Source organism: Sinohyriopsis cumingii, chromosome 19, assembly GCF_028554795.1.
Source record: "Sinohyriopsis cumingii isolate HCF-2022 chromosome 19, ASM2855479v2, whole genome shotgun sequence".
Classification (NCBI taxonomy): Eukaryota; Metazoa; Mollusca; class Bivalvia; order Unionida; family Unionidae; genus Sinohyriopsis; species Sinohyriopsis cumingii.
In genome coordinates, this window is record NC_142979.1 from 20,533,059 (window position 1) to 20,642,089 (window position 109,031).

At 37.8% G+C, this 109,031-nt stretch overlaps 3 protein-coding genes across 3 annotated transcripts in view; 1 reads left to right on the forward strand and 2 right to left on the reverse strand.

Moving 5' to 3' along the window:
• LOC149775244 (uncharacterized) overlaps positions 1–1,917 on the forward strand; it is an 8,393-nt gene extending 6,476 nt beyond the window's left edge. Inside the window, exons 5-6 of the mRNA XM_089943599.1 lie at positions 610–664; positions 1,029–1,917. Coding sequence (XP_089799725.1) covers positions 610–638 — 29 coding nt within the window. The 3' untranslated portion in view covers positions 639–664; positions 1,029–1,917. The remainder of the gene's footprint in view (positions 1–609; positions 665–1,028) is intronic.
• A 20,102-nt stretch (positions 1,918–22,019) lies between these two features.
• Positions 22,020–50,104, reverse strand: LOC149775245 (uncharacterized). Its single transcript, XM_089943095.1, has 3 exons — positions 50,027–50,104; positions 25,781–26,504; positions 22,020–23,744 (listed from the first exon to the last, which is right to left on the reverse strand). The coding sequence occupies exons 2-3, from the start codon at positions 26,463–26,465 to the stop codon at positions 22,807–22,809; spliced, it is 1,623 nt and encodes a 540-aa protein (XP_089799221.1). The 5' UTR covers positions 26,466–26,504; positions 50,027–50,104; the 3' UTR covers positions 22,020–22,806.
• A 4,843-nt stretch (positions 50,105–54,947) lies between these two features.
• LOC149775246 (uncharacterized) lies at positions 54,948–59,467 on the reverse strand. The gene is made up of 2 exons (XM_089943424.1): positions 58,521–59,467; positions 54,948–56,287 (listed from the first exon to the last, which is right to left on the reverse strand). The coding sequence occupies exons 1-2, from the start codon at positions 59,428–59,430 to the stop codon at positions 55,830–55,832; spliced, it is 1,368 nt and encodes a 455-aa protein (XP_089799550.1). The 5' UTR covers positions 59,431–59,467; the 3' UTR covers positions 54,948–55,829.
• Positions 59,468–109,031: the final 49,564 nt, after the last annotated feature.

A 109,031-nucleotide genomic window follows, 5' to 3' on the forward strand; every position in this document is an offset into this window, starting at 1 on the left:
CTGTCTCTTGAATAAGTGTAGTACTCAAATTTATTTAGTGTAGTACTCAAATTTATTAAGTGTAGTACTCAAATTTACTTCAACTGCACAAATAATTCGAATCGAGCATACACAGATGAGGAAATGGAGAAATACACTTCGAATGTCGAAAACGGGACTTTAAAGTTTTTAAAGGTTTCTGAGATTCCTTTCGTTTCCGTTATCTCTCGGCAAAAGCAAATCGAATGCTTGACAAATTGTAGAGTGTATGTATTACGCATTTAGTGTGTTATTGTTTAACTCCTTCTTCGGGACATTAGAGGCAAATTACATGTAGTGATTTTGAAACAGTTCATAATTGGGTGAACGTGTAATCAGGTGGTTGCTTATAGGTTCATATATATTTTGGCTGTCATGGAATCTACTCAAACGATAATAAGCATGGCATATGGTATGCTTATCTTTATCTTACCAGTATATACTATAGAACATGGATAATAATAGTTGGACGCATTTAGCTCCAAATAAATCAATATACGTGGCTTGAGAAGCTTATATTATCTAAAGAGAGAGAGAGAGAGAGATGCATGTAAAATGCATAATTGTTACGAATGGCTCTTTTCTTTGCAGAGTTTGTGAAGATCATGACGCAAAAGTAGATCCAAGTGGGGAACAATTTACGCAGGTAAAGGAAATGTTGAATCGAACCAATATATCAAAGAAAGGAAATAACATTATATTTTACGATTTCGCTGTCGATTGCTAAATAGTGCAGATATTATGTTCCACGACCGACACTCATGCTGCATACAGATTCTTAATAATTAAGAATGTTGAAGGATGCTGTTTTTGATATCTTCAAAACAGGTAAAATTGCAAAACTAAACTAATAAGTTCAAAATGAAACAAATTGAATCCACTCAAGGTCGTAGGTAAACAAGCCAATCCCGTATTCTCGAAACCTTTCGAACACGCAGCCCACGATGTCTTTAACTCTACCATCTTGTGCACTCACTTATGTATATATTAGTTTTCATTCTTTATTTCAGAACTATGTACCTGGAAATTTGATGGTGAAGATTAACAGTCAACGTCTAATGTATATATATATATATATATATATATATATATATATATATATATATATATATATATATATATATATATATATATAAACCATGCCATAATTTCCAGACGGATCTAGAAAAGAATTTTAACCTTACACATTTAGGGCACCTTAAACAATCAGTCCTGTTTAGTGCCTGTAGCGCTCGAGGATAGAGATTGTGAAAGTTACATTGTTCACATCGACCTCATCTGTTATTTTGCGAATTATTACAGAAAAGAAATAATACATATTTTCTTCTCTGATCTGAGAAATAGTTATAAAAGTATATGTAACAAAGCACCTGTTATTTATTACATACGTTGTGATCACGGGAGAATGTTCATATAAGCTGAGGTGTATTCGCGCATCGATATAAGAAAATATAATACACAGGCATATTCTGACCAAAATATGTACTGGAAATATGATTTTTTTTATTGCAATGAAAATTCGGATTTTAACAAGTTGTAAAACAGATGATCAGCAATCGTCTGTTCGGATGAATTAGAAACAACGCTATGTCTTAAAATATTTCCTTGGATTTCTGTAATACTTATGTAATATATAAGTAATTTATCTGTTTGGTACTCCATCGGCAGAAAGGAGTTACTCCATAATGAACTAATTTGGCTTCAATCTGATTTCAAGGTCTTTCGAAAGTTGAATTATTCCTGATAAACGTCTACGAATGTTGCTTGTAAACTGTATTAGTTGGTCACATCTTGTTAGTAGCAAATAGCTATACAATACATTTCTATATTAATTAAACGAATTCAACCGATCCATTTGATTGTCGTGTATGATTTAGTGGATTAAAACGTAAACATGTACTCTGTATTGAGCTGTTGATGTTTTTTAACAGTATATTTACAATTAATAGTGAAATTTACCATTCTGAGAAGATTCCGTATGTATGTATGTATGTATGTAATTGTCTGTCTGTGTATATACCTGTCTATCAGTATATTTACCTACCTGTCTTTATATACATCTATTTGTCTGTCTGTTTATCTATCTGTCTGTCTGTCTGTCCGTCTGTCCATCCACCATCCATCCAAGTTTTTATATATATATATATGCATTCAGAAGCGTACAATTTAATGCAGTCATGACCAGTATCATAGATACGATCATGCCATGTAATGCATATGATTGAAAGTTACATGAAATTTGGGTCAAGTGTGATTCTTTATTCAGACAGCATTGTGGATCGCCATTGGTTACTGTTTCCACCTTAATATTTGCATGCCAACATTGTTAATAAATCGTCATGGTGTTACAGTGTCACACGAGTCACAAAGTAACGTTTGAAAATTATTCTCGACAACGTAACAAACTTTAACATTTCTCTCATTCCAAAAGCTCAATTTACTTCAAGTATATTGTACAAGTTAATAAAATATTTAAGCATGATATCTGGCGTAATATTACAGGGATTGGAGTCTATAAACGTAGTGTTTGATCCTGATCCAAACTGTATACACTCACATTAGCGGAGATCATAAAATATCAAAACAACAATGTACACTCAATATGAACACCATATATGATATAATAAAAGTGGTGATACAAAACTTCCTAAAATAATCATAGTTCTTTTATTGCAGTTCGCATATCGTTTTAAGGGAGATGTTTTACTTTTTAAAGTTTGGACCCCCCGCCCCAACACTTCATCCAATACGGCCCTGTTACGTCATACATTTAGGAAGTCAACATAATCTCATTTCTGTTGTACTTAATCATTTTATGCGTTCAAAACTTAAAATGAATTTAATATTGTGTATTACATCATTGTTTTATGACGTTTACTGCAAAGTAGCAGGAAAGACGAAACCATGATGTTATTTTTACTTGAATTAGTATTTCAGGCTGAAATGTTTTCAACACCTTCTCCATCATGATTTAGTAATCTTTAACCAATGAACATATACCCCCAGTGTTTGTCTATTTTAGCACTTTTCTTAGTGGAAATTCAACACAAAGTGGCAATCGTTTTCTTTCTGACATCAGTTTTGAGTATGGCAACTCATAGAATGTAGCATTAAAAATGTTTTTAAATACCCTCAGCCTGTCATTTTGCAAACTCAGTTTTATCACTTTTAATACTTACTAGTAGTTTCGAATTTATCTTGACTACTTGCAAAGGTCATTTTGTTTATATTTAAGTTTGGCAACCCTTTTCATTTTGTACTTTATTTATAATAATTTGTCTGCGATCCTTTCTGATGCCACACACACTGAATAACTCATCCCAGACTTGAGAATACTGATATTTTGGGAGCTTAATGTAACAGCATTGGGAGTACTGATGCGTTGGAGCTACATGTAACAGCATTGGGAATACCGATGAGTTGAGGGCTACGTGTAACGGCAGTGGGAATACTGATGAGTTGGGGGCTACAAGTAACAGCATTAGGAATACTGATGAGTTGGTGGCTAATTGTAACAGCACTGGGTATACTAATGAGTTGGGGGTTACATGTAACAGCATTGGGAATACCGATGAGTTGAGGGCTACGTGTAACGGCAGTGGGAATACTGATGAGTTGGGGGCTACAAGTAACAGCATTAGGAATACTGATGAGTTGGTGGCTAATTGTAACAGCACTGGGGATACTAATGAGTTGGGGGGTTACATGTAACGGCAGTGGGAATACTGATGAGCTACATGTAACATCATCAAAGGTATATTTATAACTTGCGGGACATTGACCATGCTGTTCCATTATCATGCTTATAAGCAAATGCAGATATCCATCAAAATACATATAATCTTATTAAAAATACTTTAAAGCATTTTTGAAATGCTTTTGCTTTTTAAATATTCAAAGCAATAATAGAAAACACAGAAAGTTCAAACATAGAAAACCTATTTATTTTCACGAAAGTCTTGCGAGAATACCAGGATATGTATGAATATTTTCCGTAAGAACTCCGAAAAACAGAGTGAATGGTGTTAGAAGACTGGGACCACTTCTAGCGACCTTCATTAATTGACGTTTAACAATGCGTTATGTATTCGACCTGCATTTACGTACGTACGTACGTACGTACGTACGTATGTATGTATGTATGTATGTATGTATGTTGTGCGTGCCTTCTATATTGACTCATAAGTTCACCGACAGGAAAACGAAAAATACATTGGAATTTGAAAACAAGGTTTAATCAATCTTCGCAGTTATATTACCTCCGATCTTGCAAGGGTTAAGATCAATATTAGCTATGTATCATTTTACATTTTGTCTTTCAGGTTTCTGTTTTCATTTTCATGGCTGCTCGTTTCCTTTTAATGAAACATTTATACATCTCGTGGTATATCACTGATACAGCGTAATATATGTATGTATGTATGTAGGTAGGTAGGTAGGTAGGTAGGTAGGCAGGCAGGCAGGCAGGTAGGTAGGTAGGTAGGTGTGTGTGTTTGTGTGAGCATGTGTGTGTGTGCGTGCGTGCGTGCATGTCTGACTTGACGCGATGGGTTGTTATGCCGCCACTATGGTAGGTGTGCATTTTTTGGGTAGGGTGCTCCCAATATTATATTTAAAGTAGTATAAAAGTCCCACCCAGGCTCGATTTTGGTTGTAAGTTAAATTAGTGAAAGATAAATGTAAAGCTCCGAGCCCCCCAGTCAGCAATGCCGACGACCAAATGATTCAAAATAAAAAGTGAAATTCAACGAATAACAATTTAATGACAATTCAATAGTTAAATAATTAAAATTTCCCCAAGTACTCTCCTTCCGCTCAACCCTGTGGTAGCCTATTCCATCAGTTGATCTGTAGTGTGAGATAGTTTTACAACTGTCCTTGTATTCAACTCATTTGTGTATTATTTTCTCCTATTCCTCCAGTTCCTTCTCCTCTTCCTCCCGACTTTCTCCAAATTTCTTCTCCTCCACTTATCTACACGCTTCCTGTTTCTCCATTTCTTCTCCTTGACTCATTTTCCTCCTCCTCCTCGACTCTCTCCCCCAACTAGACTTGTCGACTCGGACTGCTTTGCTAGTCTCACTTCCGTCTCCCCTCTTAGAGACTCGGGACTTAACTGAACCAGAAGTTCTGTCCCCCAAACAGCTTCCTGCGAAAACACAAAGACGGTACAATATTTTCCTTAGCCCTTTCATCTCACACTATATCAGGCCTATCATCATATAAATGCTATTAAATTTCTTCGGTCACGCATTCATTCACATCGAAATACTTATATGTTCTTGTATGGTAAAACAACGTCTCAATAAAAGCTCTGTATCAATTACTTCTCATACATACATGAATAAATTGCGTCACATCAGTAAACATTCCTAATCCAGTTATACTAAACAATATCACATCAATCGGACGCATTTCTTTACATTACAACTCATACAAATTTCACAAATATTCAAATATCCATGATCTGATATATCCATACATCCATATTAACTAATCAAACACACTGCAACCATTTTCCAAATTCACAATTCAGGCATGTGTAAAAGCTAACATATCACATGAATAAATGCACTAATTTACTACGAAGTAAATTAATAGTGAATTACAAAATCACTTCTGACCAAAAGATAACAATTTACATAATTGTCGACACAATACTCAAGTTCATTTCTCAAATACGCATGTAAATTAAACACTACACGGGTATGTTTTCGTAGTAAATAATCATATTAATTAAGTATACATACTACACATAATTGCAATTACAATGCCGTAATATTCTGCCAAAATCGAGCAAATAACTTACTGACCTAGCAGCAGAGAGGGTGAACAGACCTTTTGCTGAAAAGTCATTTGCTTAAAATTAAAATAATAAGGTCACTACCGCTAAACCGAAGTCTCTAACTTACCTAGAGTTTCTCTAATTGGGTTAGTTTTTTTGTTACTTATTTTTTTATTTATTATTTTGAAATGTGTGCGCGTGTTTTCGTTTTCCCGCCGGTCGTCTAATTGAGGTCGCACCCTCTCTGCTGCTGTAACTAAATCATTATTATCTCAACCAAATATTTTATCAAGATCTACACGATATCTTGTTCTAGGACCATGCAAATTGATTGCTATAAATCCGTGTGGAACAGATTGTGCTTTTGAAAATAAGTTTTTGAACCTAATCATGTCCCCACTACACCAAGTCAGATGAATATTCCGCAGAGTATGTGTATCAACTCCATTAAACACAACTAAAATATTACAGTTATCTCTGATCACTTTACGTATTTGTGGATATCGTTGAGTAACATAAACCACATCAGTATTTTTATGCCTACCTCGAGAAAATATTTTTGCTGAATTTGTATGTTTGTCCAGTATTACGTCGTCTTATACTACGAGATTATTAATAAATCCATCTAATTCATCTACGAACTGTGCTTCATCGATATCAGTTATAAAATTAATAATGTCATCACCATCTTCATTTAACAATTTTGCATTTTCATTAAAATCCTTAAGTACATCGTAGTATCTCTGATCATCAACTGATGGTGCAACTAAATATAACTTGTCCCACTTTAACCATCTCATTATCAAATTAAGTAATAATTGCGTTTTACCGGACCCAGATGGACCTATTATTATCATTCTAATAGACTTCGGTAATGCTGAAATATGTTTGACTGGCTCTTGTTTTCGTGTCGCTGAGAAATCAATGAGACCTATGTTGTAGAAATATAATGAAAAATATAAATTTATATTGCCCTAAATGTAGAGCATCCACCCCAACATGTGGATTAACAACAAAAATAGCAAGATGAAAAGCATGCACTTACAGGCAAGTGTATTAAATTGGTTACAAATAAATATAAATTTATTTCCCTTGACAAGTCAAGGAAAATTGGTGGTGATATCGCTACTTCATTAGGAAAGTTACCAGGAAATCCGTGGGCTAAATACCCAGGGGAAAAACATCTTCCAGAATATAATTATTGTGGTCCTGGAACCCGACTTGATATCCGACTTGATAAACAAGATCAACTAAGACCTGGAGAGTATCAATAAATGATACTGATCGAGCATATCATGCTCAAAATGTAGCTTATTAAAGTAAAGATCCACAACAACGACATATTGCAGACGTAAAATTAATTAATGCATTAAATTCCATAAAAGATTAATCTTTTACAGAAAAATTAGCTAGATTGGTAATAAAATCTGGGATGAAAGGTAAATTATTATTCGGAGCCGGTAATTAATTAACCAGTTCTTAAAATAATGGAATCAATTTATTATAGTCGAAGAGGATATTGGAAAGGTAAAACAGCTATTAGTAAACTCGCTGATGCATCAAATGTCATACGTTCTGTTGCTTTAGCGTGGTTAGCACGACAAGCAATATGGCAAATTTATCTACCACTACTTAAAAAATCAGCATGCACGTTTTGATGTCAGCACTACTAATGAAGTTCATCAAGCAGATATTTTATTTTTACCACATGATACAATTAAAATTGGAAGACGTCAATTAACATACAAAGACTCGTTAACTGTCGTTGACGTTGCAGGTAGATATAAGACAAGATAAAAATTCTTTATTTTAGACTACAAAGTCCATACTTCTAAACTAAAATATAATTATGAAGTAAAAACATTGCAAACATAAAAGAACATATATATCATATATACAAGTATACATATACATCTACAACAATTAATTGTGCCATGCATTGTTAAGAATGAAATTAAATGGCACATTTAAAGAGTAATTTGTTCCATCTACTAATATATATATATATATATATATATATATATATATATATATATATATATATATATATATATATATATATATATATATATATATATATATATAAGGAAGCCGGACCATTATCAACTAAAACAGCAACTGAGGTTTCTTCTGCTTTTGAACGAATTTAACAACGAGGACCCTTACGACGGCCACAACTAGTATAGGTTGATCCTGACAAAATAATATCTTGGTACAGTATCATCTCTGATGAAAAAGCATAACGTCAAAATCCGACGAGGACATACTGCAATACATCCTCATCAGGCAATTGTTGAGCGATTTAATCGAACACTTGCTGAGCGGTTATTTAGATATCAAGATGCAAAGGAAATAATTCAGTAAGATACGAGATCCTGCGAATGGGTTACAAGATTACCAAGTGTAATAGCTGCATTAAATAATAAATTTACTCAAACAACTGCCATGAAACCTATTAATGCAATTACAAAAAACATATACAAATGCAACAACTTGAATTTTCAAAACAACCAGTATTAGGTAATGTTTCTGTAAGATATTTATATGAACCTGGCGAACTTGAAGGTGGTAAAAAAGGATCCTATTTGGAGTATTACGACACATAGCTTATCTAGCGTGGTAAGATCCACGGGTAGACCTGCAATCTCTAGACTAGATTCAACTGCTCATCAACGTGGATTCGTACGCGATCAGTTATAATTAATTCCTGAAGACACACAATTACCACCGCATTCACTTTTGTAAACTAGCACCTCGACGTCGATTACATTCAAGACAGGTCAGCATCACATTTTCACGTGTGTGACTAAAACTACTATTAATTCTATCTACGGTAAATTGTCTTGGATTATTATTTGAATATTGCTACAACATTACTGTGTTACAGCTCGTACTATGATTATTCTGTTGTTGTAATGTCAAGATAAATTCAGCGTCAAAATCGATAAATAACGCCATTAGGTCGTACAAACTAATCATAGTTTCCATGATCAGAACTTTGAAATAAATATACTGATACAGGATCGTTTTTACTTATTTCTTTAATAAAGTCAAATATATCATCGTTATAAAATCTAACAGTTCGATTTCGTGGAAATATTATTACTGCATTAGTCCACGCATGCGCATTATGATCAATAATTTCAATCGAAGCTCCTTTTGATTTATATTTTGATTCGCACAAAATCCCTTCGGTTATCGTTTTTGATGTGATTGGACATTTTAGTTTCTTTCCTAGTTCAGCGACATCTTTGACAGACGATCCGGAATCCTTAACTGTTTCTCCCCACTCGTTTATTATTTTACTTCTTTTATCAGTTAGACCGTTTCCACAAGTCGAAATGGTAAATTGTTCCGTTACTCGTTCGGCTACACAATTCGCCTTGAAAACATCATTGGTTTTAAATTATTAACGCTGGATTTATCATTTATCGGATATAACGCATAGATAACTGATGTTACAGGATACCCTCGTGCATAATTCGGTTTGTCAATACCAGTCATTATTCCTGGTTTGGAATTTTTGTCATGTTTGTCACGGGTAATCCAGGTATTATTGTGTGTTTCTGCTAATACAATAAATTTTATTTCAAGACGACATTTTCGATTGTCGAGATAATTAATAATCGTTGCCGCTCGTTTGTCGTTCATCATAGCATCAACACCTTTTGCGTATGAATTTAAACATTGACCACATATGAAATGCGCTATCATTGCGAAATTCTTTCCTCTTGTCATGAATTTTATTAATCAAAGCTTTCTTCGTCGGATCAACCAGACCCTCGTATCGGTAAGTCAGGGGATATTCTGTCAAGATTAAATTGATCTTTAGAAGGCTTAATCTTAGATAATCTCTAAAATTTGTTCATAATATAATTAAGATAAACTTTTATATATATATATATATATATATATATATATATATATATATATATATATATATATATATATATATATATATATATATATATATATATATATAAGGATTTAAACAAAGAACAAATGCAAGTGGTTTTACAACTCCTTGTAACAAAGCTTGCTTAAACGAATTCTGCGGACTTCACTTACAAAGCGTGCGTAATGGATGTCTAGGACCAACACCGTGTTTGAAATGTGGTTGTGCAGTGTGAGGAGAAACGAGGTTGTGGGTGGAACGTGGTGGTGAAAAATACAGAGAACTGAAAAGCTATTATGATAAAAAAAATAACAACGACAATAATGACAACGTTATAAAAAGTGCAGAAGATTGTCTAGCAAGATTTTCAAAGTAATGATTTAGACAAATAATCAATTAACCAAATAATGTTATATATAATGGAGCAAAATGAGTTTGTCAAACATCAAATCATGAAAAATTTCGAAACTAATCGTAATGGTGTAATCAGGCACCGACGACTAAAAGAACAGTCGGAAATGTTATTAATACTGGTTATCTCATATTCTATACAAGGAAAAATAAAATGTATGTTTATGATAGGTTCATTCATATTTGGGTGTTTAAAAGGATTAATCGAAGACAGTCTTATGATCGATCGTATTGATTTAAATCTAAACAAAATTAATCATTTTAGTAATTTAAGAATTGTTAGACAAAGTATAAATAACAAGTTTTCAAATACTGGTTATAATTATAAGAACGCAAGATTAATTGTATCTACAGATATAGAGACGGGTGAAAAAATGTATTTTCATCGCTGTATGCATTTGTAATGAGCATTTTCAAAGGAATATAAACAAATAATAGTATGTCAGTATTGTTGAGGGGAGACTCTTTCTTTTTGGCAAGAGTTAGTTAAGTAGGCATCTTGATAAATATTTATTTAATTTCATTTTTTTTTGTATGATAATAGTCATTGTTGAAATAATCATTCTGAGACTTTTATTGTTTAATGTTGAAAGTTTCCAAATTACTATATAATATAATATTAGACACTTTCCAACTCACAAAACATATAAGACACTTTTGTGTTCAATAAAATATCAAAATATAAGTTATTTTTTCCATTCTGAAGCTTCTATCGTCAGTGGTGAAAGTGTATCAAATTACTATAAAATATATATTTAGTGCACTTTTCCACAATCATAAAATATGCGAGATGGAATAAAAAAACAATTATGTGACCTCCAAAAAATTCAATATTATTAAGGAGAGATAACTCTTGTCTCTTTGGCAGAGTAATTCAGTAGTTATCTCTCTTTTATGCCAATAATCTGAAGGAAGAGAAATAACTGTACTATATCTTTGTCCGTAAATCTTAATACATTTTGTCATCGTAATTAATTAATTAATTAACCATCTATGTCATCATTAATATCAGTGAAGTAACATAATTGTATAATAGTTCAAATCAGTAGAACGATAATTTATGGTTTCTAACTTGCAAACAAAATCAAGACAGAAGAACACGCGGTTATATGTCCAATACAACAAAGCTATTTTTAGATCGGTTACACAGAAACATTTATTTTTCAAATCAGTTCTGGAAAATAGAAAATAAATCCACACCGTAATTTTACTCAGTACTGTATGTAGCGACCCAGCATAGGTAAGTTTATAATAATTTCTGAAACGTATATCTGTAAGATGTCTCCATAGCTCATTGCTAAAGCACAGAACTCCGATACTGGAGGTTTTGTCTCGAGGTCGGGCGATCGAATTGTTTTTTTTTTCTTTCTCCCATTAATTCCTCGAAATTCAACAGAAAAATACCACACCTATCCCACCATGTCACCACGTGGTGTTTTTTTTTTTTGCATATGCGGGGATCGTTTTGGGGTGCGGATGTGCAAAAAATATTTTGAACGTAGGGAAGGCTCAAGTATATGTTGTGCCGTCCTTAAAACAAAAAATATATGTATTTGTGCCGTTCTCAGAACTAACTTATAGAGTTAAGATTATATTTTGTGCCGTCCTTGGAATTAAGATTGCATAATTCTAAAAAGCTTACTAGACCAATCTCAGTTTGGCTATTCTTACTAGAAAAAAGTCACTACACTATTTTCATTAGACAAACCTCACGTGGGCCATTCTCACTAGCCAAATCTTAAGTCGGTTATTCCTGCAAGACAAATGTTAACTTTGCAAACTAGAAAAATATCAGTTTGGCTATTTTTACAAGAAGAATCTCAATTTGATTATTCTCACTAGAAAAATATCAATTTGGCAATTCTCTCTGGAAAATATATCAATTTGGCTATTCTCACTACACAAACGTCAATTTGACCTCCTTCAAATTAAGTATATATACGCTGTAAATATGCTTCTTTATGTCTTTGTGCCGTCCTCAAAACAAACATTATATGTTGTGCCGTCCTCATAACATAAATCATATTTTGTGTCGTCCTCAAAAACGGTCAATGATATAAAATCAACTGAATGTTGAAAATATTATTGCTATTATTTCCGCAATTAAAAATTAAAACATGATGGTATAAAAATTCGATTTGATCCTGAAAAAAATATTTTTGAATTTAAATCATTACAAAATCGTAAATTTGGAGGTGGATATACACTATCAGTGGAATATCGATTGATTAAGACTTTCCAGCAAATTATGTTACAATCTGTATCAACAGTGAAAGATCAAAAGTGAAAGATACAGATGTGGATAAATTCGTCACGCTTTTAATTACTATTGGAATCATTATATCAAAATTATCTAGCGAATATGAAACAAAAAAATTATCAATACACGCGTAAGACAACTGAAAAAGATTATATCAGATCGTGAAAGCGAAAACGTCACTAGTGATGAAAATGAAAGTTATGATTAGTGATTGTGAAAAGCAAAAGTTAATTTTAATCTGACTATAATATTTTATATGTTGATATTCTATATTTTAGTTAAATTTAGTCTAAATTCATCGGTTTTTTCACCGATTTTAGTTGATTTGTCATTTAAAAGTCAGTGAAATTGCAAATTTTTAAAGGGTGAAAACCCCAGCGATTCTCCATATGATTTATCGATAAACCGTTAATTTTTCCTTTTTCTGCTTAATAAACAAATAAAATCAGTTATGCTTTAGCTATAAAAATATCATTTTGTGCTGTGGTTTATGAAGATTTAACATGTCGATAAGTTATTTAGATAATCGCCGAGGTTTTCATTTTTAATTTTTTTAGCAGCATATACCCAATCAAATTATAAAATCTGAATGATATTCATTATTTATCTCATATCGGAGCGAGAATCAGTAAAACAAATATTTTGTTATAATATATTTTGTAATATTTTGTATATTTTCTAGAATAATCCAATCAGTTTAATAAAACGAGATTTTTTATTCGTAATTCGGCAATATCTTTTAATCTGATCAAATTTAATGCAGGAATTTACATTATTCATAATCTGATCTCTATTACACTCACTCGATATAATATGTTCTCGCCGCAGTTGATTTAGTTGTTCCTGCGTCAATAAAAAGTCTAGGTTGCGGTATTCATCAATAATTATGTCAACACTAAATTGTTCTGTGTGGACTGGGGACTTTTTCGTTATTGTTCTGATGACGTTTGTTTTATATCATCTTTATAATGTTGTGATAACGACGAAAGCAGATTTTGTATTTTGCCGATTGATTGTTTGACTTCAGTCATAATGGGGTCAGAATACATTTTATAAACTTCCAAGTATCTTATTTCGCCACTAAAGGTATAAATATTATATTTATCATTAGTTCCAGTTCACTGAAAAAATATTTCGATATTTTGAAGTTGTTATAAACTTTTTCTCATTTGTGATACAATCATCTCGTTTTCGTTCTGGTGGTCCTTTATATTCTTGTAAAAACAGATCTGATATGTGAAGTTCTCGACAACTTCCAAATTGTACCCATCGATGGAGACAGAGGCAGGGGAGTCTGTGTCCTGTGCCATGACATTCGTTTTCTTCAAACTGATGGTCAGTCCAAATTCCTTGCATGCATGGGAGAGGCGGCATACCAGCTGCTGCAGTCCATCTTCCGTGTGTGATGTCAAGGTTGCATCGTCGGCAAAGAGCAATTCACGGATGAGTACCTCTGTGACTTTAGTCTTAGCACGGAGACGGGCCATGTTGAACAGCTTGCCGTCAGCCCTGGTATGGATGTACACTCCCTCGCTGCAGTCCTTGAATGCGTACTGGAGAAGCATGGAGAAGAAGATGGCAAAGAGCGTCGGTGCAAGGACACAGCCTTGTTTGACTCCGCTAATGACTGGGAATGCTTCAGATGTTGCGCCATTGAAGCACACTGTGCTGTGCATGTTCTTGTGGAACGACATAATGACAGCAAGCAGACGTGTGGGGCAGCCGATCTTCTGCAGGAGTCTGAAGAGTCCACTCCGACTAACCATGTCAAACGCCTTCGTCAGGTCTATGAAGGCAATGTAGAGGGGCATCTGCTGCTCGCGACACTTCTCCTGCAGCTGACGTAGTGAGAAGATCATGTCTACAGTTGACCTGCCGGCTCGAAATCCACACTGGGATTCTGGGTAGACGCGGAAGGCTAGGATCTGCAAGCGCGCCAAGGCAACACGGGCGAAAGCCTTTCCGACGATGCTGAGGAGGCAGATGCCCCGATAGTTGTTGCAGTCGCTACGGTCTCCTTTATTTTTGTACAAAGTGACGATGTTAGTGTCACGCATGTCCTGTGGGATGTATCCCTGTTCCCAGCAAAGGCAGAGGAGTGTGTGTAGGGGCTGGAGCAGTGCTGGTTTTACGCTCTTGAGGACTTCAGGCGGAATGCCGTCGCTTACAGGAGCCTTCCCACAGGCAAGGCAATCGATGGCTTTTCCGAGCTATTCCAGGGTGGGCTGTGTGTCTAGCTCCTCCGTGACAGGCAGGTCTGGAATGGCGTCCAGGGCAGTTCCAGTGACATTGTTTTGGGTTGCATATAGTTCGAGATAGTGCTCAACCCATCGCTGCAGTTATTTCCCCTGGTCTGTGATGACTTCACCCGTCTTGGACTTGAGGGGGGCGGTCTTGTAGCTGGGGGGGGGGCCTGTCGCCTTTTTGATACCCTGATACATTCCTCTTGTATACCCTGTGTCAGCAGCTGTCTGTATACTGTTGCAAAGGTTCAGCCAGTAGGTGTTGCCACAGCGGCGGGCGGTCTTCTGGGCGTTATTCCTTGCAATCCTGAGGGCTTGTAGTGTTCTGGGGCTAGGTGCAGCCTTGTATGCCAGGAGGGCTTTCCTCTTTGCCTCAGTCACGGGCTCCATCTCCTCCCAGTTTGCCTCATACCAGTCGAGATTCTTTCGCTCCCTCTTCCCGTAAGTTGTGATGGCTGAATTGTACACAGAGTCACGGATATGGGACCACTTGGAGTCAATGGTGTCATCAGGTGTCACTTTGGTGAGGGCTTCCTTCAGTTTGCTGATGAACTGCTGTGTTTTCTCTGGGTTGCTTGCACAGCAGGTGTTGATGCGTGGGTGACCCTTCTTCTTGGCGTGGTGCAGCTTCTTGGGTAATACTCGCACCTTGCTGGCCACGAGGGAATGGTCCGTGTCACAATCGGCACTGTGGTAGCTGCGGGTAAGGAGGACACTGGCCAGTTCTGCACGCCTGGTGATGACGAGGTCTAGCTGGTGCCAGTGACGTGAACGTGGGTGTCTCCACGACACCTGGTGGATCTCCTTGCATTTGAAGAAAGTGTTGGTCACACATAGGCTGTGGGAGCAGCACATCTCCAGCCTATTCCAGTATTTACAAATACAAGCGAATTATTCGCCTGTAGTCCACCAAATGATTTTGATCTGATATTCAGCCAGCTGTAATATACTCGTAATTATGCAAGTGCGATTTCTTTCACTGGAATTGCAGTTGGAAATTGAATACTAAATTCTGGATTAGTTGAGCTTACCGATATCATTGTTGTTTTTAACGGAGTTGTGTTCGTTACGATTTGTTAAAGTAGCTCGCTCGAAGCTGGCATTTTATTTAAATCCTGAGTTTCTAAATCAATCACAGTCATGGCTTCTTTGTAAACTTTGATCATATCCGTGAGCTAAGAATCTGATATTTTTCAATCACAAAGACTGTTTGATAAAAACGAGGATAATTTGGAGTATGCTTACTTCGCTGTGTGCAATTTTATTATATAATCATGCAATTTCGCATTTGTGCACTTGCATATTTCTTTGAGATGTTTTTAATAATACTGTCAATTGTTTTTGCAGATGAAACACAAATTGTCACAACGGCTGGTGCCATTACAAGTGATGTTGTTATTGCTGATAGTAATACGCCGGTTCCAGCAACAACAGCAGACGCTGAATAGACAATTATTTCAACAATAACTACACGTCTGCGATATTTCTTTACATTTACTATATACCCGTCAGCGATATTTTTTGAAATTTTGTTTGCTTGATTGTATCTAAAACGCTGAACGTTGCTCGGAATTCTCATTATATTCTAATTAGGTGGGAATTTAGCTACTAATTAAAGGCATCAATAATAAATCAAGCCGAGTTTGTTTCCGTCTTCGGGTTCCACAGTAAATGTTACCTCGTCGTTTTGATTTAACATCACTAACATAGATCAAGGATATCTATTTAATGGATAACGCCGTGAAATCGTGGTAGATATTATTAATATTACAACACCAAGTACTGAAAACCTGTATATACCGGTAACCTCAGCGCGATGTTTAATGGATATATTGACTGGTGACCATAATGCTTGGTCATACGCTACTGTATATTTCAGGTTCATAATCTGCTTGTGGGGAATTTTAATCAGATAAATTTTCAACAACATCAGGAATTCCACTTATGACATCTTCTAGTCTTTTTCTAATATCATTGATATTACTCTGATTGGCTCTGAAAATGATTTAGGACCTCTAATAACACCTGACCGTTTTGTAATTGTTTAAATAATTGACACAGCTCTGTTAATATCACCGAGTTTTTTGTTAATATCAACGAGTTTTACGTCAACAGTCAACCGATTTCCAAAGAATTCCTCTGCGATTTCATTAATTTTTATAACAAAATTCTACTAAGATTTAAAAGCACACTTACGTGAGCGTCATTCTAAACTCATATTGTGGTCAAATGGTCAAATTGTATCTACTGTGTCTACATACCTTTTCTTATTGTCTCTTCGTCAAATGTTGGATCTATTAAAATAACTATTTTATTGCCGTTCATACTGAGTTCATCTGTCATTGTATCGCCGGTGGTCCGCAAACGATTAGCAACACTTTTTGGAATTTCATCTCTAATAATTACGATTGATATATTTGAGTCACTGATTTTACCGCCGTCAGTAAATACTGGAATATTATCAGTCGTAGCACCAAGTACTCTATGAACAATATCATTCCACTTAATATTACTAGTCTTCAGAACACCGCGTTTATACTGAAAAATAATATCTTTCAACACCCAGAGAGGTTGATAATATCTTCAAGTTCATTTTTAGCTGCGTAATTTGATAAATCAATAGCATGAATATTTTTTTCCCTTAGTGGTAACACTAAGAGAAGCTCTTTCGCAAATATCAACCATTATATTTCAAGATCTGTTTAAAACGACGCGGTTACTTGTATACTCTTGCACGACTTTATGAGGTGCACTAGAAGAGTTTGATATAGCGCAGAGTACAGCAATTACTTCACGGTCACATATCGGTGGATCTGTCAACGTTTGTGTTGTTAATGTTGAATATCAGACTGGAATGTATGTTTTAATGTGTTTGATTATTTTAAAAAATTAATTGGTGGTGCCAACTCATACGAATCAAAATAAACAATTCCACGTGGATCAATTGCGTATGCGACCCAGTGAGATCCGGCACAAAAACAGATATCAAGATTAATAATTCCTGTTTCATAATTGTTTGGTTGTTTGGTAATTGTTCATGCATAAATACACCTTTGAAATATTTTATATTTATTTCTTTAGCAGCATCAAGTAAATCAAAATTTGACATTGGCAAAATTAGCGAGGTGTTCCTGGAAGTCTCAGGCCTTTTCTGAATCGATATGACATTCCTGGTAATCTTAGACCCATTCCCATTTTTATATCCTTTGCCTGTTATTTTATCGAAAAACATACTACCAACCTTTCCGGCAGTACCGCTTAAAACACAAAGTGCAGCTGGTTTTGCAATGGCTGGAGCTGCAGTGGCTATTAAACCTGGTGTAGCTGCAAGAAGTGGAAATGAACCACCTTAGTTTAATTAAATCTTTAATAGCTCTCGGAGAAAGATGAATATGAACTCCATTTTTAGATTCTAAAGCCTTATTAAAATGTTTGAGTTGAGTCTTGGTTAATGTTAATTTGTTTAGACCACCACTATAAATTTGATGTATTTTTAGGGATATTTTTATTCCGCATTTACTTGCAAGTTTAATTTGTATTCTTTATACCTGGCCGGAAGTCAGAGTGGCATTAACGTGACTATAGGACATTTTTTTATAATATAATAAGTGATTTAATTACAAGTTTTTGTACTAGAGCATCAGCAACTCTCAGTCGTCCACCAGCACATTCATGTAACATTGCTTTGTCGCTGAATATAACATCAATTGTTCTATAATTAACACCTATTGACATGTATATCAATGACAGATTGTCTAAATAAATCAAGAAACACCTTGTTGTGATGCAATATGCCATGTAAATATACCAATATTGATTGACGCGAGTTCGAAAATGTATATCAATGACAGATTGTCTAAATAAATCAAGAAAAGTAATACATTGGATATAGATTTATAAAATCTAACTGTGATACTTGCAAACCAGTATCTATATTTGGATCACGTCCCAAAAATGTCATTAACTGATGATATGCACGCGCTAAATCATTTTGATCAAAATTTATTAATATATCTTCAGATGGTTCTTGATGTCCATTCATTCTTCAAGAAACTTCAAAAAACACCATGTTTATCAAATATCATTGGACTACGTTCTTGAGAGTTTAATCGTGCAACATCTTGAAGAGCAACGAAAATATGCCTTGGTGCAGAAACACCTTGTTGTGATGCAATATGTCATGTAAATATACCATTGACAGCACTTTATACACTATCGGTAGTTACTGGCAACCATGATAACTTTGACTTACCACCTGAATCCATTAAAAGGTAACTTGTTCTTTAGCGAACGATGGGATCATGACCAGCATAATCAACAAAAGCTTAAATAATATTACTTTGTCAGAAGCACGATCACCATGATGCCCGATAATATCATCTTCAGTAGCTTTTCTAACAGGTAAAACTGTATGTTTAGCTCCAAAAATAACTTTTCTAACATTTCTACAAAATCCAAAGATGTGGGATAATGTAATTGCGCATGAAAATCTTCTACGAACATTGTTTAACATTGATTGACGTGTTGCACATCTAAAATTGTAATTTGCATTCGTTGATATTACTGCGGGTGTTTCTGCATTTCCTGCAGCGTTTCTTACGTTACCTTTATTTAAGCATATATATTCTGGAAAGTCAGAAGTGTCTTTAGCAAACATCATTGTTGGACTAGCTGAGTTTGTATAATCATCAGAATATCTTGCTAAACCTATTATTGCTGTAGCAACATCAACGTTCTTGTGAATATTTTCAATATTTCTTCCATCAATCATATACGTAACGCTGTGAAAAAACGCAATAAGTCCGTTATTAACAACTTATTCTGTCAGCTTCGTTATATTCAGTATCGTCTGTTTTTATAATTTCACCTTCTACTTCAATATATGCTTCGGCGGGTAAGAAATATCTACTTGTATCTTGAACTTGTAATTCGATTCTTCCACACTGATTTGGTTGTCTTGCGTCGTTAGAACAAAATTGATAATCACGCATAGATTCATCCTTGAGAACTGGTGCGTCCATATCGAACGCAGGATCGGATATACGTTTAAACATTTTATTATATTTATCATCGTCTAAAACGAAGACCACAACCTGTTATCATACTAGTAGTTATATTGTTCTGCTTCACCAGCCTACTCTGATAGTTTTTGATTGGCTGCCTGAATTATTATTTTTCTGACATTTGCAGTTACAACTTCAGTGCAGGCTAATTTTACTCTCTGCGGTTTTCGTCTAATTAACTGTGCTAGTCTATTTTTGATCATCGAGAACGCTTTACCTGCAAGATTACCAATAGCGGCGATGACTTTATGACGAACAGCCTCAATAGCCTTTATCCCTAATTGTTTTACAATCGGTATTGCTTTTGGAGCCATCCTTCTGAATAAATATATAACAACATCAATGCGTCCATCTCCATAAGTCGCTTTATAGGTTGGTAATCGCGAATTTGCTACTCTAATTATGATTGGTCCACGTTGAGCATGATGTATAATCATTTTATTTATTACTTATTTATCTAATCACTGTGATAATCATCAGCAATTTCATCAATGAGAAAACGATAAACATTGATATCCATAATACCGCCAGTAAATAATCTTCGACAATTATCAGAAATTTCACTTATAATTTCCGACGAATTATTTCCAGCGCGTTTTCCTCCAATCAGAATTTCTAATCTAAGTCAGAAAGAATATTGTTAGGACAAGCAATAAGACCGCTTCCTTGAGTAGGAAAATTACTTCCTGTAGCTGGAGGAGGTTAACTAGGAACATCTTTTTCTCGTTTATTTTCTACACTCTGTTGAAACTTAATATAGTCTGGATCTTTTGATTTAATATCTGAATCTTTCGCAGCAAAATATATTATAGGAATCCAATATTCAGGTGATACGTTTGCAACATATTCAGATTTTAAATATTTTCGTCAATACTCATATTCATTTGCAGCAATGTCAATTAGTTTATCCTGATTTTCAACAAAGTACTCAAGAGCTTTATCAGTAAAAAAAATAAGACCTTCAGTTGCCTCTGCAACTCTTTCAGTAACCTTTTAATGGATTTAAATAATTTGTCTGTACCTACTGCTTATTACACTTGAGATTCTTGATGTTCTTGAAGATTGTGTCTAAGGGAATCACGAAGATTCCGTACCCGGTGTCATTATTGATATATAAATAAACCATTTAATTACAGCAGCAGAGAGGGTCTGACCTCAATGAGACGTCAGGCGGGTAAAAAAAAACACACACAAATTTCGACAAAAATAAAGCAACAAAAAAACCTAACCCAATTAGAGAAACTCTCAGTAAGTTAGAGGCTTTGGTTTGGCGTTAATGACCTTATTTTTTCATTTCGTAAGAAGCTTTTATTTTAAGCAAATGGCGTTTCAGCAAAATGTCTGTTCACCCTCTCTGCTGCTGACCTTTACGAAGCTTTGTCTTTCCTTAAATCTACTCTCTAAGTTTTACCGCCAAATTATGAGTGGCTTTCACGGAGTATCAGTATTATTGCTCAGCAATCCTCGTAATTGAGACTACATTTTCGCTTGCTAGTTAGAAGTTATAATTCGGATTGAAATTGTTATCACACCCTCTATCTCAATTCCGATTGTATGTCGCTTTGTCCCGATCCAAACACACTTAGCAGACAATGTCATTATCGCTGTCTGTCCACGTGGGGACGGATTTAGAAAAACATCCAGTTCCATCGCGGGTTCCTCTGATGCTTTTACTTTGCTGTAACCCATAGGTGGAAAGTTGCTCGATCTAATGCACGTGCTGATCCAAGTTGCCGGGTCTTCTCTCTTGTCACGGTTACTTTACGTAAGAGATTAATTCTAGATTGCGGCAATGTTGAGACATCAAAACATGGCTTGTAATTATAACTTATTTTATACACGACTCACGAAATGGGGGTGAGCAAAGGTCACACAGTGTGTCTGTTTTATTTTGATAGGAATGTCCTATATATCCTCAATACCTTGAGAAATATGAGAAATATGAACTATAACTAATATTCTTAATTTGTTTCTTACTCTACTCTATGTGATATTTGGGGAAGAATCAATTAAGAAGAAAGGTAACGTGGGTAGAAGACTTATATTGGACAAAACAGAGTATTTTGCAACAGTGTACCTTCTGTGGTGCAAGCAGTAGAAAATCGGGCCCATTTTTAATCTTTTAGCATGATTATCCGAGTGAACCCTGATAAAATAACATTTTCTCTTTTTACTCCACACATTTCATTGTTCCTTAGACTAATTTTTATGCTTAAGAACATGGTCATCTTCGATTTTGTAATAAAGATTTTTAAGCAGCAAATGCTGGCAATAATTATAAGGTTTGATTATAAAAAAATGTAACATAAATACATCATTAAAATAAATATTTTATTATGGTAAATTGGAGAAAAAAATTGTAATAAGGGAAAATATTGAATGACCTTTGAATATACATGTTTCATAATTTTGTTTCAGTGGATAATTTAGATGCTAGATGTAAGTTATACTCAACATCTAATTAGAAATATTCAAAATATTATCTGGATAATAATTATTATTAATAATAAGAATTCTTTTCTTATGTTAATATAGACGAAATCTGTTAATTGTTATGGAAAATAACTCATATTACGCTCGTTAACAAACTAAATGAAAACTAAAGTTCTTGTATAGATACAACTGTTAAACATATAATAAAAATTCTGTACATCGAATATGCAACCATGTATTTAGTCCATGTAAGCTGAATCCATTTAACAACACGGGGAAACCTACCCTAAAATAGTGAAAAGAAAATTCATGTATCAACAGATTTTCTTTACTTTTTCTCAGTCGTTTCGCTCTTTTAGATACTTGTTTGTACCATTTACTCTTTTTCATGTCATTTGCCGCTTTAACGCAGTTCCTTCTGTTAACAGCCTTTAGAAACATCTAGAATCTCTCCAATCCCGAGTAATCAAGATTGAACCTCATGTTCAAGATAATCAGTTGGACCTCTTTCGGTAGATTTTGGAAATTCTTTAATACTATACAGCAACCCTCTCTAGCTTCCTTCACGCCGGCTTCGTTTATTTCCATATTCAAAAGTGTAAGCATTGAAAATGCAGCCATATATTTAGTACAGGTAATCTCAATCTATTTTAACAACACGCCGAAACTTACCCTAATAAAAGTAATTTGTTTACATATCAGCACTTTCTCACTACTTTCCTCATTCTCTCTACGAGTCTTCTTGCTCTACGAGGTACTTGATGGTACCATTCACTGCGTTCCATTTCATCCGCCGCTTTTCCCCAGTCACGTATGTTAACAGCGTTGCGAAATTTCACGAATTTCGCCAATCCCGTGTGACCAAGATTGAACCTCATGTTCAAGATGATCAGCTGGACTTCTTTCGGTAGATTATGGAAATCCTTGAAAAGTTTACAGCAACTCTCTATAGCAGCCTTCACGTCGGTGTTGAATGCTTCGTCAATCCTCTCCTTAGAGACATTTGTTCCCAATGGCTTACCGAATTCTGGGTCCTTCCTTGTGATTTTGTGGCCAATTCCAAACGTAGGGTTTCCTCTAGTATCTAGATATATTTCGTCTTTGTATCCTTCATCATTTATAAGTTCCAGTCGAAGCTGATCCAAAATGTCAGGATCTATCATAAAAAGGACGCATGAAGATTTTTTTTTCTCTACTTCCCTCATTCTTTCTACGAGCCTTCTTGCTCTTTCAGGTACTTGATTGTACCATTTACTGTCTTCCATTTCATCCGCTGCTTTTTTCCAATCCCCTCTGTTAACAGCGTTTCGAAACTTTGCGAATTTCGCCAATCCCGCGTGACCAAGATTGAACCTCATGTTCAAGATGATCAGCTGGACTTCTTTCGGTAGATTCAGGAAATCCTTGAAAAGTTTACAGCAACTCTCTATAGCAGCTTTCACGTCGCACTTGAATGCTTCCTCAATCCTCTCCTTAGAGACCTTTGTTCCCACTGGCTTGCCGAACTCTGGGTCCTTTCTTGTGATTTTGTGGCCAATTCCAAACGTAGGGTTTCCTCTAGTATCTAGATATATTTCGTCTTTGTATCCTTCATCATTTATAAGTTCCCGTCGAAGCTGATCGAAAAGGTCTTGGTCTAAAATACAAAAAACACACAAAGACCTCGATTACATTGTCACGGTTTACACTTGAATATTGTTAAACATCTTTATGTACAGTTTAAACATGATCCTAGAACACTTGGATCCATAGAACATCGACTAATATGTATGAGTTTCAATCGACATGGATTGGGTATTTTTTAAAACATATATAGGGAATCATGTATTAGTACCTCACCTCTTCTCAAATGAAAGTTATGAATCTCAGGGAATAATTTCAATCTTTTGCGAGATTTGCAAACCTTGGCGAGAAAATGATTAAAAATATTCGACGAGTTTCTTTCACAATTTTTTGCGAGATTTGTGAGCGATGACGGGGAAATGATTAAAATTAATCAACTAGTTTCTTCGACAACTAAAGTTGACAAAACGTAAGGGCACACCCATGTGGGTTAAAGAAAACATACACCACATATACACAAAAAGGTATGTGATTGATTGCATTGTGTGCTCAAGAGAGCTGATATAATAGCATAAACCCCTATAACAGAGACTCACTATTCATCTGAAACAGTATGACCCTTGCTGTAGAGGTTGTACGTACACAACAATAATGGCTATAATGTGTTATGTTTACATGAGCTGCAAAAACAGTAATTATCACACTTTATTACCTATACTAGCGAAACTACTTTCAGAGACATCTGTACAATATTATAGGCCCTATTGTTACATCAACCAGTTCTCAGGTAACGCAGTAAATGTCGCAAACAACAAGTAAGTACCAGTGTCCCTTCTGTCGAACATTGTGTTTCACGAAAAACATGTGCAAGGCAAGAGTGGGATTTTAAACTTGGGACGCTCCTTCCTTTAAGTTAGTTTGTTTTGTGCTCAGCTATTAGGTTGCAATGATTTACGTGGCCTCTGCTTTTGTATTTACCTATTTACTGGGAAACGCAACAAATCTACATCAATTTAACTTTAAGAAATTTCATGAAAATGTTTTATATACCGGTTTTATCCTAATTCCTTCGTTCTTAATTCTATATAACACAATGGAAAATCTAGCATGCGCGCGCACACACACTCACACACACACACACACACACACACATATATATATATGTGTGTCTGTGTGTGTGTGTATTTCTATGCAGTGCATTTGGAAGGTTTTCTGATATAATTTACCTGACAGCCTATTGGAGAATGGAAAGAATCTTAGAGTATTCTCTGTGCTGTGCTCAAGTCAAAACAGCGTGGCCCGTGAAGATATGATTTATTCAATGAGGCTTGTAGATTTTTAGTGTCTAAATTATAGTGTTATGAAAAGATGTTTCTCATAAGATTCTTCTCATTTCTTGCTATGAGAAGGACTTACTCATCACTCTAGAAATGTCTTTGCCCACGGTGTGCGTGTGTGTGTGTGTGTGTGTGTGTGTGTGTGTGAGAGAGAGAGAGAGAGTCTTCAGAGTTCGTCCCTTAACCGCAATATGTTTCTGTGACTGTATCCGATAAGCCACCGACTTCTGAGATCGTATCCGATATACCACAAAATAAAAGTATAACCCAACCCGTGTTTCGTGGAATATAGTCAAGGCAACAAAATACGTTTGCTTTATGCCATTTGTATAATATGCAATTAGCCTACAAAGTAATTCATAATATTGTCGTATATAATGTAAGCTAACACGAGTTGCTGTTTGACATATTTTGTGGATTTGTCGCCTGAAAGTGTAATGTATTTTACAACCAAATATCTACATATGGGTATTTATTTCATCTGAAAAATCACAAATAAGGTATCCAAATTTAGGACCAAACAGGGACCCGTATTTGTTATTATATTTAGGGAAGGTGAAGCTAAGTTAAACAAATTTGTTGGAAAAATAACCTTTAGAAGAGTCGTCAGATATAGGGTAAATATGCTATCAAATTGTCCAATCTTATTGTCCGATCTTGAAACACGAAGCTGCAAGAAGAGTTACAAGTTAGAGCTCAGAGCTGCAGAGCATGGCATACTAGATTAAAATAAACAAGTGGAGTTTATTGACAGAACACGTAATTATCTTACCGTATATCACGCAGTCTTTCTTAGACTTTTTGGTAGTAGTTGGGCTAGTGGTGCACTGGGTAGTTGAAGTTGTCTCTGAAGTTGAAGTTATCTCTTGAGTTGAAGTTGTCTCTGGATTTGAAGTTGTATGTGGAGTTGAAGTTGCACAAGGAATTGAAGTTATCTCTGGAGTTGAAGTTATCTCTGGATTTGAAGTTTTCTCTGGAGGTAAAGTTGTCTCTGGAGTTGAAGATGTTGACGAAGGCGATTCCCTAACAGATGAAGTCATTTGTGCGTCAAAACTTGTAGTCGTTTCCTGTGCAATAGATATGTTATATTCAGCAGTTGAAAGCTGCGTTGTTTTTGGGGCTGACGGAGAAGAACGAGAACTTCCTTTTGACGAAGTTGCAATAGTGGAGGGATAATAAATAGTCTCATTTCCCAGTGTAGTTCTTGGATCTACAGTTGTGTATCCAACTACAGACTCTGTTGGCGTATTAGAAGCCGATGTGGAGACATATAGAGTTGTCTTTTCTGCAGAGGAACTCGTAAGCGCCAAGGAAGGATAAACCGTTTCATTCTCCATTGTAGTCATAGGAGCTATTATAGATGCAGTCACAAGCTGCGCACTTGCTATGTGCATCTGCGAAACGCAGATGCCAAAGAAAACCATCCAATGAACACGTGAGCTGTTCCTTTGATGCATCGTTGAAGTGATATATCCAGTTGCTCAGTTTTGTAAATTCTGTATATGAAATAGAAAGGAAGATATTATTTTGTTTACTGGAAGACCAGTGTTCTTGATGTTTTAAGAAATATATATATATTTTTGAAAGACTATAATAATGACATCATATATCAAGAAATGGAGTTACCACAAGGTAAATTTAACTAGACTGTTAGATGGATTATATTATGGCATCGAAATGCTTAAAATACAATGCCTTCTGGCAAATGCTCAACACGCAGAAGGTTATGAGTCATACACCGCCTGGGCCCACACGGGCGTTAAGTCTACTTGTTTCTATTCCCCAGGCCGGTACGCACTGGTGATTCCGGCTCCCAAACCAAAGAATATTTCAGAATCCGTCACTGTTTGTATTGACTGAGGTGTATGTAGCATGGAAAAATCTATATAGCCATGAGCTTCGTAAATCTATGTGGCCATGAACAGTAAAAAGCACAAAACACCGTAATTACGATCAGTGAAAAGACTATATGGCCATGATCTAAACTCAAGCAAAGTCTGAAAAGCGGAAAATATAGGCCTTCTCTGCTTGTAAAGGTGTGGTACTAAGAGTCAGTTTCATGATTCGAACATAAACAGCACCAATACACGTATATTATACACATCAGTTTAACAAAGTGACTCAAGAATGAAGGACATGTTTCATGTACTTCTTTCTGTGCGTGAGTGTGTGTGTGTGTGTGTGTGTGATTTAGATTTTTAACGTAGCTTTAACAATTTTCCAGTCATAGCACTACGATGTTCCCAGTGTGGTAGTTTATAGTGATGTCTAGGAAGGCGGACGCTCTCTCCACTAGGCCACCGGAGCGGTCTTCCATTTGCAATAAAGGTGTAGTACTTGTTATCATGCATTTACTCACCAAGGTTTAAGATTCTATGAAGAACAGTCAGCATATAGCATGACAAAACACTCGCTTTTTTGAGCTAAACTACAAACCATAAAGCCTGTTGAAGATGTGTCACTATAAGCTTTCTATTGTAAGGGTGTGGTACAAGAATATCATGATCAAATTGAGTAATTTTAGCACTGGCTGAGAGAAGGAACCTTATACAATTTAACTCGAGTCAGTGGAGCGTAAAATATGAGCCGTAATGACAGTGGGAAACGTGTGCAAGAAGGGAGCCGTACTCATCAATATGCATCCTCTTCCAGCAAGTTGTATTACTCTAGATTTAATAATATGCACATTGCATGCCATAGGAACCCTATGTGACAATGCGATAAACACAAAAGACTAATTTGCGAAATGTTGGTCACAGTAACCTGTTTATATGGTGTGGTACTAAGAGATGCATACATCCACCTTCTTTAATGATTCTACATTTTTGATTTAAAAATATTAATAAAAACCAGTTGAAATATATGTCACAGTTACTTAATGTGACGAGTATGTAATACAGGTCATAATATATTAACTCACCATATTTGTTGATTCTGTAACAGTATGCACATATGGTGTAACAAGCCTATGTGGATATAAACTTAACGCAACAGCTTAACTTAAGTCAGCAACACGTGAAATGCTTGTCACAGTGACCTTTTAATACAATAATGTTTTACTAATATAATCATTTAGTTTTATAACTCTGACATGAACAGTGCTTGTGAAATAAAGGTGAAACAATGAAACCAAAGTCATTGAAGAGCGAAATATGGGTAGTGATCTATTTCGTTAGTGCTCACTATGTTGTATGCTCTTTCGATAATTTAAGTTCTGGTATTCTAATATAAAGACATACAATTGCACCCGTGAGCCACATACTTGCTGGCTGTCACGTTGGTGATGATATACACAGTTTGGTTTGATTTTGACTCAATCGGTCGAAGTTACTGATCAATTAAGACGAATACGACTCGGAAGGACTAGCACGTATTAATCCATGAATCAAAATGCTAATGATTATACAATGTTTATGCCGATAGCAATTTTGATGTGTTTACAGACAAAAACGGTAATGGCAACTCTAAGACTCACATCACACACAATAACATTTACACATAAACTGTACATGCAGATGATGTTACCCTTCAAAAGACATTAACACTCTTGAAAAGGTAAAAAAGTATCATGGGTAGCTTTTTGAGAATAAAGACAGTTATATTTTTATAACACACAACTATAATTATTTTCTGAAGCAAAGGAATAGTTATTATGCCTTTTATCACGGTTATTGAATACTTCTTGTGACAGCTTCAATGGCATTATGAAAACCTTCGTCCGTCCTACGCTATTTCTGCATGTATGTGCATAGGTTTGTCTTCTTGTCCATCCACCGTGCCCTCCACATCATCATGCAGAATCACACAAAACTTGGTAATCTATTTCTCCTGTTGAATACATCAAGCCAGTTTTTACCCTATCTAATCTAACTCCTTTCCATTCCGGTATTATATCGTGTCAGCTTGTAAGTCACCCAGTAAGTAGGTGGATATAAATGAAAAAGTTTTTATGATTTCCTTGTGCAAAGATTAAATTATACATAATTGTTATAAGTTACTAATTCTATACAAAGCAGAGGAGGAGAGTTGTGATGTTTATACCCTAATCTAACAGGAGGGAACGTGTACAAATTAAGTGAAGCTTCTTTCAAGCACTCCATCGTCTATAGCAACCATGTTAGAGAGTTATAATATGTTTCTCAATGGGAATTTAACTCTCTCTCTCTCTCTCTCTCTCTCTCTCTCTCTCTCTCTCTCACACACACACACACACACAGCTGTGTACCTTCAGTAGACTGAGCAGAGATAGGTGTACATACGAATGTTATTAGATTACAGACGAATTGGTGAATCGCAAGTAGTAAATGGGGGCACTTTACCGTCAATGGGAATTAGCATTACAGAGACCCTTGGGTCAGATTAGCGTCAAGGGAAATTTAACATGGAGAAAAGTCGTGGGTCAGATTAGCGTCAAGGGAAATTAACATGGAGAAAAATCGTGGGACGGTTTAGCGTCAAAGGAATTTAAACAGGGTGGGACTTTATAGCGTCAAGGGAAATTGAACATGGGATTTTTTTTTTTTTTAAATTTTTTTAAAAAAGGGGTAGGCAATGGAAAGGCTATCTCTTTTCGAGAAATATGGCTGGCCCTGAAAAGGGCCTTTGGGTTTATGTTAATATTAATATTAACATAGATGGCATCTGTCACATCTTCTTCTTCTTCTTCTTAAACTCCTTCTAACTGCCGGTCCATACACAAGTACCCTCTTGAGACATCCTTGTCTTTCTATGTAAACTCTCCTCATCCATTGACTAGTATCTGTCCTATCAACAACAGTCCACTTGGACCTGACATACGTGAGCATGTCCGTCCTAAACATCATGGAAGACACAAGGGTGGATGACTCAATGAGCGGGTACAAACACAAACACACAAACACAAACACACAAACACATACGCTAAGAAACAATAAACAAACCCATAATCTACTATCCACACAATCGTACGTGAGCGGGTACAAACACAAACACACAAACACAAACACACAAACACATACGCTAAGAAACAATAAACAAAATCCATAATCTAATATCCACACAATCGTACGTGAGCGCTTACAGAACCCTAACTATACTCTTCACATACGCTAAGAAACAATAAACAAAATCCATAATCTACTATCCACACAATCGTACGTGAGCGCTAACAGAACCCTAACTATACTCTTCATCTACGCTAAGAAACAATAAAGAAACCCATAATCTACTATTCACACAAACATACCTTAGCTCTTACAAGCACCAACACACAAACACATACCCTCACACTATCTTAAAAAAGAGTTAGTGTTTATATTCACACTACTCCACCTACACATTGGCAAATTGATGGTTATTTCTTTTCTAGAGTATTGGGTAGCCCTGAAAAGGGCTGTTTTTTTGTTTGGAACTTCATGGACACCTGGTTAATGGTGGCACCTTCCAGGCCTGGCGCCGCATACACATCTTATCCCCCAATTACATTTTACCTTTTGGGGGGAGAGAGCAGAGGCAGGATATGTCGCTTCAGAATCCCAATTTTCGCTCTCTGGGATTCTGAAATTTCTTCTTCTTCTCTCCTTTTCCTCCTCCTCCTCTTCTTTGTATCTTCTCTCCTCCTCTTTGTATCTTCTTTCCTCTTCTTTATATCTTCTCTCCTCCTCTTCTTTGTTTCTTCTTTCCTCCTCCTCTCTTATCCTTCCCTCCTCCACAATGGCTTCCGCGGCCAGTTCATTTAATATGCGCCTGGCATATTCCAGATGCACATGAAGTTCCAACAGTTTCTCCAGTCTCGTGTTCATTTTTGGTGTTGATCAATCAACAAGGGTAGCTGGACTGCCGAACGAGTTTCAATTTATAGTGAAAGCGCGGACGTGAACGAAAACATCCCCTAAAAACATAAAATTGATCTTACCTAGATCATGACCATAAAACAACGCGCCGACCTAAAAGAAACACTCACTCACTTTTTTATGCTACCCATCACTATTTTAAATTTTTTTATAAATCACTTCAATAGACTATCCACATACGCAAAGCTATCCAATCTAACCCCAAATATACACCTCAAACACCAAAAAAGACATCATTTTAATCTACTATCCATACCAACTTACTTAACCACTTACAAACACAAACACACAAACACATACCCTCACATTTTTTTAAAAAAGAGTTAGTGTTTATTTTCACACTACTCTACCTATACACATTGGCAAATCGATTGTTATTTCTTTTCTAGAGTATTGGGTAGCCCTGAAAAGGGCTGTTTTTTTTGTTTGCTATGGCATTCTTTTTAGTTTCTAAGAATGCGATGTCCTCTGAGGATAGACTTTCTGGCGATAGGTCTGCTTCTTCGGAAAGAGAAGAAGAACTCTTTGGTGTCGATACGACAATCGACAAAGCCTCTGTCAGCTTCAGGTTGCTGCTGCTGCTCTTGTTGTTGTTGTTGCTGCTGTCTCTGAAGTCTGTACTTCTCTGTCCATTCTTCTTTTTCCCTGTTCATTTCTTCTCTGAAGAGCTCTTCTATCAGGTCTTCAGTGATTTTTAACATTCTCACATTCTCTATTTCTTCTGGCTTCGGTATCAGACTGTGTCTGACCCTATGCAAATTCACGTAGGCTTCGTTGAGTTTAGCTAGTTTGGAGCACATCTTCTTAGGAGGATGAGTCGACAATGGATGGTTAGACTGGAAACAACCCGGTTCTTAAAGTCAAAGCGCGGACGTGAAGGAAAACATCCCCCACACGGTTTTTGAGTCGCAACGTTTAGTGAGTGTCATGAGAGGGATAGTAAGAAATGAAAGAGCATCAATCCAACATTCTTATAGCTAAACAAAAGACAAAGGCATTTTTTTCAAAACACAACATTTTTTATTCAAAAATCACTTAACACTAAACAACAACTCTAACATTTTTAACAATAATCCAACAATATAACATCAAACAATTTTTTCAAAACACAACATTTTTTATTCAAAAATCACTTAACACTAAACAACAACAACTCTAACATTTTTTAACAATAATCCAACACTAAAAGTTTCTCCACTAGGTAAAGAGGGATAACAGTCTTCCATGGTTTCTAGTAATCTAGGATGACTTCTCTCAAACTGTTGATTTCTATGGTATTATCGAATTCTGCATACAGGATGACGTTCACCGTTTCATCAGGGTCTCGGTCTTTAAACTGAATTTCCACACGAATCTGGCCGGATTTTGTAGGGTGGAAATGTCCCTCGTCGCTGCCTTGGTCTGGAGTGAAATCGAAAGCCCACAAAGCGTAGCCCCCTGCATAATCCTCGTACGTAATACCGTGGCTGGTATTGGTTCCTAACTGTCTGGTGGCTTCGTACAGGGACAAGTACGATCTCAAGTAATTCTTCTTGGTAAAGTCAGGTTCGAAAGGTCGGGTACACAAGGTCTTGCTATCGCGACTGACTTCGATTTTGGACACGCCAAAGTGTTGAAAGTAGAAAGGATTTTTTTCGGCAGCTCCGTTGAAGGCTGTATTCTCGACGATACCAACGATCAAACGTTTGGGTAACTGTCCTTGGAACAGATGATCTTCGATCATGGATCGCTGTCCCTTGGGAATGGTGAAGGTTTTCACTTCCACGCGTCGTATGGGATACTTGGCGGTCGTTCTGCTCAACGTCTGACTGATGTCGTTTCCCACTTTAGGTAACACTTCCACACGGCGTACGTAGAGTCTGGCTTCTAGGATTTTGGTTTTGTAACCGTCACTATCAGCCATCAAATGGAAAGCGGCACTGCTACGATTCAGTCTCAGGCGGACATCCACCCCGTTCAGCAAATACTTTTCTTGCAACCACATGTCCAAATGCAAACGATCCATCAGTTCTAAACTTGTGTCGGCTCCCGTGATTCTCTTTCTTCGTTCTACAAATCCATCATTGTTGTCTTTCTTTTCATCAGTTTCCAATATTTCAAACTTGGTAGGTTCGTCAGCTTCCCATACCACACAGGCATTGAGATGAGTGTTCTTGGCATCTATTCCGTACGTCAAGAGATTTTCCAGGTAGGCACGATAAGGGTAAGTATCCATGCTGCTGCTGACCAGTTTGTTATTCAAGTACAAGTCCACTCTACTGAACAAGGAATGCATGAAATTGTTGACGGGAGCTACTGCTTCATCGTCTATAGCACCTCCAGTCTTATCTAGAATTTTGACTTTCAGGTACAAGTAACTGCTATTCAGATCGATGTAATCTTCGGGCTGTCCTTTGATTTCAAACTCGATGGGAGCGGAATCGGTCAATGAGGAGACGGGGTGAAATTCCACCCACTGGGATTCTTGCATCGTCATCATCGTGGGGGGCATGGCAAACAGATCCAGTTCCGTCTTGGAACAAGCGCAAGATTCTCGGTGCATCATTTTTTTGTCTCTTTTCTCAATAATCGAAAACGTCTAAGTCTCGAACGGTTCTTCTTTTCTTGGCCTTTCTCGCTTGAAGTCTGGTGAAAGGGTGTTTTCTTCGTCGTCTCTTTCTGCCTTGTCCTTGCTGAATGCCTGACTCGGTAGCGTGCAGGGCATTTATAGGTGTTTCTCGGTGACCCAAAATGTCTTTGCCCGTTTGCAGCAAGACATTTTTGCCTGCCCTCATGAAGGCTTCTTTAGGGTTTTGTTTGTCGATGATGACATTTTGGAGAAATTCTTTGCCTTGCGTCAGTGCCGCATCTTTCAAGGCGTGCAATCCGCGTGTCACCATCGGTTTCAACACCGGGGCCACCGAACGAAAGGCCGATTTTAACATATCTCCTAAACCGTGTCCTCGCTGTCGAGCAACCCCTCGGTACACTGGATACATGACTTACGAATCGTGAGAAAACCGTTTTCGAAAATGGAGTTTCACCGTGACTTTTCCTTTGGTGAATGGAATATTTTGTCCCAAATCTCCTTTTATAGTAATGTTGACCGTGTCCAAATACGACTTACTGACGGGCAAATAGTGAGGATGGACAAATTCGCGGTGGACGTGGTAAGTGTTTCCACCTTCCTCGTCAGTGTTCGTGGCAGAATCCACTTTGAAAGGAATGACACGCAGTAACGGTACGGAGGTGTGTCCCACCACGTTATACTCCACCACATCGGAGTACACAAACATCAAATTCAGTCCTTGGTTCAGTTCTACCGGGGCACGAAATAACTTGCTAAAAGACTCGTTGTCGTAAACGATGGGTAATTCGCTTTTCTTGATCATGGTCATTCTCAGGTTCATGTCTCCGCCCAACATGTCATACAATTCAGGACAAAATAAAATGGACAGGATTTTACTCCGTTCAAATTTCATCAAGAAGCGACGAGCTGTTTTGTGGTACTCCATGGTGACACTTTTGTTAACATGCTCCAAAGCTTTCAGAAACACGGCATTAAACCTGGAGGCTATGGTGCTGACCAAATGTTGACCACTAAAATAATAGCCTGGGGAAATGAACAAGTGATAGGTGGTGTACTTTTGTGTACGGGTTTTCTTGTCATATTTGACATTGCTATCCATCCATTGTTGCAATTGTTCGTCATGAACTTCCACATCAAAAAAATTTTGATTGCGAAGGACATTGAGGACTTGGGTCGGGTGAATCATTTCTACTAAAGCCACTTCCCAATGGGCTTCGTGATCTAAGGGGATGGCTTGAGGTAATTTGGCCGTGTAACAGCACAACGTGTTCTTGGGAAACACCTCCATGGAACTGTCACTGGGTAAGGTTAAGTAAAATTGGTTTTGGTGACTCATAATTCCAGAGTTCTGTGGCTGTCCGAGGGGTTAGTGGACGTCAGAGGCGTGTCTCCGCCCAAAATGGGGTTCTGGTTGTGGTTGGAGTGGTGACTGGCACTGGCACTGGACGCAAGGTTCCCGTGGTTCCCGTTGGAGGTGAATTTCAGGGAGGGATTAGGAAGCAGGTAACCGATGCAACTGCTCAATAAAATGGTCCACAATTGTTTGTCTCCTTGTTGCAAACTCAAATTGGCGATGGCTGCCCCGATGACACAATACACCACGAAGATTTGGCAGAAAAAGACGATTTGCGTTTTAGGCACACGTTCTCCACACCACACCCACAAGGGTTGTTTTTGTAAATCTTGCACAGAAGAACTGGGTGAAGGAGGAGTGGTCGACGTAGCTGCGTCTGTGTGAAAAGGCATGATGGTCACTTCTTTTTATAGTCGATGACTTGCGAAGCGTCGATCCAAGAATCAAAACTGGGCGGATATCTTTTCCAACGTACTTTGACTTCTTTGACACGTCGTTTGCCCACTTTACGGGTTCTGCGTTCGAGAATGCTTTCGATGTCGTACACGTCGTCTTCTTTTTTGGTGACACGTTGTAACTCGGGCAAAAAAAACGTTCCTTTGAGCACTTCTCCGTTCATGTCTTCCAATTTATAGACGGCAGGATGACGGCCATGCACTCGTCCAGTGACGCGAAACAATTCGGTCGTCCAGTTAGGTAAGTAACCTTTGTCGAAAGTGCGTTTGGTTTTGCCAATGCGCACCCAATCTCCTACGGCCAACATTCCACTTTTCTTGGGGACAGCCCTCGTCGGGGACGTACCAAACAGACGCTCAAACACCAGCACTTCGTTGTCGGGAGTCACGTCTTGCGGGTCACGTCCGATGCTTCGATGGTAAGATTGGTTGTACGCTTGCACCAGGTGCGGTAAGATGTCGATGTACTTCAGAGTGTGGTGATGCGTAAAATATTTCCACATGCGTTCTTTCAAAGTGCGTTGAAAACGTTCCACGATGCTGGCTTTGGTTTCGGGATTCTCGGTGGTAAAAAAATGAATGTCACGTTTCTTTAATTCTTTTTGGAAAGCTTGGTTCAGAAATTCGGTGCCTTTGTCCGTTTGCCATCGAAGAGGGTGACGACCGCTTTGTTTCAACACCCGTTGCAGGGCTCGCACTAACTCGCTGCTCGATTTGGAAGTCAAGGGTACGACCCAGGCAAATTTGGAAAAGACGTCGATGACACAAAACAAATATTTGTAGCCACGATTGTAGCTGGCCAAATGAGAGACATCGGCTAAATCGGCTTGCCATTGATGATCGATGCCTTCCACTCGGGTGCGACTTCTGGCAAACTTGCGTCGAATGGGTTTGTGTAAAGTGTAGGTAGCTTGTTCTTGTAACCATCGTTGCACTTGAGGTAATTGGAGACTTTTCAGTCGCGTTTTGGCAGCACGATACAATTTTTGAACTCCTGCGTAACCTGCAGGATGGGAGGGATCGTAGTAAATGCTGGCTAAGACTTTTTCCATTTTTTTGTGTTGGTTGGTGTGTTAATAAGACACCCACTCTTGGAGGATGCTACTCTTTTTCTCTTGGGGTATTTTCTTGGATTGCAATGCTTTGCGTGTGCGGCCAGCAATAGGTGTCAAAGAGGAGAAGGATGTCTGAGCGGGGGATATCGGTTCTTGTTTCACTTCTGTCTTCACTTCTGTCTTCACTTTCTTTTTCTCTTGTGAGGAAGAAGGGGTGGCCATCATCTTTTTAATCCATCCAATTCTGGAGGTAGGTGGTGTTGTTAACTTGCGTACTTTTTCTGGTGGAGTTTGAAACCCTTCCTCTTCTTCTCCTTTTTCTGTCTTGGTCACGGGTACTGGTGGTACTGGTACTGGTACTGGTACTGGTGATGGTGCTGGACTTTTCATCAAGGTCTTAAAATCTTTCAGAGTGGGTAGAGCTGTTTCGTCTAAAGCTTTCTGGTGAAAGAGTTGCAGTCGTTGCAAGAGTTGACCGTACTTTTGCGATTTTTCTGTTTCGGACAAATCTTGGCGATCCATCAAGGACTGCAATTCGTGTTGTAACTGGGACATCTCGCTCAAATGGGGATTGGGAGGTAAATGCGGGGTGTGTTGTTCTTGCCACCGATGGTATTCCATCCATCGTTTGTAAGGCACTAAAGCTAGTTTTCGTCCTTCCATGGGGTTGTCAGGGGTCGATTCTGAGATCTTAGAACTTCCGAGGCCTTTTTATCTTGCTCCCACCAGTCCTCCCAACATGGTTCCCAAGACTCCTTTCAGTATGGGGCCTAACAAGAGAGGTAAAATACCTCCACGTTGCACTAACATCTTCTTTTTTTGACGAATGGGAATTTTCTTTTGAACCATTTGGCGAAGAACGTGACGATGTTTCCCTAAGCATTGTTTCTGGTGTTTGGACAAAGGGATCGTGCCTTTCAAAACGTTCAAACAACATTCGCACACGGTATCGATGACCTCTTTGGAGGCTGTTTGAATGAGTTTTTTTCGTAGGGGTGGAGAAGCTTTGGACAGGACAGATAACATGTCCCCATGTTTGGCTAAACGTGGTGGCAGTCCTTTCCTTTTCTTTGCTTGGGGTTTTCTGGAGGGTGACATCTTTGAGTCTTCAGGAGCACCAAAAAACACTGATACCCGACTTGGTCACAGGTCTTTTTTATACTGGAACGCGTCGCCACTGATTGTCTTTACGTCGTATCAGTTTGAGGACAGGCATGACACGTCGTGCAGGGGTACGTAACGGACTAAATCGAGCCAGTTCTTGCTTGGACAAATCCAGTAAACTTTGTAACATGCCCGATCTTTCTTGAAGTTTGATTTTGGGAGAAGGTACTTTGTGAGCAGCAGCCACTGCCACTAAATTGGAAGGTCCTGCCACTGGGGAAGTTCTTTTGGGGGTCATCAACGGAGAAGTTCTTGGTGTGATCAACGTCTCCAAGTACTCTTCAGTTCTGGGTGTCATTAACGGAGAAGTGGACAAACGTGAGGCTGCCGGAGACGCAGTCACCGCCGTGGCAGGTCGTGGTTTGCGAGTGTAAGGTTGCGTCCTGGCCGAAGTGCCTCTCTTGCGACTAGTTTTCTGTGGACTTTTCTTTTTCTGGGGACTTTTTCTCTGTTTCTTTATCTGGGGGCTTCTTTTCTTTTTCCGGGGTGGTGGTGTCTGGTCAGAGGAGGGTCCTGCCACTGGAGAAGTTCTCCTTGGGGACCAGGTCTTTTTCTTCTTGGGGCTTCGTTGGACTTTTGTCTTGGGTATAACTTTGGGGGCATTAGGATCCCATCTTAAGAGTGAGCGAATGATGACCCCTCCTAGAGTCCCGCTCCCTCCAGGTTTCAAAATGATTTGTTTTTTGGTTTGAGTGTCGATGCGGGGATCGGCCAGTTGGACCAAAGCGACTTTGTTTCGATCGAAAAAGAGTTTGGTTTGATGAGGAATCTGAATGATTCCTTGGAGTAATTGACGTGCCGTCACCGTGAACCATCGTAAGACTTCTTTGAGACTAGCTTCTAAGACACGAGCTCGTGTTTGTGGATCTTTTTCTCGACTGATCCCATACAAGGCACGAATCAATTTGACGGGAAGATGCGACTGAAGGAACGTCATGTTCACACTGTGTGAGACAGACGAAAAAGGGTCTGAGGTTTTTATAGATTTTTTTACGGGGAGTGAAATGAAGTCGAGGACGGAGACGTGTACAGGACAGGCCCTCCGTCTTGGCACCAGGGGTGAAACAAGTGGGTACGAAATCGCAAATCCTCGGGAGTCGTAGGTTTCAAATCGACGAGTAAATAGGCGTGTGGCGTTTGAGTGGCATCGTCGTACGCCTGAGTCAGCCAAGGCGTTCCTAACTGTTTGGCTAAGACTTGAACTTGCGATTTATCTCGAGGGCTTTTAAACAAGACCACGTAATGCGCATTGAGACTGATGGTGCGATGGGCTTTACTTTGTTAAAACAAATTTTGGGTGATGTAAACGACACTGGCATTACGGTGATGCCCTTTGCGCGTGAACCACAGTTTAATTTCTTCTTCGTCTTCTCCTAACATGTCGTCGAAAATGACCAAATGGGTTAGACGGGAGTCAGAGACGATGCCATCGTCTTCTTTAGGAATGCCTTCCACAAACACGATGGAATCGCCTTGACTTTCTCGCAAGAGGCTGTACGCCGATTGCCACTCTTTGTAACACCACACGATTCGTTGAGGGGGTCGATCGATCAAAAGATGTTTATGTTCGATCAAACGTTTGAAGAATTCGGTTTTGCCTGAACCGCTAGGTCCAGCAATGAGCATGTTAAAGGGATGGCGAAGATACAAAGCCTCCCAACTGGCACGATCTAAGTGTTCGTCGATGACTTTGACAGTAGAGGAAGAGGGAGCAGAGACAGCAGAGGTAGCCATAGCGTGAGAAATGTCACTTGTGACACGAAAACAAACAAGACAAGAGTTTATATACTTTTTCAGAACACGTTTATTGAATGTTTTTTTCAAACATGAATACGAAAGACAAAAATACATAAAAGCCAAAGGCTTAAGTACAAGAATAAAAGGCACATGATAACCATGAACGTGGAATAAACACAAGTGTCTGTACAACATGTTTTGGGTAAAGTTCTAACCAGTTCTATAGTAGGGGGTAAGGTCACACAAGTGTCCTCCCGAAAGGGTCTTTCAGGCCTGTCCACGACAGTCCTGTCCTGGGTGACGGGTTCTTCTGGCACCGTCACTAACACAGGTTGAAAAGTAACTTTTTTCCTTGAATAACTCTCGTGCATACTGGGCCACCTCTTGTGTCCAAGCCTCAAAACCCTGGTCTCGGTGATGTCCAACTTTTGACTCCTAACCAATCTGGTTTCTTCTTCGTCAACGACATGGTAAGTTACTTCAATGAACAATGAACTATTGGTCTTGGACGTTGTCCCTTTTTATATGCTGACCAATATCGATGTGACCGAACGGCAACGTAAAGTGATTGGGAAGTCTCACTCGCTTCTGGTACACGATTTGATAGATTTTTTCCAGGGGCCGACTGACGATGTGGTGAGTGGGTAAACGTACAATCTTGTTCGGTTGATAAGTGGTCACTTTAAAGTTTCCATCCTCTCCCGATTGCAAGGCTTCTTTCAATACCCCAAAGTTGACCACTCGACTGGTACGATGATTCAGAGTCAGTCCTTTCACTTTGCACGTCGTGTGCACTTCTCCTTGTTTGTCCCGGTATTCGTAGCCGTAATTTTTGGGACCACCACTGACGAAACTTAGAATCTTGTCGTCGGGATGCTCGTCTGTCCAGGCTCCTAAACGGTCTCCTTCGATGTCAGGGTGCTGTTGAATCGGGTGATGGATGTAAATGCAACTGTCCGTGTCAAAGTACAGGACGCGTTCTTCTAACAGTTCTAAAGCTTCGTACAATTTTAAGCGAGCATGGGCTGTCACGTAAGCCGCAATGATGACATTTCCAAAAGGGTCGTCTTGTACAAAGTCCAGATCTTCTTCGTAATTGACCAAGATCAAATCCTCTCGAACGACGTCCACGTGTTTCATGTATTTGGTTTTGTCGTGAATCATCTGGAAGTAGCGGGAAGGTTCTGTCAAATATTCCGTCTTGGGTAAACACGGTCGTTGTGCCATTTTACCCCACAAGCAATTTAACATCACTTTGGCAAACGATCGCCTGCCTTCGTTTTTTTCGATGTGGTCTAAAGAGATGCCTTTTTGTGCATAGTATTTCTCTTTGAATTGTATTTGGTCTTCGGGAGTGTGACACCAGGAAGGATAGCCGCTGGCTTCTTGTTTCAGTTTCAAAAAGGCATCCACGTAGTCGGCGAAAATGCCTTTCTGAGTAGGGTCACCCTTGTGGTACTGTTGTGTCTTGGGAAAGTGGCAAATTTCGTACACTTCTAACAGTTGGTATCCCATGTCCAGAGCTTTGAACAATTCCACGCTGACCCAGGTTCCCGTCAAGGCACGTTCTTCCTGGCTGTGATGGCAAGGTTGGTCCTGGTTGCACGTTTCGGCACAAGTACGGCACAAGGGAAACATCAGTTTGCCTTGACAATGGTGAGGTAAGACGGGATGGTATAGGTTCGTGGGAGGCAAAACTTTACACTTGATCAAGCCTTCGTATTGTCGAATGTTTTTCAGGTCGATGTGTTCCGTCAACAATTGCGGGTGCCCTACGGGAAAGCGACAATATTTGCACACGTAGGGATACAGCGAACACACGTCCAAGTATTTGATTTCTTCTCCTTTCTCTTCGTCGGCTTGGTACAGCAAACAGGTGGCATTGGTCCTTCCTCCGTACAAACTATCCCTCGGGTTCAGCGGGTCCATGAACTGGTAACTTTCCACGAGGCGTTTAAACTCGGGATCGGTTTTCAAACGGTGATCGTACTCGTGTTCCCACATTTCCACCACTTGGTATCCTTGCTGTTCTAACTTTAGGCGTCACTGACAAGTGTCCTGGTACAAGTCTTCCATGGTTCGTTGCAAAAACTGATTTTTAGTGTCACGGTCAGGGTAACAGACGGGACATCCGTGAAATAAGCAACCGTTAAACTCGTACACGATCTTGGGGTTTTCCAAGTCCCAGCCATCTACCGAATACGTTCCGATAGTATCTGAGAAGAAACTGTCCATCGTATCCGGAGAAATTGTGAGCCATCACCGTGGCATGACGATGACAATCTCCGTAACGTTCGATGTCCTCTTGGCTCCACGTCTTGTCGATGGGGTCTAAGACCCATTGGGCAAAATCGGCTAACGTGTTTGGTCCCCGAAAGATTTTTTCACGCCCTCCGGGAATCTTGCTACAGTGAGGGCAATGACTGAAGATAGGTTCTTGAATGCACTTCTCGCACGCTCGATGAGCCACGCAGAAATTAGGAATGTGAATGCCGGTCTCTTGCATGCATTCGAAATCGAAAAAGATGAAATTGCCTTTCTTCTTGTGACCGTCCTCTTTCTCTGGTGGGGGTTGGTATTTTTGCACGTAGCATTGGTGTTCCAAGTCCACGATGCGGTGACAAATGTGACTTTTTTTTTTCCTGAACATACGTGTGCCTTGGTACTATTGGTACGTATGGATTGTCTACACGTTGGGCACAATCTCAAGAGTTGACAAGCACATTTCTGCTGTGAACCTTCCGTCTTCAGATGTTGTTGGTAACAGGCAGGACTGACAAACGTGCGCAAACAAGTCGAACAAGGCACTGGTCCTTCGCTCAGACAGGGTGGAGAGGCCAAACATCCTGGGCATTTCAATCCACAATGCTTGTGTTGCTCTCGATTGTTATAACCATAGTCACATTTCTCACAATAATAACTGTATCCCAGGAATCCAGTGATACTGGTAATGGTATCGAAATGGTCATCGTGATGATAGACATGAATGTATTTTCCGTCCTTAAAATCTTGGCCTCGAAACAACAGAGTTCCACGCATTTCTTGAGGGTGCACTTTCAAGGTGTAGCGTGGAGCTAGGGCATCTTGCAATTTTTGCATCTCAGGAATGCCACAGGGTGTGTCTTTGGACAGTCCGGCTTGTTGTAACAGGAGTTCTGCTTCATTTCGTTGTTTGGCTCGGTCGGATTGTTGAATAGTGTTCCAGGTTCTTTTCCATTCTACCGTGTCGTTCTTGTTGGCATTGGTTCGTCCCACCACGATGGCACGGGCTAAACACATCTGGTCTTGAGGGTTGTTAATTCGGACGAGACTCTTTTTGGTGTTGCGAAGGTCGTCCACCAATAACATCTTTTTGCGTCCTGTCCCTTGAGGAGGAGAGACGTGGGCCATTTTCAGTGTGGCTTTACCATCGGTGATGTCAAACTGGTCATTAGATTGTTGCACCTGTTGTATCTTGTCCATGACTTTGGAAGGGGTCAGTTCTGCGGGTCTGCTAAACTCGATCCAAACAGGGGATTTCAAACCGTCGTGATTTATGGATAGTGTCAAGCGATCGTCTTCTTTGGCTTGACATTGTCGCTTGAGTGCGGTGAGCAAAGAATCCCACATCTCGGTGATAAACCCTTCTGCTTTCTCCAACGGTACGTCGGCCTTGAAATCTTTAAACTTCACCGTGTAGGTGTAAGCCATGGTTCTAAATTTTCTAGAGGAGCGCTTTTCCGTCTCTCGAATGGAATAGTACTTTTCAGGGTTGACTAAGGGTGGTGAACTTGGTTTAGAGGGTTCGGATTCTGGTTCACTCATGTCCTCTTCAAAATCACTGGCATGAATTTGTGCCAAGATTTCAGCCCTGGTACGAGGCGATAGATCACGTTTCTGCCTCTTACTTTCTTCTTCTTCTTCTTTCTTCTCGAATGAATAGGATCGTTTCATCTTGAGTGCAAAACGTCAAATGACTGAAGTTTAAACACCATAGACTAATGTATAGTCATGACAAACCAGCGTATATAAAAAGGGTGTGTGTCTTGTCCTTTCACTATTCATTTCACTCTCAAGCCGAGCACAACGATGGAAGAGACTAACCAGATGGAACGTTTCGTCAGAGCTTTGCGAGGGGTCATTAGAAAATTCTCTTCAGACCAGCCGACGGACTACTCTCCTTCCTTTCGAGATAAAAGTCAAGATACTTGCTATATCTGTCAGAAGAAAGGGCATTGGTCTTCAGAGTGTCCAGACCGTCAAAAAAGAAAAAAAACAGGGGCTAAAAAAGACAAAAGTCAAGATACCTGTTATTATTGTAAAGAAAAAGGACACTGGTCTCCAGATTGCCCAAAAAAGAAACAAGAGGAGTCAGAAGAAAAGAAGGATTCTTGAGAAGAAGAGAGGGATTCTTCGGAAGAAGAGAGGGATTCTTCGAAAGAAGAGAGGGATTCTTCAGAGGAAGAAGAGGAAGAAAGAAGACAATTCTATTTAAAAGAGGCAAAGAAACAGGAGAAGAAAAGAAGAAGGGAAGAAAATGAGGAAAAAACGGTGAAGAAATTCAAAAAACAGAGAGACTAAATAATGAGAAAGAAGAAGTGTACGAACTTTTTAAAGTGTTCTGTGGTGAATTGTGAATTGGATTGTAAAAAATGGATAAAAGAATACATGAATGATATAAGGTAAGTGTCTTTGAGTTTTGATTTTAAAATAAGAAGCTACACTCAAGCACTCATACACAGACACGTACTATAAGGGTAAAATGGGTGGGGTTTATTTTTGAGTTATTGGCAAATTGAAATTGTATTTCTTTTCGAGAAATGTGGGTGGCCCTGAAAAGGGCCTTTTTTCTTTATGGTGTAAGAGTGAGTTTAACCAATCAACTTTAACTGCCTTAAGCCTTTGCCACGGCCAAGGCCTACTTCTGATGATTGGGTTGAAATCATTAAGGGTGGTAGGACAGGCTTAGTCACAGGGTTGGCGTGTTTAGCTCGGGAAGGTCGTATTCTCTTCGGTCGTGATAAAGAAGTCTGATACATTTGTTTCAGACTTCTTAACTCCGCTAAAATGTCCAACAGTACCGTAGCCGTTTGATTTTCACCCTCTTGTTTCTTTGCTGCTACTTCTTCTTGCTGTTGTTGCTGTTGTTTTTTTCTTACCTCTTCTTGTTGTTGTTGCTGTTGCTGAAGGAGAAAAGCTTGTTCCGCTTCCTTTTGTCGTTGCATAAATTTCTCCAATTCTTCTTTCTGTCTCTGTCTAAAATTCTCCACTTGCGGTAATGAAGAAGGTAACGAAGGTTCCGGAACAAATTCTTGCGAGGTAAGAAAATCCACAAAATCCCAATGTACCTCTTCTGAAAGTAAGTCCGGATTCCCTTGGGCAGTCTCCCCTGCTGGTGCACCCCAATGGATCGTTTTCTGAGTTTCCGTCATGTTGAGTCACTGTCGCATAGATTGACTGCACACAAGCGCTAACGAATCTATATAGACCACGTGACGTCACAGACTGCTCTCTTCGGATTGGATGCGAGCTGACTGAATTTTGTAACGCGTGTTCGGATTGGTGAATGAATTCAATCTGTTTCAATCCTTCCTGTACCTATAAATAAGCGCAGTTCACTGCATTGATTCACCTATTCTCGTCGCTTCAAGATGTGGACCACAGTTGAGTCATCCACCCTTGTGTCTTCCATGATGTTTAGGACGGACATGCTCATGTATGTCAGGTCCAAGTGGACTGTTGTTGATAGGACAGATACTAGTCAATGGATGAGGAGAGTTTACATAGAAAGACAAGGATGTCTCAAGAGGGTACTTGTGTATGGACCGGCAGTTAGAAGGAGTTTAAGAAGAAGAAGAAGAAGATGTGACAGATGCCATCTATGTTAATATTAATATTAACATAAACCCAAAGGCCCTTTTCAGGGCCAGCCATATTTCTCGAAAAGAGATAGCCTTTCCATTGCCTACCCCTTTTTTAAAAAAATTTAAAAAAAAAAAAATCCCATGTTCAATTTCCCTTGACGCTATAAAGTCCCACCCTGTTTAAATTCCTTTGACGCTAAACCGTCCCACGATTTTTCTCCATGTTAATTTCCCTTGACGCTAATCTGACCCACGATTTTTCTCCATGTTAAATTTCCCTTGACGCTAATCTGACCCAGGGGTCTCTGTAATGCTAATTCCCATTGACGGTAAAGTGCCCCCATTTACTACTATCGCACCTTTGAAAATAGTCTTATTGGTTTCCCTACGTATGTTTGATCACATAGGCTTAGGGACGATATCATAACTTAAAATGTACGTACATAAGATAAGATTATTTTGTGTAAATATATTAAATTTTTATTAGCATTATTAACGATTGAATGATCTTTGAATGATCTTTATTTGTATTTAGCCGATTGGTTATCAGCATGTATTTACGTACACATTAAGTTTGTTACCAACATTGATGTTGGCATGTATGATGCACACAATAAAACAAATTTATCACATAGTAGGTATAGTTTCCTATAGTATGTGTAGTTTCATAAATTTGATATTACCAACACGTTAAAATATCACTTTATGTGATTCTGATTGGTTCAAATAAACCCATGACATTATCGTGCAGTATCATCTTTACTGACTGGATGGGATCAGGGGAAAACGTTTTTAAATCCCGCCTTCTGGAATGTTTTGTTTTGAATGAACATTTTTGGCGACCATTTTTGAACTCGACTAGCAAAAGTAAATTGAGGAACAATTATATCGGCTGTCTGAATATGAATATGTTACCCCCACAGGGGTTTGTTATGTCATGTATAGCATTATCATAATGAGAAAAATGGCGTAAAACTAAAGACAAGGAAAACAATAAGAAGTAAAACTAAGGGTATTGCTTATTTGATGGAAGGGTGGGGAATGGAGCGGTATATCTGTAACATATAGAATCCACCGTATATACAAGCGTGGTTTAAATGTAAACGACAGAAGTAAATAAACTCATCCCTATTCACAGAAAAAATTGTACATAAATGGATCTTCTAACTAACAAAACTTTATCCAACCCCATCAACTTTAAGTCGTAAAAAAAATGGGATGCAAATCCGACTCAATAAGAAATTTGTTTACGTCTTCTGTACAGTCTAATGTTCCAGTCAAATACTGCAAATATCCGGTCACACATGCATTGCAGTAAATGTGGGAATTTCTGCATCCAGTAATCCTATTTCTCATAAAAATCGCAACAATGTAATGTTTAGTTCTGTACCGTATTAAACAATGTGACATCACATCGCATTGATTATTCTGTTTCAAAAAAAGATTTTTGTCGTTATAAAATGTCATGTTTATTCGTATGGAAGCTTTTTCTTTGATTTATAGTTTGTAAGAAGGTACATTCTAATCTTACTAGTTCAACCTTTTTTGGGACTATCTGTTAAGCACAACAAACGAAAGGTGCACCGTCTGTCAGGATGAACGAAATTATTCATTCTTCTTTCTATCTAAATAATGTCCACTGAAATAAAAACTATGTGATAATAATAATCTCACCTGAGTAACGATTTAATATTAAATTATAAAACTCGTTGAAAAATGTCCAGCTTTTACTCGCCAAGGCTCACACAAGCTGGACATTAATCAACACGTTTCATAAATTCGATAATTAATCGTTACCCATTTGAGAGCCTCTATATGTAGCATGTATAAACAGTCACACATTCCCATTCAGACTTGTACAGATACATAGAAATTACACATCATAATTGTATATAAACATCCATAAATAAGTATAAATGTTCGTACCAATGCACACACACACACACACACACACACACACACACACATATATATATATATATATATATATATATATATATATATATATATATATATATATATATATATAGAGAGAGAGAGAGAGAGAGAGAGAGAGAGTTACAAATATACACCACACATAACGGTAGTGCTATTCCTGGATTCTACAGAAGAATGTTTGGTATTACTAGGTAGCATTAATATTTAATACAAATAATACTATTATGCAGGTTAGAGAACATCGTTTGTACTCTATGGAAATTTGATCCTAGGACCTGGGGTAAACGGCACCCATCGCATTGCCTGTACGCACCAGTTCATATTCCATCACGACAAGCATTGTCAATAAATGATGTCACGAATTCGTTAGGATATGCACTCGTGCGTAGCAGACACACTCCTATGGCGACCTAATTAATTCGTATTTATGAGTAAAGTCATTCCTGATTCTGACGAGAGAAATTAGGTATACAGGATAAGTTATCGAGAATTACAAATATACACCGAACAGAACGGAAAGTGCTATCCCTGGTTTGTACAGTAGAATGCTTGATAATACTAGGCAGAATTAGTATTAAATAGAAATAATGCGATCATGCATGTTAGATAATTTTTATGGGTAAAGTACACCCACCCATCGCATTGTCTGCAATAAACCAGTTCATATTCCGTCACCACTAAGCACACGACAGCAAAAATGATGCCACATAGTCGCTGCGATATGCACTCGTGCCTAGCAGACACGCTCTATTGGCGACCTAGTAAATAATTCTACACAGTCATTTGTTGTGGTGATATAAAAATAGTAACAAATGATAAAATTAAATAAACATAGCATGGCTTCGTAGTAAAGCGGAGTATCATTAGAGATAACCAAATGCTTAGGTGGAAATCCTTACGTATGTGGTTGGATCAAACGCCGTCGAATCGCTGTGTATCGACGACCCCATATACGACTTATCAGTACGTGTTTATTTGTTGAAATTCAATGCTTTGATCGTTTCATTTAGGAACGATATTACACTCCTACATCCATTGTGTTGTTGAACTTTTTGCGCATCAATTTGTTAATCCGCTTGAGGACGTGATGAGCAATGAGTACGGTTTTCATTACTCATATACTCTGTAAATGAACATCGTACTGACGTTATCGTATTTAATATTTTAGCTAGATAAATTCCCAGTATGCTTCAGTTCTATTACAGTGTAAAACAGAACAATATGTGTTTTAAAATATGCTTTTATTTAAGAATTCCGTGTTCTTTAATGTATACATACGGAAACCATCTTCTGCCACCATGTTGTAAAAGGTAACACTTAATAATTGACACGGGTTAAAGTATCTGTCCTGAATGAAGAAACAGTCATATATATATATATATATATATATATATATATATATATATATATATATATATATATATATAAGAGTCCGAACCGTTCTTAACAATGTCTAACATTGTCTTCAGGTCATTGTGCAGGATAAAGGTAATATCCCACTGTCTACAGTTCTCATGTTTCAGTCAGTTCTTATGAGGTCCTTAGTTTCAATTATTAGTTCAAACTAGTTGTATAAAATGTGGCTCCTCGAATGTATTGCGACATTTCATATTCTTTATAAATAATTATACAATACCACTCTGGATTTGTTACCCATTGCTATGAATGTAGGGCTTCAAAATATTTATATATATATTCAGAATAGCTAAATTAAACGTACTCTATACGGAATGCTATACCAGGGTCTCTAAGAGCCATCACACACAACAATTAGTATATGTATTTTAATGTATGTGTGTCAGTTACAAGTCTTCATCTATAACATTCTCATATATCTATCGCTTTATGAGACCATTTCAGGATTATATCTCAGCAAGGATATTATGAGATAAAAGTGAGATTTTATTTTTCGTAATGTTGGGAAAAGTTATCGATAAGAGGTTATTTACTTTTCTGAGATTGACATCCTGTGTATAAAATCAGTGATAACTGAATGTATTGGAATGTGACAATCAACAACAAGAAAAACAACAGCAACAGCAACAATAAAAACAGCGATGATAATGATGATGATGATGATCGTGGTGCTTTCACAAACATATTCTGCTTAATTTAAAGTTACTGAAATATTTATTTAGGAGCTAATTAATCGTCAATATATTCGTTTTAAATTCAGCACAACTATTGAAGTAGCATATTGCTTCGAGAAATATATTTCCTTTTGTACAATTTAATACCTTCCCAGAGAGCGTTTCCGTGTCTGTGTGTTTATGTAGGTGAGAGTGTAGGAATTCTGTTGAATCTTATCGCAATATTGCAATTTAAAACTTGTACATATTTCATAAATAGAAGATGTTTTGAGATATCTCCATGACTGACTTAAAATAACTTAATAAATAAAAATATCATACAGACGACGAGGTTATGATCATTAGTAATGTTGTTATTGTTGTTGTTATTGTTGTTTTCTGCATCGTAATTTTTAAGTTGTTGCAAACAATCTGAGATACTAGATTACACAAGAGATTGCACAATAGAAACCCTTCCTGACTGTCAGAAAACGTTTTACCCAAAGCACCACATTGGCAGATTCCACTAAGAAATTTGAACACGACATTGTTTTAGTACTTGCATGATTTGATCTCCACATTTACAATACTGACCGTGTGCAAATTTCTACACGAGAAACGGAGTAACGATAACATTTGCAAAGTATTTTTTCGTGATAACATTATGGTGGCGCTTTTTGGTTTATCTTGGTTGTTTCTGTTAATAACATATTACAAATACTATTTAGACAACATATATTTGCGATAGTTATTACAAATACTATTTAGACAACATATATTTGCGATAGTTTTTGAAATTAAAATAAGAAAAGTAGGATCTAACACGTAGATAAGAAATTGCAAATAATGATAAGATGGGATTTCCTATCGTCCGTCTGTCTGTCATCAATTCTCTATCAATTATTTTCATTATCTATTTCAGACTTTGTCTTCAAAATTAATTTCATAATCTTTTTTTTCGTTTTCAATCTATATAACTAAAACTGAAGATGTAATGAAATACCTTAGCAGAATCCGAAGTCTTCTTTCTTCCTAAGCTCTGTCTTTACAAAGTACAGCCTATCTGATGCTAATAAAGTTCACAAATGGTTAAGATCTTTTGATAGATTAAGCTCGTCACACCTTTAAAGTCAGTCACCCGTGCAATATGCGTCTTAAATAAACTTTGAAACTGCGCCTCAGGATTTATCAAGATCGTCTCAACAAGCATCATAGTGTTTTATTACTCTCCATAAATAACCGAGAACGTAACTTAAATAAACCACATCATTGGATAATATCACTTTTAAAAAAGTCGCAATATGTCTTTCGTTTTGTTTATGCCGCCATACCCCACCCACGGACAGTAGAAATCAGAGTATCCATGGCTTTGAATTATTTTGTTCATACGTGTTGATCCGTTAACTTTAATTTCCGATGAATGTAAAATTATTCCTTGGCTAAAAACAAAGATGTATTATACCTGTATAAATGGACGTTGATTTCAATGCTAATTTATAAGTGTCCAATATGAGGAGTTATCCGCTGAGACAAATGAATATATATATATATATATATATATATATATATATATATATATATATATATATATATATATATATATATATATATAATCTAGGGCTGGCGCAGGACCCGGCCAGACTAGGCGCCCTAGGCAAGTTTAGTTTCTGGCGCCCCCCCCCCATATCAATTTCAAAAATTTATAAACAATACATTTTTTTTTATAAAAAAATGCGCCCCCTTGAAATAAGCGTCCTAGGCGGCTGCCTAGTTTGCCTATATGGTAGCGCCGGCCCTATGTATATATATATATATATATATATATATATATATATATATATATATATATATATATATATATATAATTGTCTCTCTGCATCTAACGTATTTGTATAATTTGCATTCATAGTTTAGAGTCAAACGGGCCAGGAGTAAAACAAAACATGCATGAGAAAAGTTTTACTTTGGTAAAATCTTATTGCTACCAAGTTATGTGAGTGTGTGTGATTTGGAGTTTTATATTAGCTTTAACAATTTTAGTCATATCGTTAGGATGTCAGCAGTGTGGCAGTTTAAAGTGATGTCCAGCACTGGGGCATTGGGGCATCATGCCGCAAACATGTAATATTATGTCCCACCCATTCACATTATCCTGACACCAAGCCGACCAGTCCTAAAACTAACCTCTTAATGCTGAGCGCCTAGCGAGGCAGCTGTGACTACCATTTTAATAAGTCTTTCGTATGACTCGGCCGGGGTTAGAACCCGTGACCTCCCGCACTCTTGGATTGTATTATTGTGATGCAACAAAAGACTGTTGGTACATCAACACTACACAGTTCACCACAGGCAAATAAACACTTCCAGCGTTAGATTTAATTTGAATTTCCACTAACTCTTATTCAGAACTTTAATCATTAAGACTTGTGTCTGTAATTCTAGGGTTATGTTGGATTTAATTCGCAATACCGGAAGTTCCTATAATGTTTTAATAAATATTTGAATTTTGAATTGTAGATAAATAAATTACTGGTTGAGTTTTACAAAGCTTGTTGCGTATCACACTTTCTGTTACTTATTATAAGACCAGATTCGTAACACCGAAAACCGGGTAGAAACGTTCAGCTGTGCAGTTTTGTTTTATTGTGTTGGCGGCTCATTAGAGCATATATATATATATTTTAATCCAGATATAATGACCATCGTTGGTATCATGATGCAGATAGAGCAAATCAACGTCTCACTCACATGTTACAGAGGAAACATATAGATGGTATATACTTGATTTGTTCATAACCTGAGCTCATGGTGAGATAAAACAATACCTTGAGGAAAATGATAAGACTGCTTATTTCACTCCGTATTGATCATAGTGATAAAGACACGAGTAAGCCGACACTCTCCCTGTCCTATAATACAGCTTATGTCTTCTACGTTGTGATTTATTAAGCTGACATAGCGCAGTCTTGTTGGAGCTCCAGGCATTGTCTGCCAATGTCAGATAGTGGAATAGGCAGGGTAACATTGCATACCACTCGACCTGGCTGACGGTGAATTCGACTGCGTTTCACCATATTCTCAGCTTCATTGGTTTATGCTCTTTTGTCACCTGTATGGTGTTTGATGAATACTCTCCAACCTATTGATGACAGCTGTTGGTCCAGCGGGACAGATGACAACTGTCTGTTCAAACAAAATACATCCACTAATGATATATCAATTGAATAAATTTCAATATTTTAATCATAAATGCTAAGCAAGCGAGAGGTTTCATAATAATTGTTGCCTAAATAAATGCTTTTAGAACTTAGAGATGTATATGTTTAGTCATTTGGACAATATGAAATGTATTTTTTTCAAACCTTATATTTTATGTGACTTGGTCATAAGTTTATTTCCGCAAAATAATTTAAAGTGAAAAGAGGAGTTATGTAGTGCAAAGAGTGTTATTGTATAGAATACAAATTTGCATTATTTTGCTTCCGATTTTATTGGATTTATTTTTCTGTACGATTGAGGAAAATAAGTAAATATGAACTGTGAAATTAGTACTCACGATACCCCCGAATGGCCGAGTGGTCTAAAGCGCTCACCGTTACGGATCACTGCCATATCACCTCTGTCTGCGTGGGTTCGAGTCTGGGGTTCGGCCAATGTGGGTATGTGAGAAAGCTTACCAGTAGCTTCTCGTGGGTAAGTCGTTCTTTCCGGGGTTTTCCCGGGTTCTTCCTCCACCATATATACTGACGCCATGTATAGCCTATCTTGTGCTTAAAATGGCAATAAACCCTACAACAACAACATTTATACCCTGTGTGTTTGTGTGCGTGTGTGCAGAGGACAACATTGTGTCAATGTAGTTGCTGACTCACCGAATTTAGTCTTTGTGAAGATAGGATCGGACCAAGATGAGATCCTAATAAATGCTATACAGATCAGTAGACGGATAATAGAGATTGACCAGCGTCGAGACCTGATGCAGGACTGTGTTGACATCATCAAGGGCATTTGTTTCAGAACGTGAAAGGGATTTGTCAGACTCATGTTCATTACCACAGGAGGAGTGAGGGACTTCATGCATTTTATAACATACTTTTGTGAGACTATGTTATTAAAATTAATTATATTTTTGGAATCACCATATAATTATCGCTATAACTTGGGTATGTTATTTTGAAAACGGATCAAATTTCACAGATTAATATGTCACAAATCCAACTTTCAAATGCGTTTCCCAACTCAGCACAGTTGAAAGATATGCGTGACGATAATAAAAGCTGCATCATAAACATGAAACCCAATTAACCAAACTTGTTTGGTATATTAAAATAAATAAGCATCGTTTTACGCCATGAAATAAGTTTTAATGAAATATTGCAAATGACTCTTTTCATGTAACCAGATTAAATATTACGTTTCAGTTTGTGCAACGGTTTCTTAACGTCAAAACGTGAATTGTGAAAGCGGTATGGAATCACTCACAAGCCATTGGATAAATAATGCACATGGGACTAATAATTATATTATTATGGTTATTATTATGGTTTCAAAACATTACTCCCATTGTCAGATCAGGAGATATAAACAGGAAATTATAGGAATTTTATTTCACAATGCGAGTTCTGATCATAACTATCTACACACACACACACACACATTAAGTTACAGTTATCATGAACATGACCTCTAAATATTCCATTTATACGACCCTGATTGGAACCTTTTGATATCTTAAATTGTTTCGAAACAAATGTTGAGGTAAACTTGTTTTCCCCATCCTCTGAGAATACCAAAATTGTTGCAACGCTATTTTTCCTACCTAACAAAGGAGTAGTAGAAGTTGAATGAAACTAGTAACGCTCTCAAAGACTGATTTCTAACCTATATGCATTTCATTTTAGGTACTATCAGATCCCTGATGGAACGTACTTAGTTATTTGGATCAGCGGCTTTGTCATTGCTCTGGAACACCTTACCGGTGTCACCGAAGATCCGAACTCCATAGCAGAATGTGGTACGATGATACTTTCTAAATCACAATAAACAATATATAGAACTTGTACGCGATCCTGAGAGTGTTTTAAAAGAATTCGTGTAAACTGATCCGATTTTAGGCATTATATGTACTGAATTTTCTACACTGTAGCCAAATTATGTGTTCTCATAAGTTCTGCAGTGCATGGAAAAAATACATGCATGCTATCAGATTTAAATTTCCTAATCGTTTTTGTTTTGTTTATTCGGCGCGACACCAATGATATCTTCCATCGCTATATCTGTTACGAATATTGGTTGAAGTGAATATCACAACATGTCAACGTGTTTTACTTTCACATTATCAGTTCCACAAACTGGTTTAATGTATTAGCATGAACGTCATTGTCCCTTTGTACAAACAATGGCGCTTAGCTGCAACGTCTATACCTCCAATATTCATACATAGAGATATTGATTTCACCTTCAATACCTGAGATAATTTCATTCCTCAATCGGTGTCTGGTGTATTCTAGGTCATGTATTGTTTATGTTAAACCTTTTAGAGCATAAACTAATTACAACCGCAAGAATCTCCAACATGCCACACCGCTCCCACAACTTCCGAGGAAAAGTTGTGACCCCGGACAAAATATCCAACGAGAAGTTCAGCACGAAATATATAATTTAGAATCTCACATTCTTTATTGCATTACAATAGTTCCTCGCGCTCTACAACAACGCTATTTTCACGGCATATCGCTTCGTACAGGTGTTTTAATCAGCTGTTATTTAAGGGTATAACCACATACCTTAGGAGCACCGGATGCCACTAAAAATGGACACGATTTTTGTTAGAAGTACATCTATTGAATTGCGTAGAAGACAGCCTAATGAGTGTAAAATATGTACAATATATTTGCTAAGTAAAAATGGCTGTGACCTTCGGCAACCTTTGTGCTGTGATTATGTACGGGTTAGGTCATCGTAGCTACAAAAGTATAGTTGATACAGTTAGTTTGATACGAACGATGATCGAGTCAAATTTATAATGGAATTCGCTGATATGACTATATAAAATAGGAAAATTTTAATTATAAAGATTAAATGATTATGGTTATTATTTATGGAAGTGTACATTTCATTAACTATTCATAATTTCAACCTATCGTGATGATTTTTTAAAAATTTTCAGTGATTGTGTCAAAATTTATACATCGATGAGTATCCAACCATGATAGTTTAATTTTAATGTTAAAAAGAAACACCTATTGTTTCAGTTGTGCATTGTTTAAAACCTATTAGTTTGTTTCTAACCCGTTCAGGCAAATCTATGCACGAGCTTGCCTGAGTGACTGGTAGTTATGTATGTGCAGAGTTAATTTTTCAATCCCGTCGAACATTTATTTTGTACTTTGTACTTGTCTTGCAATGCAAAATGTCAAATAAATGTTTAAGGGCATACTCTATATTTCTCTGTTCATTATGCTATTATGCATCAAATGGATAAAATTCTCCTTGTTCTACATTCTCATCATCTTTGTTGGGTTTCTTTCTAAGTCTGGGTCGTTATGTTTAGATGACATTGTACAGCGTCAAATTTTCAGATATCGCCAGCGATGATTTATTTTATAATCTGTTAGTTATTATGGAAAAGAACTCCATACTACTCACCTTAAAATACTTAATTTAACGCCAAAATTTCCTTTTTAATACAACAGTTACACTTATAAGAAAACGTGTAAGGATTGAATATGCAACCATATGTTTAGTAGAGATAAGCTGAATCCATTTTAACGAAACCTAAAAAGCGTCAAAAGAAAGTACACGTATCAACACTTTTTCTCTACTTTCCTCATTCTTTCCTCGAGCCGTTTGGCTCTGTTAGGTACTTGTTTGTACCATTTACTGTCTACCATTTCATCCGCCGCCTTATCCCAGTCTCCAATATTAACAGCCTCTCGAAACTTCTTGAATCCCTCCAATCCCGAATGACCCAGATTAAACCTCATGTTCAAGATAATCAGCTGGACCTCTTTAGGTAGATTCTGGAAATCATCGAAAAGTTTACAGCAACTATCTATAGCCCCCTTCACGTCAGCTTTGAACGCTTCCTCGATCCTCTCCTTGGAGATCTTTGTTCCCAAAGGCTTACCGTATTCTGGGTCGTCTGGCGTGATTTTGTGGCCAATTCCAAACGTAGGATTTCCTGTAGTGTCGTTATAGATTTCTTCTTTGTATCCTTCATCATTTATAAGTTCCTTTCGAAGCTGATCCAAAAAGTCAGCATCTGTAACACAAAAGACAGAAAAATCTCAATTACAACGTCACGGCTTATATGTAAAACATGTATAACATTTTTAAAGTATTCAAATACGCTCTTACGATGCTATGTTACATTCAATATCTACTACACTGTCTGAGTTCAAGTGGACATGGATTGGGTATAGCTTAATATATATATATATATATATATATATATATATATATATATATATATATATATATAAAGAATACAAATCATATAGCGAATATCAATCCTTTCAAGTGCACTGGATCCAGCAAGAGATCACGTGTGTCAGGGACTGACTGGGATAAATCCAGTAAACTGACAACGAACATGAGTCTTTTCCAAAGGCAAATACAAAACAAGACAAACAAATAGAAAAATAGTTATGTTTGCGAAACTTTACATGGATGTTTCTACAGGAATTAACCTTTCAACTTCATTATGTTTCAACTAGCTTATTTCAGCTTGTCACTGTTTCTGGAAAATATTTGTATTGACCTAGAAATCGATGAACCATAACGACATCTGTTATTTTATGTAAATTGATGTAAGCGCAAATTATATCCCGGATATTTTATTGTTATAGCAGTCATAGGCTATTAAGTAAATTTAGAGAATTATCTAAAAGATGTGTCGGCTGAAAAAGATCATTTTATTTGTGCATGGTTGTCTTTTTCTAGTCTTCTTGGTTTTAACCGCTTGGTTTAAATGTTCTAAGGCGGTGTAGCCAGTAAGATTCCTTTTCTTTCTGGTTTGGGAACTAGAGTTGGGGTTGTGAGCAATTGCAATAAGTGTTATATCACTGAAAGTGTGGCCAGGGGAGGAGAAGTATTCTGCGACCGGGCTTCTGTACAGCTTCTTTGTCATCCAATCAGTTCTATGAAGGTTAATTCTTTTGTGTAGCTATTCAGTTTTCCGACATACTGACCATACAAAAAAGGAATCTTACTGGATACGCCACCTTAGAACATTGAATGTGTGCTCAGAAGAGGAGATATAATAACGCCAGCCCTATGACAGAGAGCCACAGTTTATCTGACACAATATGACACTTACTGTAGAGGCTGCAAATGTTTCAATTTGTGACGTTTATATATATGCATATTCATACAAATGAATTTAAAAGGTTATTTGACAAAAGAAAACCTGTAAATACGTTCGTGCAAGCACGGAAACTTTGGGTGCCTAGTTAACATTTGGCATTCTTTGTGCTGTGTCCAAGTAAAATCAACATAGCCCTTGATCATTCGTTTCAAGCAATGAAGCTTGCTGATTTTCAGCGTCGCAATTATGGCATTGTATCATCTCTAATTTAGTAAGATTTCAGACAGCTCGTTAGTAACGCTGTGAATAACGATTTCTGTGAAATAATGCTCATTTTTATGGGGGATTAGGATATATATTTTTGTTCAGATGATATTGTCGAGCGTTCGATTCACTGTAACGTGATGTTTGTTTTAGTGTAGAAGTTCCCTCCAAACGAATAGATTGGTGTTTTCGCGAGCGTGCTAGAAATGTCAGATTATTGTTTCGTTTCTGTGTTGTCGATTCCTTTTAGGAAATGATTGGTTTGAAAATATCATAATAAGCCAGAACTGTAAAACCTGGTCTAATAATGTTTTATGAGATATGCCTTATTCCTGTTAGGTCGTTCCCTATCTGCATCAGAGTTCTGAGATCGATTTGACCACAAAACAAAATTATTACCCATGTTTCGTGGAATATAGTCCAAATTCTGCTTAGAATTTGAAATATATCTCACTGACTAGGACACAACACAATACGTTTGTCTTAAGACGTTTTGTAGAATATGTAATTAATATATGTATTTTATACAATATTTGTACATAATATAATACGCTTTTGTAAGCTAAACCCATTTGTTCTCTGATTTGCTTTGTGGATGTCTCCTAAAAGGCTGAAAGGTTTCACGTACTTTCCAACTAAATATCTACACGAGTATTTCTTCAGCTAGAATGTTACAAATACGTCTTCCAAATTTATAAAGAACTAGGGTCCTGCGTGTTTTATGAAATTTCATATATACAAAGACGACACTAAGTAAATGTAAAAGGAAAAGCTAAAGCGAAAAGAAACAAAAACAAAAGGAAAAAAAATCAAACAAAATGATGAGCCATTTAAAGAGATGCCATAAATTTATCTGATCTTTAAACATATGGCTGCAAACAAGAGATACAAGTTAGAGCTCAGGGCTGAAGAACAGCTTTCTTACCGTCTATCACGCATTCGTTTTTAGGCTGTTTGGTCGTTGTTGTAGTGCACTGGGTGGTTGAAGTTGCCCATGTAGTTGAGCTTGTCACTGTAGTTGAAGTTACCTCTACTGTTGAAGTTTTCCCTGCAGTTGAATTTGTCCCTGCAGTGGATGATGCTTCCAGGGTTGTCGTTGTCTCCGAGGGAGATTCATTTATCGATATTGATGTGGTAGATGGTGTTTTGCTAACGGATGATGTCGTTTCGGCATAAATGCTTGTAGCCGTTTCGCTTGCAGTACTTGTGGTATGGTCAGTAATGGTAAGCAAGGCTGTGTTGGGAGCTGATGTTGAGATTCCCTCAGAAGAATTTGTAGTAGTGGAGGAAGAATAAAGAGTCTCTCTTTGCAGCGAAGTTGTCGGAGTTGCGGTTGTATATGCAGTCACAAACTGTGTTGTTGTATTAGAAGCCGATGTAGCGATGTCCGGAGTTGTGTTCTCAGTGGAGGAACTTGCAACTGTGGACGAGACATCCACCGTCTCTTTTCCTTGTAAAGTCGTTGGAGCTCCGGTTGTGTATGTAGTCACAATATGTGCTGTTGCATTTTCAGCCGATGTAGCTAGATACCCAGTTGTGGGGAAGATCCCTGTTATGGACGAATTATTTCCTTGAGAAACAGTCGGAGCATGTGTTGTATATGCAGTTACAAATTGCGTCGTTGTATTAGAAGCCGATATGGATGCAAATAGAGCTGTATTTTCTGTAGCGGAACTCGTCAATGTTGACGAAGGATAGACCGTTTCGTTTCCTGGTATAGTCGTAGGACCTGTTGTGGAGACATTCACAGGTGATGCACTCACTATTGGCAGTTGTGTAACACCCATGAAATAGACTAGTAGCCCAAAAAGATATGAGCTGTTCCTTTGATGCATTGTAGATATAATATATCCAGTAGGCGCAGTTTTGTAAGTTCTGTGTACGAAATAGAAATAAATATATTATTTTTCTTCTAGTGTTTGGAACACCAGTATCATTTAATTTAATACAAGAAGATCTCTTTGAAAGAAAAGAGTCATGGCGATATGTCAAGGAAAAGGCTAACATTAAAGTAAAAGAACAACGAAAACACGGTGGTCACTAACGTATTATACCCTACTAACATGCACTGTTTACATGTGTCCAAATTTACCAACGTTTTCAAATTTTCCGGAGAGTTTAAAGTTTGCTATGTGAATGAATTCCCACTCGTGTGTAAATGTGCATTGTATGTAGGCTTGCACCATATCTAAATGTACTAGCACACATGCAACATTTTTCACACTGTGCTTATTTCGACATGTGAGCGCAGTTTAGAATATGCACACGTGGATATTTTGAATTATTCATGTAAAACTTATCGCTAATGCATATACAAGTTTCTTTGTGACATTGCGCTACTTTTCGGTGTTCAGTATGACTATATGCAGCCAGTTGATGACATTGCCCCAGTGTGTATATCGCATGAATTAGTTCATGATATGTAAGGTATGTTACACTGTCTGTCTGTCTATTTGTATGTGTGTCTATTTGTATGTGTGTGTCTGTCTGTCTGTCTGTCTGTATGTATGTATGCATGTACCTAATTCAAATCACTACTAAATCGTCAACCTTTATGTCAACTATCCAAGAGATACCTTTGAGTATTGCATTATTCAATGCCCAATCAGTAGGACCACCGGAAAAGCGCACATAAGTAGTTAATTTTATCAACAATCAGAATATCGACGTCTTTTTCCTGACAGAAACATGACTAAAAACATAAGGCGAGTGCGCGAATCTAACACCCCCGTTAATTCCATCAAGTCGTTTCCCAGCCACTCTCGCGGAGGTAGATTTAAATAGTATCTCTTGTTCCATCATGTTAAAATCATCTGACGTGTGGTACAACACATATGTCGGGAAAGAGCGGACAGAAAGATGCTTTTCTTGAAGAGTCTAAGTTTAGAAAAAGGAATATATAAGTGGAAAATAAAGAAATAAAATAAAAATCACAATATAACAGGGTTACTGTGGGTCTGTCTGTCTGTCTATACATGTACATCGCCTATTAATTGTAATTATAAGTTTCTTCAAATCTGTTTTTATTATATCAAATTTATGTTTTCAACGGATACGATTCAAAATTGAAGAAAAAACAAAATACCTTACCTGAACCTAAAGAGCCTGCTTTACATCTAAACTCTGTATGTAGAAAATAAACCTTACACCAGTTTTTATGACTGAGGCGTTTTATGATTTTTGACAGAATAAGGTCATCACATACGTTAAGTCGTAATATGGTTGGTAAGCAAATATCAAAGTTTTCGTGTCATGGTCTATCAAGATTTTAGAGTTTTATTACTCTCCATAAATCAAGGCGTAGTGAAGTTAAAACAATTGATTTGATTGGATGTTATCACGTTGAATTAAAGGAACAAATGTGGTCGCAAATTGTTGTTTTCCCTTCGTTTTTGTACTTGATGCTACTAAGCCCGGCACAGGATAAAGAACTGTATCGACGTGTTCAAACTAGTTTTGTTCACACTTATTGATCTCTAAAATTTGATTTCAGATTAAAAGTAGAATTATAAGATAATGTAAAAATAGATATACACTATTTAGCACCAAAGATGTATTTACAATTATATGAACATTTTTCGATCCGATAAACTGCAAGTTATGTGTCCAATATGTTGCGATGGTCGCACAGACGATTATACACCAGTAATTAATTATACAGTCACTTTTTACTCCAGTACACCCCACAAATATATGTGTGTATGTGTGTGCGTGAGCGTGTGTGTGTGTGTGTGTGTGTGTGTCTGTGTGTGTGGGTGTGCATTGCACTCAAATTTAAATCATAAAATGGACTGGCATTTAATCAAAGCTGAATGAAGTAACAACGACAGCTCACATCAATCTATAATAAAGTGAGCAGCAGGGAAGTTCTACAGACCAGACTGCCAGACCAAAATAAAGCCTCCTACGAGAACTTTCTCCGTAGAAGCCTCAGATTTCAAAAATAAGCCTTCCTACGAAAATTAATTTGCGTAAATTCACTCCCGACTGCAATTTTTTGTGTGCAAATTCAATGATTCTAGACAAGTAAAAAAGGGGGGGGGGGAAATTTATTCTGGTGTCGGTGTGATTTTGCAAAGTTTGGCTGCGAGTCTCATGAATAAAATTGATCAAGACCGATTCGATATCTACTACGCGGATCGTGAAGATTAATCGTGATAAAACCATGCGGTGTTGCCTGGGCGCGGCTGAAGAAATTTTTGAATTTGTTTATGTCCATATCGCCGTTGCACCAAGTCTGATGAATATTTCTCAGCGTGTGAGTATCGACGCCATTGAAAACCGACAAAATGTTACAATTGTCCCTAATTACCTTCGGAATTTGCGTATATCGCTGCGTCACGTAAATCACATCGGTGTTCTTGTGTCGGCCACGCGAGAATATCCTAGCCGGATTAGTTTGCTTATCCAGCATAACATCATCGAAAACAACAAGATTATTAACATCGCCATCTAAATTTTCCACTGATGGAGCTTCATTGATGTCTGTGATGAATTCGATTGTGCCTTCGTCGGTATTGTCGCTAAATTCTTTTAGCACTTGATAACATCGCTGATCATCAACGGACGGCGCAACCAAATACAGCTTATCCCATTTTAGCCATCGCATTATCAAATTTAGCAACAACTGCGTTTTTCCAGAACCAGACGGGCCAATAATTATCATCCTTATCGAATTCGGTAACACCGCGTTGTGTTTCACCTGCTCGCGTCGCTTCGTGGCCGAAAAATCAATTACATTCATGTTACTAGAATACATGGATCTATATTGTGTTAAGTGTCGCACTCACACAGCTACGATAAATCCAATCGAAATCGTCACACGCAATAACAGGAACGCAATTGCGGGAGAATGCGAAGTTTGTAAGACGCGCAAATTCAGATTTGTAAAAAAAAAAAATAGAAGAACCGGAGGAGACATTACCGCCTCCTTGAAAAATCTACCTGGGTTGCCCTGGGCAAAATATCCCGGAGAGAAGCATCTGCCAGGATACAATTACTGCGGACCCGGAACAAGACTCGATATAAGACTCAACGATAATAATCAACCAAATCCCGGCGAAGATCCAGTAAACGCCATCGATAACGCGTGTTACTATCACGATCTTGCGTATCGCAGCGGGGATTTACAACAAAGACATCTCGCTGATATTAGGCTAATTCACGCATTAAACGCGATTCCTGACAAAAGTTTCAAAGAAAAATTGGCAACCTGGTTGATAAAAGGCGCGATGAAAGGTAAATTAGTATTCGGCGCTGGTAAATAATAATGGAGCAAATATATTATTCTCCGCGAGGATTCTGGCGAGGAAAATCAGCAATTGCCAAACTCGCTAAAGCCGCTAAAGTAAAACAATCCACCGCTGAATCGTGGTTATCGAAACAGGCAGTCTGGCAAATATATCTTCCTCCGCCTAAGAAAATACCATATGCAAGTTTCACCGTCAGTGTCCCTAATGAAGTCCATCAGGCTGATTTAATGTTTCTTCCTTACGATACCGTCGACGGAGTCACATACAAATACGTGTTAACGGTTGTTGATATCGCAAGCAGATACAAGGAAGCGGAACCGTTATCGAATAAAACAGCAACGGAAATTTCAAAGGCATTTGAGAAAATTTATTCACGATCTCCATTAACATGGCCGAAGCTTCTCCAGGTTGATCCAGGTCGAAAATTTCTTGGCGCGGTTACTTCACTGATGAAAAAGAATAATGTTAAAATCCGTCGCGGTATTGTAGGTGTTCATCACAATCAGGCTATCGTCGAAAGATTCAATAAAACTCTTGCAGAACGATTATTCGGATACCAATACGCGCGTGAATTTATTCAAGATAATCGATCTCATGATTGGGTATCAAGATTGCCTCATGTGATTAACGCGTTAAATAACGAAGTAACTCGAACAATAGCAATGAAACCCGCAATTGCAATTACAAAATCGAATATACCCCTAAAGCGAGATTCCACAATTCCGCCTGTGCTAGGTAGCGTCACTGTCAGGTATTTATATAAAGAAGGCGAGGCCGAAGGAGGAAGAAAAAGAGCAACCGATCCAAATTGGAGCGTTACAACACATAAAATATCAGCCGTAACAAGATCGTCAGGGAGACCAGCAATTTATTTTCTAGATTCGCTAGCGCCACAACGCGGATTTACCAAGGAAGAATTACAAATAATACCGAAAGATACTCAACTACCGCCAGCGTCATTAATGTGAAACCGAATTCTACCTAACTGAGATAATTTTCTTACTCTTGACACGGCTAAATACACTAAATTTGACCAGGAAATTCTATCATCGACGATCCAAACTTGGCCATCCACGGTTAATCCCTGCGATGAATGTATCGTTGTTGCATATCCTAGTTTCCACGGTGATTTTTCTGCATTTATCGCGTCATTAACAAGATTAATATCAACAAGAATAATATCGTTCAAGACCAAGATCTTTTCCTCTCCGCAGGGTAAAGTAACACTGATATTTTGTTTCCTGGTATCAGCGGGCCTGTAACACAACGGCACCTGTAATGTTGGAAATTTCTCGCAATGCAGCTTGAATAACATTTCCTGAATAACATCGCGAACAATTTTCCTACTAGCAACAATCAGATGATCGGGACGCCACAAATTTAGAAAAATATCCATCGGAGTCTCGTCGATTATTCTTCTCATCACATCGCATTGAAACTTATTCGGTTGTAATCGAATTATTTTCTTAAATTCGGTCAGTAAAATATCATCGGATCTATAATCGGCGTCGATTTCCTCATAATAGTCAACGAAGTTCCTGAGCCACTCATGAGGAGATTCACCATCAATAGGATCAGGCTGGCCGTGATCTCCGCACATTATCACGGCGGTATTTTTCTCCTCCAGCCAGATCAGGAACGATTTTAATACAACTAAATTTACTGTGCAAATTTCATCAAATATTATAATTCTGTTGATATATTTATTTCCCATACGAGCCGAATCCCATAATCCACCGCTGTATTTGAAATAACTGTGATAAGTACAAGAACCAACGCCGCGTTGCCTTATTTCTCGCGCTAATCTGTGAGTTGGAGTCAACACTATCATATCAGATTTCGCAAATAAATTTATCGCTCGCGTTGTTTTACCGCTACCACCAGGTCCATTTAGGTAAACGAATTTACTACGCGAAATTGGGTCAAATGCAGATGCAGCCGTCGATATTTCCTCAAATTTATCTCGATGAAATTTATCGCAATCTTCGACATCGGCGTCCTCACAATAATCTAGAATATCCTCGTTTTTTATCCTCCAAGTTCCCCAAGAACCATCGGCGATTAAATTCTCCAGCCTATACTGATATTTCTTATCGATATAAAACGAGTCCGTTGCGACCCTTACCGCGATATCAGAAAATTTATTTATCATCGACAGTAAATTTATACTCACATAAGCGAGCATCGATGATCTCAAATGCGTATACTGCGCTGATTCTCCATCGAGATAGCTAATTACGGTACCTAATTTTTCTCCGTCAATGATAATATTCTCTCTGTTGCAGAATATTCCTCGCGATACCGTATCGGCGATAATAAAATCCATCTCGGCATCGTTGATAAACAACCTAGCGTGTCGGTGTTTATGATCAACGGATCCTCCTTGAGTAAATTTGCCAATTATTTTTCTTCCGATATCTTTCGCGTTTTCACAATCCGTCGGCAACCACACTTCAGTTTGTTTCCTGTATGATATAATCGCCTCGCTCACCGTCAACGATATTAACATTGATGAATCCAGCATATATCTCAACAACACCGTAGGGACCCATCTGCGTTGAGATAAATGCCGACCAAACCAAATATAACAAATTTTATGTAAATTTTCAGCAAACTCGAATGAAGTGACACAAGCGAATCCGGTCATAACAAAATCTGGCAACGGCCCGTTAATTGCAACTCTCGTCATCTCGCTGGTGGGATGGCCAAATTTAGCAAAATAATCCGCACAATCGCCATATCCGAGGAAACTTCCAGGATAGCACGCGCTCATATCAACGGAAATCATGTCTTCGAAATAATACTTGGTATTCCACAATCCGCCATGGCCGTATTCGATACAACTAAGTTGAATATCAGTGAGAAATTCATTCCTTGTAGGTTTCCACGAATTTCTTTCTCTGGCAGCGTGAGCAGCAACAGACGGAACAGTAAAGCAGTTCGTTAATAACTGATCAGGATTGGACGAATATTTCACCGCGATATTTCTCATCGATTCATGCAATTTTTCATCACGGTAAATATCTCCTCGCGGCAATATAAACTGATCGTATTTTTCTTCGCTCGAGAATAACCAAACCGATATCGGATCAGACGCGGCTAATATTTTGATATATCTGAACATGGCATCGGAATTGTCCTTTGCAGAAAATTCCACGGGATAAAATTTAACAGCGCGATCTCGCGGGAATATCATTACCGATTGCGACCACGCATGTGAATTATGATCAATAATTTCGATTGGAACTCCTCGAGATCTATACGGCGACGAATATAATATTTCTCCCGATAGCGTTTTCACGGTAATAGGAAATTTAAGTTTCTTACTCAACGCAGCAACATCGTCAATCGATGCGCCATCAACAACTGTCTTTGCCCATGAATTAATTTTATTCAACCTCAACTGGGTCAGACCAGATCCACGACGAGCGTTTTTCATATGCTCGATAACACGCTCAGCCACGCAGTTTATCATCGGTGATTCTTTCATCGTAGGTAGATTTTTCATGTCAGGATTATTATTTAGTCGATAAATTCCATAGACAACAGCGCTAGAAGGATACGCCCTGGCATAATAAGGACCGTCAATTCCCAATAATAATCCTGGCTTCGAATTTTTATCAAGAATAACGTTTTTCTTACCGCCACGCACGGGATCTCGTTTATCGCGAATAATCCAAGTGTCGTCAGGCATTTGTGCAATAAATTTTATTCCAAAGATAAATCGTTCTTCTTTGTGTTCGGATTTTATATGCTCGATTATCTTCTTGGCCCGCTCCAGATTCATCGTAGCATCAACAGAGTTAGTTTTCCATGTCGACCAAGTGTGAACCGCCCCATCATCGAAAAATTCCTTCTTGGCACGATCTACCTCAGGAATGATATATTCTGCCTCATCAAGATCAAATGTATCCATTATTATATTTTAGACAAATATTTAAATTATAATATGCAATGCAAATGGATACCAATCGGATCAACAAAATCATGCGACAAATCCTGCAGAGGCGAATATTGTGGTGCTCACATATATGCAATTCGACGAGGCAGCAAGGGACCACAACGGTGTTTAGTTTGCCAAGTTGGCACTCGAGGAAAAACTCGATTGTGTCTGGCTTGTGGAGGGAAAAATTATCGGGAATTGCGGCGATATTATGAAAAAAGATCCTCGTCGATAATAACATGCGAAGAAGATTATATTAATCGATTCAAGGCAAATTACGATTTAAACAAACAGAATATTGTATATGGAACTAAAATCGACGATTCCTGCAATGAAAATCACACACGAGTTTAGATCGCATCCAACCATCGAGGGTTACGAGGCATCATCTGATGGTGTTGTCAGACATATCAGAACGAAGAAAAATGTTGGTAGGGTTAGCAATTCGGGTTATCTATTGCATAACTTTAGTGGAGTAAGTTATTTATGCCACAGATTTGTTTTCGAGTGTTATCACGGACCTATTAGAGATGGGCTTGTTATCGACCACATTGACGGAAATAAACTTAATAATAAAATATCCAATCTTCGCGCGGTAACTCCGAGTGAAAATTCAAGATTTGGTAATACCGGTGGCGTACGGCGACCAGCTAAAGCGGTTAAATCGATAAATCGAGAAACAGGTGAGGAGATGATATTCGAATCGATGAGCGCAGCTGCAAGATATTTTAGTATTAATAAAGCATCGGTGCAACGTGCGGCAGAAAAAATAATCAATGCGACATTTTCATATAATCTCGGCACTTGGATCGAATTTTCCTATATCCCAATAATATTCGACGAAGAATAATTGAATATTACAAAATTAATATAACATGGATGAACAAACCATAAATAACATCATCGAAGCCATCGATGATCTGAGAAAGAAAAAAATAAATCTTCCATCGGATCTAGACACGAATAAAATTCGATCCGAATTCGAGACGATTGTTCAGGGAAAACTCGAATATAAATACACGCTGCCGTCAGAGTACAAATTAATAAAAAAGATCCAAATTGCCATGTATCAATCACTTGCGACAGTCAGCGATGATCAAATCGAGGATTTTGTTAAATTATCGACGCTGGTAGAAAAAGCTAGGTTGATTTTATCGGATGCATATGAATCAAAAAAAATTACAAGCTCGCGTGTCAGACAACTGAAAAAACTTGTCGATGAGAGCAAGGCCAAGGAAATTTCTGATTCTTGAATTTTCCTGAAGATTTCCGCAAACAAAAAAAAAAACAAAAATTAAAAAAATCTTCCAATTTTGAAAATTTCCCCGGTTTTTATTTATTTTTTTGGCCCATTTTTCCCTGGTGTACAGATTCAAAAAATCTGCGATTCTCACGATTTTACCAGCAGATTGATACTTATCGTTTCCCCGCGTATATCAAGCAAATTTCCTTTCTGATCCGTTAGTTTGAAATTTATCCTTGACAACAATCGATTATGACATCTTAGGTAAAACGGATTCACTGGCTCCTTTATTATCAAATAACCAGGAGAGGCGCTAGGTGAAAACGAATACAATATAAATCCCTGCTGCGCCTGATTTGACTCTGACGAATCAACATTGTAGCTGCCCTCGACAACATCCGCGTGAAGATAAATCGCGATAACTTCCGTTATGTTAACGATACCTGGCGAGATATGCCGCCCCTGCCCGGCGGGATCGTTATTGTGTTTGAGAATCGATTCTGATTGTATTTTTTTAGTCCACGCGGCATGTAACTTCGGAAATAAATCATCGATGGTATCAGTAACAGATTTTCTCATTTTATCAACATCATAATCGGGGAATTTGAAATTTGGTAGCGTTTCCTCGGTTAATCCAAATAATGTCATAAATTTTTGTTTTTCTCCTGAATTTTTGATCAACTCGAATTTGCTAATAGGAAGAACATAATCGGCAATTGATATATCGTCGACTATCGCCTGAATAAACATACCATGATAATATTCAATATCATTCGCGAGTTGATTTAAAATCTTCACTCGTCCGATAATTTCGCTACATGAGCCTGATTTATTTAGGATGCATTCATGAAAGGATTCCCGCAATAAATTTAAATGTAATTTATGTTCTTGATTAAATTCGTCGAGGGTTCTTCTTACCAAGATGCCTTCTATGGGGGCTATTATCCTGTTAATGTGGGTAGCGTCGAAGATTTTCACACCGGGGGGAATTTTAGGAAGAGGCAACCACGAGAGAATTTTTTCGTCCCTAAAATTAAAAGCGAACACCATCAGGTTAAATTTGTGGTTGTTCATGTAGCTGATGGCGCTATCGATCAGAAATTTGTGTTTGATAGTTCCGTACCATCCTTCGTCGGTGGTAAAATCTTCCTTTTTTGGCTCCGGTTGCTCTGGAGGAGCTTCCTCGTGCCAACCTGGAATAATAAAATCAGATTTTTCTGGTTTTGCCAGAGGTGCGATTTCAGGCCAACCTAATATGGTCCTAATCGATGATTGGTAAATATCTACCATGTATGGTGATTTCACTTCTATCATCGATGACAGCGTGGGATCGTGCGCAGATATTTTTATTCCCGGAGTAGCATCGCCGGTTATATTTGATATTCTGGTGGTAAATTCCTTATCCAGCTGATCAATTTCATAACTGCCTGTTGGTATGCCAACGACGATCCAATCAGGTGTTCCATCGGATTTGTTTTTGTTGGCAAAAACAAGTGAATTGTTTGATAATAATTTGCCAAATGATTTCGATCTAACATTGGGCCAGCTATTGTAGACACGCAATTGTGTTAACGCAATTTCTTTGACGCTGATTGGTGTTGGAAAATTGATGCTAAATTCTGGCTTGGTTGAGCTTAACGATATTAGTGTTGTTGTCGGCGGTGTCGTGTTTGTCACGATCTGGGCTAGTTCGGACATTATTAATATTCATTTGTTCAATCTCCGAGTAAATACTGATCATTGCCGAAAATTCTGGATCGGAGATAACGCCGTCATTGAGACTCTCGGAAAGCAACGATGATAATTTCGAATACGCGTCGTTGACCTGGGATAATTTGTTTTTGTACAATGATAACTTTTCACTCGTGCACGAGGACATCTTTTTCGCTACGATATTGAGAACACCAGCGATTGTCGTTGTTGACGAGATTATTATCGTTGCTACGATCGGCGCGATTGTTGTTACCGCGGATAAAATTATTCCCGCGCCGGCAACTACCGCGGATACCGTGTACACAGCGACGTCAATGATAACTAATCTACGCTGGTATTTTTTTATTTTTGTTTGATACTCGTCTAGGAGTTTTTTTAACGAATCCTGCCATGATCGCGCCTGATTATAACGGTAATCCGATGCGGTCATTTATTAGTTATTTATCTAGCCAATTGTAGTCTATCCGGATAAATATTCGAATATTACACGATAATTCGTTGGTCCCATGGTGATTCTGTCTTGTGATTCTAGTGTGAAATTTGCGATGGTACCTTCATTTAACGAAATAATGAAAAATCCAGGATAATATTCATAAATTTTATAATTCTGTTCCGATTGTACTTTAAATTTTATATCGGAGATAATATATACTCGATATATACCCCGAAATGGCGCGGTAAAGTTAAAAGAATCATTCTCGGGTGTCCAAATGTGATATAAATTTTTAACAACAAATGTCACACTACAGGATATATTCGCTTCTATCAACTGTTCTGGTATCGAAATACGCGCCAACAGAGGAATATCCAACGATAATATTTGAAAGTTGATTTCGTCAATTTTTTTAGTTGCTTCGAGAAGTTTCGTGTTGATTTCTTGAATTTTTCCATCGTTCGCTGATGTATCGACCTTTTGACGCGCTAATTCACGTACCGCGTTAATTTCATCGTTAATTTTAGTAATATCCTCGTCGATTTTTCTTGTTTTCTCGCTGAGGTCGTTATGTGATGTTCTATCGGCTTTTTGAAATATTAATGCGCGTACCGCGTTAATATCATCGTTGATGGATTTTGTTTTCTCGTCGTGTGATGTTTTATCAACTTTTTGATTTACTAATTCACGCATCACGTCAATATCTACGCTGATTTTAGTAATATCCTCGTCGATTTTTCTTGTTTTCTCGCTGAGGTCGTTATGTGATGTTCTATCGGCTTTTTGAAATATTAATGCACGTGCCGCTTCAATATCTTTGTTGATTTGGGCGATATCCTCGTTTATTTTCTTTGTTTTCTCGATGAGATCATTATGTGATGTTCTATCGGCTTTTTGAAATATTAATGCACGTGCCGATTCAATATCTTTGTTGATTTGTGCGATATCTTCGTTTATTTTCTTTGTTTTCTCGGTAAGATCGTCGATTGATGTTCTATCGGTTTTCTGACCCATCGCGGTATTTATTTTGGTAATTTCCTCGTTGATGGATTTTACTTTCTCGCTGAGATCGTTATGTGATGTTCTATCGGCTTTTTGAAATATTAATGCGCGTGCCGATTCAATATCTTTGTTGATTTGTGCGATATCTTCGTTTATTTTCTTTGTTTTCTCGGTAAGATCGCTATGTGTAGTTGAGGAGGTATCGATGAATTTTTTTATATCCTCGTCGAGTTTTTTATTGAGATTTTTTGATACTTCCTCGAGTTTTTTAATATCATTATTTAGCCTAGTAAATCTTTTTGACACTCTATCCTGAAGATCGTCGTGTAATGCTTTATCGACCTTTAGAAGCATCGCCGCTGATAGCTCTTTGTCGGATTTTTCCACATCCGCGATATTGGCCTTTAGTGGTAATATCGCTAATAAATCAGTAATATCAGCTATAGATTTTAATGCCATCTCCGATTGGCGAGTAAATTGACTGATATGATCATTATATTCTTCTCGCTTGATTATATCAGTTATTTTCACGTTGCTGGTGTGTAATCGCCCTTCGGTATTTTGAAAAACAGCAACTTCGCCAGGATCTACTTCTGACAGTGATAGAAGATTGTTAATATCGCTCTTGGTTGCGAATTTTGATAGATCAACGTCAGTCACTTCTGCTTTTTCCTTCCTGAAGAGGGATCTACCATAAATGTCAACCATGATATTTATTTACGGCGTATTCAAATACAATTTTGTGATACGGACCGGATGATTTTGAAATTGCGTCAAGAACATTAATTGACTCTGGACCGCATATTGGTGGATCCGCTAATGTTTGTGTTGGAAGCGTCGAATACCAAATTGGAAGTTTTAGTTTTGACACGTAGTTGATAAATTCATTTGGCGGTGCTAATCCATATGAGTCAAAGTAAACGACTTCGCGAGGATTAATCGCGTAGGCAACCCAGTGCGTGCCAGGACCGGTATTTTTATCGAGATTTATTATTCCTGTCTCGGTAGGGTTTGGTTTGTCTGGTAGTTGATCTCGCATAAATACGCCTCTGAAAATTTTTTTTTTTTTTTTCTTTACTTCACTGATCAAATCTAAATTTGAGGCTGGTAGACGCGACTTAGGCCGGATCCGTATGGGGGGCGTCTTAGATAAAGGCCGTTTCCCTTTTTTTTACCGTATCTCCCTCCGGTAATTTTACTTGTTAATGCGGAACCTATTTGGGAACCTATCCCTCCGAGCGCGCCTAATCCGAATGCCTTTCCAATCGCCGGAAGAGCCATTTTCACTAGCCCCAATAGAGGAAGAAATCCGCCTGTTTTGACCATATCTCTGATGGCGCCTATGGAAAGACTCACATGAACGCCGGAATTTACTGATTTAGCCTTGGAAAAACGTTCACGCTGGCCTTTAGTTAGCGATAGTTTGTTAGGCCCACCATGAATTTGATCGTTTTTCAGGGTTAATTTCAAACCGCATCGCTTTGATATCGCTGATTGGAGCTTTTTTATCTGACCCGGGGTCAGAGTTACACTGACGTGTTCGTATGGCATATTAATAATCGCTTAATCTAAATTTGGAATTTGTCACATGTTCTCGACAGGAGCATCAATAATTCTCATTCTGCCGCTGATGCCTTCCAAGATCATTGTTCTATCGCTGAGAATAACCGCGATGGCTCTTGCTACTTGCCCACCTGTGTCAATTCTGGCTTTGAAATGGATATCGACAACGGATTGTTTTACCAGGTCGAGATGCTCCAAGGAGAAGTAAAAGATAGGATAGCGAGTATTAAAATCTATCTGTGATATTTGTAATCCTGTATCGATATTTTGATCGCGACCCATGAAACTTAGCAAGCGATGATACGCACGGGACGTCGAATAGGTGGGAAAATTAATTGATATTTCCTCGGATGGTTCTTGTTGGCCATTTACTCTCAGTGATACGTTTGTTGCTGCGAAATTGTCAAATATCATATGACTGTGAGTTTGATCGTATCTATTTGTGTTTTGGAGAACAATGAAGATGTGTCTAGGTGCCGAAGCGCCCTGTTGTGACGCAATTCGCCAGGTAAATATTCCGTTGATATTAATGTCGGTAAAGTCGGTCATCGTTGTCAGCCAGGACATGACGGATTTTCCGCCTTGATTCATGAATGATAATAATTTTTCTTCCACAAGTATCGATGGAGTTATCGCTGGCATCCACAAGGTAAATTTGTTTAGGATTACCTTGCCTGCATCAGGAACAGTATTATTGTCTCTCCAGATAGCTCTATCATTACTCGCGGGGTCTCGAACGAAGGAAATTGTGTGTTTTGCTCCGTAAATAACTTTTCTGAAGTGTCTACAAAATCCAAAAATGTGGGATAGTGGAATTGCACAGGAGAATCTTAAACTAGGACCAACCAGCATTGTTTTCCGCGTGGCAAATCCAAGGTTGTAATCGCCATTGGGGTTGATCATTACCGCCATCAGGGTGGCTGGATTAACACCACCTTGATCAGCCGGTATAGCGATATTATACTGGGTATGATCTGCGCTGTCGTTAGTATCCTTGGCGAACATCATACTAGGACCAGCTGATCTAGTAAAATCATCCGAGTATCTGGCCAGGCCTATCACCGTCGTTGCGACATCAGCGTTATCTGTAATTGATTCAATTTCTCTTCCATCAATCGTGTAGGTGACGCTCTTGAATAAAGCCATAATTCCGTTATTGACAAATCCAACTTTGGAATCTACTGGATAATCGGTATCATTAGCTCTCCTTAGTTCGCCACCAAATTCAATATATGCCTCTGATGGAAGAAAATATCTCGTTGTGTCGTGAACTTGAATTTCAATGCGATTAGGTGCATTTGGTGTCACTGCGTCGTATGAAAAATACTGGAAATCTCGCACGGATGTGTCTCTACCTACAGGCTCGTCCATGTCGAACACTTCATTTGACACTTGTGCGAACATTTATTATTAAGAATATCATCTAAAACGAAGACCACTGCCTGAAATGAAGCTTGTATTTGCAAGATTTGTATTTGCAACTTCCTTTGCTAGATTTGTCTTAGCAACTTCATTTGCGAGATTTGTCTTAGCAACTTCCTGCGCTATATTTGTCTTAGCAACTTCCTGTGCTAGATCGTTTATTTTTTTATTTGCCGCGTCGTTTATGGCTTTGCTGATTTCAGGTGGCATTTCTCTGGTGCTAGGTAATTTGACGGGTTGTTTTTTGCGCACTAAATTTAATATTTTACTTTTGACAGCATTGAAACCCTTGCTGGCCAAATTACCGATACCAGAAATGGCAGTCTCGCCGATTTTTCCTATTGCTTTTAACCCGAACTGTTTGATCACGGGTCCGATTTTAGGTATTATTCGCGTAACGAGACTTCCAATGATATCGCCGAATCCATTGCCGTGAATATATTTGTACACGGGCAATCTAGAGTTTACTATGCGGACCTGTTTGGGTCTGCGCTGATGTTTGTGAACAATCATGTTATTTCAATTGTGTTGTTTTAATCGATGAGTTCATCGACGAGTTCCTTGTAAATGTGAGAATTAATGATGCCACCGCGGAATAATCGCTGACAAATATCTGAAGCTTCGTTAATTACTTCGCGAGAGTTATTTCCGGCTCGTTTTCCTCCGATTAATACCTCGAGGCGAGATACATCGTTGACAACACTGTCAGGGCAAACGGTATATCCGCTTCCTGTTTTTGGTTCTGGAGGAGATTTCGGTGGTAATGGAGGAGGGGAGGAGCGAAAGGACCTGCCTTCGTCACCTTGAAAATAACGAGGCCCCAAATTAAAACGACGCCGCCTACCTTCGGCAAGCGAATCCCAAATACTTCTAGCAATTGCTTCCCGGGGGGGGGAGAATATTCCGTTCCTACATCTAATACCGTTCTTTTTGCCTCAGGTGATGGTTCTGAAGGGAGGTGGAAGGAAGGGGGGGAAAACTGGGGAATTAACGTATCACTCGCCATTGTAGGTGACGAAATTGTCCTTATCTTCATTAATTTATATTCACCAACATCCGATATAAATTTTGTAAAATTTTCATCAGAATATTTTATTGGTTTTCCTAAAGTACCAAAATAAATTATAGCCAGCCAATCAACTTCTTCGACTTTATCAGCAATATCTTTTTTCAAAAATAATCTTTTATTTTCCAGAGAATTATCCGCAGCCATCTGAATTTTTGAATCATAATTACTGAGTAAATACAACAAATTCTTGTTCAAATAATTATCAGCGGATATTCTAGTATCAATTAATCTTGGAGGAAGTTCATATTCTTCCTTCATTCCTATATCTTCGAGAAATTGTTCTTTAGGTTCTGCTGGTTTAACTATCGGTGCCTGTGGTTGAATATCTTCTTTTTTCCTTCTTGATTTTCTCTCTTTTTTCTGAGGTGTAATTTTTTCTTTTGGTCTAGCTCCTAATTCCTCTAGTTGAATTATTGGTTCCTGTGGTTGAATATCCTCTTCCTGTGGTATTACTTTTCTCTTCCGTGTTTTAGCTTTTTCTTCCTTTTCCTGTTGTTTTCTTTCCTTCGCTTGCTGTTTTATATCTTCCGCTAGTTGCTTATTATAATTATATCTATCGTCTGCTGCTTCTAAAAATCTTCTAAAAAATGGATCCCTTTCACTCGCCTGTGTTTTTTCCGCATAAACTTTATATAACATACCATACCAACTATTACGGGTTTTATATTTTCCCTTTCCTATTTCAGTCAAATATTCATTTCGAACGTTAAACATATCTTCCGCAAATGGACCAATTCGATCTATGGAATACAGTGTCGAGAGCGGTCGTGATATTATTTCCCATCCCTCATCGGTGAAATTTTCTCTTAAATTCTCGATATTAAACTTTCCTTTTTTTACTCCCGGTTTTCCTACTACGGTTTTTCCCTTACTACCTGTTTTATAAGCAATTGCAGGTTGTCGCCCTTGTGCTGCTGCTGCTATTGCTAATCGCTCGGGTAATGTTCGTGATTGTTCCTCAATACCTTTCAACATAGGAAAAATTCCCTTTTTCTTAGTATCCGGATCTTTTTCGTCGCCAAATACAACTTGCTCGATTGTTCCGGTAACTGGCTTCAACCATTTCGATGATACCTCGGCAATTCCATGTTGTACATCTTCGTAACCACGAACATTTCTCTTAAATAATTGTTTTGTAGGGATAAGCTTCTTTAATGCCGCTAATTGCTCTCGCGCTAATCTGGCAGAATGAGGCTCTCCAACTGTACTAGCTTTCGGACTCATATTATTTTCAACTATATTGTTTTAATGCGAGGTAAAATTAGGATCAGCAGCCAAACTTTGCAAACTTCATCGACACCAGAATAAATTCCCCCCCCCTTTTTTACTTGTCTAGAATCATTGAATTTGCACACAAAAAATTGCAGTCGGGAGTGAATTTACGCAAATTAATTTTCGTAGGAAGGCTTATTTTTTAAATCTGAGGCTTCTACGGAGAAAGTTCTCGTAGGAGGCTTTATTTTGGTCTGGCAGTCTGGTCTGTAGAACTTCCCTGCTGCTTAAAGTGAATAATGAAGAAAACAGATCAACTATTATGGATCAGTATATTGGTTAGTTAAGTCACAACTAGTATGTAAGGAGTGACTATAAATGAGAAAGCTGGAAATTAAAATAGACACACACAACTGTCTACAATGGCATGCTCTCCTATCTGTATGGAGAGGTTTTTTAAATCAGGCAAGTACTTTTAGGTAATGTAGTAGTTTAGAATTTGTAGGGCTCAAAAAGGGAGTCCATTGGGGTGGGTATGATTTAAGAACAAGAGGTAGAGATACACACAAGCATACGCACAGACACATACAAAGACACATACATACATACACACACACACACACACACACACACACACATATATATATATATATATATATATATATATATATATATATATATATATATATATATATATATATATATATATATATATATATATAAGCAGCAGGGAGGGCGAATCATACAAGTTTTTTTTCGTGAACAAATCATTCTATTAATAATTTTACAAAAATAACTCTTACTTTGGAAAACAAACCCTTATTTTAGTAACTATGACAATAAAGGTGTCTATTTACTAAAATAAAAGGTTTAATCATATAATCTAATCTTGGAAACGTTATTGCTGTACCGATTACATATGAAAACCATCGTGGATTAGCGCCCTCCCTGCTGCTCTCTCAGCGAGAAGGGGGGATATTTTTAACTGAATAACGTATCAAGTCCAACTCGATACCGTGTCCGAGGATCATGTAAATTTATCGTCACAAACCCGTGTGGTTTTCGCTGAGCGTGACTAAAGAAATTTCTAAATCTGTTGAGGTTCGTATCTCCGCTGCACCAAGTCTGATGAATATTTCGTAACGTGTGTACGTCAACTCCGTTGAACACCGCAAGAACGTTACAATTGTCTCTGATCACTTTTGGAATTTGTGTATAACGTTGTGTCACATAAATGACATCAGTGTTTTTATGACGCCCACGGGAAAATATCCTGGCGGGATTTGTTTGTTTATCCAGCATGACATCATCGTACACTACTAGATTATTAATCGATCCATTGATGTCATCAATGCCAGGTGCATCACTGATGTCAGTTATGAATTCAACTATGTCTTCATCGCTCTCACTGATTGTTTTTGCACTCTCGTTAAAATCTTTTAGCACTTGATAACATCACTGATCGTCCACAGACGGGGCAATCAAATATAGCTTATCCCATTTCATCCACTTCATTATCAAATTAAGTAACAACTGCGTCTTACCCGACCCAGATGGACCTATGATAATCATTCGGATAGAATTTGGTAGCACTGAGTTATGCTTGATTGGCTCTCGTCGCTTTGTCGCGGAAAAGTCAGTGATTTCCATTAGATATATCATAAAATAATATGGATTTATATTGTGTGAAATGCCGAGCACGTACCCCAACTACGGATACGACAACAATTACAACAAAAAATAATCGACAAGCGCTCACGGGTAAGTGTGAACGATGTGGCACAAAAAATTTAGATTTATTAAAAAAAAGCGGAGGTGATATCGCAGCCAAGTTAGGAAAATTACCAGGAGCTCCGTGGGCTAAATATCCAGGAGAAAAACATCTTCCAGGATATAATTACTGTGGTCCAGAAACCCGACTTGATATCAGACTTGATGACCAAGATCAGCCCAAACCAGGTGAGTATCCGATAAACGCTATTGATAAGGCGTGTCATGCTCATGATGTAGCTTACCGAAGCAAGGATTTGCAACAGCGCCATCTCGCGGACGTGAAATTAATTCATGCGTTAAGTGCCATCCCTGATAAGTCTATCTGCGAAAGGTTAGCATCCTGGTTGATAAAAACTGCAATGAAAGGTAAATTAGCGTTAGGTACTGGTATATAATGGAGTTGATTTATTATTCCCCAAGCGGATATTGGAGAGGTAACGCGGCAATCAGTAAACTCGCTAAAGCAGCAAAGGTTACGGCGGTTACTGCCAAAAATTGGCTATCGAAACAGGCAATATGGCAAATTTATTTACCACCGCCTAGCCAAATCAACTTTGCACATTTCAATGTTAGTGTGCCCAACGAAGTTCATCAAGCTGATATATTATTTCTGCCACATGATACTATCCGAAGACGCACATATAAATACGCGTTAACAGTGGTTGATATTGCAAGTAGATACAAAGATGCGGAACCGTTAACAACTAAAACAGCGTCTGAAGTAGCCGATGCGTTTAAACGAATTTATCAGCGAGGACCTACACCACAAGCTGGTCTACGATGGCCACATCTGCTACAAGTTGACCCTGGCAAAGAATTTCAAGGTGCGGTATCATCGCTGATGAAGCAACATAACGTTATCATACGACGAGGACATACTGAAATTCATCGTGATCAGGCAATCGTTGAGAGATTTAATCGAGCACTCGCCGAAAGATTATTTGGATATCAATACGCGAAAGAATTTATTCAAGATGCGAGATCGCGCGAATGGGTTGCAAGATTACCAAGTGTGATAACTGCGCTAAATAACGAGATCACCCGAGCCACCAACATGAAACCTGCCATCGCGATCACAAAAAAATATATACGACATGATTCTTCAACATTGGCAGCGCCGGCGCCAGTGTTGGGTAATGTTACAGTTAGATATTTATACGAACCAGGCGAACTTGAAGGTGGTAAACGAAGAGCGACTGATCCCATTTGGAGTGTTACCACACATAACATATCCACCGTGACAAGATCCACTGGGAGAAACGCAAGCGTTTCCAGACCAGCAATCTACAGATTGGATTCGACTGCTCCTCAACGTGGATTTACGCGCGAGCAGCTTCAGGTGATTCCCGATGATACACAATTACCACCAAAATCACTAAAGTGATTCACACTTAAATAGCTGCAGCGGCGCCTCTGCGTCTATTACACTCAAGACAGGTCAACATGATATTTTCACGTGTGTGGCCAAGTTTGCTATTTTTTCTGTCTAACGTAAACTGTCTTGGGTCATTTTTCGGATATCGCCATAACATTACACAGTTGCAATTCACGCAATGATTATTTTGTTGTTGTCGCAGCGTAATTACGAATTCAACATCCAAACGTTGGTCAAATTCCCGATTATTTTTTTTGTCGCTGTGTTTGCAATCGGTTAATTTTTTTATTATCGTGTCAGTCATCGCTGACTCATCAACGGCTGATGTCGTTGACGTATCTAGTACAATTCTTCCCAGTTGTGACATTCTTCGCACTCTTGACACAGCTAAGTAAACTAAATTTGACCACTCGATGCGATCATCAACAATCCAGACTTTTGTGTCTTCGATGGTTAATCCTTGCGCGGAGTGAATTGTCATAGCATATCCTAACACCCATGGAGATTTATTCATAGCAAGTGCAGCATCAACAGCACTCATATCAACTAACACAATATCATTCAACACTAACTGCTGCTTCGTTGATTTTCCTGGAATATCAACATCGATATTTTGTAATCGTGTATCATCTGGTCTGTAACATAACGGTACCGGCAGCGTTGGAAATTTTTCTCGATGTAGTTGTAATAATCGCCGCTGAAGTGTGTCTCTTACCACTTTTCTACTTGCCACTATGAGATCACTTGGGTTCCACACTTCACAGAAGTCTCTCATGGATGTCCTTGGAATTACCTTGCGCATAGCTACGCATTGAATTTTATTATTCTGCAGCCTAATCAGCTTTTCAAACGTCTTTAGTTTTTCATCAAGTGCTCTAATGTCGTCATTTATTTCTTCGTAATAATCAACAAAATTCGTCAACCAATCATGCGGAGATTCACCTGTAAACGGCGGTGGTTGGCCATGATCACCGCACATAATAACTGCAGTATTCTTCGTCATCAACCATTCAAGAAACTGCCTTAGCGTATCCAGCGGTACAGTGTCTATTTCATCCCATAAGATATTTGCAGGAATATACTTTGTGCCCATTCGTTCAGGAGTCCATGTACCTCCGCTGTATTTGAAAAAACTGTGATATGTACAAGAATTAACTCCGCGTTGTTTCATCTCCCTGGCAAGTCTATGTGTGGGCGTTAACACTATCATGTCAGAATTTCGAAATAACTCAATTACTCGAGTTGTCTTGCCACAACCACCTGGTCCGTTTAGATAAACAGTTCTGTGTCTGGCAACAGGATCATACACAGATGGTAGCAACTTGCTGGAAGATATTTCAGTGATCGCTGATTCACGATAAACGTCTTTAATTTCAACATCAGCTGATTCACAATATTCGTGTAATCTTTCATTTTTCACTCTCCAGCATCCCCATGATGATGATTCCGTTACGACGCTATTTACCAGCGGTAAGTATTTGCTTGCTATATAAAATGAATCGGTTGCAACTCTCACTGCGGTATCGGGGAATCTATTTACCATCGATAGCAAATTTATAGAAACATAAGACAACATTGAAGATCTCAAATGTGTGTATTGACATGATTCTCCATCAAGGTAACTAACAATCGTGCCTAATTTTTTTCCGTTCGACAACAACGCATCTTCACGGTGACAAAATACATCTCTTGCGGCGGCGTCAGCTATTATAAAATTCAATTCGGCATCATCGAAAATTAATCTATTGTGATGTATTTTGTGATCATACGCTCCTCCTTGAGTAAATTTCCCTATTAATCTTCGTCTGAGATCCTTCGCTACACTTTCCCTGTTGCTGAGGTAAATCTTAAGCATTTCGGGAGTCCATTTTTCGATATCTTCTTTTTCAACAACAACAATTGGCGTTGGTAACCAAACTTCAGTTTGTCGGCGATAGCATATAATTGCTTCACCGACAGTCAGCAACGTTAGCACGCCACTGTCAAGCATGTATCGCAGCAACACATTAGGAACCCAACCTTTCTCCGCGAAATGTCTACCGAACCATACATAATTGATCGGGTGTAAATTCTCAGCAAATCGAAATGATGTCACCCGGGCGAATCCAGTCAAGTCAAAATCAGGTAGCGGTCCGTCAACGGATACTCTTGTCATCAAGTTAGTCGGATGTCCAAATCTAGTAAAATATTTATTACATTCGCCGTACCCGAGAAAGCTTCCCGGGTAACACGCAATCATATCCACGGATATCATATCGCGGTGATTATACCAGGTATTCCACAACCCGCCATGACCATATTCAACACAGCTCAGCTCGATATCCTTGAGGAAATTATCGAGTGTTGGTTTCCATGAATTTCGTTCCCTTGCTATGTGAGCGGCAATACTTGGAACAGTAAAACTGATCTAACAAAGACTCATCAACGGAAACTGAGTATTTTTCCGCGAGTGTTTTCATTTCGTGTTGTAACGACTCAGTTCGGTATACTTCTCCGTTGGGTCTCACAAACTGATCATACTCGGAATCTTCATCACTTTTAAATAGCCATACCGACACGGGATCTGTTTTGCTCGCTTCATAGATACGGTCAAATATGTTTCCGTGATAATATCTCACAACACGGTCTCGCGGAAATATCCTAACTGATTCGGTCCAAGCATGACTGTTATGATCAATAATTGTTATTGGTGATCCGTAACAGTTGTATTTTGATTTGTATAGTTCTTCTCCGGTCAGCGATTTCACAGTTATAGGAAATCTCAATAGCCGTTCCAACGCAGCAACATCCGCTATTGATGCTCCGCTATCTCTGACTCGATTAGCCCATGTTGTTATCTTGGATTTTCTCGACGGTGTTAAACCGTTGCCCCGCGCTGCGTTGCTGAAATGTTCCATTACTCGCTCGGCTACACAATTCAACGTAGAAACGCTTGCGTTTCCACACGCAGTCATTCGCATCGGAGCGAGTTTATCAATTTTTGTTTTTTTTACCGCATATAACCCGTAAATGACTGCAGTTACAGGATACGCTCTGACATAATATGGAATATCAATTCCAACGAGCATTCCTGGTCTGCTATGACGACCTAACAAAACTGTTTTTCCGTTGGCAAGGACGGGATCACGTTTATCACGGATAATCCATGCATCTTCGCCGGTTTCATCGACGACACCGACGATAAATTTTATCAACATATAATATTTGCTATCATCAAGATATTTAACAATGTTGCCCGCGCACGTATCTGTCATCGTGCCGTCGATGACATCATCCCGGAAAGAATCTTCCCCGAAAAGATCTTCAAGAATATCTTCGGAGACATCTTCGGAACTCTCACGGATAATTTTATACGTCGAGAATACGTGACTTGCACCATCATCACGAAATTCCTGTTTCGCGCGTCCGATGATGCTATTCAGCGTTGTTAAATCCTTTCGTTACGCATCACCGGTTAACCTATCAAGGTCAAATCTCCCCCGGGCTGGTCTTATCGATGACAATCTGTTAAATTCATCCATATATAACAGTAGAACAAATATGTCTAATTAAAAAAATGGCATATATATATGCCTGAAAACTATTGTGGATGGAAAATTGCAGGGACTAAACAGCGATGCCAGCGAAAATGTGTCGGCGAATATTGTGCATCTCATAATCAAAATTTCAAGCGAGGATCCAACGGCGGAGTTACTTGTGCCGTATGCGGTATTGCAATCCGTGGATAAACAAAATTATGTTCAGGATGTGGCGGTAAGAGATTTCGCGAGCTCGCCAGGTATTACCGGCGTAAGCGTAATCGTATCTTCACGGAACAGGAATACATCGACAACCACCCGAACTATTATTTAAACAAACAAAAGGTATCTAGTATAGACAAATGGAATTCAGAAGACATCCAATCTACACCAACTACGAATCTTCCACAGACGGAACAGTTAGAAACTGCAGATTAAAAAAATCACTCGGAAATGTTTGTAATAGTGGTTATAAAAGAATTAGGGTTTATCGCGGCGGCGAAGGAAAAAATTATTGTATTCACAGATTTATTTTTGAGTGTTTTCATGGACCAGTTCGGCGAGGACTTGTCGTTGACCATATCAACCGAGATAAATTAGATAACCGTATCGAAAATCTAAGAACTGTTACTCCAAGCGAAAACTCCCGTAACACAACAAGAATTCCTCAAAGGCCTCCTCCGCAGCCTGTTATTGCTGTTATCATCGATGCCGGTGACGACGACGGAGAAATCGAATTTCCATCGATGTATTCTGCTGCTAAATATTTTTCTGTAAACTCAGGATCTATTTATCGAAATATTAGACTTGTAACAAAGTTCGTATACTCGGAAAAATACAAAAAATTTATATCTTTTTATGAACATGCCTAACGTTGACAGTAAATTAAAGACAAGCAGCGCACATAATATAAAATGAACGAAGAAACCATTGCAACACTTACCGATGAAATCAATGCCGTAAAGAAATTCGCCACAGCCAGTGAAATTTTTAATTCTACGTGGTTGACGGATCAATACGATAGCGTCGTAGAAGCTCGCGCACAGGGTTATAAAACTCATAAGCGCGAATACAGAATAGCGAAGCTGCTCAATGATGAACTTCGATATAAAATTATTTATCAACACCGAGACCAAATTAAGGTTTTCGTGCCGGTAGCCCGCACCATAAAAAGGATCCTCGACGACATCGGAAAAATATTCGAGCAAGAAAAACTCTCAAAAGTTCTTTCTGATAAGCTCGATAAATTACTCATCGACGAATAATTACCGTTAATAAATTATGGAAAAAATTTCCGGGAAAAATTCTCCGATAATAATTATGGAAACAATTATCATAGTGAACAATTGCAGCATTTTGACAAAAAAAATTTTCCGCATATTTTTTTACGTCTTCGTATCAACGGTAATAATTATTATCATGATAATTTTTTTTTGCATTACCATATGAAGGTAATTCTCGATGTCGAACAAGTCAAACAAATTCAACTTCAACGTGGAGTCGTTCCGATCGCTGATATCGCCAAACGGTTTCATGTCGGTTATAATAGAATTTACGAAATATGGCGTCAGAGCGATCCTGACTCGATCAGACCAAAAATTTCAACGAAACCTAATCACGCCGAGATAACATCGTTGACACGTCAGCGAGATTCCGCCGTAGAGCGCTGCCAACAACTCGAAGAAAAAATAGCGCAGTTAACGGCAGCTAATGACCAACTCGTCGCTGACGTGTTAAGTGCCCGCGAAGAATCAACTAGATTAACGAGCACAATAACTTCCATGGATGCAAAATGTCTTGAATTAGGTGTGACCATGCATCTTGAAAAGACAATTCAACAGCTAAAAAAAAAACAGAGCTGCAATCGAACAAGAGTTTACCCGACAACAACAACACAATCAACAACTCAGCGAGAAGCTTAACAGACTGAAGCAAGATAACAGCAAATTAGTGAATAAATTCGCCGCGAAGAAACTTACCCCCGCGGATAAAACCGCGGCGGATTTATCCGCCACGAAGAAACCCACCGCGGGGAAACCCAACGCGGAAAAACCCGTCAGTAAAAAAAAGAAACGAGGAAAGATTGCCCCGGAAACACCTTGTGTTTCAGACTGGGAGCAACAACTGCGTCAACTTGAAGCGAAGTTCCAATGAGAACTCAGTTGAAGCTGGAAGCTTCTCTCTCAACAACTCAACACGATTATCATGATTCGTTCAAGAAATTTAAGCGCATCAACGGCGTGTATCGGCTGATCAACTTTATATTCGTCGTGGTATTCATGGTAGTCTTCAAGGATTCGATGGCGTTTACCGTAGCCGTACATGATTCTGAAGAAATGTGATTTTTCATGATCGTCATACTCTTCTAAGAAACCATATCGGGAAAACTTCAGCGGCAACGTTAGCGGGGGGTGATTATATGACTTGCTACTGACGTGGCGTGGAAAGTACTTGACGTTGTCAAACACTGACACGTATTTGATTCCAACATACGATACCGCGTTGACGTTGCAACGTCGCCGACAACGAACATCTGAGAAACATGAAAATCTCATCGCGCTATATTTGCTTGAATATATATGTTTAAATGTGATATCAAGGAATATTTCCACCCGCGAGAACGTTATCTAACTGTTCCCTGGTCAAACACGAATGTGCATAGTTCAAAATTTCATCATCGCTGAAGAACACGTAAATGTAATCACGATCACGCAGCCGTTCGACATCGTCATGACTCAGCAACATCTTATCGGTGCCGTAGCTAAAATGCAAAGCATTTCCCACACGTATTCGGGTTCCTCCAAGACGATGGTGGAATGGTGCATTAAATGCGGCCCGGATCGCATCGGCAAGTTCTTTTCGGTCAAATATGTGCACGCGAACGTGCTGGTAAAAATCTTCGATTTTTTCAGTCATATACATATGTGTTTATTTAATATAATTTATTACGACAGTGCTGTCGCTGATGGTGATGTCGTTGGAAACGCCAACCGGGCTATCATCGGAATCGCTGGAAACACTTTGTGTTTCAGATTCAGATTCACAATCACTGACAATAAAATCATCGGAATCACTTTGTGTTTCACTGACTGAATCAGAATCACTGTGAAATCGTTTACGATTTTCATTCGAAGATTTCATCGACATGCTATTATGTTATGATATCGCTAATTGAAAGATTTCACCAGCAAGTTTACACTGATGGTCTCCCCGCGCAGGTCCAAAAGTCTGCCTTGTTGGTCAGTAACTTTAAAATTTATCTTTGTCAGCGTAGGGTTATGACATCGCAACGATACCGGATTGATTGGTTCTTGTACAATCAAAAATCCAGGTGGTTCTCTAGGAGTAAATGAATACAATATATATCCTTGCTGGGTTTGATTTGATTCCGTCGTGGTTACGCTGTAACTGCCATCGATTACGTCACATACAAGATTGACCGCGACGACATCAGTGATATTTACTATCCCCGGAGAAATATGTCTGCCATCACCGCTGGTGGAATTATCGTGTGTTAACATAGCAGGTTCCGGGAATGATTGCTTGTGTGCTGCAAGAATATCTTTGAAGGATTGATCCAACAACGTGGATAACGACGTTAACATCTCAGGTACTTTATATCCGGGGAGTCTAAAGTTTCGTAATTCAGCTTCCGTTATCTTAAAATGTTCCAGAAAATTATTCTTCACGGGGGCATCAATTACCAGCTGAACCAGTTGCCGGTTATAATATTTCATATCGTCGATTATTTGATTTATTATCTCGATATGTTTAATGATTTTGTCACGTGGACTGTATAGATCAGAAATATGTTCCTGGAAGGATTGTTGCAGAAGTTTAAGTTGTGTTTTAAATGCCTCGTTCATTCTTCTAAGATTCCGGTCATCTCTATCTTTCCAAGCAGGGATACGTAGTTCATACACGCGGGAGCTTGGGGGGTCGCGGGAAAATTCCCACCCACCCACCACCCATCCCACCCCCTCTGTATAACTTGCTTCAGTAAATGCTGGATGCTTTATTTCGCGGATATCATCTATGTATCGTGACACAAGGTCATGATATGACATGGTATCCGTGTAATAATCGGATTTTACAGGGTCTTTTAGACGCGGTTTTACATCAAGGGCTTCCCCTGGCCATCCTAACACGGTTTTGATTGAACTGTTATAGATATCAACGGAGTAACCCGGATCTGAGGTTTCGATAATCGTGGACAACGTTGGCTCGTGTGCTGATATGCTAATCTTTGCTTCTTTTCCGATGATACGCTTCATTTGACGCTGTATTTCCTTGTTGATTTCTTCGATCTGATAACTCCCAGTGGGAAGTGTAATAGTATTCCAATCTGGTGTGCCATCAGCTCTATTCTGATACGAAAATACAAACGAGTTATTCGGCGATTGTCCGTGAAATGATGTCGACCTGATGTTGGGCCAACTATGATATACTCGTAATTGTGACAGCGCGATTTCTTTCACTGGAATTGCAGTTGGAAAATTAACATTAAATTCTGGTTGCGTCGAAGATATTGATATCATTGTGGTCCTTACCGGAGTTGTATTTGCTGCTATGTCGAGCAGCGCTCGATGCTGAAGTATCTCCGTCATTATTGTTATTGTTGGTTTTCAAATTAAGATTTTTTGCACGCTCGTAATCGTTGTATATGCTAGACATCAGCGTGAATTCAGAATCTGATATTATTGTGTCGTCAAGGCTTGATGATATCAACGAGGACAATTTCGAGTAACCGCTGCTGGCCGCGTTGGCTAGTTGTTGATACTCGTGTAGTTTTGTTATCGCGCACGAGAATATTTTTTTTGCAATTATATTAGCAACTCCTGCGATCGTCGTTGATGCCGAAATTGCGATGGTGATCGCGATTTCAGCAGTTACTGGTGTCAGCGCTGATAATAGCACACCCGTGGATGCAACTACCGCGGATATCGAATACACACTAATATCTAACACAGTCACACGGCGTTTATATTTTTTCATTTTTGTTGCGCATCTGTCAATGGTGTTTTTCAACGTTGACTGCCATTCGCGTACCTGATCATACCGGTATTGCTGAGTGCCTAATGACGTTGTCATCGGAGTTGTCGTTGATGATGATTTCATTATTCAATTACGCGGTAACCAATTGAGGTGTTTCTGCGACGAATTCCAAACACCACCAGTAAGATGTTGCGGTTAATTTCTCGTCTGCGGATTCAAGCATAAATATTTCTTCGGTTCCGCTGTTTAGTATTACAGTTACAACCCCGGGATACTTATCGGTGGAATGACGCCAGGGAAACGTTGTGAAGATTTCAAACTTAGCGGCGGAAAACACAGACAACCTGTACACGCCAGTGACTGTTGCTGTGTATTTGAGTGAATTATTTCGTCGGGACCATGTTGCGAATCCCGATGATACCGTGAATACGATGTTGGTGATATGCCCGGAGGTAACTCCAGTGGGGACTTTAATCAGATTGGTTTTGTTAACGATATCAGGAATACCCGATACGATATCCTGCTGTGTTCGTTTGATCGTGTCAATGTCGGTCTTGATTTCAGAAAGTTTTACGTCGACGACTGAAGGAACCCCAAAGAACTTATCCACGGTCTCACCAGTTTTTTGAAAGTTTCGTCGAAATCTTGTAAACGCGCCCACGTGAACATCATACTCTGCCCGCAACGTGGCTAGTTTACCGTCAACGGCGCTATCGCCTGCGTCTACATATTGTTTGTTTGCGGCATCTTCGGGGGATTCGGGATTTTTTAACGCGGTTATTTTGTTGCCGTTCATGCGAAGTTCGCCTGTCATTGTGTCGCCGGATTTTATTACTCTGTCATTGACTAAGCCAACAACGAGTCTATATTGCGCGTCAACATATTGTTTATTTGTGGCGTCCTCGGAACCTATCGGATCCGCTAACACAGTTATTTTATTTTTGTTCATGCTGAGTTCACCTGTCATTGTATCACCGGTCTTTGCTACACGTCTTTCTGCAGCCTTCTGTGCATCATCTCGAAGCGCCGCGATTGATATCAACGAATCTCTGATTCTGCCGCTGTCAGTGAATACAACAATGTTGTCGGTGGTAGCTCCAAAGACCCTGCGAATTATGTCATTCCACTTAATGTTACTGGTTTTTAGTTTGCCGTGCCTGTCCTGAAAAATAACAACTTCATCTGGGTCAACTCCGGCTACATTTAAAAGATTATCAACGTCATCTTTGGTCGCATACTTCGATAAATCGACGGCTTTTTTTTCTTCCTTGGTTCTGCCTGATCTTCCGTAAATATCAACCATTATCTGTTACGTGGTTGTTTAAATTTGGAAATCACATTTGGAAATCACATCTGTGATTTCAACGTGTATTCATACACGACTTTATGAGGAGGACTCGCTGATTTCGAGATCGCATCAAGAACATTTAATACTTGCTGGCCCCATATCGGAGGATCAATCAGTGTTTGTGTTGGCAACGTTGACTGCCAAACTGGAATGTTGGAAAATCTTTGGACGTACCTGAAAAACTCAACTGGCGGTGCTAGCCCGTACGAATCGAAATAGATAATTCCACGTGGATCGATCAAGTAAGCAACCCATTGAGTTCCAGGACCGTTTTTATTATCGAGATTAATAATTCCTGTTTCTGGATTATTCGGTCGTGCTGGTAATTCATCTCGCATAAATACACCTCTGAAGGATTTTATACGCAATTGTTTGACAGCATCAAGTAAATCAAAATTACTCAGCGGAGACTGCGTCTCTGGAAGCGTTTTTAAAACCGTTTTGGGTACCATGGGAGTTCCTGGTAGTCTTAGACCTGCTCCGTATTGGTCCACTGGAAGTCTTAAACGATTGGGTTGAAACATAGTTGTCTTTTGGGAGCGTCTTGTTGGTTTTTGTGTTCTTGTTTGTCTTTTTTTTAGGCTTTCCTTGTGTAAAATTCCTTTTCCGGTTACTTTTTTTAGTGCCATTCCAGCAGCGGTTCCAACTGTACCGAGTGCTGCGGCTTTTGCTACAGCTGGTGCTGCTGCGGCAATCAACGCCGGGATTGCTGCGAGAAGAGGAAATATTCCACCGGTTTTAACCATGTCGCTGACAGCTTTTGGAGCAAAATCAAGTCGAACACCGGTTTTTGCTTCCAGTGCCCTATTAAAATGTTAGAGCTGGGTCGTAGTCAACGACAGTTTGTTTGGACCACCAGCAAGTTGATCTCGCTTTAACGTTATTGATGTCCCGCATGTGCTTGCGTTCTTTGATTGCAATTTTTTCGTCTGACCTCCGGTCAAGGTAACATTAACGTGACTGTATGACTGTATGACATTATATTTCAGAGATTGGTCTAATTGTCTACATATTTTCCACTGGAGCATCGATGACTCTCATTCGTCCGCCAACACCTTCAAGCAACATTGATTTATCAGAGAGTATAACAGCAATTGCTCTGAAACCAGCGGGACCTGCAAGTACGACTGGAGGTCCGGCCGCATCAACTGCTGCAGGTGGGAAATGGCCCACGTCAGCCTTGAAGTGTATATCAACGACAGATTGTTTGGATAAATCCATATGTTCCAGAGAAAAGTAATAAATCGGATACCGCGCTATGAAATCCAACTGAGATATCTGTAGATCGGTATCAATATTTTGATCACGTCCCATAAATGTCAGCAGGCGGTGATACGCACGTGCAACCTTATTGTCGTTAAAATCTATACGTATATCTTCGGACGGTTCTTGATGTCCTTTTACCCGCAGCGAATCCTCTCTGACCTGAAGTTTGTCAAATGCCATAGGATTTCTTGTTTGATCGTTTAATCTTTTATATTCTTGGAATGCAACGAAAATATGTCGTGGCGCTGATACTCCCTGCTGTGATGATATATGCCACGTAAATTGCCCGGCCCCGGAACCCAGAATGGAATCTGTTGTTGTTGTCAACCACGATATTAATGATTTACCACCTGAGTCCATGAAAGAGAGTAGCCGTTGCTCTTCAGTGATCGATGGGGACATCACTGGCATCCACAACGCAAGCTTGGATAATACTACTTTACCATGAAGTGCTCTAGTTGCGGGAACATCATCACCCGGACAATGCCAGATAGCATCATTGCTATCACCTTTTCTGACAAGTACAACCGTATGATTGGCTCCAAAAATAACCTTTCGGACACCTCTGCAGAATCCAAAGATGTGAGACAGCGGAATCGCACACGAAAATTTTCCGTCATCTGATAACATTGATTTGCGCTCTGCAAATCCCAGATTGTAATTAGAGTTGGGAAATGCTATATTTTCAACATCAGCATTAGCGTTTCTGGCATTATTTTGTGGTCGTCTTGAAATACTGGGTCTATGATCCGGATAATCAGAATTATCCTTAGCGAACATCATAGTCGGACCAGCTGATTTGGTGTAATCATCTGAGTATCTTGCTAATCTGATAATTGTTGTGGCAACGTCGACGTTATCCTGAATTGTTTCAATTTCTCTCCCGTCAATGCTATATGAAGCACTTTTGAACAGCGCCATGATGCCGTTGTTAACAAAACCAACTTGGTCATTTGCTCCGTATGCTGTGTCATCGTTTTTTAAAATCCTACCTTCGACTTCAAGGAACGCTTCCGCGGGTAAGAAATATCTGCTTGTATCCTGAACTCGTAATTCAATTCGGCTCGGCTGATTGGGTGCTATTGCTTCGTAAGAATAATACTGATAATCACGCACAGATTCATCTTTAAGCGTTGGTGCATCCATGTCGAACGCTGGATCAGATACACGTTTGAACATTATATAAAATTATCGTCGTCTAAAACGAAGACCACTTCCTGATATCAGGCTCGTATTTATTTGTTGGGGTACTTGGTTTACTAGCGCCGCAAGTTTTTGATTTGCGGATTGATTTATTACTTTACTGACATCCGCGAGCATAAGTTCAGTGCTCGGCAATTTTACTGGCGGTGGTTTAACCGCTTTTGGTCTGCGTGCTAACCGTAACAGTCTGTCCTTGATTGACGTGAATGCTTTACCCGCAAGATCAACAATTGCTCCAGGGGCTTTATCCTTGACAACATCAATCGCTTTCATCGACAGTTGTTTCGCAATCGGTAACGCCTTAGGGGCTATCCTTGAAAACAAACCCGTAACAACATCACCGAGACCATCTCCGTAGGTTGCTCTGTAGACCGGTAATCGTGAATTCACTACTCTGACTGGACTGGGTCGAGTATCGTGTATGATCATTTTATTTAATTGTTGTTTTCTCTAACTAAAATTATTAGTCGCTGTAATAACCATCTGCGAGTTCATTAACAAGTTCACGGTAGATGCCGATATCCATGATACCACGCTGAAATAGTCGTTGACAGATATCTGCGGCTTCATTTATAATCTCGGGAGAGTTGTTTCCGGCACGTTTTCCTCCGATGAGGACTTCTAACCGAGATACATCATCGACGATATTATTAGGACAAGCAATAAAACCAGATCCCAAACCCCTTCCTGTTGTCGGTACAATTCTTGGAAATAAAATATCTTGCGACAAACTTTCAGGAGATGTTGTTAAGTCAATTATCGGCGACCTAGTTTGTTTGGATTTTTGGCCACGCGGACTTTGTTTGGATGCAGCCTCGTATTCACTGAACGGGACCAGGTCGGGGTCTATTACTCTTCGCCGTGAAGGATATTGATGTTGCTCTATCTGTTGCAGCGGCGGAGGAAGTTGATATTTTTCATATTGCGGTGTAGATTGTTTATGCGGTGGTGAAATATCAAGTTTACGCATAGCGTCTACAAGTCTATCGTATTTTATATCACCCCTACTGATCATTTTTTTATTTTCACGTATGCGATACGAATATTTAATAAAATTATCATCCGTTACAGAACCATATTCTGGGTTTAAAGATACATCTCTTTGAATCAATCCTAACAGTATTGTCTCGGGTAATTTCTCCTCTGGTACACTTTTAAGAAGTTTAATATAGTCCGGCTTAAATCTTTCAGCTGGGTCAGTAATTCTTTGTGTTACTCGCTTACCAACAGGTAATGACACAACAGCTTTTTCACCAGGTGGAGGCGGAGGTAAAGGATGAGGTCCAGCTGAAATATCCTGTAAAATTTTCCCATGTTGAGTTAACAACTCTTTGGTAGCCGTTGCAGCTTTTTCAGTAGCTGTTGTTACGGGTTTAAATAATTCCTCCGCGGCCTCTGCGAAACCTTCCTTTACTTGCTGTCTTACTTGTAATTTTTCTCTGACACTATCTCTGACAGGAATAAATTTTTTGATTGCTTCAAGTCGTTCTCGAGCTAGTCTAGCAGAATATGCTTCTCCGATGTTGGCCATTATTGTTAACCTAAATTTTTAATTCCACTGCTACGTTATTCAGTTAAAAAATATCCCCCGTTCTCGCTGAGAGAGCAGCAGGGAGGGCGCTAATCCACGATGGTTTTCATATGTAATCGGTACAGCAATAACGTTTCCAAGATTAGATTATATGATTAAACCTTTCATTTTAGTAAATAGACACCTTTATTGTCATAGTTACTAAAATAAGGGTTTGTTTTCCAAAATAAGAGTTATTTTTGTAAAATTATGAATAGAATGATTTGTTCACGAAAAAAAGCTTGTATGATTCGCCCTCCCTGCTGCTATATATATATATATATATATATATATATATATATATATATATTCATTCATTCATTCATTCATTCACAAAATCAGATACGAAAATCAAAAGACACTTGCAAAGTTGAATATATTTAGAAGACCAAAGGAATACAAAGAATGAACGAACTAAAGATACATAGTTTGCGCTTGTTGAATGGAAAGGATCCATTAAACATTCAGTCACAAAGAATTTCCACAAAAAAAAACAAAATTACTTACACCATTTATGTCTATTTTAATTTGCATTGTTTGTTGTTATTGATTTATTTATTTATTTATTTATTTATTTATTTATCCATTATATGCTATGGAAAATTATATGTTGGACTTGACCTTGGTCAAATGCAAGCTCATTTTCAACCTGACTTGAATCTTTGATTTTGATTTTGTAAACATGCTTATCTCAGTTTGGGTCTAGAACGTTGGAAATTCCATATGAAGTGCCAGAAATTCCACATGAAGTGCCGGGTCTACCTGCAGTTTGCTACATTTGAGATTATAATTTTTGTAATAGAATTTCAGTTATAACTAAGATTTCATGAACGTTGTAAACATCTGGAGTCCTCCAGATTGAAATGTTTCATTAAGTAATTTTTTTATAGATTTTTTTTTTTATTGCGACCTGAGTTCAAGGAGAGGACTATAAAATCTTGTTTTTCTAGAAGTTATTCATTCGTGTTCTAAGATCTTGTTAGAATCAATTCTATTATTGTTGTGTCCAGTAGTTCATTGGGTTAGAATTGTATTTATTCAAATTATTTGTTCAATAGAAATATAAAGTGCTCATCACAAATAACATTATTGGAAATATAGACTTGAATTAATAGCGAAATTTCAATCAAGAATATATTATTTGATTATAATATTGTGATCCAAGAAAAGGCTATTAGCACATTACCACTTCACGGGTCGCCACAGGCATATCAACACATTCAGCACTAGATTTAGTTTGAATTTCCATTTCTAAATTTATTCAGACCTTTAATCATTGGTATTTATGTTTGTAATTCAAGGATTATTTTGGATTTAATTCGCAATACCGTAAGCTCATTTTAAACATGTACACTTTGTTTTAGGGAAATAAAATATTTGTTAAATTTTTCAAAATGTTTAGCTTCTCACCCTTTTCTTTTACTTGTTTTAAGACCATAGAGTCGTACCACGCCTTATAGATGAAGCAAATACCGGACACATGTCTCATTGTGAATATATAGAGATTTTGAATATTCGGTTTCCAGGGATTATTAATTTGATTTACAGTTTTAACTGAAATTAAAATTCAGAAATAAATGACCAGTGGATGTTAGTGACGAAGTACGATCAGTTTCTGTACTATGCTTTAAATGTATCAGAGAAATACTTTTTGCCGAAATTGAAACTCGAAATAAATTATACCAGATATTTATTTGTTCCCATTCGCCTTTTACCTACTGTTACTTCTAAAACATTTAATGCATGGGTTCTGAAATTATGGAACTAGTTTACTTTTCTTCCGGAAGTTAAGCGAAATATATACATGTTAGGCAAGGGAAATTATGTTCTGCGTAGGTGATCTGGCCTTAGTAAAACATGATTAATGTTGAATGTGTGCGAGGCAGCTGTTTGTACCATTATCATTAGTCTTTTTTATGACTCGGCCGGGGTTCGAACCCGCGACCTCCTAGGCTGCCGCTCTAATCACTAGGCCACCGGAGCGGTCGATTAATGCTAAATAAGAACATGCGTACAAAACGTAAAGTATGACACTCCGACACATATGCATTTTTGTTTTTGCCGAATAAATGACAACAGTTATGTCCTGGGCAACAGTTTGGAATGACATGCAAAGGACCAACCGTATTTACTTCCTATGTCCTGGGCAACAGTTTGGAATGACATGCAAAGTACCAATCGTATTTACTTCTTACGTCCTGGACAACAGTTTGGAATGACATGCAAAGTACCAATCGTATTTAATTCTTATGTCCTGGGCAACAGTTTGGAATGACATGCAAAGTACCAATCGTATTTGCCTCCTATGTCCTGCGTAACAGTTTGGAATGACATGCAAAGTACCAATCGTATTTGCCTCCTAAGTAATGGGCAACAGTTTGGAATGACGTGGGGATGGGACTGTGGGGACTAATGTATATATTACTGCTCCAGTGGATGTAGTGGTTAGAGCGTCCGCCTCTCATTCGGGAGGTCGTGGGTTTGAACGCCGTCCGAGTCATATCAAAGACATAAAATGGTACTATCATCTGCCTAGTTTGGCACTCAGAATTAAGAGGTTAGTATTAGAACTGGTTGGCATGATGTTAAGATAATGTTACTGGGTGGGACATGATGCTATGTGTCTGCGGAATGATGCACCAGTGCTAGACATAATTATCAATAATCACACTGCAGACATTATAGCGATATGACTATTACTGTTAAGGCTACGTTAAAAACCCAAACACACAGAGTTGTATATTCAAGATTAAGTTCTAACATCTAGCTAAGTCTTTTGCAGAATGTATGCATATTTTTACAGCAAGATTGATGAAACTTAGTGAGTAGATGCAACTTGCTAAAGGCTACATCCTCTTCACAAAAGTTAGTTAATGTGACACACGCTGTACGCGTCACCAACGAGTTCAATCTCAAGCACAGTTAAAGATGATTTCATGCGTCTCTATTAGCACAATACCCTAACCACAAATAAAATAATTCTGAGCTAAATTTCAATTTTTAATGGTTGAGGTATTTTGAGCTCCTACTTATATTTGTTTCTTTTTTCTTAAATCTCCTATGTAATACAGTTATACCTGGAAAAACAACATTTGGCGAGAAGCTGTACCTTGATAAATCATATATCCTGATTTCGAAGGTATGTCTCCGTGTATGTATGTATGTATGTATGTGTATTAACAATATGTATATATGTCTGTATTTAATATATATATATATATATATATATATATATATATATATATATATATATATATATATATATATATATATATATATATATATATATATATATATATATATATTAAAATAACATGGCTTTTATAGTGTTGGTATAAAGCAATTTGATATACCAATGATACTGGCGCAATAATATGCATATGTAAACAGTCTTGTTACTGTACCTTGTTGATTCTAGATCAATGATGAATTTCCATTCAACTATCATTAGTGACGTATCAAAAAAAAAAAAACGATAAAAAGTATTAATAATCCTCTTATCCAAAATGAATTTAATATGGTACACAATTTCATCGCAAAACTTTCTGCATTCCATTCAGAGTCCCCTCTCATGAATAAGTAAAAAATATGCAGAAATCTAGAGTGAAAGAGAAAATGAATTTTGGCTGGATGAAAACCGTGAAACTGAACAGACACCAAGCAGCCTACAAGAATATGGTTGGTCGTAACGGTATGTGTACACTTTCTTTTTTATTTATCTACAGTGTTTATGTAATCAATGATACATAATTGCAATAGCCTGTCCACAACATACGGTAAATCTCTTGGTTACAAGGCACACATGCTGCAATGTATTTAGTGCCTTATTGTTGTTGTTTCTTAAACTTATTATAATGTTCTAAAACCCGATTATTGTTAATTAAATATGAAAACGTTCAAAAGCCCCCCCACCCCCCTTCTCTCTCTCTCTCTCTGGACTATCGTAGCAAGATACGGGCGAAAATCCTTGAAAAGACGAGCGTGAAGGATTTTTGCTTTGATTTTCGCTTGTGTCATACGATGATGTTCTTTGGACCTATGAATGATGGTAAAAGATAAGTCATACCACCGACCAAAGAGAGAGAGAGAGAGAGAGAGACAGACAGAGAATTTTCTAGTCCTTAGTAATGTTAATTAAAGCATACTATTGACTCAGATCAACTGTGAATATATTAAATATTTAAATCACCTCTTGTTGGTTCGTCGTTTCGCTTAGTTGCTAGGCCACACTTATTTCCATGCGCCAGTACGTGAATGGCTGAGGATTCAGTGTTTGTAGGATTGTAGTACATTGCAATTTGCATTAAAACCATCTTTCATGTTTAAATCATAAGTGTGTCTTATACTGATTTAGTCAGTGTGAAAAAATAGAAATTAAAAAAAAAAACAACAACAACCAACTTGTCAATTTGCAAAGGTGACTGTGAATATTCACAAAAGGCACAGAACTACATTTTGTAGCGGACACACTCGGCAGGGATGTGAGAAGTTCATTCACTCAGTCAATACACAGTTGCCTGTAGTCAATCTTAACTCCATTCAAAGGGCAAATATGAGTATTTGTATGTGATATTAATAAAATATATGTATAGCATGCACGCTGTATCAATGATATACAACTCGGTGTATTGATTAAAATACAATTCGGGCAGCTTCGTTTCCTTTTAATGAAAAATGTATACATCTTATATACTTTTTATGCCATAATCATGCAGCTTCTAGTACTACCACATACTTACAACAAGAGAAGTTACTCATCATTTACTACCTTCAATTAAGTGTTTGCATTTTGCTCATGACCACGCGTGTTTTGTATGTTGTAAGCATACTGTCCTCATTAGAATCACGTGATCTGGTGAGGCGATGCATTGTGATAAGTACACAGTAGGTTTGCAATAGATGTCCATGTAATCTATGTTTCATGCTTCAGTAATGTTGTCAAACTAATGTGTTTAAACTGCTTAAATGGGCGTTGAACATCTTCTTTGATACTACATATAACAAAAGAAGCTCATCCCGACTAATAATGGGTGCTGACCATGTTCCATTCATGAAACTTGATAGCTGAATGCATCTGTGTTGCTACTACACCTTCACAACCGAAATATGTCACTGTGGCCTGCTTTGCATGTTATACTAACAGGGTTAATTATTTGCGATTATGCGTCCATGTTGTACATTTATATATCCTAGTCTACTTATAAGGCCCTTTCTGACAAATGCAGAAAGGGGTTATTCAGTGACTTGCATGCTACAGGCTTGTCATGTGAGTCCGCTCCAACTGTGGCTAATGAAGGTAAGTTTTGACGCATGAACTATGTACTGCTGTCTCTCTCTTCATGATTACTGTAAGCTAGAATGACTTTCAGTCTTTTAAAAATGACCATGTTAGTCGAGAATGAACCTTAAGCCGTGGAACCGACATCTGAGCGATATTTATTTATGACATTATTTTATATTTTGTTACTGTTCCATTTAAATATTCACACGTTTATACGTCCTATTTTCGTCGCGAATTTTCCTCATAGCGAAACTACTTACAGTCATTCTTATCTCAGACCACCCCTATAATATTACTCTATTTATTCCAAATTTCCTGAAGGCAAAATATGTGTTAGAATGCTTAACGATATCACTGAATATGCATAAAGTAAAGATGGATCCAATTAAATCAAAACAAAGAGCGCCATCTGGTGATTGTATTCTTTTTACGCTATTTTGGTAATTTTTATATTCGTAATTTTATTTTCTTCCTCATGAATTTTCACAAGAAGAATATAATAAGTCAGGAGCAATATTGAAGTGGTCATCCTATGGCCCAGCTACTAAATTTGATTGTCCGTTGTTTTACCTACGAAGTGGAGTATACTTTTCGTGTGATATAGAGCTAGCTAATGAAAAGAAATTTATATGATCAATTACGACTCTTCATTTGTTTGAATTCCATTGGTTTGTTTGTTTGGGGTTTATATACGGTGATTGGATTTGCTCTGCAAGCAAACGAAACCGATTTTAATACTGTATCACTTTCGTAGACAAAGATGGGATAAGGTCAAATACGTTTGGAAGACACACAAAGGCATGTTAGTTTCGATGGTTATTATGAATGATATTAAAACATATGCGATATATAAATCTAGTCGAAATAACCTTCTAATAGATAAGTACTGAAGCATATAAAAAAATATTTTTTTACTATAAGCACACAACCATTGAACTGTGAACCCGTGGAATGCTCAGGGGGATTTGAACTTATGTCGCATGACTACGTTCGTTGATGCTTACTATATGTAACTGGCGATAAATTTCTGGCCATTGCAACTGAAACCCATGTGAAGCTAGTGTCGAAACAGCCTGCCCTCAAGTCAGCTCTCAGCTAATGCTTAAAAGCAAGGTGATTTAACATTTTTCAATCCCGTATAAACATAAGATTAAATCAATTGTGTCTTAAGTTTTGTTAATATAGAACGATTCACCGCTGTCACACATTAAGTAATTAAGTATGACACAACTGTCTGACATTAAGTAATTTAGTTCAATACAACAGTGTCTTACATCAAGTAATTTAGTACGATACAACTGTGTCTTAAATTAGGTAATATAGTACAATTGTGTTTTACATTAGGTAATTAAGTATGATACAACTGTGTCTTACATTAAGTAATTAAGTATGACACAACTGTCTGACATTAAGTAATTTAGTTCAATGCAACAGTGTCTTACATCAAATAATTTAGTACGATACAAATGTGTCTTGTACGATACAGTTGTGTCTTACATTAGTAATTAAGTATGACACAACCGTGTCTTAAGCAATTTAGTACAATACAAATATGTCTTGTACGATATAACTGTGTCTTACATTAGTAATTATGACACAACTGTGTCTTACATTAAGCAATTATGTACATACAAATTTTATTGTACGATACAAATGTGCCTTCAGTAGTAATTAAGTATGACACATCTGTGTCTTACATTAAGCAATTTGGTACATACAGCTGTGCTTTACATAATGTAATTTAGTACGATACAAATGTATCTTACGATACAACTGTCTTATATTAAGTAATTAAGTATAATACAAGTGTCTTACATTAGGTAATTTAGTACGATACAACTGTGTCTTAAGTTAGGTAATATAGTACGATACAATTGTGTCTTACATTAGGTAATTAAGTATGATACAACTGTGTCTTACATTAAGTAATTAAGTATGATACAGCTGTGTTTAACATGAATTAATTTAGTACGATACAAATGTGTATTACGATACAACTGTCTTATATTAAGTAATTAAGTACAATACATAGTACAATACAATTGTGTCTTACATTAGGTAATTAAGTATGATACAACTGTGTCTTACATTAAGTAATATATTACGATGAAAATGTGTATTAAGTTAAGTAATATAGTACTATACAATCGTGTCTTACATGAAGTAATTAACTATGGCACAACTGAGTCTTACACTAAGTAATTAAGTACAATGCAAATATGTTTTACATTAAAGGTCACAGGCCACCTATATTGTACAAACGTGTGATATTATAGTTATAAACAAAACGCATTCGTTATGTATGCACACCATAAAAATGTTTAATTAGGCTTAAAACACCGCTTTATAAAATGAAAAAATTATTCGGCAATCAATCTCCGTAAAAAAATCGGTAGTTTCCGCGTGCCAAAACCGGATATGACGTACATTTATCCCTTCTATTCAACCTAGCCATTCAAGTGCTTAATTTCCCCACGCAAATGTCTATGTGATATAGCGTACGATCGTGCTTTTGTACAGCAAATATGGTGCACTGTGGTGCATAGGATGTAACTAAAAGAGTGATGATGGGAAAAAGCGTTCTTTCTTTTTCCGAAAAACCATGTTTACCAGAAAAATGTGTATTTAATCCGTGGGATCGAATAGGGGAGGGATGGGAAAGTTGTATCATTTATGCCAGATTATAGTGAATTTAGCCCAAAGACAATTCGGCCCAACTCGAAATACAATTCGGCCAAACTTAACAATAGTTTGTACGTTCTTTTTCTTCAACAAAAGAGTAGATCCTACGAAAGATAGGTTTTAGGAAAAAAAACTAAATTTAAACAAACTATTTTGATAGTCTTTGAAAGAAAAAATAATCATACTTCGTAACGTACATATTCATGAGAGAAAACACAAACTGACATATCTTGCTTGTTCTAATTAAAATATTTATATACATTTTTTATGCTAACAAATATATGCATCTGCACAACGACATTCTCAATTTAAGTCTTCCGGTCAAATTATCAATAATTATTTATAAAACAAAAATACGTAACAGATAATATTCTACATAATACGTATACATTTTGCTAAGGGCAATGCTCATGAGATATTATAACAAATATACTTAATTTTAGGCTTCACGTTGTAACACAGCTGCAAACAATACATAATAGATTACACATGAGAGAGAGAGAGAGAGAGAGAGAGAGAGAGAGAGACAGAGAAAGAGAGAGTGAGAGAATAATGATGAGCATTTTGTCAGTATTTAGTTGCTGCAATATGAAGCTCTTACCAGTTAATTTTATTGTTTGTTTTTATTTTTCAAGTTGTCTTAGTATTTCTTCACGTAAATTGAAAGCTTGTCATTACTGGTCAATATCGTCAATCATATTTGCTCCATTATTCCGTGCAAATTAAAAAGGAAATAATTGTGTGTTTAATTTGTGCCCCCCCCCCCCACTCACGGTACAAAATAAATTGATAAACATACACTTGTTTGAAAATAAAATGAAAGAAATTAACCTTGCATTGTTATCATAGATTCCTTCTCTTTTCATCATGCGAAAATTATTTTAAAAAATATATATATATCCACGAACTCCGTATTTGTAGCGGATGCCGGCTTTCTTATGCATCCTTAGTGTAGTGTGTATCGCTTATGTCAGAAAACAAAATCGCAAATGAGACGAAAGTATCACCCGATTGCTTGAAGGTACCTGCCACTTACGCATGATAAGTTACTTATTGCAAACTGACACAGACTGTATTGTATTCAAGTTAACTATAAGTCAGTATCTCACAAATAAAAACAATCATTATTTTAAAATACATTCAATGAGAGTGCAAATGATTATCTTTTTGCTAGCATGGGTTACAAAAGTATTATTAAAGCAAGTTATTATTGTGTATAATATTTGCCTTGCAAATATCAATTATGATTACATATGGCAAACAAATAGAAGCCCGGGTGATAAACACAACTGGCATGGAGCAATAAACTCATTGTTTAAACTTACCGACAGGATATCAAATACATAGGTTATTTTATTATAATGCAAACCAACCCCATAAACTTGACTTTGGTATCTTTTTAGTGTGCCGATTTTTCTTCTGAACTCGGCCGACAAAAGGATGTAAAGTTTGGTTCCTTTTGATTCTTTAAGTGTGCCTATTTTTATATATTTTTTTTTAATAAAGTCTGCCGACACAGGGAAGCCAGCATTGAATCTTTTTACCTGTATTAACGGGAATTTTCAAAACAACGGAACAGTTTTGAAAGCGACACAAAGGGCTGGCGAAAAATAAATGTAGAGACAGAAAGTTAAAGCTAACTTTGTTTACTACGCAAAACGCATCCTCAGTGGTATAGTTCGTGATTGAAGCTGTAAACACTCATTGTTGATAACGTTCAAAATACATATAATATAATCGACACTGCAATGGGAAAGCTCATAATTTACATAAGTAAACAAGTTTAGAATATCATTAGTATTGCCCTCTTGAAGGTTGTTAAAGAGAATATTGTTTATGCTCTGGCAGGATATAGTGAAACTGGGCTGATAGATCAGGGAGAATAGCAAGTTATTGTATAGCGTGGGACAGAGTTCCAGATCAAAGTGTTAATATATAGTGTGAATTATGTTCCGCATCAAAGTCTTAATCTAATGAGTGAAACAAAGTTCGAAATCAGTGTAAATGTGTAGCATGTAACGTGGTTCAGGATCCGACTGTAAACATATAGCGTGAGATGTAGTTCAAGTTAAGAATGTTAATGTATAGCGTGAGGCATATGTCCAGATCATAAACATAATGTATAAATATGTATCTCGCCTTATAAATGTGTTTTCACGCAAGAGCAAACGAGAAAACAAGGAGTTCATTGTACATGTGTCGACCTAACCTGTTTGAGACGTTGTATGAAAATGGCATGAAATATAATGAAGAAAAGAGCATCATGACTTAATAATCCAGTTAGACACGTTGACTCATTTGTTAAAACTTAGTATGATATTAGATCAAAGACTATGACTAATACGATAGCAATGTTTTGGATGTAGCTCCTGAACACGATGGGAGATTATTAGTAGAGGCCAAGGTAGCTTTTGTAATAAGTGTATCATACAGATGCTTTGCAGGCGCATCGTATTCTGGTGCTGAAATATCTGGGCACATTTATTATGGTACATCTTATATGACACCACGTGAAGAGTTTCTTTCTTAAGAAATATGCAAAACTTCTGTTTAAGCTCATCAACTGGAGTCCTGCACATTGATCTGTGATGAGTGTCATCGTATGCCTTGTTTGGCTTGGTTGTGCGTGGGATAATTCCACATTGTAGGTTTAAGACGTGCTAAACCTGTACACTGAATATGCTTTTGTGAGTGAATTGGAAAGTATTATATATTTTATCTTTATCAGCAAAACTCGTATTCTTAATCAAAATGTATGTTTTCAAAGTTTTCCAATCTGAAGAATTCTCTGAAAGCATCCTTCATATTATCTCCGTGGCTTCATTTGTACATTCTCGCCTTTGGGATTAGTTAGAGTAAGCGTCTATCACTGTCAAGACGTAACTGTATCCATCGCTGTATTTGTCATAATGATTGCATGCCAACATAATCTGAATGCCACATATCATACAATCTTCTGTAGAGAATCGTTTACTTGCTTCAGTTTGTAACACGCATGAAAACTGTGAGTTAACCATTTCTTGATTTCAGTGTATTTTTCTGTTTGCTTAGTTCAGTTGTGTTCGAGAACTTTGCTATTTGTGCAAGCATCAAGGCAATCAACGTCTTAGTTAAGATGTCTGAAATATTGTTGTTTGTCTTTCTCTACAAAGTCCAAATTACTTGAGGCTACACAGTATCGAATGCAAGGCATTTAAAACGTAATGAAAACATCCAGAGACTGCCTGATGCTTGACAACATTTAGACGTTAACAACATACCAACCCGACAACAATCGAAGCAAATTCTTTTTCCAGTAATTTGCAACGGTCTCTTGAATCCTTTACGATATAGGGATGGGTACAAATTGAGCTATTTCATATACCGAATCACATTTGCTTTTTTGGAAACGAACTCGACTTTTCATAAATCATATTTGTTTTATAAAATCGTTGCAACTAACTATATATCATCTATTCATTCTTCACACTGCCCTATTTTTGTCCGCGTTTCATACAGGGCTGATGCTATTTATTTCAATGTTACGATTATTGAATTTAACCTGCATATCAGCATCATTTCTTAAACATGACAGGAAATGTTGATGCTATTTGACATATCAATAATTGTATTATCTTGAATGGGCTTTTATAACACAACTAACTTCGGCTACACTTGAATAATATACATAACCTGTAAGGAAATACATATGGTCTCCTGAATGTTAGATTTCCACTTTTATTTCAAAAAGTTAAATATTTCTTTCACTCCTGTAAAAGCTGTTGAGTTCACCAAATTATACTTATGTGACATCATTTACATTGTACCAAATGTTTAATAGCTTCTGCGAGAATGAGCTAATCGTCGCAATAGTATCCAAATTGATTCCATAAATGTATATCTATTTTGTGTTTGTTTCTCAGATTCGACCCTATGTGCCCGAGTGGTTTCCGGATTTAGAACAACTTTTGTTATATGTTTGAATGTAACAGTTATTATCGTTATCGTTCTATTTCACTTGAAACAATGTCTTGGAGTGACCGAAGCGATTTCCATATATTTTGTGGGGAAAAACATCTTTCTGTTGCAGCGAACATACACACTCTCTCTCTTTATCTTTCTGTCGGTCTGTCTGTCTCTGTCTGTCTGTCTGTTTCTCTCTCTCTCTCTCACACACACACACACACATACACACAGAAAAACATACATGTATGATTTTGTTTACTGGGGCATTGAGGAGAATGCACAGTGTGTATTTTGTTTACATTTTGCAGATGTAAGGAATTTATTGATGTTAAAGGCGTCGAGATGTATGTGCGTGATGTATACATATACCCAGACATATTATTTGAAATGATTACATTTGACTTTTATTTTGGTCCACATAGTCATGATTGCAATCAATATAATACCCAAGGAAGGTACTTTGATATCCAAGGAAGGTACTTTGATATCCAAGGAAGGTACTTTGCAGAGAATGAAGACAAAGGGATCTTGAAGAAAAAGAATCTCATAGAGAGTAGTATACAGATGTCAAGTCGTCATTTTTAGATCATGGCTACAATCTGAATAAGTACATAAGTACATAAAAATACACGAGAAAAAACATCGGAATGGTTTCAGCTGTAGGATTAGATTCAGTTAGGAAGTACATTACCTGACTTGAGAACTAGATGTAACTTGATCCAGGAAGACCTGAAACGGTCATTGAAAAATGTCAAGAAGAAATTTCAATAAAAGTATCGTGTTAGAAATTGAACTGAACAATAAAAAAGTAAAGCAGCTGAGGGGATAATTATTTGAACACAAATTGCAAAAGACAAGATGAGTAAACAAATGGAAATGCTGGAAAATCAAAACAAGGAAAACAACAAGCAAACAACCAACCGCGGATATTTAAAAAAAGCACTGGAAGATGTAGAGTAACATTCCAGCACTAAAACTGTTTTGATATGCGGAGTTAACGATATTCAAAATTAGGTTTTGAAGGAAAGAAGAAATTGCTATAAACATCTTAAAGAGGAAACTACGAGTGACAGTGAGTAATGGGGATATAGACGTTGCCATTGGAACATGGCCATGAAATGAAACTGTTTACACGCCGATAATCATTATATTTGCTTGGAGATTTTTGAAAACTAACTTCCTAGGAAACAAAGCAAAGCTGACGGGCTCTTCTGCAAGATTTGGGTAAGCATCAAACAGAGAAATACATCTCCAGTGGGTCAGCGAACATAGGAACCTTTTTGAGCATAACTGTTGAATTTTATGCGCAATGTGATTGAAAATTCAGATAAATATGAAAACAACAACAAGAACCGCAACCGAAAACAATAAAAATGTACATGATTCGATCAGTATAGGGATTTTAGTAATACAAAGTATAAATTGTTTGACACCAAAGAACAAATACTCGTCCCCCCCCCCCCCATAAAAATATCTTTTTGGACGTAGGTATAAAAAAAGACAGGAAAATCTTATTAAATCAAAATATTTTTGCGTAGTTAAATCTTCGTAAGCTAGTGACTTAAAAACTTGCTCTTATAGGTTTTTCTTAATATATCGATTCATAATCTATTATTAAATATTTGTTGTTGTTGTTGTTGCGAAAACCAGCTTAATGAACATGCAATTCACATTAGATTCGCTAAGGTTTTGAGCTTTATGAAATTTAGTGACGTACCTACCATACACTGTAATACAGAGATTACGTTAGGTTGTTATTAGAGATTAATAGAGATTACTTTAAGTTATCATTAGAGCTTATTAGATATTACTTTAGATCATTACTAGAGGTTAATTGAGAGTACTTTAGATTATTATTAGTGATTATTAGAGATTAATTGAGATTATTATTAGTGATTATTATAGATTACTTTAGATTATTATTATTGCAATTTGCTTCATTAATGTATTAATATTATAGCATACATTATAAGGGAGGTGATTCAATTAGGCATCGTATGCGGATTCCCGAGTCATAACTAATTAATTTTATGCTCAATTGTTTACCGTAACTGTCTGCACGTTCACACTCTATTTTCTAACTTGCAATATCCGGATTACAACGATATTTGGCATAGTTTCGTTGGAACAGGGAAATAATTTTTAATTTGAACTTTAATGTAGACATCTTTATATTGCATTAAGAATCACTTTTCATTGAGGCAGCCCGTATTGTTGATAAACAAAGTTGACTAAAGGTGATTGAATTAGTTGTCCAGTTCACAGATATAATGGACCGACTATGTAATTTTCGATGGAAGGGGTGTCTAAGAATATTTTGAAGACAGCAAATTCCATCCTCACGATAAGTCTCTCTCTCCCCCTTTTCTCTCTCTCTCTCTCTCTCTCTCTCTCTCTCTCTCTCTCTCTCTCACACACACACACACACACACACACAACTACCACCAATACAAAATTAAACGGTCCGTCTCAAGTTATAGGTCATAGACAGTTAACAATAAATGATTTATAGTTGTAAAATAACATTTTATCTCTTGATACTTTTGATATATTTCTTGTGGGTCTTTCCTAGATTTCTAAAATGTGAAACGTGATGAGGTAAACTATATCGAGGTGGGAGAGCGAGTAGAGGTTATTTTCAACAGAAATACGATTTTATGATTATGATTGTTTCATGCCACAGAAAGCCACAAAATGTATGTTTATAATATGTCCAAGAAGCCAATTGTCTTGAATATTGTGAGACCTTTCACCTCTTCGTACAAGAGGTAAACTGTTGTTCCGTCGTTGTAAGCATCTACGCAGATAGAAGCATATATATATATGTACACCCGTAATGAATGTCAAATATTCTTTATAGGTCATAGGAATCAGTTTTGAGTGGGCTTCGTACCATGTTGTTATACCATGAACATCGAAGTGGGCTTTATAGCATACTGTTATACCATGAACGACGAAGTGGGCTTCACAGTATGATGTTATACCATGAACGACTAAACTTAGTAAGGGCATGTATCTTGATGCATCATGAAACGAAACCATCGTCATAAATTAGTCGTCCTCACCCATATTTCATGCTCTATTCTCTTTGATTTAATCTATTGCCATGTTCATGCCAGAATGATCAGATTTGATGATTGTATGGAGCTCTCTTTGTACCACCTTACAAATCAAAATAAGGTCATTTGAGATAAATCTCAATGAATAATGAATAATTGTAAATTATTAAATTTAGTTCATGACCGCATTGGATTTTATATATACCGTTCATTATAACACGCTTTTACCAGCAATCATGAAACTCTGCAAGAGGATGCATCGGGGTGTTGCTACAAATTCATCTTACAAATATGTCATTGTGACCCATTTTCACCTTTCAGCGACTTTCCTTGAATTCTATGTTTTAGCTATACATGCTTTAATCCTTAAACTAGATGAGTGTATATATATATATCTTATTGCTATACCCATACCGCTCATACAACAATGGTAACTGCGACCTATAATCACATTTAAAGTTGTTGCATTTAGTTCATGACTACATAACTTTGTATCATGCTATGAAAGTGATATCCGATCTCAAATCCTGACAATTGCTGATTTTGCTTCAAAAAAATATTCTCTCATT

What these genes read in the sequence shown, in the direction of transcription:
- LOC149775246 (XM_089943424.1), bottom strand. Translation starts at nt 59,430, where the DNA reads ATGCATCAAAGGAACAGCTCATATCTTTTTGGGCTACTAGTCTATTTC. An exon ending in AAACGAATGCGTGATAGACG is followed by an intron (nt 56,288 to 58,520) that starts GTAAGAAAGCTG and finishes TTTGTGTTACAG; the next exon opens with ATGCTGACTTTTTGGATCAG.
- LOC149775245 (XM_089943095.1), bottom strand. Translation starts at nt 26,465, where the DNA reads ATGCATCAAAGGAACAGCTCACGTGTTCATTGGATGGTTTTCTTTGGC. An exon ending in GAAAGACTGCGTGATATACG is followed by an intron (nt 23,745 to 25,780) that starts GTAAGATAATTA and finishes TTTGTATTTTAG; the next exon opens with ACCAAGACCTTTTCGATCAG.